This window comes from Scyliorhinus torazame, chromosome 21 (assembly GCF_047496885.1).
Source record: "Scyliorhinus torazame isolate Kashiwa2021f chromosome 21, sScyTor2.1, whole genome shotgun sequence".
NCBI classification, from domain to species: Eukaryota; Metazoa; Chordata; class Chondrichthyes; order Carcharhiniformes; family Scyliorhinidae; genus Scyliorhinus; species Scyliorhinus torazame.
Window position 1 is genome coordinate 81,484,322 of NC_092727.1, and position 144,179 is coordinate 81,628,500.

Genomic DNA, 144,179 nt, shown 5'->3' on the forward strand with positions numbered 1-144,179 from the left:
TGTCCATGCCTCATTCGCCGTTTCAAAGTAGTGGTGTTTCCCTTGATGTGTGACCCACAGTCTTGCCGGCTGCATTCCAAATTTGACCTTCCTTTTATGAAGCACCGCCTTGGCCCGATTAAAGCTCGCCCCCCTTCTCGCCACCTCTGCACTCCAATCCTGATATACACGGATCACCGCGTTCTCCCACCTACTGCTCCGAGTTTTCTTTGCCCATCTGAGGACCATCTCTCTGTCCTTATATCGGAGAAATCTCACCACTATGGCTCGGGGAATTTCTCCAGCCCTCGGTCTTCGTGCCATAACTCGATAGGCTCCCTCCACCTCCAACGGACCGGTCGGGGCCTCCGATCCCATTAACGAGTGCAGCATCGTGCTCACATATGCCCCGACGTCCGCCCCCTCTGCACCCTCGGGAAGACCAAGAATCCTTAAATTCTTCCTCCTTGCATTATTCTCCAGCACCTCCAGCCTTTCCACACACCTTTTATGGTGTGCCTCATGCATCTCCGTCTTCACCACCAGGCCCTGTATATCGTCCTCGTTCTCGGCAGCCTTTGCCTTCACGACCCGAAGCTCCTGCTCCTGGGTCTTTTGCTCATCCTTTAGCCCTTCAATCGCCTGTGATATCGGGGCCAACAGCTCCTTCTTCATCTCCTTTTTAAGTTCTTCCACGCAGCGCTTCAAGAACTCGTGTTGTTCAGGGCCCCATGTTAAACTGCCTCCTTCCGACGCCATCTTGGTTTTTGCTTGCCTTCCTTGCCGCTGCTCTAAACGATCCACCGCAATCCGGCCACTTTCCTCTCCTTTTTCCATCCGTGTCCTGGGGGGATTCCCTTCTGGTTTACTGCACAGTGCTTTTAGCCGTTAAAATTGCCGTTGGGGCTCTCATTAAGAGCCCAAAAGTCCATTCCACCGGGAGCTGCCGAAACGTGCGACTTAGCTGGTCATCGCCGCACCCGGAAGTCGGATTATCTCTCTCTATGCGCGAATATGAAGGCTGGATTCTCCCTGCCTGAAAAGAGGCAGGAAAGTAGAGAAGAACTGGGTCAAGTCTGGTGCTGAAGCCAGCCACCATCTCACATTCTCTCCAACCGTTCTTGCTGTAACTGCTATTGGCTGTGCCATTCACTGCACACCATGGAGAAGTGAATATGAGGCAGCATCCAGGCCTCTGGCCCATTTCCTTCCTGCTATTTTAGAAATAAATACACTGCATTTATAGAGCAACCACAATACATCCCAAAATAATTTGAAAGCAATGAAAAATTTTGAAGTGCAGTCACAATTTGTAAGGGAAGTTAAGAAAGAAACTGTGTGGCCAGCGGACACAAAGGAGAGCTACACGCAGAGCAGCTGGAGGATTAACGCAATCAGTTGTAAACACAAAAAGAAAGCAGACACAGGCAAAGAGGAACACAGAATACTTGTGAGGTGGAGAAGCAAAATATGAGACAGGGCCAGGATTCACTGCCCCGCGATGCCAGCATTGCGAATCGCAATCCGGCCGAGTTAGAGGTTCGTGCTGGGTGGCAAACTGACCGCTATGCTCCGGGAGCCTCCCACTGGCGGCGGGATTGGGTTTGCGCCTGCATGGCAACGGGAGGATGTTAATGAATGCAAATGGGTCCTAAGACCAAGAATAGGTGGGGTTACTACAGGTATCACCAAACGTGAACCTAATGTGGTGGACCTCGCGGTGGGCCAAGGGGGTAACTCCTTAAGGGAGTTGCCCCCAAAGTCCCCCCTACACATAGGGAGTTAAGTGCCATCAATTTCCAGCTTAGCACTTCAAAATTACTCAAACGTGAAGGGCAAGATTGGAATGCATTTCTCGTTGATGTTTGTAACATCATGGTTACAGCACTTAGTTACTCATCCATGATGATGATAAATGAAGCAAGGCTTACAGGTGGTTTGTGAAAGCTGTCAATCACAGCCCACTACCAGAAATTAATTGTTTGCAGCTAATGGATCGGTGGGGTTTAAACACAGGTCACAGCTGTTCTCTTTCCAGGAATGCACAGGGGTTGCTTCCAGGTGAGTGGTACATACTGTATTCTTTTTCACTGCCCCTGTCTGGACTGCTCTCTAGTTTCCAGACAGGGGTTTCTTTTCTGGGGGGGATCTGTGCAAGGGAGGGGGGGGGGGGGGCGGAGGGGTCCCCTCTATTTAGGGTGTCTCTGTGGTGGGGGTTCTTTTAGTTAGGGAGTCCACTAATTAGGGAGTCCCTGTGAGGAGTCCCTCTTGTTAGGAAGTCCCCGTGGGGGGTCCCTCTAGTCAGGGTCCCCCCTATTTAGGAGGTCCTTCGGGTCACCTCCATACTTGAGGGCAGGGGGGGTCACCGAGAAAATCTAGGGGTGGGGGGGGGCACTACTTTGCGATGCGAGTTGTGTGGGGGGAGGGGGGAGGGGGCTTATTTGCAATGCGGGACTGCCAGCCACGGGATTTTGCGGGATTCCTTCAGGCGCGAGACACTGAATTGCTTAGTTATACATCAGTAACTATTCACCTCCGGCGGGAGAACAGTCTCCGAAAGGAGAATCCCAGCCAGGAACTCTTGAAGATAATGTGTAAGCTGGCTAACAAGGTCCAAAACCGGAAAAGCTGTGTGAATAGTTTCCCCAGAAGTCACCAAACTGGGAACCAGTGTTATTGGTTGGTTGGCAAGTAACTCTGGAAAACTGTCATCAGGATTGTCACAATCAGAGGGAGTTTATGTCGAGGTGTGCATTGCTGATGATAATCTTACCATGAAAACTGTTGTTAGAAAGGACTCCTGATCTACCCTGCATGAATAAAGATTGTAGAACTGTGTAATTATGTAGTGCCACATTTGTGTGGGGAGTGCTGCCCCTGCTTGTGGCTGCATAAGATGCATCTTTATTGTAGAATGTTTAAAGTGAAATTTACCTTTTTTGCTTGAATATTATTTGCCTGCTAATTCATGTTTAATTTGTATTGGTTCGGATTAGTGTTAAAAGCAAAAGCCACAACCAGCAAAATCTTGTTGATAATTTCTTCATTTGGGGGATCATTCAGTAAATTAGATTTAGTTTTTTGGTTAGTTATTAACCTGAAACTGTTTCGCCCGCCAGACACTGCCAGATCTGCTGAGTATTTCCAGCACTTTTAAAATTTTAGTTAGACCCCAGCTTCCCTCAACAGATCCTTGTTGAATGTCCTTCATTAATCCTCTCAGCGGTGATTTGTATCCTCTCTCAGAATTGTTTCCAGTAAATTGCCCATTGGCTAAATTAATAATCTTTATTAGTGTCACAAGTAGGCTTACATTAACACTGCAATGAAGTTACTGTGAAAATCCTCTAGTCGCCACACCAAGGCACCTGTTCGAGTACACGGAGTGAGAATTCAGAATGTCCAATTCACCTAACAAGCATATCTTTCGGGACTTGTGGGACGAAACCGGAACACTCGGAGGAAACCCATGCAGATACAAGGAGAACATGCAGACTCTGCACAGTGACCCAAGACAGGAATGGAGCCCAGATCCCTGGTGCTGTGAAGCAACAGTGGTAACCACAGCTACTGTGCCATCAATTAGACTGATTGGCTCATTATGACTTGATTTATTCTGTCTTCCCTTTTAAAACAATATGTTAGCCATCCTCCAATCCTATGGCCCATACCTGTAGTCAAAGAGGAATGGAAAATGGTGGTCAGGGCCTCTGTTACGTCTTCCGAGCCCGATTTTATCCACGCCTTACTATTTCCTCCCTATATTTATTCCATCCAATATTTCACATTCTTCCTGAATTGCAATGTCTGCTTCATCCCTCTCTTTTGTGAAAACTGATGTAAAATATTCATTAAGAATTTTGATATCATCTGCCTCTGCAAACAATTTACATTTGTGGTCTGTAACTGGGCTACATTTTCTTTGGTGTATTCTCTCACTATGTATTTATAAAACATATTGGGGTTGTCCATGATCTTACTTGCTGATATTTTTTCATGCCCCCTCTTTGCTTTCCTAATATCTTTTCAAATTTTACTCTTGCATTTTCTACACTCCTTTAGGCTTTCTGAAGCATTGAGTTTTAGACATCTGGCATTGTTTATTTGCCTTACCCATTCTACATGCGCTCTAAGATGCCCATGGTCTGCATTTGAGACTCCTACATATTTTCTTTTTGGGTACATATTTATTCTGAACCCCCTTTCCTTGAATACTTCCCACTGCTCAAAATCTGATTTATCTTCAAATAGCTGCTTCCAGTCCACTTTTACCAAATCGCATCTCTGGTAAAGGTGGCCTTTTCCCAAGTTAAAACTTGGTCTATTCTTTAACCTTTTCTACAACTACTCTAAATCCAACTGAAACATGATCACTACCACCAAAATATTCTCCCACTGATACGGCTTCCACGAAGTCCAGAACAGCTCCTTCGCGTCGGGCTTGTAGAGGATCTGATGAATGAATTTTCAGAATTCTGAACACACTGTACCTTTACACTGAATATACCCAAGTTAATCTTTGCAGAAATCGCAAACAGCAAAGTCAACAAAGTAATCATAGGGTAAAACTACACTGAAATGAATGTTGAGCTTTTGGCTTTGAGAAACTTGTATTATATCTTATATTTGCTCTAGCTTCCAGAATAATTTCAAGCGTCACCCCTATTGGAACCTTTCAGTTTGACTGATACATTTTCAGATAGCAGTATTGCGCATTTCCCAGGTCAGGCACATTATTACAATTGTCCATGTGATAGGGTGGTTAGGTCACATCAGAGCGTTGCTCACTCAGAGCATATTAGAAACTGCTATGATCAATCTGATCACTTCTGACCATCCAATCAATTGTGGGGCCAGGAATTTCTGACACATACTGTTGAATAAGAACATAAGAACTAGGAGCAGGAGTAGGCCATCTGGTCCCTCGAGCCTGCTCCGCCATTCAATGAGATCATGGCTGATCTTTTGTGGACTCAGCTCCACTTTCCGGCCCGAACACCATAACCCTTAATCCCTTTATTCTTCAAAAAACTATCTATCTTTATCTTAAAAACATTTAATGAAGGAGCCTCTACTGCTTCACTGGGCAAGGAATTCCATAGATTCACAACCCTTTGGGTGAAGAAGTTCCTCCTAAACTCAGTCCTAAAATAGTCCTGATTGTTCATAGAAGCAGGAGGTGATTGTTAAAATGGACAGAGATTTTGCTTTCTTTCAACCGAATAAATGAATTGAGTTGTGGTTTAGAGAGTTGTACACAAGATTTTATCCTGCAGGGAGTGGTTATGAGCAATGAATGATGCACCTCGTTGTCTTTTCTCACTCTATCTGTACATGCACATGTACCTACACAAAACTATAATGAATTCATTATTCAATCCTGCAGATTTTAATATGAGGAAGATCCATTACGATGATGAGACCCACTTCCATGGCGGCACGGTAGCACACTGGTTAGGACTCGTGCCTCACAGCATCAGGGTTCCAGGTTCAATTCCAGTCTTGGGACACGGTCTGTGTGGAGTTGCACCTTCTCCTCATGTCTGCGTAAGTTTCTTACGGGTGGTTTCCTCCCACAGTCCAAAAATGTGCAGATTAAGTGGATTAGCCATGATAAATTGCCCCTTAGCATCCAAAGATTAGGTGGGGTTACAGGGTTGCGGAGATAGGCGGGGGAGTGAGTCTAGGTAGGGTGCTCATTCGGAAGGTCGGCACAGACTCAATGGACCATATGGCATCCTTCTGCACTGTCGGGATTCTGTGATTCTATGACCACCGATGGAGACGAATTTGAAATAAACTATCTGCAATTACGTTGGAAACTTAATTGGAAATAAAAGGAAGCTTCACAACAGCTCATCACCAGATCCCAATCTCTAGTGTGTGACAGAGAATATCGCAACACTGAATTTCAAATCTATTAGAGTTGATGTTTTAGATACTGCAAATGCACCCAGGTTACTGTTTCTAGCTCACTTAACAAATTAAGAGTCTGAAAAGACAAAAGTCCATTATCCAACTTGGTACACAGTCCATCAAAAAGTAGTTCTGTTATTGAGATTAAACTGTTTATAAGAACAGAGGGAGCGATTCTCCGATATGGAGGGCAAGTGTTCGCGCCGTCGTGAACGCCGTCGCATTTCACGACGGCGAGAACAGGGCCCGGGCACGACTATTCGGGCCCCCACAGAGGGCCAGCATGGCGCTGGAACGGTTCACGCCGCTCCAGTGTCCTTACGTGGCGCCAAATGGGCACCGCGCCAACCCGCGCATGCGTAGTTGGGGCAGCCGAATCCTGCGCATGCGCAGTTGGGCCGCGCCATCCTGCGCATGCACGGGGAACGTCTTACGCACACCGGCACATCACCAACATGGCGCCGGTGTTCTGGGGCCGCGCGCGGGAGGAGGTAGGCCCGGGGGGGAGGGGGGGGGGGAAAGAGGCCGGCCCATCAATCGTGGGCCAGACCCCATCGGAGGCCACCCCGGCGAAGGAGCCCCCCTCCCTCCCCCACAGGCCGCACACCCAGCGTTCCCGCAGAGTTCCCGCCGGCAGCGACCAGGGGTGGACGGCGCCGGCAGGAACCTGTCGTGTTGTAGCGGCCGTTTGGCCCATCCGGGCCGGAGAATCGCCACTCGCCGGTTCTCCGAGCGGCCCGCTGCGAATCGCCCGCCGCTGGTTTCCGGGGGGTGGGAGAATCGCGTGCGGGGGTCGGGGCAGCATGGCGTGATTCGCGCGGCGCCCCGCCAATTCTCCCACCCGGCGTGGGGGGGGGGGGAATAACGCCCAGAATGTTTGCATTCACATAACCCGAAGGAGAAGTGATCCAGAGAATGAGAAAAGGAAGTCAAAGGAATCACCAAGTTTGATTTGTCAAGGTGACAGATACACAAGCATCATATGTGGCAGTTCAAAGCATGCTCATTTGCAAAATTAATCTATGGAATGGCAAAAGAAAGATTTTCAAGGCAAGTGTTCCCGTGCTTTAGGCTACTCGATCACCTGGGCGGTAGTGAACACAGGAAAATTGGGTGGAAAGTGCACAGACTCCTATTGGAGTCGGCCTACTTTAAGTAGACAAAAAAATCAAGATAAGCTCCCTTATGACTGCACACTCCTCCCAGCCTAACTTCCTGTATATTCTCACAGTCCAGGCAATCAGATTGTCCCAGGCACAGGAAAAGGAATGGCTGCCCCCTAAGATTTGGATTTAAATCTACATCATATATTCAAAACCTATCGAGTTGGAAAGACAGGATTCACAGTCTGATGGACAGAATATCAACATAAATTAGGCGTACACATAAAGTTGTAGTGGTAGCATTAAATCATTAAAATTATAGGTATGCACAGTCACAAGTCAAACCATTTCTAGAGCCATTCCATCGCTGGAGATACATGAAAACATGTTGTATCTTAACAGTTAGAAATTAGAAGCACCTTTGGACTTAAATAGATTTACAGGACTCTATGGATATTGATGCCTGAACAGAGGTTATTTTTATGTTTCTGTAATGTAATTTGAGGTCAGTCTACATTGAGAATGACAAGGGGTGGCACGGTGGTGTAGTGGTTAGCACTGCTGTCCCACAGTGGCGAGGAGCCGGGTTCGATCCTGGCCCCGGGTCACTGTCCGTGTGGAGTTTGCACATTCTCCCCGTGCCTGCATGGATCTCACTCCCACAACCCAAAGATGTGCAGAGTCGATGGATTGGCCACGCTAAGTCGCTCCCTTATTTGGAAAAAAAATAATTGAGCACTGGAACGTGCTTAAAAAAAAGAGATTGACAAGTACAGTCCCTTTAAGCATCAGCCAAAGACAAAAGAACATTGAACTCAAGACAAAAGAGCAGTGAGGCAGGGGGGAAGCAATTTAGTTTCTTTTTATTAAGAGTACAACAGCTACTTTTCAGTTATTCCAGAGTATCCTGCAGACTAAGTCAATAATGTGGAACATGATCACACAGTCTGATGCAGAGATCATACAAGTTATCCCAAACAGGAACAATTCACATCACATCTACTTTCTCAGAATCCACTCTCTACTGTTGCAGGCACACTAAAGAACATTTCTCATCTTCACAGTGAATTGTGATGATACCTGGGCACCATCTAAACTGAATAAGTAAAAAGTAGTTTGTCGCTTTATAATAAATAGAGGCTCACAAAACAAGAGTAGAATCCGTCATCAGAGGACTGTGTTCTCTTAAGTCCAACTCCTGTTTCTCCCAAGTCTGTGATTTTTTTTGTTGAAAACTATCACTGGATAAACAGTTACAGGCAGGAGTAGACGATTTTGTGTACTGAACTCTCAACGCTGTCAGGAATCCACCATTAGGTGGTGAGTGTGGGTGGCCTGGCTTCACTCGTCCTCAAGAGTTTCTCACTGACTATGTGGCAAACCACTCTCAAGTCAACAGCTGCCTCTGAAGCATGGCTGGAATCAGGAACTTGTTCTCCAGAGAATTGTGGGCTCAACAGTGGTGGAGAGGGATTGTGCAAACCCAGGCAACTAGCCATCTCCTGAAGCACTGCGGCATTTGTCAGGGGAAGTATGGAAGCCTCGTTTTAATGACTGAAATGGTTAAGGGGTGTTGTTGAAAAATGCTTTTTCTGAAACGGTCATCTCGGACACCAGGAATTACTCGATTTTCTTCCCAAAGAGAAGACGGGGTGGGGAAAGAGGCGAGGGACAATTACTGTAAAGTGGTTTCCTGGCAACACACTCAAATCAGCTATATCAAATATATGCTTCTTAAGTGAAGGCAAAGGTTTCTTATCGTCCAGGTACCACAAAACTAAAATGATATGAATCCAACATTGTAATTATTAAAATTAGCATTATTAGCCTTCATCAAATCTTTGATCGTAGGGTTCTATCCGAAACAATTGGAAGCATCATTACAAATTGTGTGGAGCTTTTCATCCAGTCTGGCAGTCTAGATTTCATTCATTAATTTTGAAATAGGTGTTTGGGGGAGGAGTGGGTTGGGGGGGGGGCAGAAGTCTGAAAGCAATGAGTCAGACAAAAACTTGGGCAGTCTTTTCATGGAAATACCTATTCTTTTCCTGAAGCAGAGTCCGCCATCTACTCATGTCAAGTACTTAACCGCCAAAACCATGATGACGCAGGTGAGCACCATTCCACCAATCATGATGAACTTATCCTGGAAGGCCCGTTTCTCAATGAGACGCATCACAGTATTTGACATTCCCAGCATATTTGCCACATCCAGAATCTTCTTTTGTGCTCCCTGCAATGATGGACAAATTATTAGACAAAGTGCAACACAAGACAGAAAAATAAAGAGTACAACTGCAAAACCGTCAAAATAGCCTGAGAAAGAGGCCATTTTAAACACCCAAATTAGCAAAATTAATTATTCAAAGCTCTCTCACATGGATATAAAAGTTCCCATGGCACTGTTTTGAAGAACAATTGCCCTGTGACCTGCCCAATATTTATCCCACAACCAAAGTCCTGGAAAAGAATATTTACCTGGTCATTATCACATTGCAAATTAAACTGGCTGTCTCTTTTCCTACATTACAACAGTGACCAGATTTTCCTTCCCAACAGCCTCAACCACCTTAAAGAACCAAGGCAGCAGATTCACAAGTTCCCCTCCTAGTCACACACCATCCCAACTTTAAAATCACTGTTCTTTCATCGTTTTGGGGTCCTGGAATGCTCTCTGTAACAGCAAAGCAGGGCTGTAGTGATTCAACAAAGCTCTTCATCACCACCTTTCAAGTGGAATTAAAAATGAGCTGGAAATGCTGGTCTTGCCAACGACGCTCACATCCATGATGAAGTTTAAAAAAATAATGTCCTGAGGTCCTGTAAGGTGCAATGTCAATGTTGAAAGTACAGAAGACTCGTTGGTCAGTAGAATTACTCTGGCAGCAAAAGTTACAAAAGCTGTCCATTCATAACCAAAAGGTGACACCTAAAACCATCAATGATTTTGGCTCACCATCACCTTCTCAAGGGCAATTAGAGATGAGCAATAATTTTTAGATTTGTCAACAAAGTCCACATCACATAAAATAATAAAAACTAGCATAACAAATCAACTTACCATTGACTTTACTGCTGTCTGAGGCATTGCTGGCCTGTACTGGCTGAACATTTGCTTACATAGAATCAGTCAGTGCACTTTAAAGTAATCAATTGCATAAAGTGTCTTTTGATGTTTAAGATCAATCACTATATGAATAACACTATAATAATTACCTGAAGAGATTCGTACATTCTATCACTGGAGGCACTGTGGTACCACTGACAGAAGTAATACATATTGGACATACTGCAGTGCAACAAGTTTACATAGACAGCTTGACAAAGTCATCCAGATTCTAAGTGATAGCTCCGTTCCCACTTCACAGATGCTGTCAGACCTACTGAGATTGTCCAACATTTTCTGTTTTTGTCACATATATAGTTCCCATTATGAATGTGCAATTTATAATGGAAACATAAAAAAATAAGGACAGAACTTATGATTCTAAAATGAGAATAGAATATATCAGCATGTTTGGTCCTTGGCATATAACCCCATTCCAACTGAAGATTACACTTGGTCTCGACTCAATGTGCTACACCACAGAAGACTGACTGAATAATGAAAAAAATTACACACACACACACAAATATGTATAATGTGTCTGGACAACAGCATACTTCAAAAACCAAGCAATCCCGTGATGCAAAGCGAAGTTTGGAAGTATTTGGGAGATCTATCAGGCCTCGTTGAGGAAAAACTGTCAAAAACAATGGAAAATGGGATCAATATGCTAAAAGCTAGATTTTTACTTTTCACTCACTACATAGCTAAAAGTAGAACTAATTGTGTTAAAAATGTTTTTTTGGTAGGTTACAGCATGGTCAATGGAGTAACACCACGGTGGCATAATGACAAAATTGTATTTTATAAAATATTAGGCACTGGGGGGAGGGAACCTGATGCTGTGGACAAGATTCAGGTTGAAACAGGCTCTGGGATCCAATTGGTCAGAGTTTGGGGTTATGAATGTTTGTAGAGATGGTTTGGAGTCCTGTGATTTGATGGGTCAAATGTTTTTTTGAAAACAATTTTTAAAATAGATTCTTTGCAATTGACTTTTTTTTGAAAGGGGACCAATAAAGAAACTGCCCAGTTAAAAGTATTATATGTAAAGCAATTTATATGTGACAGTCATTTTTTCTAATGTTACCAAAACTGCCCTCAATTTGCTTCTATTAACTCGAGAGTCAAGATTCAATTCAGTATACAAGCATATGAAATGCTTCAGTAATTCACATCTATTAGACTGTTTCAGTTATCAGCGGAATCACATTATATTATAAGGTCATTGAGGAAATCAATTTGCAAACTTCCTGATGTTAAAACTAATTCTGGCAAATCTTCATTCACTCCTGCGGAGGTTCAATTATAGAACTCTGTACCCATATCAACATAAAACTATCGCCAAATCTGCATAGATTTAAAGCAAACAATACTGTCAATTCTTCCCACAGCAGAAATGTACAATCGTGGGTTGGCATAAATTATAATCTGAAACATTCAAACACCCAGACGTAGATAAATACAAGGCTGTGCATATTGGATAAGGAACCAGGTACACAAGATGAAAGGCCAGAATAGTAAAGGTGGCTAAGTATCTGGGTTTGATTATTGACCACCAAGGCCAGTGATTTATCTTATATTTGAGATATTTTAAACACAATTACAGTATACTCAAGAAGCAAATTGGTAGCTGTACAAACCGTTTTGCTGTCGCAAAACACTTACTAGACTGGAAATATCCAGTTTTATGAAGCAGTTCTCAATACATTTCAATGACATTTGATTAAAAGCCGAAACATGTTATTCCAGGATTGTGGAGATCACGGTTTAGGCCACGTTGTAGAATACATAGGCTTGTGCATTTGAGTGCAATCCTTGCAAAATCACAAAGATACATTGAAGAGTGTGGAAAAAATTGCAAGCCCTAAAGTGTGAAGAGACGTAAACAAACAAAGCAGAACTTGTTTTTAATGAAGAAAAGGCTGATAAGACTGAGGCTGTAGATGGGAGAAAGCTATTTGACTCAGACTGTGACATAAGTTCACCAAAAAGGGTTCAAGTGAGATCTTGAAAGTTTTCAGCTGATCAAAGAGAACAAGCACGGATTTATTAGAACGGCGTGCCTGAGGAACTTGGATTGAATTTTTTTTTTGAAGAGCAAAAAAAGGAATGTCTATGGATTTTAATCATGGAGACTTGCAGAAGGCACTTAATGAAGTCTTTCATAAGAGAGACTGGTAAAGTTGAAGCTCATGAAATTGAAGATAAAACATTTATTTGGTTAGTAAATTGGCGGAGCAGACAGACAGAATAGGATGCGCCCAGTAGTGTCCTGCAAGGACCCTCAACTATTTACCATATTTGTTAAAGATTTAAATGATGGGATAGAAGCTCGCGTATCCAGGTTTGCCAAAGACATAAAGATAGCTGGCATCATAAGCAGCGTAGACAGAACCATAAAATTACAAGATATATTAACAGATTAAGCAAACGGATTTAGGCAAATAGGAGGTCAGCTACGTTGGTCCTAAAAGAGGGCAGACAGAGTACTTTCTAAATGGTGAAAAGTTAAAACAATGGAGGTGCAAAGAAACTTGGGAATAGAGATTTATGGATGATTAAAGTGTCATTGACAGTAACAGAAAAGAATCAAAAATGTTAATGGAATGCTAACTTTTATACCTGGAAGACGAGGACACCAGGATTGGGTGGGTTGTCATATGAGGAAAGGTTTGACAGGCTAGGTTTGTATCCACTGGAGTTCAGAAGACTAAGAGGTGACTTAATTGATACATACAAGATTCTGAGAAGTCTTGATAGGGCCAATGTGGAGAGGGTGTTCCCTCTTGTGGGAGAATCTAGTACTAGGGACCAGTGTTTAAACATAAGGGGTCACCCATTTAGGACAGCGATGAGGAATTTTTTTCTCTCAGAGGGTTGAGAGTCTTTGGAGCACTCTTCCTCAAAAGGTGGTGGGAGTAGAGTCTATGACTATTTCCAAGGTAGTGACAGATAGATTCTCGATAAGTAAGGGAGTAAAAGTCTATCGCAGTGGGAATATGGAGTTGAGGTTACAATCAGATCAGCCATTATCTTATTGAATAGCGGAGCAGGCTCGAAGGGCCGAGTGGCCTACTCTTGCTCCTAATTCATATGTTTATAATACGAAGAGGTGGAAATCATTTCAGCTGTACAAGACCCTGGTTAGACCATACCTTGAGTGCTATGAGATAGATGAATATATTGGTCTTGGAAGTGCAGCATGAGAATGCCAGAATGATACCTGGACTCCATTATTATAATGAAAGGTTACACACAAACTTGGGCTGTATTCTCAGAATTTCAAAGGTTAAAGGGATTTTATTAAGGGAAAATGAGGGAGAGGGTATAGAATCCTCTAAAGCAGCACACACTGACCAAGCAGATAGAAACCAAAGATTAGGTTTTATTTATGATATACAAGATCTCCATTCCCCGAAAGATCTCCCTCCTCGAGCTGCACCCAGGTCAGGTTTTTATACAAGTGAGTTAATCTTCTGTTAAGGAAAGCCCCACCCCCTTGTTACCAGGGAAGCTTGTATTCAGTGCAAGTCATGGGGAATCATATAGTCCTGATGCAGTGACATCCACGAGGGTTATAACAGAGGGGAAGCAGTATTGATTGAGAACATTGTGATGGTGGAGAGAGAGAGAGAGAGAATGTGTGAGGGGGCAAGAACAATATCTATTTTGCGAGATCTAAGGAACCAAAAAGGTACAATTACATTGCATGCTGTATTCTATAGGTCATCAACTAGTGAGATATATAGAGGAGCAAATTTGCAAAAGAACTAAAGAGATTCAATAATTTTGCAGGAGATATAATGAGGGACTTTAATTATCCAAATATAGGCTGGGATAGTGGCAACAAAAGAGAGTTGAGTTCCTAGAGCATGTTCAGGAAAATCTTCTACAGCAGTATGTTTCCAATCCAATGAGAAAGGAGACCTCATTTCTGGGAATGAGATGGGCCAAGTGGATTGTGTCATTAGAAGCAGGTTCAGACGACAGTGATCATTGCATCAACGTTTAGGTTGGCTCCGAAAAGGACAAAGGGCAATTGTGTACACGAATAACTAACTGGAAGAAAGCCAACTTCAATGGGGTAAGAGTGGATCAAATGTTAGCATGAAACCTGTGGCTGATCAATTGGCTCTCTGCAAATAAGACATTGTTCAGGCACAGTCAAGGTATATTCCCAAAAGGAGTTCCCCGGATGACAAAAGAGATAGAGATTAAGGTTAAAAAGAAAATGTGTGCTTATGACAGAAGTCAAGAAACAGGCTGAATATTGAAGGGCCATAGGGGAAGTGAAAGTGCAAATAAGTGAAGCTAAGGAGTATGAAAGAGACTGGCAGCTAACGCAAAAGGAAATTTCAAAATCTTCTATCAACATATAAATCATAAAAGGCTGGAAAGAAAAGTAGGGCCAAATAGGAACCAAAAAGGAGATTTACACATGAAGGTACGGGGCATGGCTGAGGAACTAAATGAATATCTTGCATCTGATTTTACCATGGAAGACATAGCCCAGGCCATGGTGAAAGAGGAAGTAATTCAGACACTTGAAGGGTTTAAAATTAATAAGGAGGAGGTATTGAATAGGGTGCATTTACTTGAAATTGATAAGGCACCAGGAGCGGATAAGATGCATCAAGGGCACTGAGAAAACAAGTGTGAAAATTACAGAGGCACGGAACATAATTGCCCAGACTTCCTTAGACTGAGGGGTGGTGCCAGGGTACTGGAGAACTGAGAATCATAAACCCTTGTTCATAAAAAGGTGTAAAGATAAGCCGAGCAACTACCAGCCAGTCAGTTTAACTTTGGTGCTGGAGAAGATTCTAGAAACAATATTTCATTACAGAATTACTATTCACTTGGGAAAATGCAGATTACTTAAGGAAAGCCAGCATGCATTTGTTAAGGGTAAACTTGCGAATGCAATGCCGGACACAGACTAGTGAGCAACGTTATAGCTCATGGAATTAAAGGGACAGCAGTAAAATAGATACCAAATTGACTGAATGACAAGAAACAAGAGTATGTATTTTGGACTGGAGAAGGATTTGTAATGGAGGACAGAGACAAGTTGGTGTGCTGGGCAGACGGGTGCAGATGAAGTTCAGTGCAGAGAAGTGTGAAGTGATGATTTTGGTAGGAAGATCATTTCGAGACCATTCTCAAACTCTTTGACACCTATTTTACAGCAAACTTTGTTACAGAATGGGCACGTTTTAACCAAAGGAAGTTTAATTGGGACGCAATAATTTGGGGAATCGATTGAATTATTTTCTACTGATTTGCATTGCCTAGCTAGTGCGTGTGGATAAGTGGTGCTGAAGGATGAGTTAATTAATCAATGATCGCATAGTCTTGAGCACCCAAGACAAAACAACTTTCTGGCTCCCTGCAGACCAAAGATGATCGTACTTTAGACCAAACAGTCTAGTACGACAGACAACCAAACTTAAGAGAATTCAACCACTCACTAAGTCAGCGCAACTCCGAGGCTTCACATGACTCAGTTGATCGGATCGACTCACAGGCAGCAATCCCATCCATAAGAAAACCCATCAACCCAGTTGAAAAAAAGTGGGAAATTCACCAGCGGCAGCCATTTTGAGATTCTTGCACTGTAGTGCGAAGATACCAAGACTGCCCAGCAGGCAGTCTTTCAGTGCATCAAAACTGAACATTTCTGAAAATCTCAACAATCTTTAATCAACGTTGAAGGCAAGGAAACATTTATGAAACACTCTCTATCCAAGAAATTGGAAATCAGACTAAAGATTAAATTACAGAATTTCCAGGGGAAGTTAATAGTCCAGACTACTGATCAGTTACAGTACAAGTTAAACACTTCAATACCACCTTTAACATTGATACTAGAGCTGCTAACATACTGGATGATCTTAACTGGCTTCCACCAATACCCCTTCCATCAAATTACCTACAAAGGAACATACGACAGATTAAGTGAGCAGGCAAAACTTTGTCAGATGGAGTAGAATGTGGGAATAAATATACAACTTGTCCATTTTAGCAGGAAGAATGGCAAAACAGTACACTATTTAAATGGTGAGAGATTGCAGTACTTGATGGTAGAGGGATCTGGGTATCCTGGGCACATGAATCACAATAAGGTAGAATGCAGGTACCCAGAGTGATTAGCAATTCAAATTGAGTGTTAATGTTTATTGCAAGCGGAATGGTAATTAGAAGCAGGAGTGTTTTATTACAGCTGTACAGGGCTTTGGTGAGACCATATCTGATGTACCATGTACATTTTGATCTCCTTGGTTGAAAGAAGATATAACTACGCTAGCAGTTCAGAGAAGGTTCACTTGACTCCTTCCTGGGATGAAGGACTTACCTTATGAAGAAAGGTTCAGTCGGTTGGGTCTTTGCCCATTAGAGTTTAGAAAAATGAGAGATGAGCCTATTGAAACATACAAGAACCTGAGGGGACTTGATCGAGCAAAGACGATTCTGCCCCTGGGGAAGACTAGAACTCGGGGATACAACTAAAAAAATAAGATGAGGATTTTTTCCTCTCAGAGGGTTGTTAGTCTGTAGAAGTCTCCTTCCAGAAAGTAATAGAAGCTGCACCACTGAATTTATTCAAGGCTGAGTTAGATTTTTGACAGACAAGTCAAGGATTATTGGGGGCAAACAGGAAACCAGAGTTGAGACCAAAATCGGATATTCCATGATATTCAGGAATCACGGAGCAGACTCAAAGGGCTGAATGGCCTACCCCCTTCCTCAATTCTATGGGATTATAATACATGAACAAATTGAAATGAAATGAAATGAAAACCGCTTATTGTCACAAGTAGGCTTCAAATGAAGTTATTGTGAAAAGCCCCTAGTCGCCACATTTCGGCGCCTGTTCAGGGAGGCTGGTACGGGAATTGAACCCTGCTGCTGGCCTACCTTGGTCTGCTTTAAAAGCCAGCTATTTAGCCCTGTGCTAAACCAGCCCCTAATTTGGATGCCATGTTCGTGAACACACTCGAGGTATCACTCAGTAAACAATCTTAGAACTAATATTGGAAGTAGGGACACAGCTTGAAGAAACAAATGAAGACCATCCAGCCTTCAGGCTGACAAAACCTCCATCAGAGAATCCTGGTTGTGCAGGTGGCAGCAATAGAAAGGTCCCTCTCCATGCACCCTCAAAACCTGAATGCTTTTTGAATCACTTCTTGCCACGAATCCCTCCTACACGATGTCGTAGCAAAGCACCCTGGAATTGCCCACGTAGTGATCTGCTTTGCACTAAGCAAACTGCATTTACTTTCTGGTGTTTCATTCGCAGATACTGAAGCAGTCCATGTCCAAATGCAACAAGACCTGGACAATATCCAGGCTTCGGTTGACATGTGGCGAGTAACATTTGCACTACAGAAGTACCATGACCATCTCCAACAAGAGAGGATCAAACCATCACCCCTTGACATTCAATTACATTACCATCACTGAATCCCCCACCATCAACATCTTGCGGGGGCAGGGATTGATCAGAAATTGAACTGAACTGGTCGCATAAATACTGTGCTATAAGAGGTCAGAGATAGAAATCCTGTGACAAGTAACTCACCTCCCGACTCCCCAAAGCCTGTCCACAATCTACAAGGTACAAGTTAGGAATGTGATGGAATATTCTCCCATTGCCTGGATGAGTGCAGCTCCAACAACGCTCAAAATGCTTGACAACATCCAGGACAAAGCAGCCCATTTAATTGGCATTCCTTCCAAAAACATTCACTCCCTCCACCACCGACAAACAGTAGCAGCAGTGTTTACCATCTACCAGATGCGTTGCAGGAACTCACCAAGGTTCCTTAGACAGCACTGTCCAAATCCACGACCACTACCATCTAAAAGGACAAAGGTAGCAGATACCTGGGAACACCACCCTCCAATCCACTCACCATCCTGATTTGGAAATGTATCACTGTTCCGTCACTGTTGTTGGATCAAATCCGGATACCTACACCACATGGACTGCAGTAGTGCAAAACAGCAGCTCACCCCCACCTTCTCAAGAGCAGTTAGGGATGGGTAATGAATACTGGCCTATCCAGCGAAGCCCACATACCTTAAGTGACTAAAAAAAAATATGCAAAGGTGGTTGCTGTTTTATCTGCCTGCCCTAAACCCAGCTCAGTCGATGGCTATCCCATCCTTCCAGAGAATCAATTACAACTGAAAACTACAATAGTTGGAGACACCCTTACACAAAGAGATTCCACAGGGAATCGATGGCTGAGCAAATTTGAACAGAAATAATCACAAACCGTTTTAAATGGTGAAAAAACAAATCTGTTGCAGGTTCTGAGGCTTTATGAGATATAGGAGATGGCAACCGCATGACTGCAAGACTGGCACAGCATGCCCATGTGCATACCAAGCATGTAGTTTTACCAGAAGCTGTTTTCTTGCTACCTGACAAGGAGACTGTAAGGCAATAATCATTGATGAAGGTGTTGCCATTTAGATAGACCCGTGTAACTGACCCCAACATTGGTTATATCAAGACAAGTCAAGTGGCTCCATGGTCTGCACAGTGCATTGACAAATTGTGTCCAACACCCCACCAGTACTGCAGAACGCAAGGTTAGGATTGCAGAAACTTTAGGTCACACTGTGATATATATACCCTTTTAGCGTGATTTTAAACTGGAGCCATTATTTCTTAATCGCTTTTATTCCTCAAACATTAGTATTTATAGAGTAGAGGTTACCGCAATATTGTCACTTCAGCAGGGATAGAGAAATAAAACAATGTAGAATAATAGAGAAAGCAAGAATCTCCTTCCATTCAATAAAATGAGAACAAAGATCAGAAAAATCTTTATTGCAGACATTTAGTTACCAGGCCGAACATAAAATGAATCCTCTACAAGCATTCAGCAAAGTGTGCTGGGGCCATCTAATTGTGGTTACACACTATCTGTTGTTTATATAGTTTACAGCTTAGATCATTTCTAAAGTTGTGAAAACAACCCAAGGACACAGATGTTTTCTATCTGGAGGCAGCCACTTTGGAATTGATGGTTAAACCTACAGCGTGGGAACCAAGATCTACTCATCAATAGATAGCCTGGATCTGAACCATCCAATCCCAGGTCAAAACCAAATCCAAACCAACAGCTGGATAGTTTTGGCTTTCTTTTTCAAAAGGCAAACAAGTGTAACACGTGCATTCTTGCTTTCTGACTGTTAACTTCAATAGCAAGCAAGCATATTGGCAAGAATGATCCAGCCTGCCACGGAAGTGGTGTAAGTGCAAGTGATTCCGACTTCATCGAATTCTCTGCTCCCAGTTAGAAACAGGCCGGCCTTGTGTTTCTCACAGTTCTGCTGTCTGCTCCTCAGTTCCCAGGGACCACACCTTAGATAAAGAGCTTCCAACTGGCTGCCAACACAGATAGAGAAAAGGGCTATGACAGACGTAGGGGGGGGAGGGGGGGTAAATTTCAACTGGAATGCTGAACAAACACACAAGCAGCACAGAAAAGCTAAGTCACATTGTCACACCTACCTTGGCAATTGGGCAAGCTTTTTTCCACACACTACAATGGAAATTTAAAAATAATTCAAACTTCAAGTAATCCATCAGCATTTATAATCTACAGAATGCCTGTGACATAACAAGTACTGTAATTGTTGGAAATGTACCGTTTAATCAATGGGAAAGTTACATGGTTTGATAAGTATTCTTGCAATCATTTTTAAATGTGTATAAAACAACTCTTATCACTGAGAGTGACAGAATGGGCGCAGTGGACTTTTCAAAAGTTTGATATTTATGATTTACGTCAAGTCCGTCAAAGCTGCTTCCAAAGTAATCACTGCTGAAGTGACAATATTGCGGGAACTTTTACTCTATAAATACTGAAATTTGAGGGGAAAAAAGTGATTGAGAAATAATCTTTCAAGTTTAAAGCCAAGCTAAAAGGCCAGATCGCAGTGATGTTTATGCATTACTCCCAACAGTACATTCTGCTGTACCAGTGGGGGTGTCTGGTGCGGTTTGTCAGTGCACTGTGCCAACTATGGAGCCACTTGTCTTGATGCAGCCAATGCAGGGGTCATTTACAGGAGGCTAACTGAATGGTAACAGCCCCATCAATGATTATTGCCGTAAGTAAGTAAAGCCGGCATAGTCCCAGTAACCATTAGCTCCCCTTTGAAGGGGAGAGGTGACTGGTGGCGATTTAACCTGAGGATCACCACACCTCAGGCAAGGGGCAAGGTTAAGAAGGCTGGGCCTTCGTGAATAACTTTAGCCGGTACGAGAATTGAACCCTCGCTGTTAAGATCGCTCTGCATCACAAACTAGCTGACCAGCCACTGAGCTAAACCGTCCCCCAACCATATTACCTTATAACCTGGAGGAATGCACAATTAGAATTCTTCGAACAGGTTAGCAGCAGACGTTTTGTTCTGCTTAACATTATGCAAATACATTTCCGATTAGACTGTATTTTTGCACAGGCGTCTCAATTACTAGGCCAGGCCCCCCAAAAATGTGGCTGGCCAATTCTGCAACTTAGAATATAACAGCAAATTATGAAAAATTACAATGAGCGTCTGACATAACCTTTCTTCTGTGAACACACAGAAGATTTTTAAAGAACAAAGAAAAGTACAGCGCAGGAACAGGCCCTTCGACCCTCCAAGCCAGCGCCGACCATACTGCCCGCCTAACCCACAACCTGCTACACTTTCGGGGTCCGTATCCCTCTATTCCCATTCAATTCATATATTTGTCAAGACGCCCCTTAAACGTTGCTATCGCACCTGCTTCAACCACCTTCCCCGGCAGGAAGTTCCAGGCACCAACTACCCTTTGTGTAAAAAAAACTTCCCTCACACATGTCCTCTAAACTTTGCCCCTCGCATCTTAAACCTATGCCCCTAGCAATCGATTCTTCTACCCTGGGAAAAAGCTTTTGACTATCCACTCTGTCCATGCCCCTCAGAATTTTGTAGACTTCTATCAGGTCGCCCCTCAACCTCTGTCATTCCAGTTGAGAACAAACCAAGTTTATCCAACCTTTCCTCATAGCTATTGCCCTCCATTCCAGGCAACATTCTGGTCAACCTCTTCTGTATCCTCTGCAAACATCCATATCCTTTTGCCCGAAATGACCCCATAAAGTTCAACAAGAGGATCAGTGAATGCAGCCACGTTAGTGATGAGAGCCCAGAAGCCACAGTGGTGCAGAATGCAGGACATTACAGGAGCAAGAGATCACATACAGGCATCATCTATCTACGCCATAATGTTCAGACTGAGCACAACATTTCCTCAATCAATGAAGTTATGCTTCATTCCTACAATGCAAAGAGACATTTAATTATTGCACAAAAATATCCACTCACAGCTTTTAGCTTCTACAAAGTCAAGAATGATGATCTTCCTGGAAACCAGCTAATAGATAACCAGTGATAACTGGAGAGAGTGAGGAATTGCTCTCTCCTTCCTCTTTCTCCCCTACCCTGCACACCACATATAGCACCTTTAAGCTGAAGAGACATTGAATTTCACAATTAGGAGCAAGGAAACTCATTCAAGATGGGAGGGATGGTTAGGGGTTGAGAGTGGGCTAAAAGCTTGATCAAAGAAACAAGTCCGAAATAAGTTTTTGAAGGTGATGATGCTTAGGCAGAAATTATCAAAGACAGATGTAGGCTCTTGTTTCTCGTTTTAGCCTTAGTTTATTTGCTCTAATTCTGTCACCTTTGCTCTTGAGACGCCAGGTATCTTTCTGATACCGCCACGTGGTTCAAGTCCGAGTAATGATCAATAATCCAACACACCGCATAGTAAGAGTTAAATCAACGCTCATTTATTATATACAGCAATTAATACTTATACATTAATTCTACTTCTAAACTACTTCCTACCACTTACATGCCAATACTTAACTTTGGAAATGGCCCACCAGGTCAGGGAAACGAATGGCCTTTCGAATGGGTTCTGAGCCTGCGGGATTCAAAAGCTGGTACAGGTCGATAGTCAGGAGTGTCTATCTGGTAGCGATCGTTGGAGTAAAACTTATGTTGCCTTTCAGAAGGGTCTCGAAGGGTGCAGAGAGGAGAAGGGTCGATTTGAACTTGGCCCCTATTCTTATACTCCCCAGGGGCTTCCCGCCTCTCGGGGCGGACCTTGAACCTGGTTCCAAGTGATTGGACTTGGCCCCAATCACTTGGTTCAATATTCTCCAATACTGGAACGATTCCTTGATCGAGGGGTGGTCGTTTACCTCTCTTTGTGTCAGCTCCTGCTGACGTCGAAAGGTCTGGGTCGGCTTTATGTGTCTATTTTGTATCAATTGTTCCCGGGGATTGCTGATTAATATGCAGATGGCTGGGGTGTTGTTATGTTGATGGCTGCAGGTATCGGTTTGGTCTGGCTTCTCCAGAGGCGAATACACTGTTTTACCTGCAGCTGTCTGTTTGAATCCTGTTGGCTGATTTTCCCATCAGCCTCTTCCGTTCGCCATTTTAAATCGGGGTTTGACCATTCTAATGTGGAGTCAGCCATTTTACATGGCTACACTCTTCCACCAAAAGTGGGGATGAAAGAGAGGGAGAGGCAGGGCAAGAGAGCGAAAGAGTGTAAGAATGGGAGGGAAAGAAGGGGGAGGGATTGCACTAGAGGCTGGAATCCAAGAAATTGATCAGCACAGAACACAGGGTGGATATGTTTGCAGCAATAGCATGGTACAAAATTATGAAGGAATTTTTAGACAAGGATAGGATTGTAAATTAAACATGTTGCTAAATATGTAGAAGATTAGTGAGCAGTAGCCGGACATGGAGCAGAGCAGACAATGCCCCCCAAACATTAAATTATTGCAGGGCAAAAGGAGCGAATTTGGGTTGGCCTGACGTTTTTTGCTGGAAGTGGGTGCGGAAACCATTATGCACCATAAAATCCTGCACATTGCATCTCTCTTGTAGTTTATCAGTTGTTCTTTGCGTCCGAATCACTTTTCATTATTTCCTTCCATTTCAATTCACAAGCTTTTTTTCTTTACTAAACTTCCTCAATCCTTCACCAACACTTTGCTGACAATGTAACCCAAGTAGAATTCATAATCTAGTATTTGTCGTTTTCATACATTTTCTTTAATTTATATATCTGGCCTTTCTCTCTCCTTCAGCGATTATTCAGAGATGGACATTTTCTAACATAGAACATAGAACATACAGTACAGAAGGAGGCCATTCTAGCAAAACAAAACTTAATCTGTTCTTTGTTAAAATACCACTGTCCCCAAGGGATCACATGAAATGATGGCAGCTGCCTGTCCAATGTTTGATTGTGTGTAGTCCTAGGATATGCCAGAGTAGTACTCTAAATGTTGCTCTGAAGATTCTTCATAATATGCTGACCATACAACATGACACCAAAAGCAACTTGCATTTATATAGTGCCTTTAATGTAATAAAACACTTCACAGAAGTGATTATCAACCAAAATGTGACATTCAGCTACATCTGGATATATGAAGACAGGCAGCCAAATGCTTGGTCAAAGAGATAGGTTTTAAGGAATGTCTTAAAAGAGAGATAGGTAGAGAGGCAGACAGGTTTAGAGAGCAAGTTCCAGAGCTTAGGGCCTAGGTAGCTGAAGGTTCAGCCATCAATGGAGGAAGAAGGAAATTCAGATCACTGCAGGAGACCAGAATTGGAGGCATGCAGAGAACAGGAACGGTTGGAGGTTTCAGAGATAGGGAGAGGAGTGAACCCTACATTTAAATACTGTTACTACACCCTGAACAAGTGTGCGGTCAATTCCAGCCCCACCCGTCCCAGGGTTACAGCACAAGTGAATTAACCAATAATTTTTCTAAAAATTCCCAGTTTTTGTCCCATGGCTGCCCAATAATTACAGTCACCAGGTTTTGTAAGTTGAAACGCAATCACTGTTTATTCATGACAAGAATAATGGTGAATATGCAGTAAATGCAACTGAATAAGAAGCTAACTTATTACCCCCTTTAACTGTCCTACCCTCGACCAACACACACAAGACAGACAAACACAGAGGAGAGGGGACGGGGTAAAAAATAATAAGGAAGAAGGTCAAAAGATAAGTCTTTGCTTTCACTGGTGCTTCTGTAGCAGGCTTTCCTCACAGCACACTGGTTAATCAAACAAAGTCCTTGGTTTGCAACCTGTAATAATCTTCACTGTAGTTTAGAAATGCATTACTCAGATTTTCCTGGAGAGGCCCCTTGGGTTCACCTCAAACTCTGCTTTTAGTCGTGGTTTATTTCCAGGCCTCTGCATTTTCTGGAGAGAGAGTTGGTCAATTTACATCAGCCTTTTCTGCAGAGAGAATTGGTCGGTTCTCCCCTGCTTGAGCTTGTAATGGTTCCCCTGTATATAGATTCATACAGGCTCTCCGCCAGTTCAGAAACACAGCCTTTCTGGAGAAAACAGACTAGGGAGTAGACAGCAGTCCTTCTCAGGATTTCTAGCAGTCAAACTGAAACCAAAACTCAACCCTTGAAGCTCTGAAACATTCCAGTGGGATCAGATCTAATCACCACCCTTTACCGGGCAGAGTACAGCCTTTTGAGCCAATTCATTGACCACCAGCCAAATCAATCAAACCAAGTCATCACTGATGTCAGTCAATCTCGAATTACTTGTCTAAAACAGCATAGTCTTCCGGAAACTTCTGTTTGAATTAAAGGCACAGATTGCTTACAGGCTGCTTTGCCTTAAAAGTCACAGGCCTATTAAACATCCATGGATCAAAAATGTAACAGCAAAAATAAAAGGGGAAATAAGGGAATAAACAGGAACAAATAGGAAGGACCCTTACAATGCCTGCATGACACACTCTTAACTGCTGCTTCAGCTTGCAAAAAAAACTAGGTTTTGGCTTTCAATTTTTTTGCCTGAATACGGAATCCTGACTAACCAGAAAATTATTTATTGCGCTTCCCATGTCTTCCACAGGTTGTTTAATGTAATTTCGCTGTGCTACATGGACAAATGATGGGGTGACCCAATCAAAACATCATGAGAATATTGGTTCAGTCAATTGACTATAAGATGAAAAGCATCTTTAGAGAAAGGGAAAAGAACAGTTTCAAATGATGACATTTTAGGGACCAAGGTAGGAAAATAGGATAATGGGTTTCTAACCATTTAAATCACTATGATTGGGTGAGATAAAATACCAGTGAAATCCAGCCACAATTTGAACCACAACACCCAGTTCATAATAAGCAGTCATTTCAAAATGTGAAATGAAAAAGGGAAAATATTCCCATGCAAAATAGTATAGCAGAAAGTTGCAGCCTCATTGTAGGTGAAAAGCACTCTCATTAGACTACATGGAGCTAAATTGCAATCCGAGATTCTTAAAGACGCCAGTTGATATTTATTAAGTCATGTTTATGGGGTCATCACAACAATAATGACAGGCTATACAGAGGAAAGAGAATCCAAGGAAAGCATTCAATGGTGTATGAATTGCAATATTAAGACCAAATAGATCAATCAAGAGATAAGTTACACAGAAATACAAGGAATAGGCCAGAGGTTCATCATAGTTTATTCCAAAGAATATATATATTTGGTTATATCATGCACCAAACCATTTCTTTAGTCACTTGAGATAGGTGAATTCTTTAGAGTATTTGTGCTGCCAGTTCCTGAAAAGACCCCCAAAACAAAAAAACAAAATCTTTAAGAGGAGCTTAGTGAACAAACCAATATCATTCAGTCAATCATTTAATTTGCATAATTCATAATTCTTTGCAACGTTTTTGCCTGGATTGTAAACAGAAAGATAGCAGGAAATGTTGCAAGTCTGTCCAAAGCAATTTAAAGGAAGGATTTATTCCACCATATTCATATATGGGAAGATATCGACTAGCGGTATTGTGGCACCATTGTAATTGAGAGAGAATTGAGGGGGGTGTGGGGATTGAAAAATTAAGCAATTAAGCTTCAACAGATGTGCAGCCCATGATTTAGGATGTAGCGACAGAGATTTATTAAAACTACCAGAAACACAAGTGAATACAGTACAGGCAGGTCCTTTTGGAGACAATATTTACATGAGGGAGCCCAGCTGAATGATTTGAAATGCTGCAAACACACAGCTGTGCTCAAAACATAGTGTGTTCTTATTTCAAGTCTGAAGTTTAAGTTTTATTTTAGACTGGAGAATTATTGAGTCTGTGCCTGATGTTACATTCTTTCCAACTCATTTTAATGGAATACTATTTATTCCATTTGTATTGTGTTCACAGTTAAAATAAACATTTCTATGTGCTGCTGGCCAGTTTGAAGCATTAGCGAAACCATTACTGAGCATCTCAGGCTTTTAAAACTTGATTGAGAAAAATATACACACATTTTATTAGTAATGATACAAGGATTGAGGGACAAAATAAACTGGAATTTATCTCCTTAGAGCATTGCTAGAGTAAACAAGGAGAAACAGTCTCCACATGCAGGAATAAAAAACAGAAAATGCTGGAAATACTCAGCAGGTCTGGCAGCACCTGTGGAGAGAAAAACAGAGTTAACGATTCAGGTGTGTGACCCTTCATCAGAACTGGGAAACGTAGGAGAGTTGGTAACCAAGAGACAGGTTTAAGACAATTAGAAAGAAAGAACCAAGAGGGGCAACAAAGTTATTATTTTAAAAGCGCTACATAAACGTGTGGGAGTAAAGTAGATTCAATAGTAACATTCAATAGGGAGTTAGAAGTTAGCTACGGGGCTGATATTTAAGCAGGGCTGCAGGACAGGTCATGGGAGAGGGGCTAACGAGTAGCTCTTTCAAAGAACTGGCACAGACATGGTGGACCAAATGTACTTCTTACAAGCAGTTATACAGGTGTCAACATTTGTGCACACAATGGGAACACAGCAAGGCATCTGGGGTTTGAGGGACTCCGATGCATTAGGCAATACTACCTGACTTTTGGCAAGGTCTTGGGATATTAATTACTGTCTTAAGTGCTGTCGGGATTGATTACTGCAAACAGTACTTGCCCTTTTATTTTCCATATTTGGCAACACTTTATCCAAATAGTTCTAGTTACATAAACCACAACTTAATTAAAATTAAATTCACGTTAGACACAGCTTGAAGTCTTACAGATTGTTGAGACAGAAAGAGATATACATCAATATCTTTTTTCGGATACTGTACGGACAGCTGTGCAATAATGTTGAGACTAGTGCTGGCAATGTATTGTACAGGACAGATTATCTACGCAATTCTGCACAATTGTGGGAAAACTGATGGAAGCCAAGATACTACACGTGGATAAAATGCAAAACAAACAGTTTTGGCTGCTTAATTTATTAACTGAACTGGACACTTCCTGAAATAAACAACATCCATATCTAAGTCTCGGGCTCAATCAAGCCTGATGGGTCAGTGGATGCACCGTGATAGTGCATTATGAACATATAAATTCAGCCCCTTGTGGCGACTCCGACATTCAACAAGGTAATACTGAGATAAGGAGACATTTCTCTACCCAGAGTGGTGAGCCTGTGAAATTCGCTACTACAGAAAGTAGTTGAGGCCAGAGCACTGGATGTTTTCAAGAAAGGGTTAGATATATATGTCTTGAAGCGAGAGGGATCAAAGGATATGGGGAGAAGGCAAGATCAGTCTATTGGGTTGGGTAATCAGCCATGATCATGATGATTGGCAGAACAGGCTTGCAGGGTCGAATGGCCTCCTCCTACTCCTATTTTCTATGCTTCTATGTGTAGCCACCTGGGTTGGCCACTTCCCGACTTAAAATGGAGATCCGCAAAGGATGCAGGGAAATTCAGCCAACGCAGGAGAAACAAGCAGGTGCAAAGTTTCCTGTATATTAGAACTTGCAGAAACCCAGACAGCACTGAAACCAACAACCATCTGCATATTAATGAGCGATCCCCGGGAACAATTGGAAACATTTAAGGTAAACAAGGCCATGCCAGACTACTCGGCGCCAGCAGGAGCCAAGACAAAGGAAGGCCAACGGGCACTTAGGGACCGCCCAGTGATCAGGGAACAGCTCCAGTATTGGAGAAATCGATTCAAGTGATCAGAACTCAGTCCAATCACTTGGAACCAGGTACGGGGTCCACCCCGAATGGTGCGAATCCCCTGGGGACTATAAAATAGAGTCCCCAAGTTCAATTTGTCCTTTTTGGCAGGGTCTCTCAGCAGCTCGAAATAACCCTTGAACGTGACCTGCCTAAGTTGCTGCATCAACCAAGTAAGTCTCCAGTCAACGCACGCTACGAGATAGGCGCTCCTAGCTACCAGTCCATACCAGCTTTGAATCCTGCAGACTCAGAATCGAACGAAAGGCCATTTGTTCCCCATACCTGGTGGGCCAGTTCCAAAGCTAAGTATAGGCATTTTAGTGTTAGAGATAGTCTAGTAAGTAGAGTTTTATACATGAGTCGTGATTGCCTGTGTATAATAAATGTGTTTTGATTTGAAACGTACTAACTGGTGTATTGAGTTATTGATCAGCACTTGAACTTGAACCTCGTGGTGGTATCATAAAGATACCTGGTGACTCTAGAGCAAAGATTATAGAAACAGAGCAAATTAAGTAAAGACACAACAAGCAACATTTAAGAGCCAACCAAAAGTTAGCAACATATGGTTTTGAGATCATGGCTGATCTGATTGTGGCCTCCATCTACTCCCAGTAACCTTTTGACTCCCTTGTTAGTCAAGAATCCATCCACGTCTGCCTTAAAAATATTCAATGGCCCTGCCTCCACTGCTCTCTGGACGGAGAGTTCCAAAGATTCAGACCCTCAGAGAAAGTATTTCTTCTCATCTCCGTCATAAATGGGAGACAGACCCCTTATTTTCAAATCATGTCCCCTGGGTTTAGTCTCTCCCACAAGAGAAACATCTTTTCAGCCTCCACAGCACGGTAGCACAGTGGGTAACATTGTTGCTTCACAGCTCCAGGGTCCCAGGTTCGATTCCCGGCTTGGGTCACTGTCTGTGCAGAGTCTGTACGTTCTCCCTGTGTCTGCGTGGGTTTCCTCCGGGTGCTCCGGTTTCCTCCCACAAGTCCCAAGAGATGTGCTGTTAGGTAATTTGGACAATCTGAATTCTCCGTGTACCCGAACAGGCACCAAAATGTAGCTACTAGGGGCTTTTCACAGAAACTTCATTGCAGTGTTAATGTAAGCCTACTTGTGACAATAAAGTTTATTATCTGTCAAATCCACTCAAAATCTTATATGTCTCAATAAGATCACCTCTCATTCTTCTAAACTCCAATGAATAGAGGCTCAGTCTGCCCAACCTTTCCTCGTAAGAAATTCACCCCCATCCCAGGTTGTCAAATAAACCTTCTCTGAACTGCCTATAATGTATTTATACCCTTTCTTAAACAAGGAGACCAAAACTGTACACAGTATTCTAGGTGTGGGTCTTGTACAACTGTAGCAAAACATCTCTACTTTTATAGTCCATTTCCCCATGCAATAAACGGTAACATTCCATTTGCCTTCCTAATCATTTGCTGTACCTGCATACCAACTTTTCCTGATTCGTGTACCACAACATCCAAATTCCCCTGGAATCTCTCTACATTAGGAACATGATTGCTTTTCTATTCTTCCTGCCACAATGGGCAAGTTCAAATTCCCACGTTCTACTCCATACATATGAACTAGGAGCAGGAGCAGACCATCGGACACATTTTGGCCCACTCACTTAACCCATATCCCTTTGCAGACTCCTGAAGTCCTCTTCACAACTTATTTTCTGAGCTATCTTTGTGTTATCAGCAAATTTAGTAATCATACCTTTCATCTAAGTGATTGATATAAGTTGTAATTGTATTTCCTAAATGTAAGAAATTAGAAGTGTAGGAAGCTGAGTCAGTGAGTATGCTTAAAGCAGAGATTGATAGATTACTGATTCTTAATAATAATATTTATTAGTGTCACAAGTAGGCTTACATCAACACTGCAACACCGTGAAAATCACTAGTCACGTCTGTTCGGGTACATTGAGGGAGAATTTAAAATGTGCAATTCACCTAACAAGCACGTCTTTCGGGATTTGTGGGAGGAAACCGGAGTACCTGGAGGAAACCCACGCAGACACGGGAAGAACGTGCAGACTCTGTACAGTGACCCAAGCCAGGAATCAAACCTGGGTCCCTGGCGCTGTGAAGCAATAGTGCTAACCACTGTGCTACTGTTAACAATAACGTAAAAGGGTTATCGGGATAGTGTGGATAAAAGGCATTGAAGTGTCCAATCAGCCTTGATCGTATTAAAAAGCGAAGCCGGTTCGACGGGCTGAATGGTCTATTCCTGTTCCTATGTTCCTAAATAGTTGAAGCCCCAGCACTGGTCCATGTGGCACTTCACATCACATCTTGCCAAGCCAAAAATGACCCATTTATGCCTGCTCGGTTCCCTATTAGCTAACCTACCTTCTATCCATGCTAATATGTTACCCCCTACACATGATATCTTATTTTCTGTAGCAACCTTTGATGTGGCACCTTATCCCGTACTTTCTGGACATCAAACTAGAGCATATCCACAAGGTCCCCTCTAGCCACATTGCTTGATACCTGTTCAAAGAATTCCAATAAATTAATTAAACATGATTTTCCTTTTGCAAAACTGTGTTGACTCAGGCTAATTGCATTGAGGTTTTCTAAGTGCTCCCCCATAACATTCTTAATAATAGCAATTTCCCTGAGGCAGATATTAAAGTTATTGGCCTGTAGTTTCCTGCTTTCTGTTTCTTTACGTGAATAAATAAGTCACAGTAACTATTTTCCAATCAGGTGCGATTTTTCCAGCATCTAGGGAATTTTGTAACGTTAAAACCAATGCATCTCCAATCTCAGCAGCCACTTTGTTTAAGACCATAGGATGAAGTTTGTCAGTACCTGGGAACTTGTCAGCTTTCACTTCTAATAATTTTCACAGCACCCTTCCCCAGGTGAGTGTAAGTGTTTTAAGTTCCTCCCTCCCTTTCATCTCCGAATTTACAATTATTTCTGGTATGTTATTGGTATCCTCAGCAGTAAAGGTAGACACAAAATTTCAATTTTTTTATTTGTTCATGAGATGCGAATGTCACTGGCTAGCCCAACATTTATTGCCATTCTTGAGGACATTTAAAAGTCAACCACATTGCTGTGGATCCGGAGTCACGTGTAGGCCAGACCATGTAAGGATGACAGATTTCCTTCCCTAAAGGGGATGAGTGAACCAGAAGGATTTTTAGAACAATCGCCACGGTTTCATGGCCATCATTAGACTTTTAATTTCAGATTTCTCTTGAATTCATATTTCACCATCTGCCATGGTGGGATTCCAACTCGGGTTCGAATCTTCTGGGTCTATGGATTACTAGTCCAGTGACAATAGCACTATGCCATTACCTCCTCATCATTAACCAATTCATCCACCATTTCCTTATATTCCATTATTAAGTCCCCATTTTCACTCTCGAGAGGACCAACATTCACTTTATTTACTCTTTTTCTTCCTAAATAACTGTCGACACTCTTCCTAACTGCTTTTATATATTTAGCTAGCTTTCTCTTGTACTCTATATTCCTAGCTAGTTTTCTCTTGTGCTCTAATTTCCCCCTCATTAATCTTTTGGCCCTTCTTATGCTGTTCTTTACATACTGCCAAATCTTCAAACCTGCCACTCATCTTTGGAGAATTATACCCTTTTTCTTTTAATTTGTTGCCATTTCAACTTCTTTAATTAGCCACAGACGGTGCGTCCTTTCATTTCGAGTTTTTGGCTGAACTCATCCATCTATTCCGTCGATTGGATCTTCCGGTCCCGCCAAAAGCAAAGGGTGCAAACAATGGGAAACCCGCTGACAGCACCGGGAATGATTTTCACAGTAACTTCATTGCAGTGTAAATGTAAACCTACTTGTGACATTAATAAAGATTATTATTATTGAATGGAAGATCCTGCCACCAGCCTATGGCGGGCCGCCTCCACCGCTGCAAAACACACCACGGGGGAGGCAGGAAATCCCACCTTTTCTTTCTCACCGGAATGCATCTTTTCCGAGTATTCCTGAAATATCTCCATAAATGTCTGCCACTGCATCTCTACTGGCCTATCCTTTAACCTAATTTCCCAGTTCACTTTAGCCAGCTCAGTCTTCATGCCCTCATAATTGCCCTTATTTAAATTTAAAACAGTTGTCTTAGATCCACTCCTTTTTCTCCTCAAACTGAATGTGAAAGTCAATCATATTATGATCACTGCTACCTAGGGGTGTCTTTACTATGAGGTCACTAACCCTGTCTCATTGTACATTACCATGTCTAATATAGCCTACTCTCTAGTTGGTGCTAAAACATGCTTCTCTAAAAAACTGTCCCAAAAAACTCTTTGAACACATCATCCAGGCTACCTTTGCCAATCTGATTTGTCCAATGTATATGTAGATTGAAATCACCCATGATTATCGCCGTACCTTTCTCACAAGCTGCCATTATTTCTTCTTGAATACCCCATCCTACAGTGTAGTTACAAGCAAGGGGGCCTATAAACCACTCCCACAAGTTACGTCTTACCTTTATTTCTCATCTCTACCCAAACTGATTCTACATTTTGATCTCCAGAACTAAGGTCATCTCTCTCTATTGTACCAATGTTATCCTTGAGCTACACTGTCACCTTTCCTTCCTAAATGGTACGCACCCTTGAATATTCAGGTTCCAGTCTTTGTCATCTCGCAGCCATGTCTCTATGGCTATCAGGTACTACATATTTATTTCTATTTGTGTTGTCAATGCATCAGTTTTGTTATGTGTACTACATTCATTCAGATACAGAGCCTTTAGTTCTGTCTTTTTACTATTTTTGTAACCTCTAGCCTCATCTGCTGGGTCTCTCTTGGGTTTATCTTGGGGCACTCTGTCCCTTCCTGCCACACTCTGAACATCATTTTCCCCATTCCTACCTTGCTCTTTGTCTTAACTTCTCTATTTCATTGATCACATCTTTCTAAACACGATTGCTTGTCCCTACTATTTCGCATAAAGCCCTCTCTACCACCCTATTTGTACGACTGGACAGACTACCCATCCCAACCATGTTCACGTGGATCCTCCTCCTCCCACTGCAAATCCCTCTCCAACCCCGAGCAGATGTTCCGGACCCTGGCAGTCAACACCGCTGCCTGGACTCCCGCGCTTGACTGCAGAGAACTGTGTCTATCCCCGAGGATATATACTGTCTGCAACTACCACTAAATTCCTATTAACTGCCCCTGCTTGAGTGACTTGCTATGTTGTACCTGCTTGAGTGACTTGCTATGTTGTACTATGTAAAAAATTATGAGGGGCATAGATAAAGTAGACTGGAGTGATCAATAATCAGGGGACATAGACTTAAGGTTAAGGGCAGAAGGCTCAGAGGGGATGTGAGGAAAAACTTTTTCATCCAGAGGGTGGTGGGAGTCTGGAACTCACTGCCCGAAAGGGTGGGGGAGGCAGAGTCCTCAAAACATTTAAGAAGCAATTAGATATGCACTTGCGATGCCACGGCATACACGGCTATGGGCCAAGTGCTGGAAAATGGGATTAGAATAGTTAGGTGCTTGTTTCTGATCGGCGCTGACACGATGGGTCGAAGGGCCTTTTCTGCGCTGTAGACTTCTCATAATTCTATGATTGTGGTCAGTTTTCTACAACTTACTTCAACCTATGAAACCTTACAATTAACTAATAAGCTGTACAGGCTTTGAGATGATCAAGCAAAATATTCACAAACCAGCCACTTATCGGTTTTCCTGTGGTGTCACACTTTTTCTCAGAATGCAGTGACTCCACTCGGGAGCAACATTCTGGATGCACTGCCTCTGGAGCCTCTTTTCACCAGCTCGTCTAGGTGATGAATTATTGCCTTGAAGTAGGCTTCTCGCCAGGTGCTTACTGCGTCCAGGTCCTCCTTTTGCCTGCTCTTCTGAATTATAGTGATCAGGAAATCTCAGGTTCAAATACTGCCCTGTGCCATTTAGTCAATCTGAGCCAAAGCAATAGTGGGAGCACAATAGCCCTGAGCACTATCTGACAACTAATTTGGAAAGCATGTGTGTAAAGTGATGGGTATTGAAATAACAATGAAGGACAAAATCATGCATGGTTACAAATTACCTCATTGCCAAATCACCAGTAAGCATTCAGTCCAGATCAGGTGTGAAAAAAATGCTAATTTGAGCAATCTCCCAGACAATTGACACTATCTACAGATGTATAACCTAACATGCTCAGAGAACAAAATTAAATTTGGTTTCCTGAAAGCTGCAACACTCTATGATATAGAAATGAACCATACAATAAGCAAACAACAAAAGCAATTTGCTTTTCTATAGCACCTTTGACACCCAAAGCACTTCATTGAGTGTTATCAAATAAAACACAACTTTGAGCCACACGTAGCAGTGACAAAAAGATGGGTTTTAAGTAACGGCTCAAAGGAAGAAGGGAATTAGTGTTAGAGGGGAACAGAGGTTGAGGGGGCTAATTCGAGAAAGCTTTTAGGGAATAGGCAGCTGAAGGTGCAACTGCCAATGGTGGAGTGATGAAAATCAGGAATGCATAAAAAGCCAGAGTTGAAGGCGCACATATCTTGGGAGGCGGTGCGGATGGAGGCAGCTAGAGAGAGAGGAGGGGAAAGGCCATGAAGGCATTTCAAAGCATGGATAAGAATTTTAAAATTGAGGCAATGCCAGATGAATGTCAATCTAGGTCAGCGAGCACATAAGAAAATGGGACTAGGCAAAAGTTAGGATACAGACATGAAAAGGAAAAATACTCAGAATACACAGCAAGTAAAACAGTATTTGAAGGAGAGAAAGAGTTGATATTGTAGATCGAAAGTCATTAAACTGTGAAGACCGATGATTTGAAAGCAACAGTAAGGAAAATCTGTAAATACTTTAAAATGTCTGGGGTTTCACTTGGAAGGAGTGTTTGAGGCCCTGAATGACAGGAAGCGAAGAACTCCAAGGGCATGTGTTGCATCACCTGCACTTGTAACTTGTATGGAAAGGTGCCAAGGAAAAGGAGTGATTGAAGCATGGACCAAAATGTTGCAAAGAGAGCAGTTATTTCAGAATGCTGAAAAGGGAGGGGAAGGAATGGGAAATTTAGTAGTGGCATCAAGTTGGGAGGATCATCTGTTGAATGTGATAGGTGGAAGGAAAGGATAAGTGGAACCCCATCATGGTTCTGGGAGGGAGAGAAAGTGTGGAAAATGAGACAAACTCAGTTGAGGGCATTGCCCACTACCATGGAGGAGACTCTTTATTCAGGAAAAGGGAAGATGTATTGAAAGCAATGGCGTAGAAATGGGAAAAATTGACAAATGTGACAAAATTGTCAAAATGTGACAAAGCTCGAGAAATTGGGAGAATGCAGTAGAGTCCTTGCAGGAAAAGGGCGGGAAGAACTGTCTTAAGTTATGGGAGTCAGTTGGATTATAATAAGTATAGTAGGAAACAGAGATACAACAGGTTGGCGCAACATCGAGGGCCGAAGGGCCTGTACTGCGCTGTTATGTTCTATGTTCATGTGAAGGTCAAGATTACAAAATTTTCCAGTTCAGGGAGATAGCTGGAAGACATATCAATGCAGTCAAAGTATAGGATTAGAACAAGGAATGCCCCATGCACCCCTAGCATGGATAAAGGATTTGTTAGCAGATAGATAGGACAGTGGACATGAACAGGATTTTGCTCAAGCTGGAAGGCAGCAAATGGTGCAGTGCCACCAGGATCAGTGCTGGGGCCTCAGCTATTTACAGTCTACACTGATGACATAGATGAAGTGACAGAGAGTAATGCATCTAAGGGGCAGCATGGCAGTACAGTGGTTAGCACAGTTGCTTCACAGCTCCAGGGTCCCAGGTTCGATTCCCGGCTTGGGTCACTGTCTGTGCGGAGTCTGCACATTCTCCTGGTGTCTGCGTGGGTTTCCTCCGGGTGCTCCAGTTTCTTCCCACAGTCCAAAGATGTGCAGGTTAGGTGGATTGGCTATGCTAAATTGCCCTTAGTGTCCAAAAAAGGTTGGGTGGGGTTACTGGGATAGGGTGGAGGTGTGGGCTTGGGTAGGGTGCTCTTTCCAAGAGTGCAGACTCGATGGGCCGAATGGCCTCCTTCTCCACTGCAAATTCTATGATGATACCAAGCTAGGTGGAAAGATAAGCTGTGTGGAGGACACAGAGAAGCTACAAAGCGATATCAAAAAGTTAAGTTCTGTAGAAGGGGCAGATGGATTTAAAACGCTAACTCTGTTTCTCCCTCCACAGATGCTGCCAGACTTGCTGAGTTTATCCAGCATTTTCTGTTTTTATTTCAGATTTCCAGCATCCGCAGTATTTGCTATTATTTAAGTAACTGGGCAACAAGATGGCAGATGAAGTATAAAGTGTGAAGTAATTCAGTTTGATTACAAGATTAAAAAAGCAGAATATTATTTAAAAGGTGAGAAACTTGCAAGTGTTGATGTTCAAAGAGACCTGGTTGTGTTCATACAAGGAACACAGAAAATTAGCGTACAGGTTCAGCAAGCAATTAGGAAGGCAAATGGTATGTTGCAATTATTGCAAGGAGATTGGTGTGCAGGAATACCCATGTCTGGCTACAATTGTACAGGATTTTGGTGAGACCACATCTGGAAATGGTGTGGAGTTTTGGTCTTCACATTTAAGGAAGATATATTTGCATTGGAGATGGTACAGCAAAGGTTCACTAAAACGGTTCCTGGGATGAGGGGGTTGTCCTATGATGAAGAAGCTGAGTAAACTTGGCTTATATCCTCTGGAGTTTAGATGAGAGGGCATCTCACTAAAACCTACAAAATTCTGAAGGGGCTTGATGAGGTGGATGCTGAGAGATTGTTTCTGCTGGTCGGGTATCCAAAACTCAGGGGGCACAGCCTCAGGATAAGAGGTCGCTCATTTAGGACCGAGAGAAGGAAGTTAGAATGAAATGAATAGTAAAGAATCAGATAAAGAAGAAACTGATAGACAATTAACTGCACTGAGGGCCTGTGAGATGCAGATTAGACCAGCAGGTCTTAACCGATACTTTGTTAAGCAAAATGGAATCTAGCAGTCTAGTGGTCTAGATCATAGCCTCGCTCAGTTTCCAAAATGTTTTTTGATCTTAGAGAGTCAAGCTGTTGTGCCAAAAGCAGAAGTAGTGATCCATGTTAGACCCCAGAATTTCTACTCTAAACTAGAAGGATTCTTATAAGGAAACTACAGATCCTGTGTGATGCTTATTTGCTGGATCAGGGTCAAAGTGTTAAAACCTTTCAGGATGTTGTTTTGGGGAAAGTGTAGTCTATAGTTTAGGAAAGTAGATAGATTTAGATGGGGGGGTGGTAATTCAAGTATACCATCTGCGTAACAATTATTCTAGTTGATTATTTACTGTTGCCTTGCTTGTGTATTTCAAAGTTTGATAAACTCATTATCTGAATAATTTAAAACAAGACTGACCCCTTTCCTCAACGGCTTTTATCTCTCTTCCCACATTTAAAAACCTGCGTTCCTTGTTTCCCTTTTGGGATGTCCTTCTATTGATCAGCGGGATTCATAACAGTTGTGACTCTTTGAAATTCTCGACCGCAGAGGGTTGTGGATGCTCCATCTTTGAATACATTTAAGACTGGGATAGGGAGATTTTTGGTGTCTCAGGGAATTAAGGGAAATGAGGAGTGGGCAGGAAAATGGTGTAGAAGCCCAAGATCAGCCATGATCATATTGAATGGTGGAGCAGGCTCGGAGGACCTGCTCCCATTTCTTGTGTTCCCACAAGTAGACAGGCACATACAAGCATTGTGGCATCTTTTATTGGAAGGAAGTGAGTAGAGCTACATAAGAAAATTGTTTATAATAAGAATTAGTGCAGCGAGGCAAAGGAGGTCAGTGGAGGAAGGAGCCTCCAATGGAGGAGGAAACCGAGGGTCCTCTGCATATTGAGCTCAAAGTTCATTAAAGCCCAAATGAGGTGAAAGATGAAAAGGAACAGAGTACACTCCAAGGACAGCTCTGAAATAGCATGTCAAAAAGAGACATCAAGAACATGTTGTAGTGCATGGCGTTCAGTGTGGATCTCAGGTCGTGGGGAGAGTAGTGGTTCCAAGAACACCTAAAGATCATGGGAAATATCTGTAATTTTGGGTGGATCTGAATCTTGGAATTTAAGTGGGAATCTATGTGGAATAAATCAGAGCCAGAGACAACCGCTGAGGAAAGGTAAAAGAGACAAATGGAAATCCTGTATGATACAGCCAGCAGTTTCAGTTAAGTTCAAGTTTATGGAGGATAGAAGGAGGGAAGCTGCACAGGAAAGCATTCAGATAGTTAGGTGTAGAAGTAGAAGTAACAAAAGCATTGATGGATGAGCAGGTGAGCTGAAGGCAATGTTTCAGAGGTAACAAAAAAGGTATTGGGTTGGATCCCAGCCCAAGGTCAAATACAACTTAAATGTTGCAAATGGGTTGTCAGCCTTCGGTAGTAGCCAGAGAGAGGATGGAGTCAGTACATGCCAGGCCCCATTGGTAGTCCGTGCAGAGTTAACGGATTTCAAATGAGCAGCAATTGCAATTGGATTTAGGGCGAGATAATTCTAGATTCTGATCCCCGTCCAGTGACACTGATGGAAAGTGTTAATTTGTGGAAACCTGGGGAGGGGGGCACCAAGTGGTTTGGCCTCTGCATGAATAGCTGTCTTTGCAGTAAGGAGCATCTATGGAATCACACAACTGCATGAGTCAGTCACCAGAGGACAGTGAGATGAACAGATGGCAGGAGGAGTAAACCACATTAAGACTAGAGGCTTATGTGAAACAAAGTTGTACCGCTTCAGAGAGAGGAGATGGAACAAGTTGTGCATTTATCCATGTACATCACTCAATAGAAGATTCACATTGGATAGCCTGGCTTATTCCATCATAACTATAGTCCAGGATCACATCACATATATGGAGAAATAATTAAGGTGTCGGCTAATTGTTGAAAAACTACTCTCACGTAAGGAACGATAAAAGGAACTAATGTTTTCACATTGATACAAAATGTCAATCAACGTACTCTCAAACTGTACAATCTTTGCTAATTTGTTATAAACAAAAACTACCAGCAGCTACCTTTCCAAATCTTCCCAGTGTGGTCATGAGGTTATATGGCATTATAATATTCTTTCATAAAGAGTTCATTGTATCAATGTACTTTAAACTATTCACTTTTAGATCTCTAGCCTGTGGCTTCCGAGATGTAAGGTGAATTCCACTCACTTATTTAAATGCAAGATGACTGCTGAGACCCATTTATCCAGTTTCCAGAATACTGAGTGAATTAGGTTATTTGTTTAAAATTGCCTCCTGCAGACAATAAAAAGCACACTATTGTTCCAGAAAGAGTGCATTTCCTTCTCATTTGTATTCCATAGGGTCATCTTAGTGCAGATTAGAAAAAAAGTTTAAGGATATAAGGTATTAAGAATATAAGAATGTCATCTGTCAGAAGTGTCTTGTTGCTCTGATCCTCATAACAACCACATTTTCAAAGGGACTGGGGAAAAAACAACTTTGACAAAGAGTCATCTAGACTCTAAACATTAGCTCCGTTCTCTCTCCACAGATGCTGTCAGACCTGCTGATTGTCCAGCATTTCTGTTCTTGAATCTTTTGGGGTTTGAGGTTTCTGGTGTTCACTGAAATGCAGAAATCCTCTGTGCCTGATAAAGACTACAATATTTCACAAGACTAACTTCTCTGTGCCTCAAAAGGAAAACTCAAATTATTCGACTCCAAGTAGTATGAACGGCAAATAATAGATAAAGGGGAGAATTAACCCTTGTGAACTGTTCTCAGATGTTTTACATACATTTATCGTGTTTTACAGTAATTGCCCAATATCTTTACTACTGCGATTTAAATATGATTACCACTGATTTGTTTTTAAATGATGTAGCACAAATTTTGTTTTTAAAGACACTGGACAGAGTGGGAATCTTATCAGAATTAATTATTAAACACAGTCTATATTCATTCCTGAGAGACTGGAAAGTGAAAGGGAGGTCACAGATTGAAAGGCACACAGCTCGTCAAGTTGTATCATGCAAGAAAACAGTGTTCAAAAATTCCACAAATAATAAGTTATAAATAAATCTGGTGCCAAGCAATAGACCAGCTCTAAACCTGCAGTCAGTTTTCATTCAATAACCAAGATAGATCTAATCTTTTCAACTGTGGAAATCCAATTATTAATTATGAGAATGATATCAGCAGGCCAACGTGAAAGTTTGAGATGCTATCTTCTTTCTGCTTATGCATCCAAACAAAATATACTGCACACAGGAAGGAAGGAAGGCAGGCAATCACCCTGAGCTAGTCATGTGCGCCTTTGTATCATTCTGCTGGAAATGGCACCTGCGAAGGACAGAGCAGGTGCCCAGCCCATTTTCCTCAACAAACTGAATGTGGCAGAGACAACAGTTAAGGGGCACGAAGCACTAAATTAAGATCCTTTCCCTTTGTGATCAATGATTTTTTTTTTTTTTTAAAACACCGCTTCTTCCATCCTCTTCTATTCATTGTTTTTTGTTTGTCAGTCTCCATGCTTTTCAGTTCTTGGCTCACCTGATCCAAGGTTTGCATTCAGCCTTTACTTTGCTCCTTCTCACATGAGATGAAGTAATGCAACACCAGGCAAGACTATAATAATAGCACCTGAATTAGAGGAGATAGAATGCTATTAAAACGGAACTTCACTTGTGTTCTGTAGGTTGATGCAGTCTGGCTTCTAACAACAAAACGGGGCAGGTTAAAAAAAAATCCTGTTCTATCAATAGCCTACAGCTCAGCAGTGAAGAGGAATAACAGGTAGATGGAGTAGTTGACCTCCAAAGGTGGCAGCTAAGAGGGAAGCATTCGCTTTCCAACTCTAGTGCTTGCGTTTGACTTTAGTGCAAAGTGAAGTAATAAAAGCTCTCTCTGTCTAGGTGCCATATAGACAATCCAAACTTGGGCAGGCATAGATTACAGCCCAGTCCGGAATTATGATGCACTATCAATTCTTCTGCAGAAACATAGCCACCAACAGGGCTGAAGTATGAACAGATGAAAGAGTACCTGTTGTGTACAGACTCTGTCAAACAACAAGCAACTATACTGCTGTAAGGTGTTTGAGCACAGCAGATGGGTGGAGGAGGAATAATATTTTATTAATGACCACAACAGGCAGGTCATCCATCCTTTGACACTGCATCCTCCACACAACAGGAAAACAGGAACACATAGGTGGCACAAAGTTGAGGTTGGGAGTGCTGAAGATGGATAAGGCATAACAGTTGTCAGGCCAATCTGCTAAAGGCATCAATTAAATCTCAGCAGTTACATTTCATGAACTGCAAGGATTGCTTCACAAGTCTTCTATATGTCATCAATAGAACATGATTGAGCTATGCCGAGGAACAAATGCCCAGGAACAAATAAAATGATAGAGTCTGTTCATTAGCTTTTTGCAAAATGGCTTTAGTATTTGACGCACTCGGCCATCCATTGGCTACTGCTGCTTAGTGACCTGTTACTTTGGGTCCATGAGCCATGAGCAAAGAAAAACTGCTGAGATGATCCATCTTTTTTTGTGTGAGGCCTGGAGCTCTGAGAGTTATCTACGTCAAGGGGATCATATCCTAATTCCGGCTTGTGTAGTGATGAATAAAATGATAAAAATAGTTTCTTCACCCAACAATAATAAGAATGATCAAAAGGAAAGACTCCTATGGAGCATTTTACCACCTGCAACACTATGGTTGCATTTCCTTTTGCACAAAGAGTGTGTTGATTCTCAAACTGAAGGAGCGAGGCTAACTCTTACACAACGTGGAGGATACTGAATGAAGATACGATACGGTCAGTTTATAATAGAAAAGGTGTAATTCCAGACAGAGAATAGAAAATAAATGGCATACAAAACATTGGTGTGAAAATAAAATAAAAATTCAACATCATGAACTGATCTTGTAAAATAATCAACAGCAGTGTTAGCACCTTCACCAGCAGGATGGAAAGGAAACGTGTGGGTATGTTCTCACCTGTCTAAAGAATGAAACTTTCTCATCAGAAGTGCAGCCAAATTTGTGAACGCTACAAAGTTATTCCTCACAGTTTTTAGAATATTGGCTTCTAGAAAATCCACAATCACTTCACCTTATTGAGACAATGGGCATTAAAGCTTGCCTTTTGCACTTGTGAAGAAAACCATTGTGCAAGATATATATAGAAACTTAGGAGCAGGAATAGGCCATTTGGATTTTCCAGCCAAAATAAAAGACATGTTGAATTTCACTTTGTTCATATATGAAAAGTCTGGAGATAATTCTGGAAAGTATTTGTATCTGTGATCATTACAATGAGGATGCTTTGATCCTCTCCTCTATGTCAGGTACATCCTCTCTATCTACAAGCTCCGAAATGACAAATGCTGCATTAAATCTGTGGAGTCAACAGGGCTTCAATATTGCTTTTCAAATGTTACATTACATTATTTTGTAACACTGTTACATTATTTTGTTGGGAATCATTAGGCACAAAGATGAGCTGCTCTTGCTACTTTGACTCAAGATATTGAACTGACCATTAAATTAACAAAAAAATCCAATAGATTTAGGACTCCAGTCAGTTATGGGAGTAGGATAGCACAGCCCTACAGGGCCACACCAGCCTATTCCTTTAGCAACCTTATTCAATAAAAATGCTATGAAATGTTGTGCTAAGTCAGTGAAAGATAATTCGACACAAAAAGATTACAAATAACAGGGTCCTTTTAGAGATCCTGTATGTTTTGTTTTTTCCCACCTTGAGAGTCATCCGCTGATCCCGTAGTCCAGTTAGAATAGAGGACCCGCTCCCCAGGAGATCATCCATTCCTTTGTGTGCATTGACTACAGAAGTGTTAAACTGCAAGGACTCGTCTATTGCTATTGAGGTGTCAGCATCCTGCACAAAAAATGGGAGGTCCTCATTACCCGCTCTGATTCTTCTCAGTATCAATATAAAACAAAATGTATACGGTACAGTTCAGTACTTTTTTCCCCAAACATTTAACTATTAGGGCAATTTTGCTTACAGGCTATCCTTAATCTGTGCTGGCATAACATATTTCATTTTTCAAAAAAAGGATTGTGCAAATAATAAATAAAAATGTAAATGTCAAACAATATGAAAACAAGAGACCTCTACTGTTATTGTAAATTGAAGTAATCGTCGACTTTACCATATAATTGTGATACTACTGTTCAGGACCAAAAAAGAGAACATCTTTAATCATTTGCTTAGCACAACTGCTTCACAGCTCCAAGGTCCCAGGTTCGATTCCTGGCTTGGATCACTGTCAGTGCGGAGTCTGCACGTTCTCCCCGTGTCTGCGTGGGTTTCCTCCGGGTGCTCCGGTTTCCTCCCACAGTCCAAAAATGTGCAGGTTAGGTGGATTGGCTATGATAAATTGCCCTTAGGGTCCAACAAAAAAAAGGTGAGGTGGGGTTGCTGGAGCTTAAGTGGAGGCGTGGGCTTAAGTGGGGTGCTCTTTCCAAGAGCTGGTGCAGACTCGATGGGCCGAATGGCCTCTTTCTGCACTGCAAATTCTATGATTTACTGAATTTGTTCATATGAAAGTGAGTGTGTGATTCTACATTTGCACCACAGCTATGGTATTGGTGTCAACCAGTTTTGTGGTTTTGATCAAAACTTCCAGCTTCTCTCAAGTCAAAGTTAGATGCTGCCTCAGGATTTACCTTGCAACTTAGCATTGTGTGAAGTGCAAACAATCAAATGCAATCTACGGTTGTAATGATTAGACGCTGTTAAATGGAATTCAAATGCGCTTCAACCTGTTAATGCGGCGATTTGATCATCGATACAAAATGAGCTGAACACCCAATCTGTACCAAGTTAGATCTCAATCAGGATGGTGGCAAGGATAATGAGACTGGTTACACTGTTTGTGGCTTTGGCAGTAGGGGTGGTGGTAGTAGAAGCATTAGATTTCTTGTTTGCGGTCAGTATCGATTGATGGAAATACACATTTGTGGGCATCAAAGGATGGTATCAAGCTCATGGTCAAGCTGCACATCAACACTTAAAATATCTAAACTCACATGACAAATGGTCACTCAGACAACACACATATACCAGGCAACCAGGTATCCACAACACAGGACCCTAGTAGTGAGTCAATGGTTGGGATTTTCCAGGCTTCTCCCCGGCGGGTTTTCCAAGGGAGGTGGAAGGTCGCGATTGGGTGTCAGCAGGATCTTCTGGTCCTGTCCCACAAAAGTCAATGGCCATTTGCGCTGCTTGCCAGCTGCGCTGCAGGGAAATCCGGCAGCCAATAGCATCCTCCTTCGCTGTTAGCGAATCCGTGGCGGGGGGGGGGGGGGGGGGGGGGGGGGGTCGCGGCCACTGTCTCAAAAGGAGTAACTTGGTGGGAAAAATGGTTGCAAGACATAAGGAGAGACCTGCTGTGAAAACCAAACTGTACAGTTTGTTGGAGGAATGAACTGTGATCAGTACAAGGTCTCTTCCAACGTCATGAAATTTCAAAGAGCCCAATAGAGGTATGTGACAAAGAATAAGTGGAACAATGCTTTCAGATACCCACAGCCAGCTTTCAGTAAAACGACTTGGGTTCAGATTTTGGGGCAAAAACATTTCTTTGTCTGAGGACGGTCAACATCTAGGACAAGAAGGGTGGTGGGGTAAAGTAGACTCCTTTAAAAAACTGAGCCAATAATGGAAGTTTAACAAGGTCATTTTCTGGAAAGGTATCAAATAGGTTGAAGGGCCTTCTACATTCAAACCTATTGGTGGACCGATTGGTAATAATAATAATTCTTTATTATCACAAGTAGGCTTACATTATTAACACTGCAATGAAGTTACTGTGAAAATCCCCCAGTCGCCACATTCCGGCATCTGTTTGGGTACACAGAGGGAGAATACAGAATGTCCAAATTACCGAACAGCACATCTTTCGGGACTTGTGGAAACCGGAGAGCCCGGAGGAAACTCACGCAGGCACGAGGTGAACGTGCAGACTCCGCACAGACAGTGACCTATGTCAGAAATCGAACCTTGGGAGCCTGGAGTTGTGAAGCAACAGTGCTAACCACAGTGTTACCATGCCGCCCACGGTTCACCCTATTTAGTAACATGTTGCATACCTCAATATTGCATCTTACTTAGTAAATTATCTTCTTAATTAGTGTGCAAAGTTGAAGATATTAAAGCCTCTCATGTGGCTCCTATCTAAAGGGAGAGTAATTTTTATTACACAGCATGAATTCACATTTATTTTACCACCAGATTACTGTACATCATTCACTTTACAGATATGCAAAACGTTATTAAACTACTGCACTGGGAGATCTCGCAGGACGATCTGTATTTCACACGGAGATTCAGATTATAATTCTATCTTTTTGCATAAGGTTCCTTTATCACCTGATGGGCTGAATTCTCCGCCGTCGGGATTCTCCATTTTGCTGGCAGTCCCCCGGGTTTCCCGACGGCATGGGGCTGCCCCCCAATGGAAAACCCCATTGACCAGCCCGTGAAACGGAGAATCCCGACGGCATGCCGCACCAGAAACCCGCCCCACAGCTCTTGAAATGAATATCAGGACAAACAGATATAACTGATGTTTTGTAACCGCACAGTTTCTTGTTTCTAATGCTACAACTCAATTCACAACCACTGCCTCCTCCGGCTACAGAAACAAGCTGCAGCACCCTGACTGCAAGAAAATAAGTGGAGATCTGAATTTTCTAGTTCTCAATTTTTAAAAAAACTTTTAATGTCAGATTAGCTTTTGCAAAAGGCAATAGTAAATAACTGACTCAATAACAAACTACACATGGTCCTATTGCTTATGCAGTGGAAAGCATCAACCTGCAAATGCTACCCACTGATTTGGTTCTGTTGCCAGAAGTAATGAAAAACTAATGGGTCCCAAGTGTGCAAATACAAGTCAATTAACAGACCGTCAAAATAACCATCTTCAACAATAGCATCTAAATTTTGAAGAGCTTGAATTTGTGCCTGGAAAGGCAAGATACAAATACCGTCAAGGAGAAGGGACACCAGCTACTCAGTGTAAAGGAAGCTTTTCCAACCAATATTTGCTTATTAGTGACAACCTATGAACAGATACATGAATATTTACCAACTCACCCAACTACATTGAGCTGCTTCTGAGGTAAGGAAATACAACTACCCTTTCTATCACTGGATGCCAGTACGTGCACAGTTTTTACCAGCAGCATTGAGCTGTCAAATCCTACAGCTCCTTCAAGCTCCACTCCTTGCATCTCACCTTTGATGTGGGGGAGCTTATGTGGAGCTTTTGTGTTTCTGTCTTCAGAAAAGATTATTCATCTACTCTCACCCATCAATTCCTCTACTCCTGACCACTCACTTTCCACAGCTCCCATTCCACACTTCTCCCTGGTCCCTCATCACCAACCTTTCACCAGATTCCTATGAGATCCACTACTTGCTCTCCTTACTGCCCTCCACTCAGCTGTTGATCACTCCGCTAATTCAGACTCTTTACAGTGCAGGCGGCCATTCGACCCATTGAGTATGCACTGGCTCTCTGAAAGAGACCCATTCCCCTGTCTCAGTCCAGTAACCATGCAAATTTCTTTTTAGATAGCAATCCAATTCCCTATGAACAGCTCGATTGAACTTGCCATTGTCACTACCCTCTCAGGAAGTTTGTTCCAGACTCCAACCATTCTCTGGATGAAAATTTTTTCCTCGTATCACTTTTATTCCTTTTGCAATTTTGAAGATGCGCCCTCTAGTTCTTGATGCTCTCGAATGGGAACAGCTTCTCTTGAAAGCCGCTATCACATGCCCTCTCGGCCTTCCTTTCCCCAAGGGAAACAGTCCCAATCTCTCCAATCTATCCTCATACCACAGTTTACTGATTTATTACAATTCTTCTTGATCTACAAACTGTTGTTTCTGGCACTGTTCCTCTGCCAAAGCTAATGTTGTTATTCTCTCGTTTAAAAAAGCCCATCCTAGATCCTTCAGTTCAGTCTGATGGCTGCCTCATCTGGCAAGTGTGTCTTTGCCTTGAAATCTTTCATCCCATCCTCCAATCATTCCTCGATAGATTATCCTCACCATGTTGTCTACTCCACCCACAATACAGAGAACAATATAGTCCAATGAGTCAAGTGCATCCTTTTTGTGATTATGACAGTAGATTTTAAACTCTCCTCAACCTTTCCATTGTTTTCTGTGGCGATGAATCATTTCACCATCACCACCATCTATCTCCAGCATTGTTTCAGTAAATAGGAGCATATTCTGTTCGCAGGTTCACTAGATGCCTTCTCCATCAGGGTGCCCTACCAAGGTTCTATTTCCAACTGTCCGAACAGCAATCAAACCAGCTGCAAAGCCATGTCCTTCAAAATTCAAATGGTCAATGTGATGAAAGTAGGAATTTCAGGTGTTTGGTACAGCAAGGGTTAAAAGCCTGGGTTGCTGTGTGTGTGACTGCTGCAATCATGTCTCAAAATAAATCCTAGTTTGAACGGCAAGAATATTTTGGGAGCCAGGGTGCAATTAGATTGTGGTAAACCACTGTATTGTATTGTACTGTTGTATTGTTACATGCCTGGGCTTGTCCCTACTGGATCCGCCTGTGGCTCCTCCCCTCGGGCTCATGTATAAAGGTGGCCAACCTCCAGCCCTGCCCTCATTCTGGGACCGGCTGCCAGCAGGTGTCTTTAAGCTGATTAAAGCCACAGTTTTTCTCCCGACTCCTCATCTGTCGTCAATTGATGGTACATCAATTTAATCAGCTTAAAATTTTCAGATGGATCCATCGCTAAAACCTAATCGCCTGGACCCCCAAGCAGCCGACGTCACTATTACGTTTGAACACTGGCTACGCTGCTTCGAATCGTACGTCGAGTCCTCCGCGATCGCCGTCGCCAAGACCCACAAGCTGCGAATCCTCAACTCCCGGGTGAGCCCACAAGTTTCCTTATCATCAGGGACGCTGACTCATACGAGGATGCTATAACGCTGTTCAAAGGACAGTATGTTAAGGGAGTCAACGAGGTTTTCGCTAGGCATCTCCTTGCCTCGAGGCGACAGCGTCCCGGAGAATCGCAAGCCCAATTTCTGCGTGCATTGCGGGTACTCGGCTGGAACTGCAGTTGTAAGGCGGTATCGGCTGCCGAGCACACAGAGTTGCTGATCCGGGATGCCTATGTCGCAGACATAAAATCGAATTACATCTGCCAGCGCCTACTAGAAGGGGGTACACTCGACTTCCAAGAAACAGTACGGATTTTGGACTCATTAGAAGTGGCCTTCCGCAACTTGGATGCGTACACCTCCGACCACGCGGCACCCTCTTGGACGTCGTGGGCAACGCCATCACCCACCCCGGGGGCGCCGCAAGCCTGTGCAGGCAACCTGCCAATCCCGGAGGCCCAAAATGCTACTTCTGGGCCAGGGTAAGCACCCCAGGCAACGCTGCCCAGTGAGGAGCGTGATCTGCAACGGGTGCGATAAGAGGGGCCACTTCTCTAAAGTCTGCCAGGCCCGACCTGTTTGTAAGCCCAGCAGTGCTGCGTGTAACTTGTGGGGGCTGCCATCTTCAACACCACCCGCCACGTGCGACCCGTGGGGGCCGCCATCTTCGACGCCACCTGCCACGTGGGATCCGTGGGGGCCGCCATCTTTGACGCCACCCGCTACATGCAACCCGCGGGGGCCGCCGTCTTTGATTCGCCCCACCGCCTCCCGAAACCCCTACTCGTCCGATCGGCCCGCCCACCTTCCGAAGATCGCCTCTATCATCCTCGACCAGTCTCGACCTCATAGATTATTATAGAATTTACAGTGCAGAAGGAGGCTATTCGGCCCATCGAGTCTGCACCGGCTCTTGGAAAGAGCACCTTACCCAAGGTCAACATCTCCACCCTATCCCCATAACCCAGTAACCCCACCCAACACTAAGGGCAATTTTGGACACTAAGGTCAATTTAGCATGGCCAATCCACCTAACCTGCACATCTTTGGACTGTGGGAGGAAACCGGAGCACCCGGAGGAAACCACGCACACACGGGGAGGATGTGCAGACTCCGCACAGACAGTGACCCAAGCCGGAATTGAACCTGGGACCCTGGAGCTGTACAGCAATTGTGCTATCCACAATGCTACCGTGCCGCCCGAACCTCACCTCGCCAAATCCATGATGGCAGTCACGAGTCGACCTGCCTGTTCGACTCCGGGAGCATGGAGAGTTCCATTCGCCCAGATACGGTACGGCGCTGCTCCCTCCCGATCTTACCCGTGACCCAGAAAATCTCCCAGGCTTCCGAATCTCATTCCGTGGAAGTCCGTGGGTACTGTGTTGCAACCCTTACAGTACGGGGCGTAGAGTTCAAAGGACTCAAACTCTACATCTTCCCACAACTCTACGCTGCCGTGCTACTAGGTCTTAACTTCCAGTGCCACCTCAAAAGTCTTACCCTGGAAATCGATAGACGCCTGCTCCCCCTCACCGGATGTAGCCTCTCGACCCTTAAAGTCGCCCCACCCCCGCTCTTCGCTAACCTCACCCCGGACTGTAAGCCCGTCGCCATTAGGAGCAGACGATACAGTGCTCGGCACAAGGCCTTTATCAGGTCGGAGGTCCTGCGGGAAGGGATCATAGAGGCCAGTACTAGCCCCTGGAGAGCCCAAGTGGTGGTCGTCAAAACTGGGGAGAAGCACAGGATGGTCATCGACTAGTCAGACCATCAACCGGTACACGTAGCTCGATGCGTACCCTCTTCCCCGCATATCTGACATGGTCAATCAGATTGCGCAGTACCGAGTCTTCTCCACCATCGACTTGAAGTCCGCGTACTGCCAGCTCCCTATCCGCCTGGAGGAACGCCAATACACTGCCTTCGAGGCAGATGGTCGCCTCTACCATTTCCTCAGGGTCCCCTTCGGCGTCACCAATGGGGTCTCGGTCTTCCAATAGTAGATGGACCGAATGGTTGACCAGTACGGGCTGCGGGCCACGTTCCCGTATCTCGATAATGTCACCATCTGCGGCCATGACCAGCAGGACCATGACGCCAACCTCCAAAAATTCCTCCACACCGCCAAGCTCCTTAACCTCACATACAATAAGGAGAAATGCGTTTTACGCACAACCCGCCTAGCCATCCTTGGCTACGTTGTGGAAAACGCGCCCGACCCCATGCGCCCCCTTCTGGAACTTGCCCTCCCCCGCTGCCTCAAGGCCCTGAAGAGATGCCTGGGGTTCTTCTCCTACTACGCCCAGTGGGCCCCCAATTATGCGGACAAGGCCCGCCCACTCATTAAATCCACCCTTTTTCCCCTGACGGCTGAGGCCCGCCTGTCCTTCAACCAATCAAAGCAGATATTGCTAAAGCCGCGATGCACGCAGTAGACGAGTCCATTCCGTTCCAGGTGGAGAGCGATGCGTCCGACATTGCCCTGGCTGCTACCCCCAACCAGGCGAGCAGGCCCGTGGCTTTCTTCTCCCGTCCCCTCCAGGGCTCCGAGGTTCGATACTCCTCCATCGAAAAGGAAGCCCAAGCCATTGTGGAAGCTGTGCGGCATTACCTGGCCGGCAGGCAATTCACTCTCCTCACTGACCAACGGTCGGTTGCCTTCATGTTCAATAACACACAGCGGGGCAAGATCAAGAATGACAAGATCCTAAGGTGGAAGATCGAACTCTTCACCTATAATTATGATATCTTGTATTGACCTGGGAAGCTCAATGAGCCCCCAGATGCCCTATCCCACGGTACATGTGCCAGCGCACAAGTAGACCGACTTCGGGCCCTCCACAATGACCTCTGTCACCCAGGGGTCACCCGGTTCTTCCACTTCATCAAGGTCCGCAATCTGCCTTACTCCAACGAGGTCAGGACCATGACCAGGGACTGCGCGGTGTGCAAACAGCACTTCTATCGGCCGGACAGAGCACACCTGCTAAAGGCCTTCCCCGCCCCTTTGAGCGCCTCAGCGTCGATTTCAAAGGGCCCCTCCCCTCCACTGACTGTAACGTGTACTTCCTCAACATCATTGATGAGTACTCACGTTTCCCTTTCACCATACCATGCCCTGACATGACCTCTGCCACAGTCATCAAGGCCCTGCACAGCATCTTCACCTTGTTCGGTTTCCCCACCGATATCCATAGTGATCGGGTTCCTCTTTCATGAGTGATGAGCTGCGTCAGTTCCTGCTTAACAAGGGCATCGCCTGAGGCAGGACACCCAGCTACAACCCCCGGGGAAACGGACAGCTGGAGAGGGAGAACGCGACGGTCTGGAAGACCATCCTTCTTGCCCTACGGTCAAGAAGTCTCCCTGTCTCCTGCTGGCAGGAGGTCCTTCCCGATGCGCTCCACTCCATCCGGTCGCTCCTGTGCACCGCCACCAATGTGACCCCTCATGAGAGGATGTTTGTTTTCCCCAGGAAGTCCACCTCAGGGGTCTCTCTCCCCTCCTGGCTGACAGTCCCAGGGCCCGTCCTCCTCTGGAAGTATGCGAGGAGCCATAAGTCGGATCCACTGGTCAAAAAGGTCCTTCTCCTCCATGCTAACCCCCAATATGCCTACGTGGCACACGATGACGGGCGGGAGGACAGTCTCCCATCGGGATTTGGCACCCGTAGGTTCCCCAGTGACCATCACCACTACCCCCGACCCTACACCATCTCCCCCCATTGCTACTCATCTACTACGAGACGCAGAAGACTACACGCTCCTGGACACGCAGGCCTCAACACCTCATCCAACACAAATATCCACACCACAGCCGGGACTGAGGCGGTCACAGCGGAAAGTCAAAGCCCCCGACAGACTCGATCTATAACTCAACCCGTCCACTTCACCCCCGCCGGACACTTTTTTTTTTTTTTAAACAGGGGGTGAATGTGGTAAACCATTGTATTGTATTGTTGTATTGTTACATGCCTGGGCTTGTCCTTGCTGGCTCCGCCTGTGGCTCCTCCCCTCGGGCTCATGTATAAAGGTGGCCAACCTCCAGCCCTGCCCTCATTCTGGGACCGGCTGCCAGCAGGTGTCTTTAAGCTGACTAAAGCCACAGTTTTTTCACCCGACTCCTCGTCTGTCGTCAATTGATGGTACATCATAAACCATGATAAAAAACTTGGGCTGATGGAATTTTGCTTTAAGGGGATTCTCTGTGGAGTTAATTAGATTTCAGCTTGGTAAGATGGTGTAGTTGCTAGTTGTAGCTAAGGCATCAGACATTTGGAGAAAGCAGAGCAGAATGAAGCTGTGTCCAGACGTGAAGCGGTTTTGCTCTCGCTGCAGTTCAGTTAAAATAGATCAATGGTCTTTAAAGCAGTGCAGACTTGTCTGAGAATAAGGGGGTGCTGAAACAAGCTGATAAGCATCTCCGGAAGACATACAGCCAGAGATTCTGCATGGGTCTAACAGGAGTCAGATCGTTTCTGCAAAGCAGTTTCAAGAGATTTCTCTTTCTCAAAGAACATCTCTGTAAAGCAAGCATTCCTGTGTGCCATTGGTAGTTAAAGTGAATTGAGAGATGAGATTGTTTTCCTTGTTGTTCAAGTGGGAATAAAGATAGTAATTAAGGGTATTGTATTCACTGTATTAAGTAGTATTGTTTAAGGGGCAATTGTAAGCTATTTTTTGGTGTGATGTTAAAGATTTTAATACTGTGTTAGGAATAAAAGTTTGTTCTAATATAACATACTATCTCCCTATTACTTCATGCAATCACTCCTGGAGCGAAGTATCCTTTCCTCACAGTCTTACAAAATTAGAAAATATTGGGGTATCTGTCTAGTATCCTAGCCACTGTTGGAGCTGGTCTGGGATTGTAATAGTCAACTCGGACAATCGATCTCCCAACATTATCACCTATAGCCGAGATCCAGCTTTACTTCACTGCTTGCACTCTCAAATGCACAAACCTTGCTGACAATTATGCAGGGTAGAAGACGGCGTGTTGACCAGACTGCTGAGATAGCCAAGTCTAAAAGTAACAGAGACACGAATGAGGGTTTAACCTGCAGCTGCGCCTAGATAGGAACGGTGACAGGTAATATTATGCAGATGGAAGTAGGTGGTCTTAGTGATGAAGTAGAAGTGGTAGGGCATCTTGGAATGTCTATATCCACCTCCCTAATATTTCTCACCACCACCACTACTTTAGTGCCACTCCCACCAAAACATGATCCACACCTCCACGTTCAATGTTTCTAAAGCTCCTGTCAGCTACCCAAGCATTTATTTCCACATTGCAGTACAGAATTCTCCCAAGGGCACATTATTTAATCTCAAGCCTACTGATCTAGCCTGCAGGTTCCATTCCTCCCAATTGGACACACTCCTCAGCCAGTCATTCGGTTCTCAACATGTACACAGCAGCTTGAGAAGCAGCTACGCCCATTTTAGAACGTAGCTGCAGGTTAAATATAAGAAACACAAGAGATTTCACAGCAAGGGTAAGGTGCTGGTCAGCCAAACCAAATAAAACATGTGGTAAAGGCCCCTTAGAAAGAATATTTCTCATGCACTTGGAAGAAATAACAGAACTTACATAATCAAACTAGACTATTCTACAAATGACACATTGGAGGAATTCTCCCAAACAATATCAGTGTGGTCACTTGGGGGTTGAATTTTAGATGCCTCTGAAATAATGAAAGCTACGAAATGGAAAGGATTTTAACAAGAGCTTCTTAGCTTTCTTACAAAGCAATTCAGAAGTGGAGACGCATGTGTGTCATTACTACCATTGCGACTTCCGGTTGCGGCTATGCGGAGCTAGGTTGCACGTTCGGCAGCTCCCGCTAAAAACTGACTTTTGGGCTCTTTTTAGGGCCCGTAACGGCGCTTGTTCGATGTTTCCCGGTGTGGGAAGGAGACAGCAACATTCCCCCGATAGTGTATGGAATGGATCAGGAGTGGGGCGATTAAAAAAGTGGCATTGAAGCAAAGAAAGGTGCGAGGGAGGAGGACCAAGATGGCGGCGGGCGGAGACCAGGCAGCGTGGCGGCAGTGGGCGCAGGAGCTTCTCCAGCTCTGTTTTAAGAAACTAAAAGCAGAGCTGCTGGAGCCAATGAAGGCTTCAATCGATAAGCTGCAGGAGACCCAGGCGGCCCAAGGGGCGGCGATCCGGGAGGTCCGGCAGAAGGTCTCGGAGAACGAGGACGAGAATCTGGGTCTGGCGGTGAAGGTGCAGCCCACGAAGCGCTCCACAAGAAATGGCAGGCGAGGTTCGAGGAGACGGAGAACCGGTTGAGGCGGAAAAACCTGCAGATCCTGGGTCTCCCGGAGGGGCTGAAGGGATCGGACGTGGGGGCCTACGTGGTCACCATGCTGAATTCGCTGATGGGAGTGGGGGCCTTTCAGGGGCCCTTGGAGCTGGAGGGGGCCCACCGAGTGCTGGCGAGGAGGCCTAAACCCAGCGAGCCGCCGCAGGCAATGCTGATGCGGTCCCACCGGTTTGCTGATCGAGAGTGTGTGTTAAGGTGGGCCAAGAAGGAGCGGAGCAGCAGGTGGGAGAACGCGGAGGTCCGGATCTACCAGGATTGGAATGCGGAGGTGGCAAAGAAGAGGGCCGGCTACAACCGGGCGAAGGCAGTGCAGCACAGGAAGGGGGTAAAGTTCGGTATGCTGCAGCCGGCGTCTGTGGGTCACCTATCAGGATCGACACCACTATTTTGAGTCCCCGGAGGAGGCGGGCCTTTGTTCAGGCCGAAAAACTGGACTCAGACTAAGGGTCGGGGATGAGGGGTCGCGGTGAAGGGATGGTTGGGGATTGTTGGGTTGTATTTCGAGGGGGGGTTCTTTGTTTTTTGAGGGTTGATTGGGTATTGTTTTAGTTAGGTCCGCCGAGCGGGCTCGTGGGGGGGGGGGGGGGGGGGGGAGGTAAACTGCTTGGGGGGTTGATGGTCAGTAGGGGAGATGGGGCACCGCAGGGGGGTGGGGGGGGGAAAGAGGCCCGAGTTGGGGGTAGTGGGACCGGGCCTGGAAAGGGAGCTGCGCCAGGGGAGGTGGGGCCGGGCGATGGGAAAGCGCAGGCTTTTTTTCCCGCGTTTAGGGCTGAAGGGGCGGGGCCGGAGCTGGGAAGCGCTGGCTTTTTCTCCCGCACTGGGAGTGGAATGGATGGAACTCACTACCGGAGGAGGTAGTGGAAGCAGGGACGATAGGGACATTTAAGGGGCATCTTGACAAATATATGAATAGGATGGGAATAGAAGGATACGGACCCAGGAAGTGTAGAAGATTGTAGTTTAGTCGGGCAGTATGGTCGGCACGGGCTTGGAGGGCCGAAGGGCCTGTTCCTGTGCTGTACATTTCTTTGTTCTTTGTTCTTTGTATCCCGCTGGAGGACCGGGGGGTGGGGGGTAGTTCCACATTGCGGGGGGTCGATGGAGCCGCGGGAGTGGCCAGGGTCAGCAGGAGTCAGCTAACTTACGGGAGTGCAATGGGGGGAGCAATGCAGGTAGGGGGGCCCCTGGCTGGGACCGGGTTGCTGCTGGAATGGCCAAGGGGGAGCTGGAGTTGGTAGAAGAGGTCGGGGCAGGGGTCTGCCGCTGTGGTGAATGGGCCGTGCGGGGGGCGCGGGCACGTGGCTGGCCTAGGAAGGGATATGGCTAGTCGGCGGGGGAGAGGGGTGAGTAGCCCCGACCCGGCTGATAACCTGGAATGTAAGGGGACTGAATGGGCTGGTCAAGCTGGCCCGCATGTTCGCGCACCTGAAGGAGCTGAAGGCGGATGTGGCCATGCTTCAAGAGACGCACCGGAGGGTGGCGGATCAGGTAAGGTTGAGAAAGGGGTGGGTAGGGCAGGTGTTTCATTCGGGTTTGAATGCAAAAAATCGGGGGGGGGGGGTGGCGATCTTGGTGTGGAAGAGAGTGTCGTTCGAGGCGTCGAGCATTGTGGCAGACAATGGCGGTAGGTATGTAATGATAAGTGGCAAGCTGCAGGGGGAGCGGGTGGTGTTGGTCAATGTATACGCCCCGAATTGGGACGATGCGAGGTTCATGCGGCGTATGCTGGGCCGGATTCCGGACCTGGAGACAGGGGGCCTGATAATGGGGGGGGGGGGGATTTCAACACAGTGCTGGATCCGACATTGGATCGCTCTAGGTCTAGGACGGGCAGGAGGCCTGCGGCAGCCAGGGTGCTGAGGGGGTTCATGGACCAGATGGGAGGGGTGGATCCATGGAGGTTTGCGAGGCCGGGGGCCAGGGAATTTTCATTCTTCACCCATGTTCACAAGGCCTACTCCCGGATTGACTTTTTGTCATGAGCAGGGCGCTGATTCCGAGGGTGGAGGATACGGAGTACTCGGCAATAGCCATTTCTGATCATGCTCCGCACTGGGTGGACCTCGAGTTGGGGGAGGAGAGGGACCAGCGCCCGTTGTGGTGCCTAGAGGTGGGGTTGCTGGCGGGCGAGGAGGTGAGCATGCAGGTCCGGAAGTGGATAGAGAGGTACCTGGAGGCTAATGACAATGGGAAGGTGCAAGTAGGGGTGGTCTGGGAGGCACTGAAGGCGGTGGTCAGAGGAGAGCTGATCTCCATTAGGGCACACAAGGAGAGGGCGGAAAGGAGAGAGAGGGAGAGGTTGGTGGGGGAGATGGTGAGGGTGGATAGGAGGTACGCGGAGGCCCCGGAGGAGGGATTGCTTAGGGATCGGCGTAGCCTCCAGGCTGAGTTTGATTTGTTGACCACCAGGAAGGCGGAGGCGCAGTGGAGGAAGGCGCAGGGGGCCATATAAATACGGAGAATAGGCAAGCCGTATGCTGGCGCACCAGCTTCGGAAGCGAGAGGCAGCTAGGGAGATCGGGGGAGTTAGGGATGGAGGAGGGAACACAGTGCAAAGTGCGGTGGGTATCAATGGGGTCTTCAGGGACGTCTACGAGGAACTGTACCGGTCTGAGCCCCCACTGGAATAGGGAGGGATGGGTCGCTTCCTGGATCGGCTGAGGTTTCCGAGGGTGGAGGAGGGGCAGGTGGTGTGGTTGGGGGCGCAGGTTGGGTTGGAGAAGTTGGTCAAAGGGATAGGGAACATGCAGGCGGGGAAGGCACCGGGACCGGATGGGTTCCCGGTTGAATTCTACAAGAAGTATGTGGACCTGCTGGGCCCGCTGTTGGTAAGGACCTTTAACGAGGCAAGGGAAGAGGGGGCTCTGCCCCCGACGATGTCTAGAGCGCTGATTTCCCTGATCCTGAAGCGGGACAAGGATCCTCTACAGTGTGGGTCATACAGACCAATCTCACTCTTAAATGTAGAATCAAAGTTGCTGGCAAAGATTTTGGCCATGAGGATAGAGGACTGTGTGCCGCAGGTCATACACGAGGATCAGACGGGGTTCGTGAAAGGAAGGCAGTTGAACACCAATGTACGGAGGCTCTTGAATGTTATAATGATGCAGGCGATGGAAGGGGAGGCGGAGATAGTGGCGGCGATGGATACAGAGAAAGCCTTTGATAGGGTGGAATGGGGGTACCTGTGGGAGGTGTTGAAAAGGTTCGGGTTCGGGGAGGGGTTCATCAGGTGGGTGAGGCTGCTGTATGGGGCCCCGGTGGCGAGTGTGGCCACGAACAGAAGGAGGTCAGAGTATTTCCGGCTACACCGGGGGACGAGGCAGGGGTGTCCCCTGTCCCCCCTGCTCTTTGCACTGGCGATTGAACCTCTGGCCATAGCGTTGAGGGAGTCGAGGAACTGGAGGGGGCTGGTGCGGGGTGGGGAGGAGCATCGGGTGTCGCTCTGTGCGGATGATTTGCTGCTATTTGTGGCGGACCCGGTGGGGGGAATGCCGGAGGTGATGAGGATCCTTAGGGAGTTAGGAGATTTCTCCAGGTACAAGCTTAATATGGGGAAGAGTGAGTTGTTCGTAGTGCACCCGGGGGACCAGAGGCGGGGGATTGGTGAGCTCCCTCTAAAAAGGGCGGAGAGGAGTTTCAGGTACCTGAGGGTCCAGGTGGCTAGGAGCTGGGGGGCCTTACATAAGTTTAACTTCACGAGGCTGGTGGAGCAGATGGAGGAGGAGTTTAAGAGGTGGGACGTGCTGCCACTCTCTCTGGCGGGTAGAGTGCAGTCAGTTAAAATGACGGTGCTCCCGAGGTTTTTGTTCCTGTCCAATGCCTCCCCATCCTGATCCCTAGGGCCTTCTTCAGGCAGGTTAACAGGAGCGTTATGAGGTTTGTATGGGCGTAGAAGACCCCGAGGGTGAGAAGGGTGTTCCTAGAGCGGTGCAGGGATGGGGGCGGGTTTGGCACTGCCTAACCTCTGTGGGTATTATTGGGCCGCCAACGTGGCAATGGTATGTAAGTGGGTGATGGAGGGGGATGAGGCGGCATGGAAGAGCTGGAGATGGGGTCCTGTGTGGGCACGAGCCTGGAGGCGCTGGTGACGGCGCCGCTGCTGCTTCCTGCAACGAGGTACACCATGAGCCCTGTAGTGGCGGCTACCCTCAAAATTTGGAGGCAATGGAGACGTCACAGGGGGGAGGTGGGGGCCTCGGTGCGGTCCCCGATTCGGGGGAACCACTGGTTTGTCCCGGGGAGGATGGACGGAGGGTTTCTGAGCTGGCACAGGGTAGGTATTAGAAGGATGGGGGACCTGTTTGTGGACGGGAAGTTTGCGAGCCTGGGTGAGCTGGAGGAGAAGTTTGGGCTCCCCCCGGGGAACACCTTCAGATATATGCAGGTAAGGGCGTTTGTTTGGTGGCAGGTGGTGGAGTTCCCACTGTTTCCGCCACGCGGGGTCCAGGACAGGGTGCTGTCGGGGGTGTGGGTTGGAGAGGGAAGGATCTCAGCAATGTATCAGGTGATGCAGGAGGAGGAGGAGGCCTCGGTGGAGGAGCTAAAGGGTAAGTGGGAGGAGGAGTTGGGTGAGGAGATTGACGAGGGGATGTGGGCGGATGCCCTAGGGGGGGTCAACTCTTCCTCCTCTTGCGCGAGGCTTAGCCTCATACAATTTAAGGTGCTGCATAGGGCTCACATGACCGGGACAAGGATAAGCCGGTTCTTTGGGTGCGAGGACAGGTGTGTTAGGTGCTCAGGGAGCCCAGCAAATCACACCCACATGTTCTAGGACTGCCCAGCACTGGAGGATTTTTGGAAGGGTGTAGCGAGGACGGTGTCGAGGGTGGTAGGTTCCAGGGTCAAGCCGGGCTGGGGGCTCGCAATATTTGGGGTGGCAGAGGAGCCGGGAGTGCAGGAGGCGAAAGAGGCCGCTATTCTGGCCTTTGCGTCCCTGGTAGCCCGGCGAAGGATACTTCTTCAGTGGAAGGATGCGAGGCCCCCAAGCGTGGAATCCTGGATCAGCGATATGGCGGGGTTTATTAAATTGGAGAGGGTGAAATTTGCTTTAAGGGGATCGGTACAAGGGTTCTTCTGGCGGTGGCAACCGTTTCTAGACTTCCTGGCAGAATGTTAGAAGATGGTCAGCAGCGGCAGCAACCCGGGGGGGGGGCGTTTTTTCTTGAGCGGGCGTGTATTTTTGCCTTTGTGTTGATGAAGGCTGTTAATTTATTATTTATGTGTATGGGGGGGGTTTGTTCTTTTCTTTCTGTATTTTGTTGCTGATATATTGTGAAAATTTGAATAAAAATTATTTATCAAAAAAAAAATTTACTACCATTGCAACATTACAGGAAACTACAACCTTCTACCTGAAGACAAAGCGGCCTGGATTTCTCCTCCGCCATTTCCACCACATCTTACCAGGTCCTCCTCGGTCACTCCAAGCACCTCCATCAATTTCATACGGCACTTTTCCATGCAAGGGCAGGAGGTGCAATACTGCACCTGCCCTTTCACCACCTCCCATTCCACCATCATAGGTTTCAAAAACTCCTTCCAAATGAAAGAGTGACTTACTTGCACCATTTTCAATTTAATATACTGTATTTGCTGCTCATAATATGGTCTCCTCTACACTGGGAACACCAAACTCAGACTGACTGACTAATTTGTGGAGCACCTCCATTCAGTATGCATGCATAACACTGAACTTCCTGTCACTTGTAATTGTAATTCACCACCTTGCTCCCACTTGGATCTTCCTTTTCTTGGGCTGCTACAGTGTTCCAATGAAGCTCAACACAAGCTCGGGGAGCAGGACTTCATCTTTTGACTGGGCACTTTAAAGCCTTCTGGACTCCATGCAAAGTTCAACAACAATCATAGCCTCAACCCCCATTCTGTTTAGTGTATTTATTTTTTGATGGTTCACCTTTCCTCATGGTTCTTCCATAATCCCGTTACATTGTATCTGGACGCCTGCTATCTTGCCGTTCTCACATTACCGAGATACTCCTTTTGATTCTTTATTTATCCCATTACCACTCCCTTTGGTTTTTTACCATGAAACCCTTTCTCGTTTAATTTGTCCTGCATTCCACCATATCACAAACCTTCTCTTTTGCTCTTCTTCCACACATCTCCTTTCACTTGCTCAAAATCTTCACTTCTGATGAAAGGCTGCAGACATGAAATGCTAACTCTCCACAGGTGAGTATTTCCAGTATTTTCTGTTTTTATTTAAAATTTCCAGCATCCCTAGAATTTGCTCTTGTCCTGGATTTCTCCGCTCTTGCTCTGGGCAATCGCCAAATCTCTGCATTACACCTCTGTGTACGGAGGTGACCCAAATCCCACCATTTCACAAGGCAGAGCATTAGCTTTTCTTTATGGGCAACCAGTCTCACCAATGCCGTAAAAAGTGTGCAAGGTTAAATAGTGTTAACAATTCCTTACATTGGTTGTGAACGTGCGAGATAACAGTTCCTCTCGCTCTCGATCCTGTTGTTCACGGGTATACCGCTGGTGCTGGAAGTTCTTCAGAGCCGTTTGCAGGTGCTGGCAGTCATATTTCAGTTGATCCATTCGGCTAGAGGAGAGAAAGCAAGGGTCGGATACCAAATTTTAAAAATACAAGTTAATAACAATCATAAAAAAATTCAGTGCAAAAAACAAATATGGTCGGCCCTGTGCCAAGAAGAGTGTTGATCCCAACTATTTTAGAACCTATTTAGGGCACATGAACAAACATGAAGTAGTTAAGATAAATTATCTGCCTTGATAAGACACCTTTCACAACCTAAACATATCCCAAGACACTTCAAAGCCAATTATTATTTCTTAAGTGCAGTCACTGCTGTTTTGTAGGCAAACACAGGAGCCAATTTGCCTACAGCAACCCACAAACAGAAAAAACAGCAACCTTTTCCAAAAACAAAATTGCTGCTACCTTCAAGAACTTTTTTTTTGCATTATGCAACCCAATAGATTCATTGATGCACATGCCTGGAAGGCTTGTGCTCTATGCAAGTTTGCTTATCCGGATGCACATTGTTCTACTCTCTTAGAAGTTTCTTTATCGTTTGGAGTGAATGGGCAGGATAAAGACACAGAAAAGAGAAAGAAGAAAAAATTAAGAAAAGTAACAATGTGCATTTATATCATACCTTTTAAATGCTCAGAACACCCAAAAGTGTTCAGTCCATTCCAGGGTTACCCCACTTTTGCGTCAATGTCCCCCAGAAACTATGTATTGATGCAAACATAACTGAAGCCCAAAACCAAACTTAATACAGCTCCATCATAGTTCCAAAAGACTTCACCTTAAACCATACCTTATGATAACCTTCGGGAACCAAGGCACCATTCAAGTCATTCATTTCTTCACCTGACCAGCTCTTGTTTAGATTTACAAGGTAAATTCTTCTTTCTGTTTTCTTATTTCAGTCATAGCAATCCGTCACATATTACGCTGCCCAGACTGTCAACAGCAGCTTTTATTTTCAGTAAAGGAAGGTGTCTTTGCAAGTGCACACTTCCCACTGCTCACTTCATTCAGTGGATGCATGACTGGGGCTCAGGGATAACTGGCAAAATATATAGCTTTCAAAATAACTAGTCCCTTGGTTATATAGTTATTTAGTGGCATAAATCTCATGCACCTCAAGTTTCCTCCAGGTCCAGATTTTCAGAGTTGTGCAGCCCCAATACAAGAGTGATTGGAGGGAGGGGGCATGGAGAAGGGGAGGAAGATGAAGGGTGAGATTCTCTGGCCTCCCTGTGGTATGTTTCCCATTGAATCCAGCCCAAGCTGCCAGGAAACCCGTGGCAGGTGTGCGCCATCAGCGGGACTGGAAGATCTCGCCGGCATGAACAGCTGGAAAATCTCACCCGAAGCGTTGAGTTCATAACTACACTGGCCCAGAATGCACTGCACAATCTGAAAAAGCAACACTGTACCCTGCCCGTCTGAATCATGCAACCTGAGAGATGATTTAACTTTGCAGCATACTGAAGCCCAGGGATGTGCTGGTTTAATTTGTTCTGGTTCTGATCAGTTTAGAAAACGTTTGCTTGTGGACTGGGGAGTAGATTTGGGTTGAGTTCAGAACCAAGATGATCCCTAATACAAGCACAAGTGAAGTCCTAGATTTCGATCAGAATTTATGACACAAAGCTAGGATTCAATTTCCCCAAGGCCGTTAGCAGATAAAGATAACCATAACGAAGTACTTCAAAATTACAAAAAGGAAACAATTTAATGGAAAGTACATAATCATCATGAGATTTACAACTCTTTAATTCAGGGCAGCAATCAGAAACACAAGGTTAAAATGGTTTATAGAAACATCTGTTCTGGGCTCCAATGTGTTTCATATTAAGATTCATATATTAGAAGTATATATTTTAACTATACTACAACTATCCTGTTACACTGGAATTGGGCACTGCCTTGGAATTTCCTGAATAAAAAACTGCACAAACTCTCAATGCTTCACGTAGTTTGTTTAAACCTCGGGTTTTTGTGCAACAGTCAACATTTATCTCAATAAATAAGTCTGCAAAGGAATAATGATGAACATTAAAATGGCAATCACACTTACAGTTTGGCATTCTGCCGTCTGTTTGGGGGTTCTTTGCTGGTCAGTATTTCAAATCGCTCCAGATTGCTGAAAATCTGATCTATTCTAGCTTGGATTTCATTTTCCACCACTACAGCAGTAACAAAATTGTCAGATCATTAAAACAATGCAAGAAGTAATGTGGGAAATACTCAAGTTCCTTAAGTTATAATGTAGACATCTAATACACTAGCTCATCAGTATGTTAACACTGTGAATTTATTGGGTCAGCCGTGGGTCAGTGGTAATGCTCTCGCCAGAATCAAAAGATTGGGGGTTCCAGTCCCACTCCTAGGAATCGACCACAAAAATTAAGGCAGATACTCCAGTAAAACACAGAGTGCTGATGTTGAAGGATCCGTCTTTCGGGTGAGACATTAACTGAGGTGCATTCGCTCTCTAAGGTAAACGTAGTTCCCATGTGATGCCACTATTTTGAAGCCAAGCAGGAGCGTTATCCCCAATATTGTGGCCAATAATTACCTCAATCAGCATCACAAAAACATATTATCTAATCAATATCACATTATTTAGGAACTTGCTGCATGCAAATTGACAGCTGCATTTCCTAGACTACAACAGTAAGAAGAAAGGTACTGAAAGAAAAGTAATGAAAGCACTTTACAGCCAATTTGGACATCCTAAAATAGTGAAAGGAGCCATGCTAATGCGATCTCTTTCTTTTCTGTTAGTACCCACAAGGTCTACTGCTATGGAATAGAAAGACAACTCTATGTTAGGGCTTTAACATATAAAAAAACCATGGCGAGGGAGGAATTCTATGAACTTTAAATCCTGAATTATGCAAACTCCAATTAAGAGAATATCAGGATGCCTCCCTGATGGCTCAGTTGGTAACTTGCAACTAAGGCGCACAGCCCATGAGGCTCAATTCCAGTCTGCTGAGTTAAGTGATTTAACCTGCAGTGGCAGTAAGGGATACTACAAACTGGCCTAGTGTCCTAGGTGAACAAGAAGAGGAAAAGCAATCAGCCAGGCCTCCTGCTCACCGCTACTCAATTCCTGCTAAACAGAAATGTACCTTGGGCTAGGACAAGATTTGGCTCCAGGTTCAGCACACCATAAGTCTGGGAGTGATCACATTGGGAAAATACATGGGGATGACTATTGCAAGGCTAACGAGACCCCGGCAGGAATCGGTAACTTCAGGAGGCAGGAGAGTCGGATAAAATCAACCAAGCAGAAACAGAATGTTTGTAGCTACATAAAGGTCGCTATTCTGCACAAAATCAAAATATTCTGCTTCTCTTCAAAACACATAGCCCTTGAAAAGTGCTTTTCTCTAAAGAAAACCAATGAGTTCCCATTTACCTGACTTCCTGGGGGATGAATGGACATACCACAACATACGGCTGCCAATAGCAATGTCATACGGCAAACAGTCAGCAAATTTTAAGTGTTTCTTTCCTGATATACTATCTATATATTACGCAGCAATATGTAAACACATATTATTTGAAATTTATTCATTTACAGAGTAATTTTACTAGCAGCTGTTACGTGCTGCACTCATTGACTAGACATTTATTGGAAATGTTGTGTAGTGGCAAAACGATAGAAGCACAAGCTTCTATCAGGGCAGCGTGTGAACTGGGATTGCACGCAGCAATCCATCATTATCCAGATGATGGTCAATTACCACTTGTCATAAATTAGTGTTTATCTGAGTGATGCGCTGGCAACTCAGATCAGCTTTTTACCTCCAGACTGTCAGCCTGGGGACCTTACATGAAACTAGTGCAGATATTCTGAGCAGCTCCGAATGGCCTCAAGTCCATAATGTGTAATTGTCCATATTCACTGGAAATACCAGCCTCCAGTAAGGATAAATGGAAATATCACATTGGTACATTAGGTGCTGCTTTTCTGAGTTTAGGGTCAGTGTGACACATTAGGCAAGGTGCACTGATCTTAATTCGTATTGAATCTACCCTGCATCAGACCCTGCATCAGACCTGGAAGGACTTGCAGATCTAAGAAACTGTAGCAGTAGTATCCTAACCTTGATGTGGACGAAGATTTCACCCCTTAAATAAAACTCACATTAGGACCCTCTTCAAATCCATTTAGTGAATTTGGAAATGGGACAAAGAAGTTCCAGTGACTTCAGGGAATCCTGCACAAAGCCCCACAGAGCCCAGGCACCTTGGAGCAAATTTAGTGCTGTCCCACTTTCCAAGCAGGTTATAACAAAGGAGTTCTGAAGAATGACTCAAAACGTTAACTCTGTTTCTTTCTCCACAGATGCTGCCAGACCTGCTGAGCTTTTGCCAGCATTTTTTGTTTTGAACATCGCAAAATAGTAAATGGCAAGAAAATAAATAGTAACGTTATTCCTGGCCATACGATCACTGGAGAACATATTCATTTGAAAGCAAAGCTATCTTTGGTTTATTACTTACCTAGGCCAGCTAGATAAGACAAATAGTTCTACTATACAGAGAGCAATGAATACTTAGCAGTTGTAATAAGGAAGCAAGTACATAATCCAGCTGTTTATGAAGGAGATAATGGAATTGTCAACACACCATATTTCTATCAATCATGGAGTTTAAGAGAATAACTCCCTCCTTTTGCGCACCACCCCATCGAATGCACCTGGACTGGCAGTCGCTTAGTGCTTGGAGACATTATTTGCCAATGAGCTCAGTGGCAAGGCATAAGACAGTCATGCCAAGTGATTAATGACTGGTATAATGCCAGCAAGTTTTGTATGAACTAATCCACTATTCATCACAACAGAAGTAATACATTTTAAAGAGACGAGTTCAAAGTTACAATAGATAAACTAGGTCTTTGCAGTGCTCTGGCGAAATGTTAAACCTTTATGTAGAATGACTTTGACAAAAAGCAGTAAAAGTCCCTCTACAAGGCATGGGTTATACCACTGTAAGATGGTGATGTAATAAGCCGCCCTACCAGGACTGAAAACAATGGCATTATTTATTTTGGCAAAGCTTTGTGCCCACGTCACCTCCACCCTGCTTTGGCACCAAGCTGGCTCTGTTTACATCTCTTAATTATGAATACTTACAGTGAACAGACTGTGCGTCCGCCTTCTCCAGCTGCCCCATGTGGGTCTGCACCTCATGGATCTGCCTGTGTGGAGAGGCAGGAGGAAATGGGTGGGTTAGTGTCTATCTACAAACAAGGGCAGGGCCCAGAGGAAAGAGAATTTTTCCCCCACTGTATTCTGTACAGGGACTATCAGAACTTAGAAAAACATGACAAAAGCACGAGGAGTGGCTCCATTTTCACAGCACAACTGATGGCAGAGATAGAGAAAGACTGGAAATGTGTGATGAGTCGCTGGATCTTCCTGTATGGAATATACCTATAATCGGTAGTTGTGAGTCCTAGAAAACAAGACCAGTTAAGAGGGTTAGTGAAAATGCTACTTCATAAGTAGGCACTGTTGGGAGTCATAGGGAGGAAAAAAGGATGGTAACCTAGAAAGAAAGAGGCAATTGGGCAAGTGAACCCACTTACTTAAACCAGTATTATAAAGTAGTTACAGCACAAAAACGGTCCGGGGGTCCAGCAGTTTCACACTGGTGTTTATCTTCCTCACAAGCCTCCCTCCACCTATCTTCATCCAACCCCAATCAAGATATCCACCTATTTCTTTCTCCATTATTTGTCAATCTTCCCCTTGAAAGCTTCAATGTTATTCACTTCTTGTGGCAGTGAGCTCCACGTTTTAACCACTCGCAAGCAGAATTATAGTCACGAAAATCAATATTTCTGGTGAAGCACAGACACCAACTCCACAATTATACACCCGAATGTCACACAAGGGCACGATAGACACATGTACCATTCTTGAACTAGAGAGGTTAGAGTGTGGGGCTCACTACCACAAGGAGCAGCTGAGATAAATGGTACCAAAGGAAAACTGGACACATAAGAAAGGAACAGAAGATTGTGCTGATAGGGTCGGATGAAATAGGTCAATAGGAGATGTGTGTGGAGTATTAACACCAGCATGGACCAGTTAGGCTAAAGAATGTACAGCCTAGAAACAGGCCTATGTAATTTGATGAAAATGTGTCTTGTACTCAAGCGTTGGGCCATAAAGCCTTAGGAGGTACTAGTTATATCAAATTCTGATGTATTCCAACTCACCAGACCTCAGTCAGAGTACTACAGTCAGCTTCAGTGTCACCAAGTGAACAGAAGACCTAATCAAGCTTATCTGTGATGGACCCAAAGCAGAACAGAATGATATGTGGAAGGAGGCCATTCAGCCCTTCGAGTTTGCACCAGCCCTCGGAAAGAGCACCGGCTTAAGCCCACACCTCCACCCTTTCCCCGTAACCCCACCGAACCTTTTTGACATGAAGGGGCAATTTAGCATGGTCAATCCACCTAACCTGCACATCTTGGGAGGAAGCCGGAGCACCCGGAGGAAACCCACGCAGACATGGGGAGAAAGTGCAAACTCCACATAGTTACCCAAGATTGGAATTAAACCCAGGTTCCTGGAATACTAATATTTATCATTGATGACCAGCCAGTAAACGATAGCAAGGGGACAAAGGGAACCAAACGTTAAAGTTAACATTTTAATATGCTGACGACAAGAGTGTAGACAAGAGAGGCTGCTGTTTAATTTAACCCTCTTTCTGCAGTAACGGGTTCAGCAATTTGCTCCTGACCAAATGCAGTAGCTTCATCACCATACACTGTTCCAAAAAGTATTTTTAAAATAAAACACAAATATTTTTAAATGTGTTCAGAATTGAGTGAAATGCATGTTGATTATTTTAAGTGTGGCACAAGCACAGGTTAAGGAAGAGAGTAATTTAATCTACAGAAATCACCAGTGTTAATATATAAAAAACATAACTCAAAGAAACTGAACAAAGTAGAAAGTTAAACAGGACTTTGGCCCTTGGTAAATACTCAGTAGAAACTTTAACTTTTCTCTTTAAAAGCATTCAGTAAGACAACCTCCATGTTCCCCATTATTCTTAGTGGTACCTTACCTCCTTTTGAGTGTCCCGAGCTTTACCTACCGCAACAATTCACGTGATAGGAGCTATATTATTCCCACCGGGCAGACACATTTCAACTCAGACTACAACTTATATCATATTCAAAAGGTTGGTGAAATAGCAAATTATTAATTTAGATACGAAAAGATTCAGGTCACCAAGACTGATCTAGCCATTGACCATACTGCGACAGAGAAATTAAATATTTCCATTTTTTTAAAAATGGTTGTAGAAGTGAAAACAGAGGTCCACAAGTGGAAGATATGGAAGCTGGGATGCTGCAGAAATTTACAGCACGACCACAATTGGCAGAAAGGCCAATGCAGAATTTTCTATATTTGCTATGAATTCTTTTGCAGGGGAACAATCTTGGGTAGCAGAAAACAAAAACACTGATGCAGTATTCGCATTGAAAAGCTAGTTCAAACTGAGCAGATTGTCATAGGGTACGATAATCAGGGACCAAAATTCCTAAAAAGAGCGGCTTAATAAGAAATTTTAATTTTTAAAAAAAATGGATATTGCCGGGTCATTCAGGGCTTCTTGAAAAACCACTGGCTAAAATACTTGAGGCCTTGCGGTTAATCCACATGGTGTGGTAGATGGTGGTGCAGTGATATTGTCACTGGACTTGTAATCAAGGTGTGAGTGAATAGGGCAGCACGGTGGCACAGTGGATAGCACTGCTTCCTCACGGCGCTGAGGTCCCAGGTTCAATTCCAGCTCTGGGTCACTGTAGTTTGCACATTCTCCCCGTGTTTGCGTGTTTCACCCCCACAACCCAAAGATGTGCAGGATAGGTGGATTGGCCACACTAAATTGCCCCTTCATTGGAAAAAAAAAAATGAATTGGGTACTCTAAATTTAAAAAAAAAAAGGTTTGGGCGAATGTTCTGGAGGCACAGGTTCAAATCCCATCTTGGCAACTGAAGGAATTTCAAACTCAAGCCAATTAATAAATCTGGATGAAAACTAATCTCAGTTAAGCTATCATCGAATGTCATAACAACCCATCTAGTCACTAATGCACTTTAGCAAAGGAAAAACTGCAATCCTTAATGTGGCGACAACGGGATCGACTCTTCGCAAAGGGTCTAGCAAGACATTCATTTGCACCAAACAAATGGGGCGGCACAGTAGCACAGTGGTTAGCACAGTTGCTTCACAGCTCCAGGATCAATTCCCAGTTTGGGTCAGTGTGTGTGTGGAGTCTGCACGTTCTCCCCGTGTCTGCGTGGGTTTCCGCTGAGTGCTCCGGTTTCCTCCCACACGCCCCAAAAGACGTGCTTGTTAGGTAAATTGGACATTCTGAATTCTTCCTCTGTGTACCCGAATGTGGCGACTAGGGGCTTTTCACAGTAACTTCATTGCAGTGTTAATGTAAGCCTACTTGTGACAATAATAAAGATTCTTATTATTAAACTGTTGTAAAAAACTTGAACCAGATGGACTGCAGTGGTTCAAGAAGGGGGCTCACCACTACCTTCAAGGGCTGATAGGGGCAGGCAACAAATGCTGATTTTCAGAGAATCATCATAGACTCATAGAACATACAGTGCAGAAGGAGGTCATTCAGCCCATCGAGTCTGCACCGGCCCTTGGAAAGAGCACCCTACTTGAGCCCCACATCTCAACCCTATCCCCTTTATCCCTGTAACCCAACCTAACCTTTTTGGACACTAAGGGCAATTTAGAATGGCCAATCCACCTAACCTGCACATCTTTGGACTTATCCCATAGCAGCTGTTGTACCTACCTCCCTGCAAATTTCTGATACAACGATTACCAGGCTTTCAATTATATTCAAGCAAGCTATTCCAAAGCAAGCAATCATCCATGGGCAATTTACAAGCTTATAATATGTATATATAATATATATTATATAAGGCTATGACAGGAAATGAGGCTACAACAGGTGAGGACCTTGAGATGATTGTTATCACTACGGAGTGTCATGTGAGAGTATCTTTAAGAAATGTGTGTTTAAGAAAGGTACCTTTAAGAAATGTTTGGCTGCTCATGTTACTGCAGTGATGTCAGAATGTGGGTGGAGCTGAGCTCTGGTTCTGTTTTTTGGTTTCACTTTGTGAAAAGCTTGGGTGTGTCGGTCTTTTTGATTTCATTTTGCAGTGTGTTGCAGCTGAAGTCAGCCAAAGCAGCTGTATTGTTGAGCTCTCTGCCATGAAAGACGATCTCTTAATCATTTGGTGAATTCAGAATTATAAATGTTTTCAGTATTGAATGTAAACCCTGATGTGCTTCTGTTTAGAGGTTTGTTAAGTCTTTTGGATGTTAAAAGAACAGCATGCAGATTACTTAGTGTTGTATTCTTTGGGGGGTGTATTTGAATTCATGGTTGCTAAGATATTCACTGTTTGTTTTAAAATGGCTAACTTGAGTTCATAGAATAAACATGGTTTGGTTTTAAAAAATACTCGTCCACTTCTGCTATACCATAACTGTAGAGTGAGCCGTCTGCTCCCCATACCACAATAAGACCATAAGACATAGGAGCGGAAGTAAGGCCATTCAGCCCATCGAGTCCACTCCACCATTCAATCATGGCTGATTTCAACTCCATTTACCCGCTCTCTCTCCATAGCCCTTAATTCCTCGAGAAATCAAGAATTTATCAACTTCTGTCTTAAAGACACTCAACGTCCCGGCCTCCACCGCCCTCTGTGGCAATGAATTCCACAGACCCACCACTCTCTGGCTGAAGACATTTCCACTCATCTCTGTTCTAAAGTGACTCCCTTTTATTCTAAGGCTGTGCCCCCAGGTCCTAGTCTCCCCTGCTAATGGAAACAACTTCCCTACGTCTACCCTATCTAAGCCATTCATTATCTTGTAAGTTTCTATTAGATCTCCCCTCAACCTCCTAAACTCCAATGAATATAATCCCAGGATCCTCAGACGTTCATCGTATGTTAGGCCTACCATTCCTGGGATCATCCGTGTGAATCTCCGCTGGACCCGCTCCAGTGCCAGTATGTCCTTCCTGAGGTGTGGGGCCCAAAATTGCGCACAGTATTCTAAATGGGGCCTAACTAATGCTTTATAAAGCTTCAGAAGTACATTCCTGCTTTTATATTCCAAGCCTCTTGAGATAAATGACAACATTGTATTTGCTTTCTTAATTACGGACTCAACCTGCAAGTTTACCTTTAGAGAATCCTGGACTAGGACTTCCAAGTCCCTTTGCACTTCAGCATTATGAATTTTGTCACCGTTTAGAAAATAGTTCATGCCGCTATTCTTTTTTCCAAAGTGCAAGACCTCGCACTTGCCCATGTTGAATTTCATCAGCCATTTCTTGGACCACTCTCCTAAACCTTTCTGCAGCCTCCCCACATCCTCCATACTACCTGCCCCTCCACCTATCTTTGTATCATCGGCAAACATAGCCAGAATGCCCCCAGTCCCATCATCTAGATCGTTAATATATAAAGAGAACAGCTGTGGCCCCAACACTGAACCCTGCGGGACACCACTCGTCACCGGTTGCCATTCCGAAAAATAACCTTCTATCCCAACTCTCTGCCTTCTGCCTGACAGCCAATCGTCAATCCATGTTAGTACCTTGCCTCGAATACCATGGGCCCTTATTTTACTCAGCAATCTCCCGTGAGGCACCTTATCAAAGGCCGTTGGAAGTCAAGATAGATAACATCCATTGGCTCTCCTTGGTCTAACCTATTTGTTATCGCTTCAAAGAACTCTAACAGGTTTGTCAGGCACGACCTCCTCTTACTAAATCCATGCTGACTTGTCCTAATCCGACCCTGCACTTCCAAGAATTTGGAAATCTCATCCTTAACAATGGATTCTAGAATCTTGCCAACAACCGAGGTTAGGCTAATTGGCCTATAATTTTCCATCTTTATTCTTGTTCCCTTCTTGAACAGGGGGGTTACAACAGCGATTTTCCAATCCTCTAGGACTTTCCCTGACTCCAGTGACTTTAGAAAGATCATAACTAACGCCTCCACTATTTCTTCAGCTATCTCCTTTAGAACTCTAGGATGTAGCCCATCTGGGCCCGGAGATTTATCAATTTTTAGACCTCTTAGTTTCTCTAGCACTTTCTCCTTTGTGATGGCTACCATATTCAACTCTGTCCCCTTACACTCCTGAATTGTTGGGATATTACTCATGTCTTCTACTGTGAAGACTGACGCAAAGTACTTATTTAGTTCCTCAGCTATTTCCTTGTCTCCCATCACTAGATTACCAGTGTCATTTCGGAGCGGCCCAATGTCTACTTTTGCCTCCCGTTTGTTTTTAATGTATTTAAAGAAACTTTTACTATCATTCCTAATGTTACTGGCTAGCCTACCTTCATAGTTGATCCTCTCTTTCCTTATTTCTCTCTTTGCTATCCTGTTTGTTTTTGTAGCCTTCCCAATCTTCTGACTGCCCACTACTCTTTGCCACATTATAGGCTTTCTCTTTTGCTTTGATGTATTCCCTAACTTCCTTTGTCAGCCATGACTGCCTAATCCCCCCTCTGATAACCTTTCTTTTCTTTGGGATGAACCTCTGTACTGTGTCCTCAATTACTCCCAGAAACTCCTGCCATTACTGTTCTACTGTCTTTCCCACTAGGCTCTGCTCCCAGTCGATTTTCGACAGTTCCTCCCTCATGCCCCTGTAGTTACCTTTATTTAACTGTAACACCTTTACATCTGATTCTACCTTCTTTCTTTCAAATTGGAGATTGAATTCTACCATATTATGATCACTGCCTCCTAAGTGTTCCCTTACTTTAAGATCTTTAATCAAGTCTGGCTCATTACTTAACACTAAGTCCAGAATGGCCTGTTCCCTCGTGGGCTCCATCACAAGCTGTTCCAAAAAGCCCTCCTGTAAACATTCAATGAATTCCCTTTCCTTGGGTCCACTGGCAGCATTATTTACCCAGTCCACCTGCATATTGAAGTCCCCCATGATCACTGTGACCTTGCCTTTCTGACATGCACTTTCTATTTCGTGGTGCATTTTGTGCCCCTGGTCCTGACCACTGTTAGGAGGCCTATACATAACTCCCATTATGGTTTTTTTGCCTTTGTGGTTCCTTTGGCTTTGATTTTTATGTCATCATTGGCTACAGGAATAGTGCCAGAGGACTGGAGGATAGCAAATGTGGTCCCTTTGTTCAAAAAGGGGAGCAGAGACAACCCCGGCAACTATAGACCGGTGAGCCTCACGTCTGTAGTGGGTAAAGTCTTGGAGGGGATTATAAGAGACAAGATTTATAATCATCTAGATAGGAATAATATGATCAGGGATAGTCAGCATGGCTTTGTGAAGGGTAGGTCATGTCTCACAAACCTTATCGAGTTCTTTGAGAAGGTGACCGAACAGGTAGATGAGGGTAGAGCAGTTGATGTGGTGTATATGGATTTCAGCAAAGCGTTTGATAAGGTTCCCCACGGTAGGCTATTGCAGAAAATACGGAGGCTGGGGATTGAGGGTGATTTAGAGATGTAGATCAGAAATTGGCTAGCTGAAAGAAGACAGAGGGTGGTGGTTGATGGGAAATGTTCAGAATGGAGTTCAGTTACAAGTGGAGTACCACAAGGATCTGTTCTGGGGCCGTTGCTGTTTGTCATTTTTATCAATGACCTAGAGGAAGGCGCAGAAGGGTGAGTGAGTAAATTTGCAGACAATACTAAAGTCAGTGGTGTTGTCGATAGTGTGGAAGGATGTAGCAGGTTACAGAGGGATATAGATAAGCTGCAGAGCTGGGCTGAGAGGTGGCAAATGGAGTTTAATGTAGAGAAGTGTGAGGTGATTCACTTTGGAAGGAATAACAGGAATGCGGAATATTTGGCTAATGATAAAGTTCTTGGAAGTGTGGATGAGCAGAGGGATCTAGGTGTCCATGTACATAGATCCCTGAAAGTTGCCACCCAGGTTGATAGGGTTGTGAAGAAGGCCTATGGAGTGTTGGCCTTTATTGGTAGAGGGATTGAGTTCCGGAGTCAGGAGGTCATGTTGCAGCTGTACAGAACTCTGGTACGGCCGCAATTGGAGTATTGCGTACAGTTCTGGTCACCGCATTATAGGAAGGACGTGGAGGCTTTGGAGAGGGTGCAGAGGAGATTTACCAGGATGTTGCCTGATATGGAGGGAAAATCTTATGAGGAAAGGCTGATGGACTTGAGGTTGTTTTCGTTGGAGAGAAGAAGGTTAAGAGGAGACTTAATAGAGGCATACAAAATGATCAGGGGGTTAGATAGGGTGGACAGTGAGAGCCTTCTCCGGTGGATGGAAATGGCTGGCACGAGGGGACATAGCTTTAAACTGAGGGGTAATAGATATAAGACAGAGGTCAGAGGTAGGTTCTTTACGCAAAGAGTAGTGAGGCCGTGGAATGCCCTACCTGCTGCAGTAGTGAACTCGCCAACATTGAGGGCATTTAAAAGTTTACTGGATAAACATATGGATGATAATGGCATAGTGTAGGTTAGATGGCTTTTGTTTCGGTGCAACATCGTGGGCCGAAGGGCCTGTACTGCGCTGTATCGTTCTATGTTCTATGTTCAACTCTACCCACACAGACTCCACATCATCTGACCCTATGTCGTTTAGTGCTATTGATTTAATTTCATTCCTAATTAACAAGGCAACCCCACCCCCTTTGCCCACCTCTCTGTCTTTTCGATACGTTGTGAATCCCTGGATGTTTAAATGCCAGTCCTGAACCCCCTGCAACCACGTCTCTGTGATGCCTACCACATCATACCTGCCAGTCACAATCTGGGCCACTGCGCGCATGTAAATATAGCACCTTTAATTCTCTATTGACTGTCCCGTTTTGTTTTCTTAGTGTGGTGGACCTTGGTTTACTGAGCCTTTCCGTACACTGTGTCATATTTTGTGGGATGGGGACTATCGTAACCTCTCCTGAGTTCTGTCTTTTCGTGCTTTTTTGTATTCCTAAGCAGCTACGCTTCCCACTGATTACTTCACCTCTTGGTTCCCTGACTTTCCCTTCCCCCCCCCCAATCTCTAGTTTTAAAGTCCTATTGACCACCCTATTTACTCTTTTCGCCGGAACACTGGTCACAGCTCGGTTCAGGTGGAGACCATCCCAACGGTATAGGTCCCCCCTGTCCCAAAACTGATGCCAGTGTCCCATGAAAAGGAACCCCTCTTTCCCACACCACTCTTTCAGCCACGTGTTAACTTCCCTTATTCTTGCCTCCCTATGCCAATTTGCACGTGGCTCGGGCAGTAATCCGGAGATTATGACCCTTGAGGACCTGTTTTTTAATTTGAATCCTAGCTCTTTATAATCTCTAAACAGGTCCTCTTTTCTTGACTTGCCGATGTTGTTGGTACCGACATGGACCACAACAACTGGATCCTCCCCCTCCCTCTCCAGTATCCTTTCAAGCCGGTCAGAGATGTCCCGCACCCTAGCACCGGGCAGGCAACATACCATGCGGGACTCTTTATCCTGCTCACTAAGGATACTATCTATCCCCTGATAATAGAATCCCCAACAACTACAACTTGCCTATTTACTCCCTCCGCTTGAATGGCCTGAACCATGGTGCCTTGGTCAGCTGACTCATCCTTCCTGCAGCCCTGTTCGCCATCCACACAGGGAGCAAGTGCCTCATACCTGTTGGACAGGGTCAAGGGCTGAGGCTTCTGAGTTCCTGACTGCTTGTTCCCTTTACCTGCCTGACTTGCAGTCACACCCTGCTGTCCCTGGCCACTGGCAGGATTTAAACTACTTACTCTGACAGGTGTGACTGCCTCCTGAAACACAATGACCAGGTAAGTCTACCCCTCCCGGATGTGCCTCAGTGTTTGAAGCTCAGACTCCAGCTCATCAACTCTGAGTCGGAGCTCTTCGAGCAGCCAACACTTACTGCAGATGTGGTCGCTGCAGCTCGCAATGGGATCTGCCAGCTCCCACATCAAGCAGCTCAAGCACATCACCTGACCAGCTATCACTAATTAATTAATTAGTTTAATTTAAGTTTACAAATTTAGCTGTGGTTTTTTTAAAATTTGGGGCAGATTTGCTATCAACCAATCAGATCACAACTTCTCTCTAACGTCACTTTTGGAAGAAAAAAAAAACAAAACTGGAAAACAGGAAGTTACCGTTAGGTTTTTATACTCACAGAGACTGCTCCTCCTCCTCCGAACGGCTCCCAAAATTAGGTCCGAAGAAAGAGAGAGAAAACAGTCGGGAAAAAGCACCTTCTCCCACTCTTCACCGAATTACCTCACTGCACCAAATTAGCAAATTCTCACTCGGTCTGTGTCTCACTCACTCAGGCTGTGTCTCCTTGACCAGCGCAATGCTTACTAAGTGCGCTTTCTGTCTGTCTTTTATACAGACTTTAGGATGACTCACACTAAAACTTCAAAGAGAAGAATACAATGTGTACCTTTGTGCCCCTTAACAGGCCTCAGGTGACTGCCAGATAACTGCCTCTCAGCAATTAGGGTGGGGGCAGCTTCAGCCAATCAGACACTAATCTACACTGCACTTTTAACTGAAAAACAGCACAATTAGATTAACCACTTACCTTTCCTGCACCAAATTATCACTCTGTCTGTGTCTCACTCACTCAGGCTGTCTCCTTGACCAGCGCAATGCTGGACAATCTATTAAATGTTGTGGGTCAGGTGAACTCCATGATACACTTTGGGATTCTCTAAACCCTGACCCATAACAATTGGGGGCTCGTCCAGGATAAAAGTCTATCTATTGGATTGGCTTTGTGAATTTAAAAGACGGTGAGGGGTGAGCATATGGTGGTTGCTATTCAAGTACGGTATTTCAGTTAAGTAGAGTGTGTGTTGTGGACAATGGCTTTTTCAGAGGCTCAGAAGTTTTTGGGGGTGGAGACGGTCACATGCAGTACCTTACGGACAGAGACTAAATGCAGACTGTTAGATTTGGCAAAAAATATTGCAGTTAACATTACCTGACAAAATGCGAAAAGATGAGGTAATTATGGCGGTGGCGAAGCATTTAAAGTTGCCTGAGATACAGTTTGACTCATTGGAAATGGCAAAAATTCAGTTGACAATTAAACAAATGGAACATGAGAAAGAATTAAAGCAGCTTGAAAATGAACGAGAGAGCGAAATGAGAAAGAGAGAGGAAAAAGAAAAGGAGAGAGAAGAATGGCGAGAAGAAAGAATAGCCCCAGCAGAACAAAAAAAAAGAGAAAGGGAGATACAGATCAGGGAAAAGATAAAGAGAGAGAGTTTGACCTTCAGAAAATGGCCATGAAACATGACAGTCAGTTAAAATTGGCAGACGTAAAGGGAAATGTACAGTTGGATGATAGTGATGAGGATAGTGAGAAAAAGCGTCAAAGTCGAAGGCTTGGTGGGAATCTATTTAAATATGTCCAAGCATTGCCAAGGTTTGACGAGAAGGAGGTAGAAGCCTTTTTCATTTCATTTGAGAAGGTAGCTAAACAAATGAAATGGCCACAGGACATGTGGGTACAAAGCTGATAGGTAGGGCTAGTGAAGTGTTTGCATCACTACCAGAGGAGGTATCTGGGACGTATGAGGAGGTGAAAAAATCCATCTTAGGTTCACATGAACTAGTGCCTGAAGCGGACAGACAAACGTTTAGAAATTTAAGGAACGAATTTGGTCAAACATACATAGATGGAGTTTGAAAGGATGAAACAGAGTAATTTAGACAGGTGGATAAGGGCATTGAAAATAGACCAAACGCATGAAGCTCTCAGAGAAATTATACTTTTGGAGGAGTTTAAAAATTCAATTCCTGATGTAGTGAGAACTCATGTGGAAGAGCAGAGGTTAAAAATGCGAGATTAGCAGCAGAAATGGCAGATGATATGAATTAGTTCATAAATCAAAGCTTGGTTTGCGACATCAGTTTCAGCCTGTGAGGGATAAAAACTGGGGATATGAGAAATACTCAAGTGGTAAAGGTAAAGGTGATCTGATGGGAGATAATAAGGAGTGTATCTCAGATTAAAAAAGAAATCCAGGAGGGTGGAAAAGAAATGAAAAGTTTCAAATGTTTTCACTGTAATAAACTAGGCCATGTAAAGTCAGTGTTGGTGGTTGCAGAAAAGCACTGGGAAGGCTGATGTGGTAAAACAGGATCAGACAGTGGGGTTTGTTGAAGTGGTAAAGGAAAGCCCAAGTGAAGCTGTTGCTAACTTTTGGTTGGTTCAATTTGCTCTGTTTCATAACCTTTGCTCTAGAGTTGCCAGGTATCTTTATGATACCGCCACGAGGTTCAAGTTCAAGTAATGATCAATAACTCAACACACCAATTAGTAGGATTCAAATCAATACACATTTATTACACACAGTAAATCGCTACTCATGCATAAACTCTACTTTCTAGGCTATTTCTATAACTAACAGGCCTATACTTAGCTTCGGACTGGCCCACCAGGTCAGGGGAACAAATGGCCTTTCGTTCGGGTTCTGAGTCTGCGGGATTCAAAAGCTGGTATGGACTGGTAGCGCCTATCTCGTAGCGAGCGTTGACTTGAGACTTACTTTCTTGGAGGCCACCGGATAGTTCACTCCCAGGGGTTGCTTCGCATTGCTGAGTGACCCTGTCAAGAAGGACGATTTGAACTTGAGGGCTTTACTTTATAGTCCCCAGGGGCTTCCTGCCTTTCGGGGCGGATCCCGTACCTGGTTTCAAGTGATTGGACTTTGTTCCAATCGCTTGGTTCGATTTCTCCAATACTGGAGCTGTTACCTGATCGTTGGGCGGTCTTTAAGTGTCCGTTAACCTCTTTTGTGTTGGCTCCTGCTGGCGCCGAAGAATCTGACTTGGCTTTGTTTACCTTAAATGTTTTGATTGTTCCCGGGGATCATTACTATGTAGATGGCTGCTACATTACTATGCAGATGGCTGCTTGTATCGATGCTGGCTGGGTCTTTTGCAGAGTCTAATACACAGTAACTTGCGCCTGCTAGTTTTTGCCTATGTTGGCTGAATGTCCCTTGAGCCTTTGCTGTTCTCCATTTTAAGTCGGGAAGTGGCCAACGCAGGTGGCTACAAAGCGAAGGAAGTGCAAAAGATTGTACCGCCTGATCAAGAGTGATTGAGAAGAAGGTGCCAGATGTCTTTAAAGAATTTACTTGTGCGGGTAAAGTTTACTCATGTGTATCAGGAGGAGCAGGTAAAGAAGTCACAATTTTAAGAGAAACGGGAGCTAGTCAATCTTTAATGGTAAGAGATAAGGAGTTATGTAGTTTGGGAAGAATGTTGCCAGAAAAGGTGGTAATATGTGGAATTCAGGGTGAGAGTAGGAGCATTCCATTATATAAGGTAAGGTTGGAAAGTCCAGTGAAGAGTGGTGAAGTGGTAGTTTCATAGAATTTACAGTGCAGGAGGCCATTCAGCCCATCGAGTCTGCACAGGCTCTTGGAAAGACCACCCTACCCAAGATCCACACCTCCACCCTATCCCCATAACCCAGTAACCCCACCCAACACTAAGGGCAATTTTGGACACTAAGGGCAAATTATCATGGCCAATCCACCTAACCTGCACATCTTTGGACTGTGGGAGGAAACCCACACACACACGGGGAGGATGTTCAGACTCCGCACAGACAGTGACCCAAGCCGGAATCGAACCTGGGACCTTGGAGCTGTGAGCAATTGTGCTATCCACAATGCTACCGTGCTGCCCCCGTGTTGGAGTAATAGAGAAACTATCTTGTCCAGGAATACAGTTTATCTTGGGTAATGATCTAGCTGGATCGCAGGTGCCTACTGTGTTTGATAAGACAGTGGAAAATCAGACGACTGAAGTGTTGAAGGACGAATATCCTGGGATATTTCCAGATTGTGTGATAACAAGGTCGCAAAGTCACAGGTTAAGACAAGAGGAGAAATCAAAGAGTGAAGATGACGTTGAAGTGCAATTATCAGAAACAATTTTTGATCAGATGGTTGAAAAAGAACAAGAACAGGTGGAGAATGAGGCTGATATTTTTAGTTCAGGAAAATTGGCGGAGTTACAACAAAAAGATCGAGAAATAAAACGGATATATCAGAAAGCATACACGGAAGAGGAATCTGAGTGTGTACCAGTGTTATTACCGTAAAAGTCTTGATGAGAAAATGGAGACCTTTACATATGCAAGCGGATGAAAAGTGAGCAGAAGTTCATCAAGTAGAATTGCCGGTAGGGTTTAGAAAGGAGGTGTTGCGAGTTGCACACGAGGTACCAGTGGGAGGTCATTTAGGAATAAGGAAAACTCAAGCTAAAATCCAGAAACATTTTTATTGGCCTGGACTACATAAAGATGTCGTTAAATTTTGTCAATCATGTCACACATGTCAAGTGATAGGGAAACCTCAAGCAGTGATAAAACCAGCGCCCTTAATACCCATTCCAGCATTTGAGGAACCTTTTACAAGGGTCATAATTGATTGCGTAGGACCGCTTCCTAAAATAAAAAGTGGGAATCAATATCTTTTGACTATAATGGATGTGTCTACGAGGTTTCCAGAGGCCATTCCAGTGGGCAGCACGGTAGCATTGTGGATAGCACAATTGCTTCACAGTTCCAGGGTCCCAGGTTCAATTCTGGCTTGGGTCACTGTCTGTGCGGAGTCTGCACATCCTCCCCGTGTGTGTGTGGGTTTCCTCCGGGTTCTCCGGTTTCCTCCCACAGTCTAAAGATGTGCAGGTTAGGTGGATTGGCCATGATAAATTGCCCTTAGTGTCCAAAATTGGCCTTAGTGTTGGGTGGGGTTACTGGGTTATGGGGATAGGGTGGAGGTAGGTGTTGACCTTGGTAGGGTACTTTTCCGGGGGCCGGTGTAGACTCGATGGGCCAAATGGCCTCCTTCTGCACTGTAAATTCTATGATTCCAGTACGTAATATTACAGCTAAAAAGATTGTGGTGGAGTTACTTAAATTCTTTACTAGATATGGACTACCCACAGAAATACAATCGGATCAAGGATCAAATTTTACCTCAAAGTTATTCAAAGAAGTTATGGATAGCTTAGGAATAAAACAATTTAAATTAACTGCGTACCATCCAGAATCGCAGGGAGCGTTAGAAAGGGGGCATCAGATATTAAAGACAACGTTGAGGGCTTATTGTCAAGATTATCCAGAGGATTGGGATAAAGGAATTCCATTCGTACTGTTTGCAATTAGGGATGCACCTAATGAGTCAACCAAATTTAGTCCTTTTGAACTAATTTTTGGTCATGAGGTAAGAGGACCACTTAAATTGATTAAGGAAAAATTGGCGAGTGAGAAATCAGAAATTACATTATTGGATTCCGTGTCAAATTTTAGGGAACGATTAAATAGAGCAGGTGAATTGGCTAGACAACATTTGAAAGTTGCACAAAATGTGATGAAACAGGTAGCGGACAATAAATCCAAAGTTCGTAGTTTTGCCAGTGGAGATAAAGTTTAATGGTTCACCAGTGATAGGTGAACCATTAAAAGCAAGGTTTTGTGGACCTTATCAGTTTGAAAGGAAATTAAGTGAGGTGAATTATGTGGTAAAAACACCAGATAGAAGGAAGAATCACCGAGTGTGTCATGTGAATATGCTTAAAAGGTACTTTGAAAGGGAAGGAGAGAAAAAGGAGGTTTTAATGATTCTAACTCAAAGTGACAAACCAAATCCAGATGACTGAATTTGACATATCTCAATTTAAATTGGACAATGAAGATGTTCTTAAAAATTGGGATAAATTGTTGAGTTATCTTCCAGAGGAAAAACGAACTGACCTGAAAGGGTTATTGATATCACATGGGCAAGTTTGTGGAGATAAATTGGGAAGTACTAAAATGGCTATACATGATGTAGATGTGGGAAATGCTGTTCCAATCAAACAACATCCATATAGACTTAACCCTTTAAAATTGCCACAGGTTAACAAAGAGATTGAGAGTATGCTTAAAAATGGCATAATTGAAGTGGGTTGCAGCCAATGGAGCTCACCCATAGTGATGGTACCTAAACCAGACGGTACCCAAAGGTTGTGTGTGGACTATAGAAAGGTTCATGCAGTTACAAAAACGGACTCTTATCCTAGCCCACATTTGGAGGATTGCATTGGGAAAGTGGGACAGTCCGCTTTTATTTCCAAATTGTATTTACTTAAAGGTTACTGGCAGGTACCTTTATCCGGAAGGGCGAAGGAGATTTCAGCTTTTGTTACTCCAGATGGTATATACCAATTCAAAGTTATGCCATTTGGCATGAAAAACGCACCAGCCACATTTCAATGGTTAACTAACACAGTTGTTTCAGGATTACCAAATTGTGCGGTCTACATCGACGATCTGGTAATTTTCAGCCAGACATGGAAAGAACATTTAAAACATCTGGTGGAGTTATTTGATCGACTTCAGGAGGCTGATTTGGTGTTAAACCTAGCCAATAGTGAATTTGGAAAAGCCCAAGTCACTTTCCTTGAGGAGTTTCCGCTACCCTCAAAACAAAGGGAAATAATGCGATTTCTTGGCATGAGTGGATTTGATCGAACATTGGTGAAACAATTTTTGTAGCGTGGTTGCTCCACTGATGGACTTGCTCAAGAAGCGTAACAAATTCCAGTGGACAACGGAGTGTCAACAGGCATTTGACGGCCTGAAAGCTGCGATAACCAATGCTCCTGTGTTGGAGAATTGCAAGGGTCTCTGTGATCAGATTGAACTAAAGTATCTGACTTTAAAGAGAAATGCCGAGGCGTAGAGAAATGGACGGATCGTGCAGAGACCTTCTTTTTCAAAGAGACTGGTCAATCATGAAGGATTTCAGTTGGAGAAAGAAGAACGGGAAAAAAAAAAATGGACTATATTATTATACCTGTTTGCGTGTTGTTTTTTTTTAAACAAAAAAGTATATTTACTGTCTGCATTTCTTAAAGAATGGTGAAAAGGTGAAAAATGAAACCATCTTGGAGTTGATGGGTTTTTTTTTTCTTGGGAGGAGGTATCATGTGAGAGTACCTTTAAGAAATGGGTGTTTAAGAAAGGTACCTTTAAGAAATGTTTGGCTGCTCATGTTACTGCAGTGATGTCAGAATGTGGGTGGAGCTGAGCTCTGGTTCAGTGTTTTGGTTTCACTTTGAGAAAAGCTTGGATGTGTCTGTCTTTTTGGTTTCATTTTGCAATGTGTTGCAGCTGAAGTCAGCCAAAGCAGCTGTATTGTTGAGCTCTCTGCCATGAAAGACGATCTCTTAATCATTTGGTGAATTCAGAATTATAAATATTTTCAGTAATTGAATGTAAACCCTGATGTGCTTCTGTTTAGAGGTTTGTTCAGTCTTTTGGATGTCAAAAGAACAGCATACGGATTACTTCGTGTTGTATTCTTTGGGGGGTGTATTTGAATTAATGGTTGCTAAGATATTCACTCGTTGTTTTAAAATGGTTAACTGGAGTTCATAGAATAAACATTGTTTGGTTTTTAAAAATACTCGTCCACTTCTGCTGTACCATACCTGTAGAGTGAGCCGTGTGCTCCCCATACCACAATCTATTAAAAGTTGTGGGTCAGGTGAACTCCATGATATACTTTGGGATTCTCTAAACCCTGACCCATAACAGGAGGTAGTGATGGGCAAGCTAATGGGGCTAAAGGTAGACAAGTCTTCTGGCCTTGATGGAATGCATCCCAGAGTGCTAAAAGAGATGGCTAGGGAAATTGCAAACGCCAATGATAATTTACATTAGTGATAATTTACCAAAATTCATTAGACTCTGGGGTGGTCCCAGCGGACTGGAAATTAGCAAACGTAACACCACTATTTAAAAAAGGAGGTCGGCAGAAAGCGGATAATTATAGGCCAGTTAGCTTAACTTCGGTAGCAGGGAAGATGCTGGAATCTATCATCAAGGAAGAAATAGTGAGGCATCTGGATGGAAATTGTCCCATTGGGCAGATGCAGCATGGGTTCATAAAGGGCAGGTCGTGCCTCACTAATTTAGTGGAATTTTCTGAGGACATTACCAGTGCGGTAGATAACGGGGAGCCAATGGATTTCCAGAAAGCTTTTGACAAGGTGCCACACAAAAGGTTGCTGCATAAGATAAAGATGCATGGCATTAAGGGGAAAGTAGTAGCATGGATAGAGGATTGGTTAATTAATAGAAAGCAAAGAGTGGGGATTAATGGGTGTTTCTCTGGTTGGCAATCAGTAGCTAGTGGTGTCCCTCAGGGATCAGTGTTGGGCCCACAATTGTTCACAATTTACATAGATGATTTGGAGTTGGGGACCAAGTGCAATGTGTCCCAAGTTTGCGGACGACATTAAGATGAATGGTAAAGCAAAAAGTGCAGAGGATACTGGAAGTCTGCAGAGGGATTTGGATAGGTTAAGTGAGTGGGCTAGGGTCTGGCAGATGGAATACAATGTTGACTAAATGTGAGGTTATCTATTTTGGTAGGAATAACAGCAAAAGGGATTATTATTTAAATGATAAAATATTAAAACATGCCACTGTGCAGAGAGACCTGGTGTGCTAGTGCATGAGTCGCAAAAAGTTGGTTTACAGGTGCAACAGGTGATTAAGAAGGCAAATGGAGTTTTGACCTTCATTGCTAGAGGGATGGAGTTTAAGTCTAGGGCGGTTATGCTGCAATTGTATAAGGTGTTAGTGAGGCCACATCTGGAGTATTGTGTTCAGTTTTGGTCTCCTTACCTGAGAAAGGACGTACTGGCGCTGGAGGGCGTGCAGAGGAGATTCACTAGATTAATCCCAGAGTTGAAGGGGTTGGTTATGAGGAGAGGTTGGGTAGACTGGGACTGTACTCATTGGAATGTGAATCTATGGAATTCCTTGCCCAGTGAAGCATTTGAGGCTCCTTCATTAAATGTTTTTAAGATAGAGATAGATATTTTTTTGAAGAATAAAGGGATTAAGGGTGGTGTTCGGGCCGGAAAGTGGAGCTGAGTCCACAAAAGATCAGCCATGATCTCATTGAATGGGGGAGCAGGCTCGAGGGGCCAGATGGCCTACTCCTGCTCCTATTTCTTATGTTCTTATATACACACACATTTCAAACTGATCATGATGTACATCTTCATGAAACATAAGGCACCTAGAGTCCACACAAGTTGGGTTAATTTTCAGTATCGTACGACGCAGGAGGAGGCCATTTGTCCCCTCAGGTCTGTGCCAGCTTTTTGAAAGAGCTATCCAATTAGTTTCATATTCCAATACATTAATCTGATTTTTTTCGCCTTTCCCATTTGAGTGACAAAACCACTGCAATAAATTATTTGCTCTGAAAGCCAAAAATCAAATGCTTAAAACCACAGGGGCTGAAATATGTGATATTCATGTGCTTCACAGCTTGTGAAAGGAGATTTTTTTTAAATGCAACTCAGTGACACAATAACAATGTTCGTCAGGGTTTCAGAAAAGAGTAATAAAACTGTTCAAACTCTGTTTACTTGAACTGTGAAAGACATCCAGCAGTACAATTATAGGTTCTGTTCTTCTAAACTTGGATCACTTTTCCAAAGTGCTCTTTGAGCTGTACAACACCAGGGTGAAGGACTGGGCGTTACAAGCTCATCGCTTGTGGTGGCAGTGCTGGGAGCAATTTGAGGTGAAATAAGAATTCACATATTCTGTACTGCTAAGACTATTTTTCCCCATAGCTTACTGCTACCAATGCTCAAAATACATCCACATTGCAGCATCAACACAATAAAAATACAACTCATAATGACTGCAATTAAATACAAAGTACAAATTACTGTTGAACACCTGAATCAGAAGAGCAAAGGTTCAAGTCCCACTCCAGGTGTAGATAATCTGGGTTGATTCTCCAGTGCACTGCTAAGGAGAGTGCAGCACTAAGGGGGGGAGGGGGGGGGAGGGGCAGCAGTGCCGCTGCAGGAGTGCTGCGCTGAGGGCAGTGCAGTACTGAGGGGAGTGCAGTGCTGAGGGGAGTGCAGCAGTGCAGCGCTGAGGGGAATACAGCACTGTCAGAGGTGTCATTTTTCAAATAAGACTTTAAACAGAGCCTCTTAGGTGGATGGAGAAGATCCCTCTGGAGTATTTCAAAGAAGAAGGGAATCTCCCGAGTGCCCTGGTCAATATTTATTCTTCAATCAATATCAGTAAAACAGATTATTTGTTCATTACCTCTTTGCTGTGTTAAAATTGGTTACTATCTTTCCAACGTTACTAAATTTTGAAAAGTACTTCACTGGCTCTAACGTGCTTCGGGATGTCCTGGAGCTGTGAAAGGTGCTACATAAACACAAATTTCTCTTTTTTTCTTAATTCAATAGGAATATTGGGCCCCAAAAAATACTGCAGTCACCTGGCCAGCCCTCAATCAACTATACCTGGAAATATCTATCCAATTATCATTCAAACTTTTCAACACTACCTACCTACCTGCACATGTTTATTAACCTCTGCATAGTTAAATCCCAGATGTGCCTCCATTTTCTCTTGCTTAACTTTAAGACCTACCGTCTTTAAGATTGAGATTATGTCTCCTTGATCTAGAGATTTTAAATCTCAAACATATAGCGGCATAATTTATCTATTCTCCCAAAAATATTGAATGCCTGAATCACATTTTTCTGAAGTCTTCTCTATTCTCGAGTAAACGCATCTCAAGACCTACCCTTGTCGCAAAGGTACCTCACTTTAGGTATCAGTTTGATTGTCCTTTTCTGCCTCTTTGTTACAGTCACCAAAACTGTAGACAGCAAGCTAGATGTGGCCATACTATTGCTTGATGCAGACAGATTAATAGTTCCAGGGTTCTGTGCTCCATTTCTCCAGCTATGCATTGCAAGATTTGGCCAGTTTTCCTTATTATTTAAGGATTGGTTAATAATAATAATAATAATAATAATAATAATAATAATAATAATAATAATAATAATAATAATAATAATAATAATCGCTTATTGTCACAAGTAGGCTTCAATGAAGTTACTGGGAAAAGCCCCTAGTTGCCACATTCCGGCGCCTGTTCGGGGAGGCAGGCACGGGAATTGAACCCGCGCTGCTGGCATTGTTCTACATTACACGCCAGCTATTTAGCCCACTGTGCTAAACCTAGCTAGATGATTAAAAGAAAAGGCGGAAGGGTTTTGATATTTGGACCAGCATATGAGAGGAGAACATTAGATTAAACAACCGGTTTCCACGGTTTAATTGCTATGTACAACATCTCACACAGCCTCATACATTATGTGAAGATTGGACTTGAATTTGGATAAACGATTTTTGGATCCAGAGGCAAGTTGGCTCCAGCTGAGTAATGCTAATATTTGGCTTAATAGAAACAATGCCTCCGCTAATATATTGAGGTCAAGACTCATTGTTCTAAAGGCTGCCAATCTCAAGCATATTAAGGTTTATAGTTTTCACGTGCTCTTGCTGCCAACAACAAATTCTACTCTTTTGTTTGTAACTGAGAATTATAGTACTACTAAAGCACCACTTTGAAGGAACCCAATGACGAGGTTTGGAGGTTATCAGAATTTAATCAGCAGTTAGCAGTTTAATGAACATACAAATCATAACAGGTCACAACACATGGGCAGGTGGGGAGAGTGGGGGGTGCATTTACACTGCATCTCTGCTGCCCGCAGGTTATCTTACTGCTTCAGGTTGACACCAAACAAGTGTAAATCCTGTGAAGTGTCAACACAGACAAAAAAGATGCCTGAATTAATGGGGGAGTGGGGTATCTGGCCCGCTTAGATATATTATACATTTTAAATCCACATTAATTTAACTTAAAATGCTCGGACAGAGCCACCTGCACTATCCAAAAATGTACGTATCAGCTCAAGCCTGAATATTGTCCAGATCTTGCTGCACATGATCAAGGACTGCTTCAGTACTGGAGGAGTCACAAATGGTGCTGAATATTGTGCAGTCATCAGCGAACATCCCCACCTCTGACCTTATGGTTGAGGAAAGGTCATTGGTGAAGCAGCTGAAGATGGTTGGGTCTAGGAATGCAAATTGTTGCTGCTCAGGTGCTGTGGAATTTTCTTTATTGTATGAACAGTGCAGGTTTCACGGTGCATAACATTACAGAATCTTCCTTAATGAAGTACTGCTTATGCAGGAGCTTGAAATAAAGGTCCACATCTGTGATTAAGTTTAAAATTTCAATGGCTGTTATTTCAGTCAGGAAGCCTGAAAATCCCCAATATAGTGATCCTCAAGCTCCTTAAAACATCAGGTTAATATCTTTCGCAATAGATTCATATTATCTACTGTATGAGTTTTAGGGCAGATCACGTAGGGTCACTTGCCTCCCTCCACTCAGCCACCTCACCTCACCTGTATTGAATTTGCGTAGCAGTAATTACATTCACAGTAAGTGGTCACAGTCCTGCAGCCCTCCTCACTGCTTCTCCTCAGTTAGATCTGCGGCAAGTTTCTAGCACCTGTCCTGTGGGCAGATGTGATTTCCAGCATTCCTTGTAATAACCGTCACGCAATAGATTGTTTCATTTACTGGCTCAATTTACAATTTCGAAGGAATGAAAACAATTAAAAAGCTGAATTAAATCTGTGTAAACAGAGATGCTCCAGCCCCAGGCTGACAATAAAAATGTCTGCTCTGAATGACTAAACTGCAAGGGGACGTGGAGCCTCAGGGACACAGGACTACATAGAGGGCAACAGATGTGACAATGAGTTAGAGCTTAATGCAATTCAATCAAATAGTTCTCCTGACATAAATAGTGAGAACAAAACTTGTGTGGATCTTGAATGTCAACATTTTAAGATTGAATTTCTTACTTTGCTGCCAAGCTTTATTTTGCCCTGTAGGGTTTTTATAAATATTTGTTATTTTTATACAGCTGAGAATGGGAGAGGCAGAATAGGAACACTGGGAAAGCTCATGATCTTTCGTGATTTGTGACATGCTGACACCACAACTTTGTTAAGCACAGGATCTGGAGAAATTGGGGAAATAATGTTGCAGCAGTAGCATTTCACATGATGAAAGCAGGTCTCTTAACTCTCCAGCAATGAAGCATACCTTAGGGCAGGGTTTTTTTAACTCAGGGTCGCGACCTGCAGGTGGGTGTCAGGAGGGTTGTGGAGCGATCAGTTGTGGTGTTCCCGATCGTGGGGAGAAGTTCGCAACTGCCACGACCGGATTTTAAGAATGCCGGCCGCGGGCAGTACCCAATTGGTTGCGGCGTTTTGAGGGGGCACAGCGCGAGGCTGGGATGTGTGCTGGTCACCGTGCGCAGAACGGTGGGGGGAGGGCGGAGGGAGAGACGGACGGACTTGAGCTGATGGGCGATCACGTGGACACAATGCTAACAGTGGTGGCCCCAGCTTGGAGCTCCGCTCTATTGCGCGTCCTTTGCGCGCTCCTCGGCTCGTCCCCCGCCACCGATCGGCAGTTTGCTACCTGCAGTACCAGCACAACGTCCGTTTGCCCTCCCACAACGTAAGTACCAGTCGGGAAGTGGTCTGTGACTCGGGTGGATATAATGAGAGGAAGCCAGGCTAGGTTTGTCGGAATACTGATTAAATGAGGCCAGTCAAGGGGGATGACATATGTGAACACTGGAAGAAACCTAGTCATCACTTTGTGACACCACTCTCTGGAAAGCAGGAAGTAAGTGCATTTGGTGAGAATGGAGCAGAAGGTGACTTGGATGTTTGGATCGTGCAATACAGTGGAACCAGTAAGAAATAGTGTGACATTGTCTGTGTTTGACAAGTTACTTCATCTCCCCTAAAGTCGTGGTTTGTAAAGTAAAAACAAGATTGTACTTTTTTCTATAATTGGTTAAATTTCTAAAAAAATGGGAATATATATTTTTTTAATTTAGAGTACCCAATTGTGGGGTTTTTTCCAATTAAGGAGCAATTTAGTGTGGCCAATCCACCTATGCTGCACATCTTTTGGGTTGTGGGGGTGAAACCCACGCAGACACGGGGAGAATGTGCAAACTCCACACGGACAGTGAGCCAGGGCCGGGATTCGAACCCGGGTTCTCAGCGCCGTAGTTCCAGTGCCAACCACTGCGCACATGCCGCCCTAGAAATGGGAATATATTGAAAACAAAGTTTGTGTGTAAATGGAAGGATGCATATGTTCAACTGAAGTGGTTTTAATTTTTAGCAATAAAAAGTCATAAATTTGGAAAAATTAGGTCTTAGAAATAAAGTTTCAAAGTGAAAAAAGGAATGCCGGCCACGACCGGCGTTTAAACATGACCGATGAATCTTTCTGCCAGAAGCAGCGGCAGAAAGAAGGTCACGCATCCGGCACATCAGTGCAAAATTATAGAGGTGAGATTCTTCCATTTTGTCGCTGGCAGCAAGAAAGAAACAAGACTGTGGAGAACTGAAGATGGGTCATTTTGTAATAAGGAAGAGAGGGCCAGAGATACAAATAGACCAGGATCTCACAACTAAATCTGCTGGAGAGAGTTTCACAGGAGAATCCACTGTCGGACAAGGCAGTGCTGGTGTGAGCTGTATCCGAGCTCCAGGGCCTCTGGTGAACAAACAATTAAGAAGAAACTGAAATTGGGAACAAAGCAGTATAAAGATGATTTCTTGGAGTATGGCTTTAATTGTGCCAATGCAAATCAGGATGCAAAGCCCATGTGTGTTAAATGCAGGGAAGTACAGACAAATGAAGTTTAAAACCCTCAAATCTTCAAAGGCATTTGAAGACGAAGCATGGAGCGTTCGAGGTCAAACCTCTTGATTTTTTCAAAGCATGCAGGAAGAACCTAAATCGGCAACTGAAGTCCTTAGCAGAAACGTAACATTGAATGACCAAGCAGCCCACCTGCCCCATTAAAAGTAAGCAATAATGTGTGTCGCGAAGGTCAGCTGGCGTGGGTCGTGAACATCAGCCGGCATGTCTCGTGAACATCAGCCAGCATTGTTCCTGAAGGTTTGCCGGTTGGTAAAAATGGGTCCCGGGAAAAAAAGTTTGAAAAACACTGCCCTAGGGTGAACAGTGAGCCCCCCTCTCCCCACCTCATTCTGGCATCTAGCGCACCCCCAATTATAATCCCCATCACAAGTGGCCTTCACTTCAGTTGCCAAGATCCTAAAAGCACTAGAATTCTCTTGAAAACTTGCCATCCCTTTCTTTTTCTTTTTTAAAATAATTTTTATTAAAGGTTTTCATAAAATATCAATAACAAAATGAGAAAGAAAAAAGAACCCAACAGGGTTAAGTACAAAACACAATCTAAAAAAGCAACCCCCCAAACCCCTCCCCCCCCGTACCTAAATAATAAATTAACATTAACACCCCGACTTAAGACAACAGGTGTATACACCCCCTCAGACCCTTCCAGTGTAAATAACATAAACAAAAATAAAGTACCCCCCCCCCCCCCGAGCTGCTGCTGCCATTGACCAATGTCTAGCGTTCTGCCAGAAAGTCTAAGAACAGTTGCAACCGCCTAAAGAACCCTTGTACCGACCCTCTCAAGGCGAATTTCACCCTCTCCAATTTAATGAACCCTGCCATATCGCTGATCCAGGATTCCACGCTTGGGGGCCTCGTATCTTTCCACTGAAGGAGAATCCTTCGCCGGGCTACCAGGGACGCAAAGGCCAGAATTCCGGCCTCTTTCACCTCCTGCACTCCCGGCTCCTCTGCCACCCCAAATATTGCGAGCCCCCAGCCCGGTTTGACCCTGGATCCTACCACCCTCGACACCGTCCTCGCTACGCCCTTCCAAAATTCCTCCAGCGCTGGGCATGCCCAGAACATATGGGTGTGATTTGCTGGGCGCCCTGAGCACCTAACACACCTGTCCTCACCCCCAAAGAACCTGCTCATCCTTGTCCCGGTCATGTGTATCCTGTGCAGCACCTTAAACTGTATGAGGCTGAGCCTCGCGCATGAAGAGGAAGAGTTCACCCTCCCAAGGGCATCTGCCCACGTCCCCTCTTCGATCTCCTCTCCCAACTCCTCCTCCCACTTACCTTTCAACTCCACCACCGAGGCCTCCTCCTCCCCCTGCATCACCTGCTAAGTTTCCGAGATCTTCCCCACTCCCCCCCCCGAGAGCACCCTGTCCTGTACTGTGTGTGGCAGTAGCCGTGGGAATTCCACCACCTGCCGTCTGGCAAACGCCCTTACCTGTAAGTACCTGAAGGTGTTCCCCGGGGGGAGCCCGTACTTCTCCTCCAGCTCACCCAAGCTCGCAAACTTCCCGTCCACAAACAGGTCCCCCAACTTTCGTATGCCTGCCCTGTGCCACCCTGAAAACCCTCCACCTGTTCTTCCTGGGGCGAACCGGTGGTTCCCCCGTAATGGGGTCCACGCCGAGGCCCTAACTTCCCCCCTATGCCGCCTCCACTGCCCCCAAATTTTGAGGGCCGCCACCACCACCGGGCTCATGGTATACCTCCTTGGAGGGAGTGGCAGCGGTGCCGTTGCCAGCGCCCCCAGACTCGTACCCACACAGGATGCCATCTCCAGCCTCTTCCATGCAGCCCCCTCCCCCTCCATCACCCACTTGCGCACCATTGTCGCATTGGCGGCCTAGTAGTACCCACAGAGGTTGGGCAGCGCCAGCCTCCCCCCCTATCTCTACTCCGCTCCAGGAACACCCTTCTCACCCTCGGAGTCCCTCGCGCCCACACAAACCCCATTATACTCCTGTTAACCCGCCTGAAAAAAGCCTTCAGGATAAACACGGGGAGGCACTGGAACAGGAACAAAAACCTTGGGAGCACAGTCATTTTGATTGACTGCACCCTACCCGCCAGGGACAGCGGCAACGCGTCCCACCTCTTGAACTCCTCCTCCATTTGCTCCACCAGCCTTGTAAAGTTAAGCCTATGCAGGGCCCCCCAGCTCCTGGCCACCTGGACCCCCAAATATCTGAAACTTCTCTCCGCCCTTTTTAGTGGGAGCTCGCCAATCCCCCTCTCCTGGTCCCCTAGCTGAACTACGAACAGCTCGCTCTTCCCCATATTGAGCTTGTACCCCGAAAAGTCCCCGAATTCCCTAAGCATCCTCATTACCTCTGGCATTCCTCCCACCGGGTCCGCCACATACAGCAGCAGGTCGTCCGCATAAAGCGACACCCTATGCTCCCCCCCCACCCCGCACCAACCCCCTCCAGTTCCTCGACTCTCTCAGTGCCATAGCCAGGGGTTCAATCGCCAGTGCGAAGAGCAGGGGGGACAGGGGACACCCCTGTCTCGTCCCTCGGTGCAACCGAAAGTACTCGGACCTCCTCCTATTTGTGGCCACACTCGCCATCGGGCCCTTTCTTTCTTTAAAGGTGCACCGTAAAACCTACCTTTTTGGGCAAGCTTTTGGTCACCTGTCCTATTATGTCCTTATGTGACTCAGTATCAAATTTTAGAAACACAGAATCCCCAAAGTGCAGAAAGTGGCCATTCAGCCCATCGGGTATTCACCAACCCTTTGAAAGAGAACCCTACCTAAGCCCACTCCCCCGCCCTATCTCATCTAACCTACACATCTTTGGACTGTGAGAGGAAATCAGAGCACCCAGAGGAAACCCACACAGACACAAGGAGAACATGCAAACTCCACACAGTCACCAAAGATTGGATTGAAATTGGGTCCCTGGCACCGAGAGGCAACAGTGTGCCACCATGCTGCCCCTTATGCCTTATAATACAGCTGTCAAGTGCCTTCCGATGTTTTGCTATGTTAGAGACACCGTATAAATACAAGTAGCTGTTGTCACCTCAATTGTCCATTGTTACGATTGCTTCAATTGCTAAATTCCAGTTTCTAAAATAATGTGCAATTTTGTCGAGAGAACAAAGAACAAAAGAACAAAGAAATGTACAGCACAGGAACAGGCCCTTCGGCCCTCCAAGCCCGCGCCGACCATACTGCCCGACTAAACTACAATCTTCTACACTTCCTGGGTCCGTATCCTTCTATTCCCATCCTATTCATATATTTGTCAAGATGCCCCTTAAATGTCCCTATCGTCCCTGCTTCCACTACCTCCTCCGGTAGCGAGTTCCAGGCACCCACTACCCTCTGCGTAAAAAACTTGCCTCGTACATCTACTCTAAACCTTGCCCCTCTCACCTTAAACCTATGCCCCCTAGTAATTGACCCCTCTACCCTGGGGAAAAGCCTCTGACTATCCACTCTGTCTATGCCCCTCATAATTTTGTAGACCTCTATCAGGTCGCCCCTGCCGTCTGGCAAACGCCCTTACCTGTAAGTACCTGAAGGCGTTCCCCGGGGGGAGCCCGTACTTCTCCTCCAGAAGTAACGTAGTTTGTGAGGTGTTAGGACAGAGATGCAAACCATGCCTCAGATTTTGAAACAGGTCTGTGAGGAAAAGAGTCTTTGTTGTCCAGCTTTATACATCGGACTCAGATTTCAAATGTACCCTAGTTCCCCCTGTTCTTGAAAACACTGATTCTGTTGGGCTTCAGTTCCCCAAACATCTAGTGGCCATTCCTAATACAAGCCCAGATAGAGGGTTTTTCCACCTGCAATATGCATACAGCAGGTAACTAAATCAAAACCGACACGCTATCTCACCTTCCTTGCCATGCCACACAGGCAATCCCTCTTCTCTGCTGTTACCCTGAGCTATCTAGCTGTCATGGGAAATGTAGATGAAATAGAAATCCAGGTCCAGCTACCCTCTGATGGTGCAAATCAGCTTTTTACTTGATCCTCATCATTTTGTTGAACATCAAGCAGGTGTGAACATTTAACAAAACTTGTGCTATGTCAAATAGCACATTGTTTTATAAGAATAGAAACATACTACATACTGCCCAATTTACTATTAATTTCTGAAAAGAATAGAAACATACCACATACTGCTCAATTTACTATTAATTGCTGAAACTAATTTAATGTTTTCAGGCTACAAAGTCAAAATGCAAAGTAAAAACAGGGTGATGTTAACTAGAGTTGAAATTGTTATTTAGTGAAAAAATTCATGGTTACAATGCTCTTCTCAATTTCAAAATGTACAGATGACAATTACTGGAATGCAGTTTACCTATTCTTTAAAGCGTGTCGCCTGCAAGGCCAGCATTTGTTGCACATTCCTAATTACCCTTGAACTTAGTAGGCCGTTTAAGAGGGCAGTTAAGAGTCCACCATATTCCTGTAGGCCTAGAGTCGCATGTCGTCCAGATAGTCAAGGATGGCAGATTTCAGTCCCTAAAGGACATTAATGAACCAGATGGGTTTTTGTGAGATTCAATGACAGTTTCATGGCCACTATTACGGAGAATAACTTTTAAAAAAATATTCCAGATTTTTATTTTTATGAATTCAGCTAACAGCTGCCATGACAAGATTTGAACCTGTGTCCAAGAGGATAAAACTTCAGGTGCCACCATCGTCCCAAACTATTTCTCTAAAAATAGCTTGACTCAGATATTGATGTCAGCGACGATGCCAGAGGTCATCACTGACCACAATTAAAAGTATGCTCTTGCCTTTTTTCTGCCACTGCAGCCCGGAAGCTAATGGTTCAGCTTTCATTTCAAATTCATTTTTAAGCCTTCTTGATACTGCACCTGCTGTTAATGGCGGTCAACCGAGGTTCTATGCCTGTGATTAAACAGTAGGGAGTATCCTCGGATAAATGTCTGCATAAGTACAAGTCTTCAATGCCTAGGTTCATGTCGAAGACATTACTGAAGGGGCCCACTGAGCATAATTCTGCCGATCGAAGTTTAAACTTCCCGGGAAAATATTGTGAATGTGCCTGGACTTCCTCAGGATTTCAACAGCAGTGGATGTCTGAAATATTCTCCTCGGTTGTCATCAGAAGATCCAGGCTAAACTTGAAAAACACATAAAATCAACTTTACATCTCTTTATTTTGAATTGATTTCAGCTGGTTTCCTAAGTATTGCTGTTGATCTGCCGATGACATTAAAGATCCAGAGTGGGACCAAGTGCAGTGGAAGCACATAAATCTCAAGTGGGAAAGGCCAGGTCACAGATCCTCAGAAACATTCAGCTTCCTCAGTCAAGTTCAGTAGTTTCTCATCCCAGGCATTTCTTTTGATGGGATCACCACCACGTAATTTAAAAACAAAAACAGCCATAGACCAAACTCTCAAATCAGCGTAAAAGATACTGTAACCTTTATAAAATATATATGTCCCAAAGCTAAATAGGTGTCTCCACCAAAGAAGTGAAAGAAAAGACACATTTTAATTTTAAAAACATATAAAGTGGGGATTCTCTGACAGCTACCCACTCATTAGGTTAACCAGCTGAATTAAACCAAACAGACCAAAAAGTGGTCCTCAGTTTGATCCCTGGTCTGTGATGTTATCTGATCTCACCTGTGACACTGGGAAGGGTGCTGCAACTCAGCTCGGTGCTACTGGCCTGGGCTAAAGCAGAAAAGGACCAAGAAAATAACAATGTCCGCTCCTTATCAAATCTGTCCTGGTCCACCCACGTTGACGCTACCACCAAGTATATACCGCCTGTACTTCCTCAGGAAACTAAGGGAATGTCCACATTAACTCTTACCAACTATTACAGAAGCACCAGAGAAAGCATCCTATCGGGCTGCATCTCAGCGTGGTATGGCAACTGCTCGGCCCAAGACGGCAAGAAACTTCAGAGAGTTGTGAACACCGCCTAATCCATCCCACAAACCTGCCTCCCATCCATTGACTCCATCTACACCTCCTGTTGCCTGGGGAAAGCGGGCAGCATAATCAAAGACCCCCCCCTCCAACACGGTTTACTCATTCTTCCAACTTCTTCCATCGGGCAGGAGATACAAAAGTCGGAGAACACGCACAAACAGACTCAAAAACAGCTTCTTCCCCGCTGTTACCAGACTCCTAAACGACTCTCTTTTGGACTGACCTGATTAACACTTCACCCCTGTATGCTTCACCCAATGCCGGTGTTATGTAATTACATTGTGTACCTTGTATTGCCCTATTGTGTATTTTATTTTATTTTCATGTACTTAATGATCTGTTGAGCTGCTCACAGAAAAATACTTTTCACTGTACCTCGGTACACGTGACAATAAACAAAATCCAAAATCCAATCCAAGTGCATGTGGCTGAAGACTGGATCAGACACAACTGTGAAGCTATCCTTTGTCAAATAACTATTAAAAGTAAGTAAAGTCGCCATAGTCCCAGATGACCATAGGCAACTTTCCCCTTTGAGGGAGAATTGACTTGCAGTGATTTAACCTGAGGAGCACCACACCTCAGGCGAGGGGCAAGGTTGAGGAGGCGGGGCCGTCATGAATAACCTCAGCCGGTACAGGAACCCACGCTGTAGGTGTGCATCACAAACCAGCTGTCCACCCAACCGAGCTAGTTATAGTTATACATAACTATATAATAGCACCGAAGAGGTTACCAGAAAGCATGGGTGGAACCATGTTGCAGCAAAGAGATATTATGACCATGATTGGAGGAGTGTGCAGTTCGACTAGCCCCACTACTCCACAAGTCGCACCATTAGTTTAAAAGTTTGATTCACTCATCAAAATGGCCAGTTGTCAACCTTTGCTACTGTTACCCAGAATTTAAAAAACTTGACAAGGCAGCTTCAATTAGCAACAAATTGCTTATTATAAAACCAGTCTTGTCGAATAGAAAGGCAAAGCTTAACAGTATGAAACATCAAAGTATATGAATTGCTCTTTCAAGACTCATGCACACAAGAACAAAAATAGAAGAATTATGCCAAAGGTTAAAAGTTAATGGTTCAAGAGAAGAGGAAAGATGGTGGAGTCCTTGAAATGCCTCCAGTTATCCAGGTGGTATCTCAGCACTGATTTGCGAAACAATCGATAACTCTTGCACTACATTTGAGGCGGGCTCTAGGAACATTTGCAGGTTCTCTATCTCAGTAGGTAGCTGCTCAGACACAGCTTATAGTCAGTCCAAAGATGTGCAGGTTAGGTGGATTGGCCATGCTAGCTTGCCCTTAGTGTCCAAAATTGCCCTTAATGTTGGGTGGGGTTACTGGGTTATGGGGATAGGGTGGGGGTGTGGGCTTGGGTGGGGTGCTCTTTCCAAGAGCCAGTGCAGACTCGATGGGCCAAATGGCCTCCTTCTGCACTGTAAATTCTATGAGAAATATTAACTTCTGGCTGTGAACCGGCACTGAACTACAAAAAAGGCTGTCTTATTTTAACAAGCAGCTGGTCCTTCAACTCTCAAAGCAAAACTAAAACCAATTTTTAAACACAGGTTCTCCAGGCATGGTTTTTTTCAGAGCCATAAACTACCATGTGACCCCCCCTTTGTACACAGTCCACCGGGGTCAAGAGGTTTCCAGATTCTTTAAAACTGCTTAATTATCTTTTCTTGTAAAAGTATGTTTCTTTTCCAGGAATCGTAATCAGAGTCAGAGTCCTGCACTGACCCTTTAAGGAACAATGGGCGGGATTCTCCGACCCCCTACGTGCCGGAATCGCACCCGGCGCAGAGAATAGCCGTTCAAGCCGGAAATCCGGCAAGACGGCCCTTCTGCGATTCTCCATGGACCCGCCAGTCCCGCACGCGCAGTTCACCTGGCGCCGGTAGGGGCCGTTGGAACAGGCCCCCACGCCAACTCTCCGCGGTCGACCGGCCGAACGCCCACCAGCGTCGTTTACATGTGGTACAACCTGGCGGGAGCTGGGACCCATGGCCGCATTGGCAGTCTTGATGGGGGGCGAGGGATATCTGACTCCGGGGGGAAGTGGGGGGCCTCAGTGGTCGCCAGGCCCGCGATCGGGGGCCACCGGTCGGTGGGCCATTGCAATCTGGGAGGGACCTACCTTACTCCGCACGGGCCTGCTGTGTCGGCGGCGCCCGCGCCGAAGTGTGCTGTCACACGCATGGGCGGACCCGCTTGCGGCCGCCAAGCGCATGCGCGGCCGTGCGGTGTGGCTAGCCAGAACTGCGGGACGCATGCCGGGGCTCTGCTAGCCCCCTGGAAAACGGAGAATCTCCCCGGACCTTCAAGGAAAAAGTCCGGTGAGATTCTCGCCCATTTTCCGGCGGGCGTGGGGACTTAGTCCCCAGAAGGGAGCATCCCACCCAATATCTTTCAAAACGCAGATTCTTCCAGAATGTTCTTGGTCTTTGAAGATGAAGTATTTTCTCTGATTAAAGCGGTCATGACAAAGACCAGGCCTTCTGGAAAGGGTAAAATTTGTAAAGCTGGGGGTGGGGGGGGGGGGGGGGAAGGGGGAGAGAGAGAGAGAGAGAGAGAGAGTGAGTTTAACCTGACAAATTAATGAACTTTCACCAAATCTTCACCCAAATATGCTTTTGAGCTCAAATGTTGGCAATCATCCCTCCTGTTAACACATTAGAATTTGTAATTTCGAGGTTTTCCTACATGGAACCAGCTTTTTTCATTCTTTCATTGGATAGGAATATCACTGGCAGGACCAGCATTTGATCCCTAATTGGCCCCGGGAAATTGGTGGCGAACCACCTCCTGGAACTGCTACAGTCCATCTGGTATTGGTACACCAACAGTGCTGTTAAGAAGGGAGTTCCAGGATTATGACACAGCGAAGGTAATGGCAATATAGTCAGGATGGTGGGCAGCTTGTAGGTGATGCTCTCATGCAATCGTTGTCCTTCCAAGTTGTGAGAGGTCATGGGATTGGAAGGTGCTGTCGAAGGAGCCTTCAAGAGTAGAGTATTTAGTGCTGCTACAATGCGTTGGCGCTGGAAGGAGTGAATGTTTAAGTTGGTGAATGGGATGCCAATCGGCAGACTACTTTGTCCTGGATGGTGTTGAGTTTCTGGAGTGTGGTTGGAGCTACGCTCATTCAGACAAGTAGAGAGTATTCCATCATATGCCGATGACAAGTGGAGAGTATTCCATCATACGCCGGACTTGTGCCTGATGGACCGGCTTTGGAGAGTCAGGCGATGAGTTACTCATCACAGAATTCCAACCTCTGACCTGTCCTTGTAGTATGGCTGATCCAGTTCAACTTCTAGTCAATGATTGTTGATATTGGGGGAACTCGGTGATGGTAATGCCATTGAATGTCAAAGGGAGATGGGTAGATTATCTTTTGTTGGAGATGGCCATCACCTGGCACTTGTGTGGCGTGAACATTACTTGCCACTTATCAGCCCAAGCCGGAATATTGTCCAGATCGACACAGACTGCCTCAGTATCTGAAGAGATACAAATGGTGAACATCTGTAAACATCCCCAATTCTGAATTTACGATGGAGGCAAGGTAATTGATGACGCAGCTGAAGAGGGTTGGGCCTATAACACTGCCCTGCAGAACCTATGTAGCGATGTCCGAGGACAGAAATGATTGGCTTCCAACAACCACAACCATCTTCCTTTGTGCTAGGTATGACTCCAACGAGTAGAGCTTTCTCTCGATTCCCACTGGCTTCAATTTTCCAGGGTTCCACAATGCCACACTTTGTCAAGCACTGCCTTGATGTCAAGCACTGTCTTGATGTCAAGGGCAGTCATTCTCACCTCGCCTCTGGCGTTCAGCTCTTTGTCCATGTTTCGACCGAGGGTGTAATGACATCAGAAGTGTGGTCCCGGCGGAGGCCAAACTGAAGGTCAGTGAGCAGGATATTGCTAAGTAAGTGTCCCTTGATAGGACGATTAACAACATCGTCCATTGCCGTGCGATTGATCAAGGGAGGCTGAAGGGGCAGTAGTTGGCCAGGTTGGATTTGTCCTGCTTTTTTGTGGACAGGACATACCTGGGCAACTTCCCACACCGTCGGGTATTATCAGTGTTATAGCTGTACTGGAGAACTTGGCTTTGGTGCAGTTGGTTTTGGAGCTCAGTATTAATGCCAAGATGTTGTCAGGGCACAGAGCCTTGACAGTATCCTGTGCCTTCAACTGTTTTTAATGTCACATTATCATAGAATCATAGAAGTTTACAGCATGGAAACAGGCCCTTCGGCCCAACCAGTCCATGCCGCCCAGTTTTTACCATTATTGCATGAATCGAATTGCCTGAAGACAGGCATCTGTGATTCTGGAGACCTCAGGAGGACACCAAGCTGGATCATCCACTCAGCACTTCTGATTGAAGATGGTTGCAAATGCAGACAAACAATCCAAATCTGAGCCAATCCATGCAATTTGTTTAATCCTTTAAGTATGTCCTACCCTTTTTTGAAAGTTACTATTGAATCTATTTCCAACAGTCAGGCAGTAAGTACATTCCAAATCATAAAATCTCAATGTGTATTTTATTTTCTCATTTTGCCAATTAACTTAAATCTGTCATCTCTGGTTACCAGTGTTCCTGTCAGCAGATACAGCTTCTCCTTCATTATTTTAAACACAATAATGTATTATTATTTAACACTACTTCAGCCACCAGCCTGGAATCTGCTCTTCAATGGTTAGTGTAGACCAATGCTGGGCAACCTGCAGCCCGGGGCCACATACAGCCCACGAGTCACTTTGTTAACCATTGAGAATGCCCAGGGTTGCCATATTCTGCTGATTTCCATCCGCGTTGTTTTTTTCCAACGGTATGACAGGAGTGATACATACGCATGTAAAGCAAGGGCAAGTGAAGTGAGCTGCATGCTGATTGCTCACAACTCTGGACACTCAGAGGGAGCGGCCCACTGAGATGAAAGAGGGACACTCAGCGTCCACACACTAGCCTAGGTTACCCAACACTAGTGTAGAGGTTCCATATAAACTAGACAACCCAAATCTGAGCCAATCCATCTCAGAAACAACAATCCATTGATTTCCTCCAGAGACATGTTCCAACAGTACGGTGTCTCACTTATACCAAAACCAGCATAATTTGCAGTGGTGGTCGATGTGTTAGGCAGGTCGGTTCGGCGTGGACTGCACTTGATGCAGCGATGCAAGAAACAGACCTCTAACACTGTAGAAGATCCAACACGGGTTTATTGAACGATAGAACTAACATACATATTTAACTGTGGATCGACACTATACTGAACTGACTGGAGACCTTGTACTAGCCCGACCAGAATTACTAGCTAGCGTATGGTGTTTGCACTGTGCTAGCTCGTGGACTCTGACTATCTCAGTGACTGGGTCCAGAGAGAGTGGGAAACCTAGTGCCCTCTGGCTTTATAGTGATGGTGTCCTGTCTGGTGATTGGCTGCACTGTGCTGTGTGCTTACTGGTCATCCTGTGTGTCAATCACTGCCTGTCTGCACTTCATTATATACATGCTTGGATATTATGACAGTGGTCACAGCAGCGGGAGGAGGTAAAGAGACAGCACAGAATTAGATTATCGTGGAGAAGATCAGAGAATGATGTCCATGTTTCTTTTCTTTATAAAATAAATGTACCCCATACAAATCTGCCGATGGCTCACCGCTCAGCACAAAGGTTAAGTCAAATGGAAATAAGGAACAGGCCCCATAATTCCCCCCCAAACCAGAAAGATGCAGATTTGTTCAAACCCATCCTAAGACCATCCACACCCCAGAGAGAAGCAGCACTCGTGTCATTTCTTTTCTGCAGCCGTGTAGTATTATGTGAGAATGGGAAATACTCATTCAAGAACTTCAAGAAGTTTACAGGATAGCTACTCTAACTAGAATTAACGCATTTACCTTATATCTTTGAATCACAGTTAATTAGAGAAATGGTATTGCAGGAAAGTTGCCACATCTTTAAGACCAAGTATATCAGTGTGCTACTGAGCCCAACAGACTACTGGACTTGATTGTTGGTTTGTGCAGTGTCAGCAGTTTGTTTGCTGCAACTAGCTTCACGCCCACTGGGGAAGGCAAGAAAAAAATATAAATCAGGCCATGTCTCCCAACTCTGATCACTGTCCAGGGACTGCTGCAGAGTGCAAGTGTGCACAGAATGATGGGCGAAAACAGGACTGGGCTCAGCTGTGACCTCGCCCAGGGTCAAACAGCCTGTCAACACTCACTACCTCAGCTCGCATACAAACACTGCCTTTGGAGGAATGACAGTGCTGGTGGAACCAGACAAGGCAAGATTTTTTTGAAGAAAGGATAGCAAAACGCTAGATTCACAGCAGATGTACCGCCTGAGTTTAATCGTAGGAGGTGGACTAAGAGATAATCAGTAGAAAACAAAATTAAGAAAGCCAGGCAGCCTAGTGTCCATTTTCTCAAAAGAAATGGGTAAAACTGATAGAAATTAATCCTGATATGGTAATCAACACTATCCAATTTCATGGGGAAGCTGATGGTAACAGCCTTGCTTTTGTATGCTTGGATTGTTTCCAAGCTGGTGGAAGACTTGCAACCATTAAATGCATGTGGAACTCCCAAAAACTGAACCTAGTTCTCACCAGTTGAGGTGAGACTACTCAGAAGGGTATCACAAGGATAACCCTGTGCATCACTTCATCTACAGTTCTCACTCGATCGACTGGGCCCAACTACATTTCTCAGGTCTTGAATAAGGCAGTTCAACTTTCCTTTTGTCCCAAATCTGGGAAATGTTGCAATCAGATTGGTCTTCATCCCATTCTTCTCGTGAATTTTGGGAGGCCGCAACTTCCTTTTTCCTTTTGAAGAAAAGAAAATGTACCAAGGAAACCTTTTTTTTTAATAAATGAATTTTACAGGATGCGGCATCGCTGGCTAGGCCATCCTTAATGGTTCTTGAGAAGGTGGCAGTGAGACTCCTTCTTCAACTGCTGCATCCACAGTGCTGTCAGAGAGGGACTTCCAGGATTTTGTCCCAGCAGCAGTGAAGGAAAGGCGATATATTCCGAATCAGGATGGTGAGTGGAAGGAAGGACGCACCCAGGGGGTGGTGCTCCCATGTTATCTGCTGACCTTGTCCTTCTAGATGACAGCGGTCATGGGTTTAGAAGGGGCAGCTCAAGGAGCCTTGGTGAGTTAGGGCATCTTGTAGATGGTACACATTGCTTGCTACTGAGTGTCGGTTGTGGAAGGAGTGAATGTTTGTGGAAGGGGCGCCAATCAAGTGGGCTGCTTTGTCCTGAATGTTATCATGCTTCTTGAGTGCTGTTGGAGCTGCACTCATCCAGGCAATTTGAGAGTATTCCATCACACTCCTGACTTGTGCCTTGTAGGTGGTGGAGAGGTTTTGGGGATCAAGTGATGAGTTACTGACATCAGGATTCCTAGCTCTGACCTGCTCTGATAACCACAGTATTTATATGGTTGGACCAGTTCAGTTTCTAGTCAATGAACCTCCCCAATATGTTGATTGTGGGAGGTTCAGCGATGGCAATGCCATTGAATGTCAAGAGTCGATGGTCAGATTCTCTCTTGTTGGAGATGATCATTGCCTGGCAGTTGTGTGCCGCGAATGTTATTTGCCACTCTTCAGCCCAATCCTGGATATTGTCCAGGTCTTGCTGCATTTGGACATGTTTTGCTTCCGTATCTGATGAGTCGTGAATGGTGCTGAATAGCGAAATTGCCCACTTCTGACCTTTTGATGGAAGGAATGTCGTTGATAAGGCAGCTAAAGATGGTTCTAGGACACAACCCAGAGGAAACCCTGTAGTCATGTCCAGGAACTGAGATGATTGATCTCTAACCATTGCAACCATTTCCTTTGTGCTAAATATGACTCTAACCAGCGGAAGGTTTTTTTTAAAATCATAGAATTTACAGTGCAGAAGGAGGCCTTTCGGCCCATCGAGTCTGCACCGGCCCCTAGAAAGAGCACCCTACCCAAGGTCAACACTTCCACCCTATATCCCCATAACCCAGCAACCCCACCCAACACTAAGGGCAATTTTGGACACTAAGGGCAATTTATCATGGCCAATCCACCTAACCTGCACATCTTTGGACTGTGGGAGGAAACCGGAGCAACCGGAGGAAACCCATGTTTTCTCCCCCTATTCCCATTAACCCTAGTTTTGCTTGGGCTCCTTGATGCCAATGCTGCCTTGATGTCAAGGGCAGTCACTCGCACCTCACTTCTGGAATTCAGTTTGTCTGTTTATGTTTGAAAACTTCTAATCATGGGAAAGACATCATTTCCCTTGAGTGATGTAATGAGGTCAGGAGCTGAGTAACGCTGGCTGAATGCAAATGGAATAGACTTATGGGGCGGTAATTGGCCAGGTTGTATTTGTGCTACTTTTTGTGTACGGGACATACGTGGGTAATTTTCCTCATTGTCGGGTAGATGCCAGTGTTGTAGCTGTTGTGGAGCAGCTTGGTTAGAGGAGCAGCTTGTTCTGGAGCACAAGACTGCAGTACTATTGCCAGAATATTTTCAAGGCCCAAAGCCTTTGCACGATCCAGTGCCTTCAGCCATTTCTTTTTTTATATAAATTTAGAATACCCAATTCATTTTTTCCAATTAAGGGGCAATTTAGCGTGGCCAATCCACCTAGCCTGCACATTTTTGGGTTGTGGGGGTGAAACCCACGCAAACACTTGAAGAATGTGCAAACTCCACACAGACAGTGACCCAGAGCCGGGATCGAACCTGGGACCTCGGCATCATGAGGCATCACTGCGCCACCATGCTGCCCTCCTTCAGCCATTTCTTGATATCACGTGGAGCGAATCAAATTGGCTGAAGATTGACATCTGTGCTGCTGGGGAACTCTGGCGGAGGAGACCCAGAGGGATCATCCACTCTGTCCTTCTGGCTGAAGAGTGTTGCAAATGCTTTAGCCTTGTCTTTTGCACAGATTTGCTGGGCTCCACCATCATTGAGGATGGGGATACTTGTGGATCCTCCTCCTCTGGGAGTTGTTTAATTGTCCATCACCACTCATGGCTGGAGGGGCAGCACGGTGGCACAGTGGTTAACACTGCTGCCTCATGGTGCCAAGGATCCACGTTCGAACCCGGCCCCGGGTCACTGTCTGTGTGGAGTTTGCTCATTCTCCCCGTATCTGCGTGGGTCGCATCCCCACAACCCAAAAAGATGTGCAGGGTAGGTGAATTGGCCACGCTAAATTGCCCCTTAATTGAAAAAAAAAGAATTGTGAGCTCTAAATGTATTTTAAAAAAGAAAAGAAAACACTCACGGCTGGATGTGCCAGGACTGCAGAGCTTAGATCTGATGCGTTTGTTGTGGAATCGCTTAGCTCTGTCTATTACTTGCTGCTTGCGCTGTTTGACACACAAGTAGTCCTGTGCTGTAGCTTCACCAGGTTGACACCTCATTTTATTTAAAGAACAAAGGACGAAGGAACAGGCCCTTCGGCCCTCCAAGCCTGTGCCGACCATGCTGCCCGTCTAAACTAAAATCTACTGCACTTCCGTATCCCTCTATTCCCATCTTATTCATGTTTTGTCAAGATGCCCCTTAAACGTCACTATCATCCCTGCTTCCACCACCTCCTCCAGCAGCGAGTTCCAAGCACCCACTACCCTCTGTGTAAAAAAAATTGCCTCGTACATCTTCTCTAAACCTTGCCCCTCGCACCTTAAGCCTATGCCCCCTAGTAATTGACCCCTCTACCTTGAGAAAAAGCTTCTGACTATCTACTCCGTTTATGCCCCTCATAATTTTGTAGACCTCTATCAGGTTGCCCCTCAACCTCCGTCGTTCCAGTGAGAACAAACAGAGTTTATTCAACCACTCCTCATAGCTAATGCCCTCCATACCAGGCAACGTCCTGGTAAATCTCTTCTGCACCCTCTCTAAAGTCTCCACATCCTTCTGGTAGTGTGGCGACCAGAATTGAACACTATACTCCAAGTGTGGCCTAACTAAGGTTCTATACAGCTGCAACATGACTTGCTAATTCTTATACTCAATGCCCTGGCCAATGAAGGCAAGCATGCCGTATGCCTTCTTGACTACCTTCTCCACCTGTGTTGCCACTTTCAGTGACCCGTGGACTTGTACACCTAGATCTCTCTGACTGTCAATACTCTTGAGAGTTCTACCATTCACTGTATATTCCCTACCTGCATTAGACCTTCCAAAATGCATTACCTCACATTTGTCCGGATTAAACTCCATCTGCCATCTCTCCGCCCAAGCCTCCAAACAATCAAAATCCTGCTGTATCCTCTGACAGTCCTCATCGCTATCCGCAATTCCACCAACCGTTGTGTTGTCTGCAAACTTACTAATCAGACCAGTTACATTTTCCTCAAAATCATTTATATATACTACGACCAGCAAAGGTCACAGCCCTCCAATCAGAAAAGCACCCCTCCATTGCTACTCTCTGCCTTCTAGCCAGTTCTGTATCCATCTTGCCAGCTCACCCCTGATCCCGTGTGACTTCACCTTTTGTACCAGTCTGCCATGAGGGACCTTGTCAAAGGCCTTACTGAAGTCTATATAGACAACATCCACTGCCCTACCTGCATCAAACATCTTTGTGACCACTTCGGAAAAACTCTATCAAGTTAGTGAGACACGACCTCCCCTTCACAAAACCATGCTGCCTCTCGCTAATACGTCCATTTGCTTCCAAATGGGAGTAGATCCTGTCTCGAAGAATTGTCTGCAGTAATTTCCCTACCACTGATGTAAGGCTCACCGGCCTGTAATTCCCTGGATTATCCTTGCTCCCCTTCTTAAACAAAGGAACATTGGCTATTTGCCAGTCCTCTGGGACATCACCTGAAGACAGTGAGGATCCAAAGATTTCTGTCAAGGCCTCAGCAATTTCCTCTCTAGCCTCCTTCAGTATTCTGGGGTAGATCCCATCAGGCTCTGGGGACTTATCTACCTTAATATTTTTCAAGACACCCAACACCTCGTCTTTTTGGATCTCAATGTGACCCAGGCTATCTACACATCCTTCTCCAGACTCAACATCCACCAATTCCTTCTCTTTGGTGAATACTGATGCAAAGTATTCATTTAGTACCTCGCTCATTTCCTCTGGCTCCACACATAGATTCCCTTGCCTGTCCTTCAGTGGGCCAAACCTTTCCCTGGCTACCCTCTTGCTTTTTATGTACGTGTAAAAAGCCTTGGGATTTTCCTTAACCCCATTTGCCAATGACTTTTCATGACCCCTTTTAGCCCTCCTGACTCCTTGCTTAAATTCCTTCCTACTTTCCTTATATTCCACACAAGATGTGTCTGTTCCCAGCCTTTTAGCCCTGACAGATGCCTCCTTTTTCTTTTTGACGAGGCCTACAATATCTCTCGTTATCCAAGGTTCACAAAATGTATGCCTGGTATTGCTCCTGGCATGCTCTCCTGCACTCTTCATTGAACCAGGGTTGCTCCTCTGGCTTGGTGGTAATGGTAGAGTAGGGGATATGTTGGGCCATGAAGTTGCAGATTGTGGTCAAGTACAATTCTGCTGATGGCCCACAGCACCTCATGGATGCCAAGTCTTGAGTTGGTAGATCTGTTCAAACTCTATTCCATTCAGCATGGTGATAGTGCAACAAATATTTCGGCAATAATACGGAGGACTTGTGCTCCAGAAGTTTCCGCACCCCTAGCCAAGCTATTCCTGTACAGCTACAACACTGGCATCTACCGGCAATGTGGAAAATTGCCCAGATGTGGCCTGAACACAAGAAACAGGATAAATCCAACCCAGCAGCAGGTACCTGGGAACCCCACCACCTGGAGGTTCCCCTCCAAGTCGCTCACCACCCATACTTGGAAACATATCGCTGTTCCATCAGTGTCGCTGGGTCAAAATCCTGGAACTCCCTCCATAACAGTACTGTCGGTGTACCTACACCTCAGGAACTGCAGCAGTTCAAGAAGGCAGTTCACCACCACTTTCTGAAGGGCAACTAGGGATGGGCAATAAATGCTGGCCTAACCAGTGACACCCACATCCCGTAAATTAATTCTAAAAAAGGCCGAAGGGAGGCAACATTAGAAGGGTGAAAAGCAAACTGCACCTCTAGTTTTGTTTTTTTTCAAGCAGATTACTAGATGCAGAAATGTTGCTATGATCTCATGCTGTGATGCAATGATTTCACTTGTAGTCCATTATAGAAATAATCCATTCAGCGTAGCCGCTGACATTGACACAATACATGTCATCCACTGAGAGAACAGATGGAGACTGCTGAATCACAGACATGCAATGCCCCAAACTGATTCAACATCAGTCAGCCGTCTGTGGATGATCCTAAACCAACAATGCACAACTCATTAATCGGCTACTTTGAGGGTTTTTGGGACAGGTGTATGCACAATGCAGACATACTATAGGAGACTGAAACCTGGGATGTATTGGTGCCAGTTACAACAGAAGGCAACAGAGATGGATAACAAAACAATTCTTTAGAGCTCCACAGACAACTAAACTAATCCATGACAGGCTTTCTTGGAACTGCACTTCCACAGATAACAATACCCCCACAGTGCATTATTTTTGTCAAGCTGAGAAAAATAGTTTATGTGGGAGCGGGGGCTGATCAGAACATCCATTCAATTATCAATGTACCCTACGTGATGCTTGTTTGACAATTCATGTACTCATTCATGGGATGTGGGCATCGCTGGCTAGGCCAGCATTTATTGTCCATCCCTAGTTGCCCCTGATTAAGTGATGGTGAGCTGCCTTCTTGAAGCTCTGCAATCCATGTGGTGCAAATACACCCCAGTGCTGTTAAGGATGGAGTTTGTAGCTAAATACGTGTAACATAAAATCAGGTGAGCCAGTGCTGAGACACAGGGGGCGCGATTCTCCACTCCCACGCCGGTTGGGAGAATCGCCTGGGCCGCCGAAATTTCCTGGGCCGCCGGTCCGACGCCCTCCCGCGATTCTCCCGAGCGGCGGGAACGGGCCAGTCGAGTTTCGCGGGCCGCAGGCCGGAGAATCGCCGGAGATACCCAAAATGGCGATTCTCCGGCACCCCCGCGATTCTGAGGCCCGGATGGGCCGAGCGGCCAGGCCAAAACAGCGGGTTCCCCCCAGCGCCATCCACACCTGGTCGCTAGTCGTGGGCGGTGCGTGAACGCTGGGGGGGGCGGCCTGTGGGGGGGGCGAGGGGGGATCCTGCACCGGGGGGTACCTTAAATGTGGGGTGGCCCGCAATCGGTGCCCACCGATCGTCGGGCCGTCCTCTCTGAAGGAGGACCTCCTTCCTTCCGCCGCCCCGCAAGATCCGTCCCCCATCTTCTTGCGGGGCGGATGTGGACAGGACGGCAACCACGCATGCGCGGGTTGGCGCTGGCCAACCCGCGCATGCACGGAGGACGTCCGTTATGCGGCGCCGGCCGCGTCATTTAATCGGCGCCACTTTTACGCGGGCGAGAAGGCCTCGCGTGGGTAGATGACGCGGCCCCGATACTGGCCCATTGTCAGGGCCTGAATCGGTCGCGACCGGGGCCGTTCCGCGCCGTCGTGAACCTCGACGGCGTTCACAACGGCGCGGCCACTTCGGCGTGGGGGTGGAGAATCGCGCCCTGGCTGTCCCAAAACCAATTCACTCAGCTCATTTTGGAGTACGTATTTGAACATGGAGAGAGCAGGCAAGAGGCAAGTGATAGCCCTGGTACTAACGGTAGAGTGAAGGAGAGGAAAGCATTATAGACTAGAATATCAAAGGATTGCCAACTCTCCCGGAAAAGCTGGGAATCTATTGGAATCGGCATCAATCTCCTGATGGCCAAAGAAAGCATTCCAGAAGATTTTACAACAATATTTTAAAGAAATCAATCCCATAATTTGTCAGCAGTAACCACCAAGCAGAGAAAGAAACTACAGCTCCCATCACGAGACACACAATGACATCACATCAAATTCAAACCTTGAACCAAAAAAGAGGCCAGGAGGATTCCGATTGGTCAGGCTGAAATGAGATTGGTGAGCTTGAATTTCAGTGAAAAATCAGGGCAAGCCAAAAGTTTTAGTCTGAGGGTGATGGGTGCAAGCACTGTTCGGATCAGTTCATTTAATTAAAAACAGAGAGGAAAAAATATATATTTTCTCCTCACTTTTAGCAGATTTAATAGAACATAACAGCGCAGTACAGGCCCTTCGGCCCTCGATGTTGCGCCGACCTGTGAAACCACTCTAAAGCCCATCTACACTATTCCCTTATCGTCCATATGTCTATCCAATGACCATTTGAATGTCCTTAATGTTGGCGAGTCCACTACTGTTGCAGGCAGGGCATTCCACGCCCTTACTACTCTGAATGAAGAACCTACCTCTGACATCTGTCTTATATCTATCTCCCCTCAATTTAAAGGTATGTCCCCTCGTGCTAGACATCACCATCCGAGGAAAAAGGCTCTCACTGTCCACCCTATCCAATCCTCTGATCATCTTGTATGCCTCAATTAAGTCACCTCTTAACCTTCTTCTCTCTAACGAAAACAGCCTCAAGTCCCTCAGCCTTCCCTCATAAGGTCTTCCCTCCAGACCAGGCAACATCCTGGTAAATCTCCTCTGCACCCTTTCCAATGCTTCCACATTCTTCCTATAATGCGGCGACCAGAATTGCACGCAATACTCCAAATGCGGCCACGCCAGAGTGTTGTATAGCTGCAACATGACCTCATGGCTCCGAAACTCAATCCCTCTCCCAATAAAAGCTAACACACCGTACGCCTTCTTAACAACCCTCTCAACCTGGGTGGTAACTTTCAGGGATCTATGTACATGGACACCGAGATCTCTCTGCTCATCCATACTGCCAAGAATCTTACCATTAGCCCAGTACTCAGTCTTCCTGTTATTCTTTCCAAAATGAATCACCTCACACTTTTCTGCATTAAACTCCATTTGCCACCTCTCAGCCCAGCGCTGCAGCTTATCTATGTCCCTCTGGAACTTGTAACATCCTTCCGCACTGTCCACAACTCCACCGACTTTAGTGTCATCTGCAAATTTACTCACCCATCCTACGCCCTCCTCCAGGTCATTTATAAAAATGACAAACAGCAGTGGCCCCAAAACAGATCCTTGTGGTACACCACTAGTAACTGGGCTCCAGTCTGAACATTTCCCATCAACCACCACCCTTTGTCTTCTTCCAGCTAGCCAATTTCTGATCCAAACTGCTAAATCACCCTGAATCCCATGCCTCTGTATTTTCTGCAGTAGCCTACCGTGGGGAACCTTATCAAACGCTTTACTGAAATCCATATACACCACATCAACTGCTTTACCCTCATCCACCTGTTTGGTCACCTTCTCAAAGAACTCTATAAGGTTTCTGAGGCACGAGATGCTTATACATCCTATCTCTTATAAACCTTTCCAAGATTTTTCCCACAACAGAAGTAAGGCTCACTGGTCTATAGTTACCGGGGTTATCTCTACTCCCCTTCTTGAACAAGGGGACAACATTTGCTATCCTCCAGTCTTCTGGCACTATTCCTGTAGACAAAGATGACTTAAAGATCAAGGCCAAAGGCTCAGCAATCTCCTCCCTAGCTTCCCAGAGAATCCTAGGATAAATCCCATCCGGCCCAGGTGACTTATCTATTTTCACACTTTCCAGAATTGCTAACACCTCCTCCTTATGAACCTCAAGCCCTTCTAGTCTATCCCAGTTTGCAGGGGCGGCATGGTGGCCCAGTGGTTAGCACTGCTGCCTCACGGCGCTGAGGACCCGGGTTTGATCGCGGCTCCAGGTCATTGTCTGTGTGAAGTCTGCACATTCTCCTCGTGTCTGTGTGGCAAGACAACATCTGGAGTACTGAGTGCAGTTCTAGTCTCCACATTTAAGAATGATATACTCACAATGGAGTTGGTACAGGAAAGGTTCACTAAAATGGGTCGTGTGATGAGGCTGGGTAAATTGGGTTTATATATTCTCTGGTGTTTAGAAGAATGAGTGGGGATCTCGACGAAATCTACAAAATTCTAAAAGGGCTTGATAGGTTGGACCAGGCATTGTCAAACACGGGGGCACGACCCGCAGGTGGGTCGCAGGCGGGTGTCGGGAGGGTCGCGGAGCCGTCCTCCGCGGCGCTCCCGATCGCGCAAATCTGCGCACAACAGCCGCAGTAGCCAGCTGTTAATAACACCGGCTGCAAGCGGCCTTCAAAATGGCCGCGAACATGTAAACAAATTGCGACCGCACTGCGCATGCGTGCCGGATCATCGGCGCACATGTGCAAAACTGTGCACATGCGCGCCGATGATCGGGCACGCATGCGCAGTGCGGCCGCTTTTTTTAAACCGGCCGCAGCTTTTTCTTTTACAAGTTCGGGGCGGTTTTATTCATTTATTTTATTCATTTTATTTTTATTTATTTTTACAAGTTCGGGGGGGTTTTATTTGATAAAATGTTATAGGACAATGCAGAACTTTGGACAGATGGAGACTCCATACTTTCCGACACCAGAAGGCTTCACCTTCATCCAACAGGTTCCATTGAAGGAGCATGTACAAGGGCCAAAGGGACCCAAAACCATTTCCTCTATTTTTATCAGCAGCAAACAAGGTAAGAGAAAATGGTAGGTCGCGCAGGTCAGCCGGTGTGGGTCGAGAAGGTCAGCCGACGTGGGTCGCGAAGGTCGGCCGATTGGTAAAAATGGGTCCCTGGAAAAAAAGTTTGAAGAACACTGGGTTGGACGTTGAGAGATTGTTTTCGCTGGTGGGGGAATCTAAAACACGGAAGCAGTCTCTGGATAAAGGACAGATCATTTAGGACTGAGCTAAGTAGAAATTGTTTCACTCAAAACAGTTGTGAAGCTTTGGAATTCTCTACCTTAGAGGATTGTGGATGCTCCATCGTTGAATAAATTTAACACTGGGATAGACAGATCTTTGGTCTCTCAGGGAAATAAGGGAAATAGGGAGCAGGCGGGAAAACCGAGTTGAAATCCAAGATCTGCCATAATCATATTGAACGGCGGAGCAGGCTGGACAGGCCATGCGACCTACTCCTGCTCCTATTTTTTTATGTTCTTGGATAAGTCAACTCTTGAGGTGACAAAAGCATGTGATAAGAGTTTCATTGGCAAGGAAATGAAGCATGACATTTTGTGCAAGTAGATAAGCAGCATTGGTGACAGTGGGGGGGGGATGTGAGATGCTCAAGTCTGGGTCGAACCAAGGTTTGACACGTCACTGATTATGGGGTCACATGCAACAAATCGATGAGATAAAATTCTCCACATTGCTGACTACAAGATATGAGTTTCAATTTCAGTTTCTTTAGAGAGAGAAAAAAAATCAGCCAAATACACAATATTGGGACTTCTGGTTGTGGCATGTAGCAGGAGGTTGCATGTTTGGTGGCTCCGCCAGAGCAGTCTGTTTTGGCCCTTTTACCCCAGTTTTGGGTGAAGATCTGTCCGTGAGGAGCTGTGGGAAAGTTTGCGGTATTTATAGAATGTCAAAAACCAGGGAAGGATCCAGGGAAGAAGGCAGCGAGTAAAAGTCTGCCGCCAAACGTGGTGAGCGGTGCAGGAGGAAAGCTGGCAGGAGAGAGCCGTTGGATGGGTCGGGCTCACCAAAGTGGAGACGATGACGGAGGTGATGGCTGGAGAGTTTGCACGTCTATTTTTGAAGCATTTCGAAAAGCATTAGATGCTGATGATGGCCTCGCTTAAGCCGTGGGTGGGTGAGACCTTTGCCCCGGTGAGAGAGGAGTTGGTGAGAACTTCGAACATATTGCGGAAGTAGAGGCAGAAAATTAAAAGCCCACTATGGGCTTTTCGCGACACAATGACCAGTTCACCTTGACGGATGAGGAGCTGCGGAGGGCGACAGAGATTAAGAGAGTGCTGAGAGCCAAGGCAGAAGACCTGGAGAACAGGTGAGCGAAGACATAACTTGAGGATCGTGGATGTGCCTGAAGGGGTGGAAAGCCAGAGGCCTACGGACTCAAGTACGAGTTGGATAGGGCCTACCGGTCACTCCGGCTAAAATCGAGGACGAATGAGCTACCGAGGACGGTGATCATGTTTCCATTATTTCCAGGTGAAGGAGAAAGTGCTGAGTTTGGCAAAGCAGAAGCGCGAGGTGGAGGGGGAAGGCAAGGGTATATGTTCTTACCAGGATTTGACGATGGAGCTGGCAAGGAGCCAGGCGTCCTTCGGACGATGTACAAGGGCAACATGCGGTTTGGTCATCGAAGCTGCAGGTTACGCACAACGGAAGGGACTATTACTTTGAGACAGCAGCGGAGGCGTTTGTGAAGGCAGAGGCCTGGGATTGGACTGATTTTGGACTTTTGATGATTTTTAACTGAGCTTTGCTTTGTTTCTCTTTGGTTGGGTTATTTTTCTTGTATGGGGTGTTTGGATAACTCTGTTTTGCTCTTTGATGGAATGGGGGTTTGGGCGGTTTGAAACTCAGGGTTGTTGGGGGTTTTGTCGGGATGTAGGGTATGGGGAGTTTGGATGGGTTAGCGGGTTTTGTTTTCAATGTCAGGTAGGGGGCTCTGGCAAGGGCCGTCGTGCTAGCAAACATATCGGCAGCTCGTGAACAGGAGCGAGGTGAGGGGAGGAGCTGCAACGGTTGGAACCTGTATGGGCAGTTTTCGATAGGCCTGGGAGATGTGAATAATGGGGGGATGGGGATGATACTGGGCGAGTTGTTTTCAAGAGGAAATGGTAGAGGAATTGCTGGGAAGAGGGGGGGCGACAGTGACTAGGGCTGGGTCCTGCCTGGTAGGAAGGGCAGGGGGGGGGGGGGGGAAGCCAGGCTTCGATAGTAGGACGTGGAGGGAGGCAATACTGGCGGATAAACGGGTGAGGTGCCAGGTGGACAAGCAGGTGGTGGACCAGGGAGGTAGGTACGGGAGGTTAGTGGTGTTAGTTTGCTTGTATGCCCCAAACTGGGACAACACTGGGTTTGTGAGAAAGATTTTAACAGGATACTCCAGTTGAGAGTGGGGGTGATTGAAATATAATGCTGGACCCGAGGATGATAGGTCTCGGCCGTGCTCCGTGCTCGCTGGTTCCTTTGGTGGGGGCGGGGGGGGGGGGGGGGGGGGGGGGGTGTCAAGGGTGCTAGCTGGGTTTCTGAAGGAGATGGAAGGGGCGGATCCGTGGAGGATTTTGCACCCAGGGGACAGGGAATATTAATTCTTCACACCGGTACATAAGATGTACTCAAAGATCGACATTTTTGTCGTAGGGAAGGCGCTGCTGGCTGGGGTAAAGACGGCAGAGTACTCGGCAATCATGATATCGGATCATGCACCGCACTGGGTGCATATGATATTGGAGAAGGGTTCGGTCCAGAGGCCGGCGTGGAGGCTAGATGTGGGCTTGTTGACAGATCCAAATTTTTGCATTAAGGTGGGGAAGGTGATGGGGAGGGTGATGGAGGAGTATGTGGGAGGTCTCGTTGTTGGTTGTTTGGGAGGCATTGAAGGTGTTTGACCTCCTGTCTACAGGAAGGGTAGCTCGACAGTTGAGACAAGCGCAGGGGGTGTGTGTGAGTGTGGTGAGAAGGCCAGTCGATTGCTGGTGGGCCTGCTCCGTCGACAGGAAGCGGTGAAGGAAATTGTGTGGATTAGGGATGGGACAGGAGGGGTGGTGGTGGCCCCAGAGCAGGTGAATAGGATTTTTGAGGACTATTATAGGGGTCTATATAAGTCGGAGCCGTCGGAGATTAGGGAGTTTCTGGAACAGCCAGAGGTGGGAGATGAGGAGAAGGCCGGGTTAGAGGAGCCATTAGGGTTTGAGAAAGTAAAGGCAGCAATAGGGAAGATGCAGTCAGGTAAGGCACTGGGGCCGGATAGGTTCCCGGTGGTGTTCTACAAAAAGTTTAAGGACAAGTTGGCACTGCTGGAAATGTTGGAGGATGCAATGGCAAAGGGGAGGCTGCCGGAGACAATGAGGCAGTTATCTATTTCCTTGTTGCAGAAAACGGATAAGGATCCGGTGGAGCGTGGGTCGTATAGGCCCATTTCTCTACTGAATGTGGATGCCAAGATATTGGCGAAAGTGCTGGCGATGAGGTTGGAGGAGTATCTTCCCAAGGTGGTGGGGAGGATCAGACGGGGTTCGTCAAGGGCAGACAGCTGTCGTCAAACATGCTGATTGTGATGCTTTCTCTGGCAGAGTGGAGGGAGATGGAGATGGTGGTGGTGTTAGATGTGGAGAAAACATTTTACAGAGTGGAGTGAAGTTACTTGTTTGCAGTACTGGAGAAGTTTGGGATTGGTCATAAGTTTGTAGCTTAGGCAAAACTGACATAGAGATCCGCCAGCTTGTGGGCAGACGATTGGGACACAGTCGGGGCACTTCCCACTATTCTGGGGAATGAGGCAGGGGTGCCGCATGTCCCCCTCTTCTTTGTGTTGCTGATTGGGCCCTTGGTGAGGGCGCTGAGCGGTTCTGGCTTATGGAGTGGGATAGTGAGGGGAGGGTGGAGAATTAGGGTGTCTCTGTACGCGGATGATTTGCTGCTGTATATTTCGGACCCGAGCTCATCGGTGAGGGACATAATGCATTGCTCGGGAAAATTGGGACGTTTGCGGGATATAAATTGAATTTAGGTAAGAGTGAGTATTCTGTCGTATCTTCTTCAGGTGTAGTGGCAGGACTACTACTTCGGCTGGCGACAACTCATTTTAGGGACTTGGGGGTGCAGGTGGAACGGGACTGGGTACGGCTTTGTAAGCTAAATTTCACAATCCTGGTGGCGAAGGTGAATGAGTATCTGAGGAGATGGGATAGTCTCCCTTTGTCGCTGGCTGGCCGAGTGCACACAGTCAAAATGAAACCTGAGCCGCCCCAAGAACTCCCCCCAACCTCCAGACCCCACACCCAGGCCGTCCCGCTCCCTTGTCAGCGGCCGCCACTTACTTATTGGTCTGCCGGTACAGCGTATCCATCCCGGGAGCGAATGGGGCCGAGACCTGGGGGCTCGGTCCTGGTCTCGGTCCTGGATCCGGGCTCCGGCTCAGGAACACGTCAGCAGCCGCTGCCTCAGGCCCCCGCCGCCGCGGTGCTGATTATTACTCTGGAAGCGGCTCCCGCCCTCACTCCCTCTACCCCGCTGCCGCTCCGGGTTTATCGGCGGTTTGCTCCCCGCTCCCTCCGATTACCGGAAAACCCCCGCGCGCGGAATGTACCGGCACCGAGAGGACAGCCTCACCGTCAGGACCCCATTGTACCGGACGCTGGGACCTGATCAGAGTCTGGATCAGAAACTGAACCCAGATCCAGAGACTGGATCGGGATCAGAAACTGGATCCGGATCAGATACTGGAACTGGATCCGGTACAGAGACTGGATCCGGATCAGAGACTGAATTCAGATCAGAAACTGGATCCAGATCAGAAACTCTAACTTGATCCGGATCAGAGACTGGATCTGGATCAGAAACTGGATACGGATCAGAGACTGGATCTGGATCAGAAACTGGATCCAGATCAGAGACTGGAACTGGATCCGGATCAGAGACTGGATCCGGATCAGAGACTGGATCTGGATCAGAAACTGGAACTGGATCCGGATCAGAGACTAGATCCGGATCAGAGACTGGAGCAGATCCGGATCAGAGACTGGCGTGCATCCAGATCAGAGACTGGGACACATCCCGGTCAGAGACTGCAGCACATCGAGATCAGAGGCTGGAGCGGGATCCGGATCAGAGACTGGAGCGGTATCAAAAACAGGAGCAGAGACTGGATTGGATCTGGATCAGAGCCTGGTTCGGATCTGGATCAGAGACTGGTGGAAACAGAGACTGGAGCGCTTCCAGATCAGAGACTGGATCCGGATCAGAGACTGGATCCAGATCAGTGACTGGATCCAGATCAGTGACTGGAGCGGATCCGGATCATATACTGTAGCAGATCAGGTCAGAGACTGGTGGAATCAGAGACTGGAGCGCTTCCAGATCAGAGACTGGATCCAGATCAGAGACTGGATCTGGATCAGAGACTGGAGCAGATCCGGATTAAAAACTACAGCAGATCGGGTCAGAGACATAGAACATTACAGCGCAGTACAGGCCCTTCGGCCCTCGATGTTGCGCCGACCTGTGAAACCACTCTAAAGCCTATCTACACTATTCCATTATCATCCATATGTCTATCCAATGACCATTTGAATGCCCTTAGTGTTGGCGAGTCCAATACTGTTGCAGGCAGGGGATTCCACGCCCTTACTACTCTATGAGTAAAGAACCTACCTCTGACATCTGTCCTATATGTATCTCCCCTCAATTTAAAGGTATGTCCCCTCGTGCTAGACATCACCATCCGAGGAAAAAGGTTCTCACTGTCCACCCTACCCATCCTCTGATCATCTTGTATGCCTCAATTAAGTCACCTCTTAACCATCTCTCTAACGAAAACAGCCTCAAGTCCCTCAGCCTTTCCTCATACGATCTTCCCTCCATGCCAGGCAACATTCTGGGAAATCTCTGCACCCTTTCCAATGCTTCCACATCCTTCCTATAATGCGGCGACCAGAATTGCACGGAATACTCCAAATGCAGCCGCACCAGAGTTTTGTACAGCTGCAACGTGACCTCATGGCTCCGAAACTCAATCCCTCTACCAATAAAAGCTAACACACCATATGCCTTTTTAACAACCCTCTCAACCTGGGTGGCAACTTTCAGGGATCTATGTACATGTACATCGAGATCTCTCTGCTCATCCACACTGCTAAGAATCTTACCATTAGCCCAGTACTCTGTCTTCCTGTTATTCCTTCCTAAATGAATCACCTCACACTTTTCTGCATTGAACTCCATTTGCCACCTCTCAGCCCAGCGCTGCAGCTTATCTATGTCCCTCTGGAACGTGTAACATCCTTCCGCACTGTCCATAACTCCACCGACTTTAGTGTCATCTGCAAAGTTACTCACCCATCCTTCTACGCCCTCCTCCAGGTCATTTATAAAAATGACAAACAGCAGTGGCCCCAAAACAGATCCTTGTGGTACACCACTAGTAACTGGACTCCAGGCTGAACATTTCCCATCAACCACCACCCTTTGTCTTCTTCCAGCTAGCCAATTTCTGATCCAAACTGCTAAATCACCCTGAATCCCATGCCTCCGTATTTTCTGCAGTAGCCTACCGTGGGGAACCTTATCAAACGCTTTACTGAAATCCATATACACCACATCAACTGCTTTACCCTCATCCACCTGTTTGGTCACCTTCTCAAAGAACTCAATAAGGTTTGTGAGGCACGACCTACCCTTCACAAAACCGTGTTGACTATCTCTAATCAAATTATTCCTTTCCAGATGATTATACATCCTATCTGTTATAAACCTTTCCAAGATTTTTCCCACAACAGATGTAAGGCTCACTGGTCTATAGTTACCGGGGTTGTCTCTACTTCCCTTCTTGAACAAGGGGACAACATTTGCTATCCTCCAGTCTTCTGGCACTATTCCTGTAGACAAAGATGACTTAAAGATCAAAGCCAAAGGCTCAGCAATCTCATCCCTCGCTTCCCAGAGAATCCTAGGATAAATCACATCCGGCCCAGGGGACTTATCTATTTTCACACTTTCCAGAATTGCTAACACCTCCTCCTTATGAACCTCAAGCACTTCTAGTCTAGTAGCCTGAATCTCAGTATTCTCCTCGACAACACTATCTTTTTCCTGTTTGAATATTGACGAAAAATATTCATTAAGCACCTCTCCCATCTCCTCGGACTCCACGCACAACTTCCCGCTACTGTCCTTGACTGGCCCTGCTCTTACCCTCGTCATTCTTTTATTCCTGACATATCGATAGAAAGCTTTAGGGTTATCCTTGATCCTACCTGCCAAAGACTTCTCATGTCCCCTCCTGGCTCTTCTTAGCTCTCTCTTTAGGTCCTTCCTAGCTAACTTGTAACTCTTCAGCGCCCTAACTGAACCTTCATGCCTCATCTTTACATAAGCCTCCTTCTTCCTCTTGACAAGTGTTTCGACTGCTTTAGTAAACCACGGTTCCCTTGCTCGACCACTTACTCCCTGCCTGACAGGTACATACTTATCAAGGACATGCAGTAGCTGTTCCTTGAACAAGCTCCACATTTCCATTGTGCCCATCCCCTGTAGTTTTCCTCTCCATCCGATGCATCCTAAGTCTTGCCTCATCGCATTATAATTGCCTTTCCCCCAGATATAACTCTTGCCCTGCAGTATATACCTATCCCTTTCCATCACTAAAGTAAACGTAATCGAATTGTGGTCACTATCACCAAAGTGCTCACCTACCTCCAAATCTAACACCTGTCCTGGTTCATTACCCAGTACCAAATCCAAAATGGCCTCGCCTCTCGTTGGCCTATCTACATACTGTGTCAGGAAATCCTCCTGCACATATTGGACAAAAATGGACCCATCTAAAGTACTCGAACTATAGCGTTTCCAGTCAATATTTGGAAAGTTAAAGTCCCCCATAACAACTACCCTGTTGCTTTCGCTCCTATCCAGAAGCATCTTTGCAATCCTTTCCCCTACATCTCTGGAACTTTTCGGAGGCCTATAGAAAACAGGGTGACCTCTCCTTTCCTGTTTCTAACCTCAGCCCATACTACCTCAGTAGACGAGTCCTCATCAAACGTCCTTTCTGCCACCGTAATACTGTCCTTGACTAACAATGTCATCCCTCCCCCTCTTTTACCACTTTCCCTGAGCTTACAGAAATATCTAAACCCCGGCACCTGCAACAACCATTCCTGTCCCTGCTCTATCCATGTCTCCAAAATGGCCACAACCCATGCCGCAAGTTCACCCATTTATTCCGGATGCTCCTGGCATTGAAGAAGACACACTTTAAACCACCTTCCTGCCTGCCGGTACACTCCTGCAACTTTGAAACCTTACTCATGACCTCACTGCTCTCAACCTCCTGTGTACTGGAGCTACAATTCAGGTTCCCAAGCCCCTGCTGAACTTGTTTAAACCCTCCTGAAGAGCATTAGCAAATTTCCCACCAGAGACTGGTGGAATCAGACTGGAGCGCATCCAGATCAGACACTGGATCCAGATCAGAGACTGGAGCGGGATCCGGATCAGATACTGGAGCTGATCTGGGTCAGAGACTGGTGGAATCAGAGACTGGAGCACACCCAGATCAGAGACTGGATCCGGATCAGATACCGGAGCGGATCCCGATCAGATACCAGAGCGGATCCGGATCAGATACTGGATCAGATCTGGATCAAAGACTGGGTCAGATCCGTATCAGAGACTGGTGGAATCAGAGACTGGAGCGCATCCAGATCAAACACTGGATCCAGATCAGAGACTGGAGCGGGATCTGGATCAGATACTGGAGCTGATCCGGGTCAGAGACTGGTGGAATCAGAGACTGGAGCGCACCCCGATCAAAGATTAGATCCAGATCAGAGACTGGAGCGGATCCGGATCAGATACTGGAGCAGATCCGGATCAGAGACTGGAGTGGATCCAGATGAGAGACTGGTGCGGATCCGGGTCAGAGACTGGTGGAATCAGAGACTGGAGCGCATCCAGATCAGAGACTGGATCCGGATCAGAGACTGGAGCAGATCTGGATTAGAGATTGGAGTAGATCTGGATCAGAGACTGCGTCCGGATCAGAAACAGGAGCAGGTCCCTCACTACTAACTCCCAGTCAACACACAAGCATGGCAGTGCGCAGATCTGCTTCTCGCTTTGGGGATTCCGATCTCAAAGCGTCTCAATGGTGTGGATGAAAGACGGGTCACACTGTTCCCACGAGAGGGGTCAGAGGACCAGCAGCAGGATCAGCAATGCCACCTGAGTGTCAGAAGAAGACCAGCAAACTCCAATGAGCTGCAAGGGTAAGTTACCGCCTCTCTACTGGCATCAGCTCCGCCTGCCACCTCCCAAATTCCCAGAGAGAGCCCCCCTCCACCACCTAATCGACTGGCTGACGCCTCGCACCCTCCCCACATCGGGCTGCACTGTCGAGCCAGGCCCCCCCCCCCGCCCCCCCCCCCCCGCCCCCCCTGCTCTCCTGCAGTATCGGCGTATGATCCTCCATCACCACCCTGTCCGAGGACCGGGCCAGAGGAACACAGGGAGCCTTAACAGGTGACCCACAAGTCCAGAACAAAGCAAGCATTTAAAAACATCCACAGACTGATCAAGCCAGCTCTCCTGCATCCTCAGGCCTGTAGTAGGCTCGACAAAATCCTCCCCTCGACACACTCCAAATAAAAGAGACCCTTATCCAGAAAGCAGCAAGTAAGCCGAAGAGGCTGGTTTAGCACACTGGGCTAAATCGCTGGATTTTAAAGCAGACCAAGGCAGGCCAGCAGCACGGTTCAATTCCCGTACCAGCCTCCCAGAACAGGTGCCGCAATGTGGCGACAAGGGGCTTTTCGCAGTAACTTCATTTGAAGCCTATTTGTGACAATTAGTGATTTTCATTTTCATTTCAGAGGAAGATGCAGCAGGTAAGCAGAAAAGGCAGCAGCGAACAGCAAACAAACTCTCAGCTACAGCAGCCTCCAGGCATTTCCAAGTCACCAGCAGGAGCATTTAGCAAACACAACCTACAGCTGGGAAATGCTCTCACAACTAACAAGGCTAATTGCTAATTCGAAATAGCTGTGAAACTCAAGGCTGTTCATAGTCAATATGAGTGAAATTGACTTTCAGGAGAGAAGCAGCAGCAGGCTCTATCCTGGAAGAGTCTGGTTGGACAGAAGCTGACGCTCTGCTTGCCCCGTTATGGGTCCCCACAATATTTAAAGATGGCTTGACGGCCTCACAGTCCTTTACCCCCCCACTCCCTCCGGCCCAGGGGCGAGCCCCGACCTGGAAGGCTTTAGCCTCCTGACCAAGCCCAACCCTCCCCCCAAAGGGTACCCCCCCCCCCATAAGCTCCAGTGGCCTTGAGCTACATGCTGTAAAATGGAAATGGCTACTCACCTCCTCACTTCTCCTCAGTAGCCATTACTCCAACTTCCATGATTTTGGAAAGGAGTACTAAATGACGCCCGCGTGACTTCCTGCTGGGGAATTGGGTAATTCCCGGGAGGCCGCTGCATTCGACTTCAATCTCGTTAATGAAGTTGAAATGCATGCAAATTAGGGTTAATGACATTCTCACATTTTTGGGAGTGATCCGGAACTCGCCACTGGGAGCGGGCCGGATGAATCGCAAACTGGTTCACACCCAGCGCGAATCTCGACTTTGCCCTCTCCTGCTTTACACCCAGCGCGACCCGGGCATGAATCGTGCCCAACCAGTTTAAATAGGCAGCTTCCATTACAATGGCAGTTATAAGAATTTAACACGGTAAATGAGCATAAAGTGAAGCCGTTAGCTGCCAAGGAGCGAGGGTTCGATAATCAAAACGTGGCAACCCAAAATAATCCCACATACTTTCAGTTTTAACCCAGCTCCTTTGCGTGGAGTTGGAGCCCCCTTGGTGCTGTCGGGTAAGTAACTAAAATATACAGAGAGACACTTCACTCAGGCTTTACCTCTCAGCACAGGGGTTTCCCGAGCTGTATAGATCTCACTAGAGTCAAAGAGGTAAGAGAGCAGCAGGGAAGTAAAACTGACTTGTTGCAGCCAAGGTGAGCGGCTGCTACTCACATCACTTTTCAGAGGCACTCCTACTGGACAAAGTGATTTCCAACTTCTTGGGATCAGTTCACTTGTCTTGATCTTCACTCACTTTGATCTGTACTCTTAGCCTTCACCACACGAATAGTGTATGCAGCTCTCCCTTGCATCTCTCATGAAGAACAAGATGAGACTCAGCCAACACCGATAGAACCAGGAGCAGCAGAATAAAACCAGCAGCAGCACCAGCTGCCTTCTCAGCCTCATGCCACTGCACGGGCCAGACATTAAGATTTAGCTGAGAGGAGGTAAGACACCAAAACTGGGTCAATAAATTACCAGACCTGAGTGAGCACAGATGCCTCAGGAGGCCCAGGCTTTCATGGTAGGTCATGGTTGACATCTGCAACCTCCAGGGACAAGACCTTCTCAGTGGGTTGTTATCAAGGTGGCTATCACCTGAGGGCCATCCCTGACATTACCTCACTTCAGTCCCTCAGATATCACAGCAGGACCTCTAGGCAAGATTCAGAGATCCACAGGGGGTTGCGGGCTTGCCGGGGGGGTGCAGGTACGGGCTTGGGGGCAACCATATCGATCTCTCCATTCCTGGGGGGTTTTTCATGAATCAATGTACAGTTCAGCCATTTGAAAGCTGTCAGGATCCCTTTAACTTCTTTTGGCACATTCTGCACGTCATCCTGCCACCCTCTCTGATTGGCCAGGGAACTCAGAAGCAGGATGCGAATGCCTTGGCTGAATTCAAGAGCCACAGTCGAGCCCACTGACTGAATAAATGGATTTCTGAACCTGCGTCCGACCTCACGGCTGTATGTGGGTCTGTTTAAATAAAATATCACTCAATCACATTAAAATATGGGAGTGAATTACAATTATTCCAACCTTCTGACCTGCTTATCGCAAAGACGTACATAAGAACGATTGCCCACGTGCTGTCAGTTTTAAAGTCTTCACTCGCCATGTGCAATCCCATTAAATATTTACTAGTTATGCGCGGGGTTTTTGCAGGTTGTTAAATGGAGGCAGTGTCCACTTGCAACAGCATCAAATGGCCAGTGATAGCAATGCTTGTGCTACAGGGGATCTCTGATCATGCAACCAACTCGACTGCTCCGCTTGCTAATTGACTGCAAGTTTCTTATTAAACCATAACTAATAATATGGGCGGCACATGGTACAGTGGTTAGCACTGCTGCCACACGGCACCAGGGACCCGGGTTCAATTGTGTGACTATGTGGTGTTTGCACGTTCTCCCCGTGTCTACGTGGGTTTCCTCCCGGCGCTCCGGTTTCCTCCCACAATCCAAAAATGTACAGGTTCGGTGGATTGGTCTTGGTCAATTGCCCCTTAGTGTCCAGAGAGGTGCATGTTAGGTGGCTTTACGGAGATAGGGCGGGGGAATGGGCACAGATCGGGTGCTCTTTCGGAGAGGTGGTGCAGACTCATGGGCCCAAAGATCTTCTACACTGTCGGAATTCTATGAATATGAAATAGCTATTACATCAAAATGTATGGACTACAATCTGTCTCTGTCACCAAGTCCAATTAACCCCACCCACTAGCGACAGTTGGCATGAAGACTCAATTCCATTCATAAATATTGCCATGGAAGTTGCTGCAATCGTTTTAAGGTCAGAACTATTTCTTTTCCAGATGTCATGAGCAACATGGCGCTGACCACATGAATTATAAAAAAGTAGGAAAGAAAGAAATAAACACAAAAAAGTGTTCACATTTATCAAACACTTTTCACAGCCTCAGAACATCTGAAAGTACTGCACACCCAATGTAGAGTGATAGGGGAACAGAGTGTTGCATAAACTGGGTGATAAAGTTGTGAATTTGGGCAAATGGGAATTAGGGTTAGAGGGGAAAGGATATTTGTTGTTTAAACTCCAGAAATTGGTGAGTGCTTTTCCTTTGTCTCCAAGTCAGGAGACTGTGCCTTGCTATTACTTTTCTTTAACAAATGAGTAGCTGGTAAATTAATCAAATAAACAAGTAAGGATAGACAAATGTGACACAACTGATGGCTTTTCTTTTATTCCTTCATTCAATTTTGGCATCGTTGGCTGCTGCTCTTGTCCTTCTAGGTGGTGGCAGTTATGGTTTGGAAGGTGTTGTCTTAGGAGCCTTGGTGAGTGCTACAGTGCATCTTGTAAATGGTACACATGGCTGCCACTGTGCTTTGGTGGTGGAGGGAGTGAATGTTCATTTGAAGCCTACTTGTGACAAGCGATTTTCATTCATGTTCACAGTGGGGTGGATGGGGTGCCATTCAGCAGGCTGATTTGGCCTGGATGGTGTTAAGCCTCTGGAGTGTAAGTGGAGCTGCACTCACCCAGGCAAGTGGAAGTGGTGTGGTAGTCTCTGTAGAGGTATTCTGGTACCTGGTAATGCTGGAACACCATTGGTAGATATTATATGTTTCCCATTGGTCAAACTGTATGGTAGCTCCGCCCTGCTAGGTGGGGTATACAAGCCCGTGCCGCCCCAGCAGCCTTCATTCTGTACCTGAGCTGCTGGGGGAAACATCTAGCTTATTAAAGCCTTCAGTTGGACTACAACCTCGCTTTAGGGGTCATTGATCGTGCATCAATTTAATAAACTAGATTTAAAAGAATGGAGCTCCGAATCAAGCGGAGTGTCTGCAACTCAGCCCCCACGCGGCGAACTCAGCGGCAATCTTCAAGCACTGGTTGGCATGTTTTAAAGGATATCTCAGAACGGCCCAAAACACACCCACGGGAGAACAGAAAATGCAAGACCTGCATTCGAGGGTGAGCCCGGAAATTTACACCCTCATCGAAGAAGCGGAAGACTTTGATGCAGCAATAGAGCTGCTAAAAGGACATTGTATTCGCCCGGTAAACCAGGTCTACGCCCGACATCTGCTAGCAACGAGGCGACAAATCCCTGGGGAATCGCTAGAAGAATTCTACCGTGCACTCCTGGTGTTGGGGAGAAACTGCAGCTGCCCGCAAGTTTCGCCGAGCGACCACACAGAACTCTTGATCTGGGACGCTTTCGTGGCAGGTATACTGTCTGATGTGTTGGGTGCTCTGGATCCATGGAATACATACAGGCCACCAACACTTAAAATAGTGCAACACTATTTTATTAAGTTAGAAACTGTTGGACATACTTTCACTGTGGGTTAACACGATGTTAGATTAAACTAAAGACCTATGCCTGTCCGAACCAGTCTACGCACTCAGCACATGGTGAGGATCTGTGCTGTAAGCTCTGTCCTTGTCGGAGGCTGCATCCCGAATGAGGGGGAACTCTGATGCCCCCTGTCTTTAGAGTGAGTGTGCTCTAACTGGTGATTGGCTGCGGTGTTGTGTGTGTTGATTGGTCCCGCTGTGTGTCCATCAGTGTGTGTGTATCTGCACCATGATCTTCTGGTGTATATTATGACACTGTCCTCCAAAATCCGCCAGCGATTGCTGGAAAAAGACACTCTAGGCCTCAAGGAGGCACGGGCCCTTGCAGGCTCTCTGGATGTGGCCTCCAGAAACGCCCGCGCTTCCGTGCCCGACCACGCGGCAGCCCGCTGGGCAGCGTGGAACCCCTCCGCAGCCGACCCCAAGAAATCCCCCATCCCTGCACAAGCTTGTGCTGCAAGGTGGCCTGGCAACCCCGGGGGGCCCCGCTGCTACTTTTGCGGGCAGGCCAAGCACCGCCCGGCAGCGCTGCCCGGCCCGCGCATCCACCTGCAAGGGATGTGGTAAAAAGGGCCACTTTGTGGTGGTATGCCAGGCCCGTGCGGTCGCCGCGGTCTCCGGCGGCGAATGCGGACTGCCACCACAAACCTCTCCACGGTCCCCGTGCGGCCAGCGGGCGCCGCCATCTTCCTACTCCAGGGCCACGTGCGGCCCCCGGGTGCCGGCATCTTGTCCCGCAGATGCCACGTTCGATGGATGGGCGCCGCCATTTTGTGTACCCCCAGCCATGTGCGACCAATGGGAGCCACCATCTTTGATGGACTCCCAGGATCCCTCGGCTGACCACACACCGCCTGAAGAGAACACTCAACTGCTGAGATTAGCCTCGGTGACCTGGACCAGTCCCGGCCTCGGACACTCTCAACTGCTACAACAACTGTACTAATTAACGGGCACGGGACGTCCTGCTTAATCGACTCTGGGAGCATGGAGAGCTTCATACACCCCGACACGGTAAGGCGCTGTTCTCTCCTCGTCCACTCCGTCAATCAAAAAATCTCTCTGGCCTCAGGTTTCCACTCAGTCGAGATAAAGGGGTTTTGTGTAGCATACCTCACAGTTTAAAAATTACCAGCTCTACGTCCTTCCCCACCTCTGCGTGGCCACATTCCTAGGGTTAGACTTCCAGGGTAATCTCCAAAGTCTAACTTTCAAATTCGGCGGCCCTATACGCTCCCTCACTGTCTGCGGCTTCGCGACCCTCAAGGTCGATCCGCCCTCCCTGTTTGCGAGCCTCAACCCGGATTGCAAACACGTCGCCACCAGGAGCAGACGGTACAGTGCCCAGGATCGTATCTTTATTAGGTCAGATGTCCAAAGGCTACTGAGGGAAGGAGTCATTGAAGCTAACAACAGTCCCTGGAGAGCTCAAGTAGTGGTGGTAAAGACAGGGGAGAAGCATAGAATGGTCATCGACTACAGTCAGACCATCAACAGGTTTACGCTGCTGGACGCGTACCCTCTCCCCCGCATATCCGACCTGGTAAACAGGATTGCGCATTACAAGGTCTTCTCCACGGTGGATCTTAAGTCCGCCTACCACCAGCTCCCCATCCGTACTAGTGACCGCAAATACACTGCTTTCGAGGCAGACGGGCGGCTCTATCACTTCTTAAGGGTTCCCTTCGGTGTCACCAAAGGTGACTTCCAGCGCGAGATGGACCGAGTGGTTGACCGGTACGGTTTACGGGCAACATTCCCGTATCTCGATAATGTCACCATCTGCGGCCATGACCAGCAGGACCACGACACCAACCTCCGAAAATTCCTCCAGACCGCAACGATCCTTAACCTCACACACAAGGATAAATGCGTGTTTAGCACCGACCGCCTAGCCGTCCTCGGCTACGTAGTACAAAATGGAGTTATAGGTACCCACCCTGAACGCATGCGCCCCCTTATGCAGTTCCCCCTCCCTCACTGCTCCAAGACCCTGAAGCGCTGCCGAGGGTTTTTCTCTTACTATGCCCAGTGGGTCCTCAACTATGCGGACAAGGCCCGTCCCCTGATCCAATCCACAGTTTTCCCCCTGTCGATAAGAGGCCCGCCAGGCCTTCAGCCGCATCAAAGCAGACATTGTTAGGAAGGAAGATGTGTTGGGCATTTTGAAAAACTTGAGGATAGACAAGTTCCCCGGGCCTGACGGGATATATCCAAGGATTCTATGGGAAGCAAGAGATGAAATTGCAGAGCCGTTGGCAATGATCTTTTCGTCCTCACTGTCAACAGGGGTGGTACCAGGGGATTGGAGAGTGGCGAATGTCATGCCCCTGTTCAAAAAAGTGACTAGGGATAACCCTGGGAATTACAGGCCAGTTAGTCTTACTTCGGTGGTAGGCAAAGTAATGGAAAGGGTACTGAAGGATAGGATTTCTGAACATCTGGAAAGACATTGCATGATTAGGGATAGTCAGCACAGATTTGTGAGGGGTAGGTCTTGCCTTACAAGTCTTATTGAATTCTTTGAGGAGGTGACCAAGCTTGTGGATGAAGGTAAAGCAGTGGATGTAGTGTACATGGATTTTAGTAAGGCATTTGATAAGGTTCCTCATTGTAGGCTTATGCAGAAAGTAAGGAGGCATGGGATAGTGGGAAATTTTGCCAGCAGGACAACGAACTGGCTAACCGAAAGAAGTCAGAGAGTGGTGGTGGATGGCAAATATTCAGCCTGGATCCCAGTTACCAGTGGTGTACCGCAGGGATCAGTTCTGGGTCCTCTGCTGTTTGTGATTTTCATTAATGACTTGGATGAATGAGTTCAAGGGTGGGTCAGTAAATTGGCATATGATACGAAGATTGGTGGAGTTGTGGATAGTGAGGAGGGCTGTTGTCGGCTGCAAAGAGACATAGATAGGATGTAGAGCTGGGCTGGGAAGTGGCAGATGGAGTTTAACCCTGAAAAGTGTGAGGTTGTCCATTTTGGAAGGACAAATATGAATGCGGAATACAGGGTTAACGGTAGAGTTCTTGGCAATGTGGAGGAGCAGAGAGATCTTGGGGTCTATGTTCATACATCTTTGAAAGTTGCCACTCAAGTGGATAGAGCTGTGAAGAAGGCCTATGGTGTGCTAGCGTTCATTAACAGAGGGATTGAATTTAAGAGCCGTGATGTGGTGATGCAGCTGTACAAAACTTTGGTAAGGCCACATTTGGAGTACTGTGTACAGTTCTGGTCGCCTTGTTTCAGGAAGGATATGGAAGCTTTAGAAAAGGTGCAAAGGAGATTTACCAGGATGTTGCCTGGAATGGAGAGTAGGTCTTACGAGGAAAGGTTGAGGGTGCTAGGCCTTTTCTCATTAGAACGGAGAAGGATGAGGGGTGACTTGATAGAGGTTTATAAGATGATCAGGGGAATAGATAGAGTAGACAGTCAGAGACTTTTTCCCCAGGTGTAACAAACCATTACAAGGGGACATAAATTTAAGGTGAATGGTGGAAGATATAGGGGGGATGTCAGAGGTAGGTTCTTTACCCAGAGAGTAGTGGGGGCATGGAATGCACTGCCTGTGGAAGTAGTTGAGTCGGAAACATTAGGGGTCTTCAAGCAGCTATTGGATAGGTACATGGATTACGGTAAAATGATATAGTGTAGATTAATTTGTTCTTAAGGGCAGCACGGTAGCATTGTGGATAGCACAATTGCTTCACAGCGCCAGGGTCCCGGGTTCGATTCCGGCTTGGGTCACTGTCTGTGCGGAGTCTGCACATCCTCCCCGTGTGTGTGTGGGTTTCCTCCAGGTGCTCCGGTTTCCTCCCACAGTCCAAAGATGTGCAGGTTGGGTGGATTGGCCATGATAAATTGCCCTTAGTGCCAAAATTGCCCTTAGTGTTGGGTGGAGGTGTTGACCTTGGGTGGGGTGCTCTTTCCAAGAGCCGGTGCAGACTCAATGGGCTGAATGGCCTCCTTCTGTAAATTCTCTGATAATCTATGATTAATCAAGGACAAAGGTTCGGCACAACATCGTGGGCCGAAGGGCCTGTTCTGTGCTGTATTTTTCTATGTTCTATGTCTATGTTCTATTGCAAAGGCCACAATGCATGCCATCAACGAGTCCCTCCCCTTCCAGGTCGAGAGCGACGCATCTGACGTAGCTCTGACGGCCACCCTCAACCAAGCGGGCAGACCCGTGGCCCACTTCTCCATGCTTCCAAAATCCGCCACTGCTCAGTCGAAAAGGAGGCCCAGCCCATAGTAGAAGCTGTGCAACATTGGAGGCATTACCTGGCCGGCAGGAGATTCACTCTCCTCACTGACCAACAGTCGGTTGCCTTCATGTTCGATAATGCACAGCGGGGCAAGATAAAAAACGTTAGGATTTTGCGGTGGAGGATCGAACTCTCCACCTACAACTACGAGATCTTGTATTGTCCTGGGAAGCTAAACGAGCCTCCTGATGCCCTGTCCCGTGGCACATGTGCCAACGTACAAGTGGACCACCTCCGAGCCCTCCACGAGGACCTCTGCCACCCGGGGGTCACTCGCTTTTTCCACTTTATCAAGACCTGCAACCTGGCCTACTCCATCGAGGAGGTCAGGACAGTCACCAGGGACTGCCAAATCTGCCCGGAGTGCAAACCGCACTTCTACCGGCCAGAGAAAGTGCACCTGATAAAGGCTTCCCGTCCCTTTGAACGCCTCAGCATGGACTTCAAAGGCCCCCTCCCCTCCACCGACCACAACACGTACTTCCTGAACGTGATTGACGAGTACGTCCGGTTCCCATTCGCCATCCCCTGCCCCGACATGACCGCAACCACCGTCATCAAGGCCCTCCATAGCATCTTTGCACTTTTCGGGTTCCCCACTTACATGCATAGTGATAGGGGGTCCTCCTTTGTGAGCGACGAACTGCATCAATTCCTGCTCAGCAAGGGCATCGCCTCGAGCAGGACGACCAGTTACAACCCCCGGGGTAACGGACAGGTAGAGAAGGAGAATGGAACGGTCTGGAAGACCGTCCTACTGGCCCTACGGTCCAGGAATCTCCCAGTCTCCCACTGGCAGGAAGTCCTCCCGGATGCCCTCCACTCCATCCGGTCACTGCTGTGTACCACAACCAACCAAACACCTCACGAACGTCTCCTTGTCTTCCGCAGGAAGTCCTCCTCTGGGACCTCGCTCCCGACCTGGCTGCCAGCTCCCGGACCCATCCTGCTCCGGAAACACGTGCGGGCGCACAAGTCGGACCCATTGGTCGAGAGAGTCCATCCTCTCCACGCTAACCCCCAGTTCGCCTACGTGGCATACCCCAACGGCCGACAAGATACGGTCTCCCTACGAGACCTGCCGCCCGTCGGAGCCCCACGCACACCCCAGCCACCAGTACCACCCTCCATCCCACCTGTGCACCTTACAGGAGGGTCGGTCCTTCTGCCAGTCCCGTCTAGGCCCCCCCGCCCACCGACGCACCCCGCAGACGCTCCCTTCCCAGGTCAGTCTTTTTCCCCACCAGCGCCATCTAGGGGTGTCGAAGCTGCCACAGGGATCGAGCCAACGCTCCCAGAGTTACAGATGCCCGAGCCTCCACCGGAGTCACCACCGAAGCTTCACAGAGAACGACTAGGGCCCCAGATCGACTGATTGCTTCATTTTAAAGTGTATACTTAATTATGAATTATAAATTGTAAATAGTAAATAGAATTGTAAATAGTTACAAAATGCTGTACGGAGGTATTACGGTACCTCCATAACTATAATTTCTACCACGTTACTATGTTGCAATATCAAGCCACCAACCCCGCCAGACCCTTTTTTAACAGGGGGTGAATGTGGTAGTCTAGTAGAGGTATTACGGTACCTGGTAATGCTCGAACACCATTGGTAGATATTGTATGTTTCCCATTGGTCAAACTGTATGGGAGCTCTGCCCTGCTAGGCGGGGTATAAGAGCCCATGCCGCCCCAGCAGCCTTCATTCTGTACATGAGCTGCTGGGGGAAACATCTAGCTTATTAAAGCCTTCAGTTGGACTACAACCTCGCGTTAGTGGTCATTGATCGTGCATCAAGTGGGCAGTACGGTAGCACAGTGGTTAGCACTGTTGCTTCACAGCTCCAGGGTCCCCGGTTCGATCCTCGGCTTGGATCATTGTCTGTGTGGAGTTTGCACATTCTCCCCGTGTCTGCGTTGGTTTCCTCCGGGTGTTCCAGCTTCCTTCCACTGTCCAACGATGTTCTGGTAGGTAATTTGGACATTCTGAATTCTCCCTCTGTGTACCCGAACAGGCGCCGGAGTGAGGCGACTAGGGGCTTTTCACAGTAACTTCATTGCAGTGTTAATGTTCGCCTACTTGTGACAATAAAGATTATTATTTATTATTATTTATTTATATTCTACCACACTCCTGATTTGAGCCTTGTAGAGGCTAGGCTTGTATCAGCTGGAGTTTAAAATGTAAGAGACGACTTGGTTGAAACACAAAGATCTTGAGGGGTCTTTGATGCGTGGATGTGTAGAGAATGCTTTTTTTTTGTGGAAGAATCTAGAAGTAGGGGTCGCTTTTAAAATGAGGTGTCAGCCATTGAAAACGGAGTTGAGGTGAAATGTTTTCACTCAGTCATAACTCTTTGGGACTCTTCCTGAAAAGGCAGTGGAAACAGAGTATTTGAATATTTTTAATGTAGATGTGGATAGATTCGTGATAAGCAAGGGGGTGAAAGGGTATCAGGGCAGATGGGGTGCAGATGTGGGTTTACTACCAGATCTGCCATTATCTTGTTAAATGGCGGAACAGGTTCAAGGGGCTGAATGGCCTGCTTCTGTTCCTTGTTCGTTTGTTTGTATTTATATGGCTGGTTCAGTTCAGGTTCTGCTCAATGGTGACTTAACCTATCTACACCTCTTTGCAGTCTCTTTGTATGCTCCTTCCAGCTTACATTCTCACCTAGCATTGTATTATCAGCAAACATTGATCCACCGTGAACATTCACTCCCTCCACCATAGGGCAACACGGTGGCACAGTGATTAGCACTGCTGCCTCACAGTGCCACGGACGCGGCTTCATTTCTGGCCCTGGGTGATTCTCTGTGTGGAGTTTGCACGTTCTCCCCGTGTCTACGTGGGTTTCCTCCGGGTGCTCCAGTTTCCTCCCACAATCCAAAGATGTACAGGTTAGTTGGATTGGCCATGCTAAATTGCCCTGTAGTGTCCAAAGATGTGTGGAGTTTGAATGCTCTCCCTGTGTCTGCGTGGGTTTCCGGGTACTCCGGTTTCCTTCCACAGTTCAAATAGTGGAGGTTAGTTGGATTGGTCATACAAGATTGCCCCTTAGTGTGCAAAATTTAGGTGGGATTACGGAAATAGGGCAGGGCAGTGGACCTAGGTTGGGTGCTCTTTCCGAAGGTCGGTGCAGACTCGATGGGCCGAATGGCCTCCTTCTACACTGTAGAAATTTTTACATAGAACATACAGTGCAGAAGGAGGCCATTCGACCCATCGAGTCTGCACCGACCCACTTAAGCCCTCACTTCCGCCCTATACCTGTAATCCAATAACACCTCCTAACCTTTTTTGGTCACTAAGGGCAATTTATCATGGCCAATCCACCTAACCTGCACGTCTTTGGACTGGGGGTGGAAACCGGAGCACCCGGAGGAAACCCACGCAGACACGGGGAGAACGTGCAGACTCTGCACAGACAGTGACCCAGCGGGGAATCGAACCTGGGACCCTAGCGCTGTGAAGCCACAGTGCTATCCACTTGTGCTACCGTGCTGCCCAATGCATTGTGGCTCATGTATGCTGCTCCACAAATGGTTTCTCTCCCATGTTTGCTACTTGGAGCCGAGTAATTCTATGATTACTCTTGGTTTCTTTGCCTCTGGATCAGACGAAAGAAAAGGAGAAAGAAAAATAACAAGTTGCTGAGGAATTTCAGCAAAGCGATTGCAAATTTAACGTAACCGAACCTTAAGTTTGGCGGTGGTACAACAAATGAGATGGAGGAGGGGAAACACTGCTGGAAAGGGAGTAGCTAAATGTTATCAAAATAGGAGATTTCACTTGGGATGGTGAGAGATATGTGTCAGTTTGGGTGGAAAAGTGTGACGCAAAAGGAAATTAATAATTGGGAATCCTGATAGACCATCTGGCCAAGAGGAGGAAACTGATATGGAATTATTTGAACAAATATGAAATGAATTGGAGAAAGGATGGAAGTTAACTATGAGGGTGTCTGATTATATTGATTTAAAATAGAATGGAGGAAGGGAAGGAGGATCTTCTGAAAGGTCATTTCATGTGGCAATGAAATATGATGTAGAGAGATTCCACATTCCCAGTAGAAAGCAAATTTGCATGCAGTGCGGAATAGAGTCAGAGCTCACTGTAGTCCTAAAGCTCCGGCCTGCAGTCACTGTAAGTATATTTCTCTTTTGATAGTAAAAGAATCACCATTCAATTGTCAGAAAGACATTGCCTTCATTAATAAAGAGGACGGGAATATAATACCAACTCTGACAATCCATGCAAACAACCCAGCTAACGACAACTACGTTTTAAATTTATTCATTCAATGGTATGGGCATCGCTGCCTAGGCCTGTGTTTTGTATCACATCCATAATTGCCCTTGAGATGTTGGTGGTGAGCCGCCTTCTTGAGTTGCTGCAGTCCATGTGGTGTAGGTAAATCAACAGTGCTGTTAGGAAGGGAGATGCAGGACTTTGACACAGTGACAGTGAAACAATGGCAAAATAATTCCAAGTCACGATGTTGTGTGACTTGGAGGGGAAGCTACAGGTGGTGGTGTTCCCGTGGATGTGGTGTGATTGTCTTTCTAGGTCAGCCTTGTGCAATGTACGGCCCACAGGCCGGATATGAACCGCGAATCTACTCCACGTGGCCTCTTGAGCCAGTTTTCAAATCCCAGTCAAACAGGTAGGTTTGAGTGGGAGATTCTGCATGGAGCCGCAGCTCGTCCAATCACAAGCCATTTCTCTCCTGTGTTTGCTGCTGATAGGTTCACTCGTTTTGCCAGGGAGTCCAGGAGTGGGGAGCTGAGGGCCGGGGAGCCTACTAGGAGGGAGCCCATGAGCGGAGATGCCAGGAAGCAGGGCAATTCTGGCCTTGGGTGATTCTTTGTAAACCCGCTGTGCTGTTAGAGAGGGAGTTCCAGGATTTTGACCCAGCGACTATGATGGAATGGCGATATATTTCCAAGTCAGGAAAGTGAGTGACTTCCAGGTGTTTGTAATCCCAGGTATCTGCTACTCTTGTCCTTCTAGATGAATGTGGTCATGGGTTTGGAAGGTGCTGCCAAAGTGACATTGGTCAGTTCTTGCAGGGCATCTTGTAGATGGCACACACAGCTGCTGTGCGTAGGTGGTGGAGGGAGTGAATGTTTGTGGAAGGGGTGCCAATCAAGCGGACTTTGTCCTGGATGGTGTCGAGCTTCTTGAGTGTTGTTGGAGCTGCACTCATCCAGGCAAGTGGAGAGTATTCCATCACACTCCTGACTTGTGCCTTGTAGATGGTGGACAGGCTTTGGGGAGTCAGGAGGTGAGTTACTTGCCACAGGATTCGTAGCCTCTGATTTGCTCTTGTAGCCATAGTATTTATATGATTGATCCAGTTCAGTTTCTGGTCAATGGTAACCCCCAGGATGTTGATAGTGGGGGATGTGAATGGGGGGAAGAGAGAGAGAGATGTGATGGGGAGAGGGCATTGTGAGCGGGGAGAAAAAGTGTGGGGGGAAAAGATATGAGGGAGAGAGTGTGAGGAGGGAGAGAGAGAGGGGCTGCAGGGCCAAATGTGTCCATAGGTCCAGCTCACACTCAGTATCAAGGTTTTCATTCACCCTCACTCACAATCATATACTCGCATCCACACTCACAGTGGATGAGGGTGAGTGAGCGAGCAACCTGAGAATGGGAGTGAAGCAGACACACACACACACTCTCACCATATTACACCCTCAACCTATTACACTCTTGCATTCATCTTTATTTATTACTTCCTAGCCTCTAACCTGCTCTTATGGCCAGAGTGTTTATCTGGCTAGTCCAGATCAGTTTCTGGTCAGTGGTAACCCCAGGATGTTGGTAAGGGGCATTTAGTCTGTTGAATGTCAAGGGGGGAATGGTTAGATTGAGGTTCTCCCTTTTCGGAGATTATCATTGCTTGATACTTCTGTGGGGCAAATGTTACTTGCTACTTGTCACCTCAAAACTGAATATTGTTCAAGTCTTGCTTCTCATGGACATGGACTCCTTCAAAATCTGAGGAGTTGCAAATAGTGCTGAACATTGTGCTGTCATCAGTGAACATCCTCCCTTCTGATGGAGGTAAGGTTATTGATGAAGCAGCTGAAGATGGTTGGGCCTTGGGCTCTATCCTGAGGAACTCCTGCAGTGATGCCCTGTGCCTGAGATGATTGATTTCCACCACGGCCATCTTTAATTGTGCCAGGTATGACTCCAGAGTTGATTCAATTTTGTTAAAGTTCCTTGATGTCAGTCAAACACTGCCTTGATGTGAAGGGCAGTCACTCTCACCTCACTTCGAGTTCAGCTCTTTTGCCGATGTTTGAATCAAGGCTGTAATGAAGTCAGGAGCTAAGTAGCCTGGAATTACGCAAATAAAGCATCAGTAAGCAAATTATTGCTGAGTAAGTGCTGCTTGATGGCTCTGTTAACGACACATTCCATCACTTCATTAGTGATCAAGAGTTGACTGATAAGGCAATAATTAGCCAGGTTGGCTTTGTCCTGCTTTTTGAGTACAGGAAATACCGGGGTAATTTTCCACATTGTTTGCATAGATGCCACTGTCGTAGCTGGGATAAATTGCATTTATCAAGTATCCATTATGGTGCTAATAGAATGTCACAAGGCATTTTACAGGTGCCTTAGCAGACAAAAAATGAGTCCAAACTAAAGAAGGAGTCATTAGGATGGGTGAGCAAAAGCTTGGTCAAATAACTAAGTTATTCAAGATGAGAGAGGGTGAGAGGCGGAGTGATTTAGGAAGGGAATTCTAGGGCTGAGAGCCACCAATGCTGGAGCAGAGAACATTGAAGATGTAGTGATAGTGATAATTGTAGTGGTTCAGAGATTTTGGAGGGATGACTCTGGAGTCAGGGATGCAAGGCCATGGAGAAAATGAAGGTGTTGAACAGCAAGATGACAATCTGCAAATCAAGACATTGTCAGCCTGAGCGCTAATGCAGATCAGTAATCACAAGGACAAGCACATTGAATGGGACTTGATGAGAGATGGATGCAGGCTGCAGAAAATTACATGTTTTCTATTTCTATTTAAAAAATATATATATTTAATGGAATGTGGGCACAAGGCCAGCATTTGTTACCCATCCTGAATTGCCCTTGACATTTAAAAAAAAAAAAATTATTATTCAAATTTTCACAAAATATCAACAACAAAATGCAGAAAGAAAAGAACAAATCCCCCCCCCCCCCATATACATAAATAATAAATTAACAGCCTTCATCAAAACAAAGGCAAAAATACACGCCCACTCAAGCCCCCCGCCCAACCCTCCCCAGGTTGCTGCCGCTGCTGACCATCTTCAAACGTTCTGCCAGGAGGTCTAGGAACGGTTGTCACCGCCTGAAGAACCCTTGCACCGATCCCCTTTAGGCAAATTTCACCCTCTTCAATTTAATAAACCCCACCATATCGCTGATCCAGCATTTCACGCTTGGGGGCCTCGCATGCTTCCACTGAAGAAGAATCCTTCGCCGGGCTACCAGGGACGCAAACGCCAGAATAGCGGCCTCTTTCGCCTCCTGCACTCCCGGCTCCTCTGGCACCCCAAATATTGCGGGCCCCCAGCCCGGCTTGACCCTGGAACCTACCACCCTCGACACCGTCCTCGCTACACCCTTCCAAAAGTCCTCCAGCACTGGGCAAGCCCAGAACATGTGGGTGTGACTTGCTGGGCTCCCTGAGCACCTAACACACCTGCCCTTGCCCCCAAAGAACCGGCTTATCCTTGCCCCGGTCATGTGTGCCCTGTGCAGCACCTTAAATTGTATGAGGCTGAGCCTCGCGCAAGAGGAGGAAGAGTTCACCCTCCCCAGGCCATCCGCCCACATCCCCTCATCAATCCCCTTCACCCAACTCCTCCTCCCAATTACCCTTTAGCTCCTCCACCGAGGCCTCCTCCTCCTCCTGCATCACCTGATACATTGCCGAGATCCTCCCCTCTCCAACCCAAACCCCCAACAGCACCCTGTCCTGGACCCTGCATGGCGGCAACAGTGGGAACTCCACCACCTGCCGCCAAACAAACGCCCTTACCTGCATATATCTGAAGGTGTTCCCCGGGGGGAGCCCAAACTTCACCTCCAGCTCACCCAGGCTCGCGAACTTCCCGTCCACAAACAGGTTCCCCATCCCTTCTAATACCAACCCTGTGCCAGCTCAGAAACCCTCCGTCCATCCTCCCCAGGACAAACCAGTGGTTCCCCCGAATTGGGGACCACACCAAGACCCCCACCTCCCCCCTGTGACTTCTCCATTGCCCCCAAATTTTGAGGGTAGCCGCCACCACCGGGCTCGTGGTATACCTCGTTGGAGGAAGCGGCAGCGGCGCCGTCACCAGCGCCTCCAGGCTCGTGCCCACACAGGACACCATCTCCAGCCTCTTCCATGCCACCTCAACCCCCTCCATCGCCCACTTACGCACCATCGCCACGTTGGCTGCCCAATAATACCCACAGAGGTTAGGCAGTGCCAACCCCCCCCCCCCCCCATCCCTGCGCTGCTCCAGGAACACCCTTCTCACCCTCGGGGTCTTCTGCGCCCACACAAACCCCATAACACTCTTGTTAACCCGCCTGAAGAAGGCCCTAGGGATCAGGATGGGGAGGCATTGGAACAGGATCAAAAACCTTGGGAGCACTGTCATTTTAACTGACTGCACCCTACCCGCCAGGGAAAGTGGCAGCACGTCCCACCTTTTAAACTCCTCCTCCATCTGCTTCACCAGCCTCGTGAAGTTAAGCTTATGTAGGACCTCCTAGCCACTTGGACCCCCAGGTACCTGACATTCCTCTCCGCCCTTTTTAGCAGGAGTTCACCAATCCCCATCTCTTGTTCCCCGGGTGCACTACGAACAACTCACTCTTCCCCATATTAAGCTTTTACCCGGAGAAATCTCCAAACTCCCGAAGGATCCTCATCACCTCCGGCATTCCCCCCACCGTGTCCGCCACATATAGCAGCAAATCATCCGCATAGAGCGACACCCAATGCTCCTCCCCACCCCACACCAGCCCCCTCCAGTTCCTCGACTCCCTCAACACCATGGCCAGGGGTTCAATCGCCAGCACGAAGAGCAGGGGGACAGGGGACACCCCTGCCTCGTCCCCTGGTGTAGCCAGAAATACTCTGACCTTCTGTTCGTGGCCACCGGGGCCTCATATAGCAGCCTCACCCACCTGACGAACCCCTCCCCGAACCCGAACCTTTTCAACACCTCCCACAGGTACCCCCACTCCATCCTATCAAAGGCCTTCTCCGCATCCATCGCCGCCACTATCTCCGCCTCCCCTTCCATCGCCGGCATCATGAGAACATTCAAGAGCCTCCGTACATTAGTATTCAACTGCCTCCCTTTCATGAACCCCATCTGATCCTCGTGTATGACCTGCGGCACACAGTCCTCTATCCTCATGGCCAAAATCTTTGCCAGCAACTTTGCATCTACATTTAAGAGTCAGATCGGCCTATATGACCCACACTGTAGGGGATCCTTGTCCCACTTCAGGATCAGGGAAATCAGCGCTCTAGACATCGTCGGGGGCGGAGCCCCCCTTCCCGTGCCTCGTTGAAGGTACTTACCAACAGCGGGCCCAGCAGGTCCGCATACTTCTTGTAAAATTCAACCGGGAACCCATCCGGCCCCGGTGCCTTCCCCGCCTGCATGTTCCCTATCCCTTCGACCAACTCCTCCAACCCAACCGGCGCCCCCAACCCCACCACATGCCCCTCCTCCGCCCTCGGAAACCTCAGCCGGTCCAGGAAGCGACCCATCTTCCAGTGGGGGCTCAGACCGGTACAGTTCCTCGTAGAAGTCTCTGAAGACCCCATTGATACCCACCGCACTTCACATCGTGTCCCCTCCTCCATCCCTAACTCCTTCGATCTCCCCAGCTGCCTCTCGCTTCCGAAGCTGGTGTGCCAGCATCCGGCTCGCCTTTTCTCCGTATTCATATACCGCCCCCTGCGCCTTCCTCCACTGCGCCTCCGCCTTCCTTGTGGTCAACAAATCGAACTCAGCCTGGAGGCTACACCGCTCCCTAAGCAATCCCTCCTCTGGGGCCTCCACGTACCTCCTATCCACCCTCACCATCTCCCCCACCAAACTTTCCCTCTCCTCTCCCCTCTCTCCTAGTGTGTCCTAATGGAGATCAGCTCTCCTCTGACCACCGCCTTCAGTGCCTCCCAGACCACCCCTACTTGCACCTTCCCATTGTCATTAGCCTCCAGGTACCTCTCTATCCACTTCCGGACCCGCATGCTCACCTCCTCGTCCGCCAGCAACCTCACCTCTAGGCGCCACAGTGGGCGCTGGTCCCTCTCCTCCCCCAACTCGAGGTCCACCCAGTGCGGAGCATGATCAGAAATGGCTGTTGCCGAGTACTCCGTATCCTCCACCTTCGGAATCAGCGCCCTACTCATGACAAAAAAGTCAATCCGGGAGTAGGCCTTGTGGACATGGGAGAAGAATGAAAATTCCCTGGCCCCCGGCCTCACAAACCTCCATTGATCCACCCCTCCCATCTGGTCCATGAGCTCCCTCAGCACCTTGGCCGCTGCCGGCCTCCTGCCCGTCCGAGACCTGGAGCGATCCAATGTCGGATCCAGCACCGTGTTGAAATCCCCCCCCCCCATTATCAGGCCCCCTGTCTCCAGGTCCGGAATCCGGCCCAGCATACGCTGCATCGTCCCAATTCGGGGAATATACATTGACCGACACTACCCGCTCCCCCTGCAGCTTGCCACTTACCATCACATACCTACCGCCATTGTCTGCCACAATGCTCGACGCCTCGAACGACACTTTCGTCCCCACCAAGATCGCCACACCGCGATTATTTCCTTCCAAACCTGAATGAAACACCTGCCCTACCCACCCCTTTCTCAACCTTACCTGATCCGCCACCCTCAGGTGCGTCTCCTGAAGCATGGCCACATCCGCCTTCAGCCCCTGCAGGTGCGCGAACACCCGGGCCCGCTTGACCGGCCCATTCAGTCCCCTTACATTCCAGGTCATCAGCCGGATCAGGGGGCTTCTGTGGGTGAGAAGTATATCCAGGAAAATGATTACCTGCACCAGGGTTTTGGTCTAATATATGCTAATCGATAGATCAGTGGATCCCAAGCCGCGTGCCGTGACCACCCCCCCCCCCCCCACACACACACACCCCCGCCCAAGTACACCACGAGAAAAATACATAATTATTCAAAATTAAACTAAAACTAACATTTGTCTTCAACTCTGTGGTTGGCATTTCCAAGACCCGAACTGTCTTGGGTCTTCTACACATGTGCAGGCTGGGAAAGAGCCGCACATGCGCGGTTTAGATTTTTTATGTTAAAACCACTTACCTTTACAGGAGCAGCTCTTTGGATTTCGGCGGCAGCGGTGCGCAGGGGCCTTCTGGGAGGTGAGTACTTACTTTAAAAAGCCTTGCCTTTACAGGAGCAGCCCTTTGGATTTCGGCGGCAGCGGTGCGCAGGGGCCCTCTGGGAGGTGAGGAGCGACGTTAAAACCACTTACCTTTACAGGAGCAGCCCTTTGGATTTTGGCGGCAGCGGTGCGCAGGGGCCCTCTGGGAGGTGAGTACTTACTTTAACAAGCCTTACCTGGTCCCGTGTCTGTTCTTCTTTTCTGTTTTATTTGTTTTTATAAAAGGCGGGAGCCGGAAGTTCAACCCGCGGACCTCTGGGAAGTTCCCCCCCCCCCAACCAATAAATTCTGGTGGAGAGGAAACCCGAGACACTACACGTGTAGTGTCTCCCACCCGCCCTCCTCCTCTAACCTAATAATAAGACCCATTGGTGTAAGGTAAGTGCCATATTATATTATTATTATATTATTAGCATTGTGCAGGTCAAGGTTCGGAGGTGGAGGAGCAGTCTCTGTCAGCGAGAGAACCTGAGAACATCTAAGACACTCAGAAGGTAAGAAGGTAAGTAAGTGATTTTTACTTATTTTTACTTTTGTACCTTTTTTCAAATTGTGTGTGTCGGGGGAAAACTGAAGTGACATCACAGAAAAGCTGTGGCCAGAGTGGCTGGTTGGGATTCTACCCTAAATTTAAAAAAAATTTGAGTATTTGGTAACTAATTAAACATAATAACTTAATTATAATTTAGAGGGATATCTAAGCCAGAGATCGGAGAGTATTATAGTTAGCTATCGCATTTCTATTAGAAATCTAGTGCTAGGAAACAGATAGTTGACAGTAACTTTGAAATTTTTATAAAAATATATTTTTTAAAAAGACAAATTTTAATTT

At 46.1% G+C, this 144,179-nt stretch overlaps 1 protein-coding gene across 3 annotated transcripts; it reads right to left on the minus strand.

Moving 5' to 3' along the window:
• Positions 1-7,841: 7,841 nt before the first annotated feature.
• gosr2 (golgi SNAP receptor complex member 2) lies at positions 7,842-118,139 on the minus strand. Of its 3 annotated transcripts, none has more exons than XM_072486985.1 (6): positions 118,048-118,139; positions 66,203-66,267; positions 63,130-63,238; positions 60,983-61,115; positions 43,006-43,146; positions 7,842-9,231 (listed from the first exon to the last, which is right to left on the minus strand). In XM_072486985.1, the coding sequence occupies exons 2-6, from the start codon at positions 66,240-66,242 to the stop codon at positions 9,070-9,072; spliced, it is 585 nt and encodes a 194-aa protein (XP_072343086.1). In that variant the 5' UTR covers positions 66,243-66,267; positions 118,048-118,139; the 3' UTR covers positions 7,842-9,069. The 3 variants fall into 3 exon arrangements, with proteins under 3 accessions (XP_072343086.1, XP_072343085.1, XP_072343088.1); XM_072486984.1 differs by lacking the exon at positions 118,048-118,139 and adding an exon at positions 117,756-118,041; XM_072486987.1 differs by lacking the exons at positions 43,006-43,146; positions 118,048-118,139 and adding an exon at positions 117,756-118,041.
• Positions 118,140-144,179: the final 26,040 nt, after the last annotated feature.

What these genes read in the sequence shown, in the direction of transcription:
- gosr2 (XM_072486984.1), bottom strand. Translation starts at nt 117,784, where the DNA reads ATGGATACGCTGTACCGGCAGACCAATAA. An exon ending in GGACGCACAGTCTGTTCACT is followed by an intron (nt 63,239 to 66,202) that starts GTAAGTATTCAT and finishes TTACTGCTGTAG; the next exon opens with TGGTGGAAAATGAAATCCAA. An exon ending in CTCGCACGTTCACAACCAAT is followed by an intron (nt 43,147 to 60,982) that starts GTAAGGAATTGT and finishes TTTTTTGTGCAG; the next exon opens with GATGCTGACACCTCAATAGC.